Below are 132003 nucleotides of genomic sequence, written 5' to 3' on the forward strand. Positions count from 1 at the left end.
GCTTGTTTTACCAATACAGTGTTGGACTGGGACGGTCCTGGGCCCACTGGGACTGATACTCAGGGCCCCCGCACAGTGTCCGACTGGGACACCAGGAGCCACCAAAAAAAACCTTAGACCAGGGGCCACTCGTCAGTAATTATTATTTTTCCTCTCCCACTCAACCTCTATTCTCCTTAGTCTTTTTTCTTTACATACTATATCATTATCACTGTCATATTCCGCTTCTTTCTCATAGAAATTGATTAATGAACATGAAATAGGCAAATGTTTAGAAGCAGGAGGGCACTGACACTTGGGGGCCACGGCAGTTTTTCACGGTATATTCCGGTGCGGCCAGTCCAACACTAGACAAGTATTTATTGAAATATCATAATATTGAATTAGGGCTCATGGACAAGCTTGCCAGGTTAAAGTATCACTCACTGTATTATTAGGGATAATGTAAGACCTACTGTAAATGCTAAGGATATTAGAAAGTTCACTGAAGGTTCGTGACTATATAAAAACACAAGCTTGCAGACGGAGTTATTCAGGGAACTCTTGAGTATTAATAATGTAGTATATAGGGATAATGTAACCCCTTCTTTAATCATAAGGATATTAGAAGTCACTGAAGGGTTCTGTAACTTGATGTAAAGGCACAAGCTGCAGACGGAGTTATTCAGGAAACTCTGAGTATCACTCATGTTGTTATAAGGAATTATTTACCCCTACCTCTTTCGTAAATGATAAGGATATTAGTAGTCCACTGAGGGGTTCTGTCACCATATAAAGGCCAAAGTTGCATCTAGTGTTATACAGAACTCTGAGCATCACAAATGTATTATTATGGGATAATGTACCTCCTACTTTAATAAGGATGTTGGATGTCACCTAGGGCTCTGTGACCATAAAAAGGCACAAAGCTGCAGGCTGAGTTGTACACTAGACTCTTAAGTATCAAATATAGACATTGAATTGTTACAAAGTGGGATAACTAATGTACCCCCTACTTTAAATCACAAGGAAATTAGATGGCGGCTCAGGGTTCTGTGACCATATAAAGGCTCAAGTCTGCAGGCTGAATTATACAGGGAAGCTGAGATTCACTCATGTAGTTAAAAATGGATAATGTGCCCCGCTGTAAATTATTAAGGACATTAGAAGTCACTCAGGGGTTCTGCGGCCATGTAAAAGCAGAAAGTTGATGGCTGAATTATACAGGGAATGGCCCATGATCATTCATTACAAATCAAGGGGTAATGTACCCCCTATTGTAAATGATAAGGTTATAAGATGTCACTGAGGGTTCTGTGGACAATATATAGACACAGGGCTACAGGCTGAGTTATACATTGAATTGTAAACATTGCTCATGTATGATATGGTATATTGTACCCCCAAATGTCATTGATAAGGATTTTAGATGTCACTTATATGATCATATAAAGGCATAAGTCTGCAGACTGTGTTATACAGAGAACTATGAGTATCATGTATGTGTTTATATTATAATCCCACTGCAAATTTTTAAGGATAATAGGGGTCTCTGAGGGTCTCTGTGACCATATAAAGGCACACGGCTGCTGGCTGAGTTATACAGAGATCTCTGTGTTACCCAAGTATTATATGGTATAATGTACCCCCACTGTAAATGATAAGGGTGTTAGAAATCTCTAAGGGTACTGTGACCATTTTAAGGCGCAAGGCTGCAGATTAAGTTATACAGGGGTCTCTGAGAATCACTCATGTATTTTTCAGGATAATATACCCCTTACGGTTATAAGGATATTAAAAGTCACTGAGGGGTTTGGGACCATATAAAGGCACATGGCTGCAGGCTGAGTTAGTCTGTTGACTATCCATGTATTATAAGGGATACTGTAACCCCCACTGTAAATGTACATGTGGCCATGTAAAGGTGCAAAGCTACAGGCTTACAGGGGACACTCACTAATTGATTATAAGCGATACTGTACCCCCTAAATGATAGGGCATTAGATGTAACAGAGGAGTTCTATGACCATAAAAGAGACAAGACTGCAGACCAAGTTATGCAGTGGACCCTGAGTATCACACAGGTATTTAATGGATTAGTGTGCCCCCTACCGTAAATCATAAGGATATTCGCTTTCACTGAGGGGCTCTGTGACCATAAAAATTAATGAGCTGCAGGTTGAGTTATTCAGGGAATGCTGAGCATCACTCATATACTATGAGACAATGTACCCCCTACTTTAAATAATAATTAAATCAGATGTCACTGAGGGGTTCTGTGACCATATAAAGGCACAACGCTGCAGGCTGAGTTATAAAGAGATCTCTGTTTCACCCAAGTATTATATGGTATAATGTACCCCGCACTGTAAATTATAAGGATGTTAGAAATCTGTGACCACTTCAAGCAATAGACTGCAGACTGAGTTGTACAGGGAACGCTTGACAATCACTCACCTAATTTACAGGAAAAATGTACCCCCTACTATAAATGATACGGATATTAGATGTTCATTGAGAGGTTATGTGACTGTATAAATGCACAAGGTTATACAGAGAACTACTATTCATGTATTATAAGGGATATTGTACCCCCACTGTAAATTATAAGGATATTATAAGTCAGTGAGGGGTTCTCAGACTATATAAAAAGCTACAAGTTGAAGTTTTAGTTATGCAGGGAACTCTTGGTGTCACTTAATGTTTTAGGATAATTTCCCCCCTACTGTAAATAAGGATATTAGAATTCACTAAGGCGATCTGTGACCATTTAAAGGAGACCGGACTGCAAGTTGAGTTACCGTATACTGAGTGTCACTTTACATAAAAGGGATAAGGTACCTCCAACTGATAAGGATAGTAGATGTCACTGTTGGGCTTCTGTGGCCATATAAAGACATAAGTTGCAGGCTGTGATTTATACGGGGAACTCTTTGTATCTCTCATATATTTTAAGGTATAGTATTGCCCCAATATAAATTATAGGGATAATATGTGTCACTGAGGGGTTCCCATACCATATAAAGGCACATGGCTGCAGATTGAGTTATAAAGGGAACTCCGTTTATCACGCAAGAATTTAAGGCATAATGTACCCCTGTTCTGTTCTGTGACCAGAAGGCACCAACGCTGAGTAGTCACTCATAGATTACAAGTGATGCTTTACCCCTACTGTAAATTGTAGGGATATTAGGAAGTTACTCAGGAGTTAAGAGACCAAATAAAGACACAAGGCTGGTAGGCTGAATTAAGGAACTATCACTCATGAATTATAAAGGATATTATACCCCCACTGTACATTATAAGGATATTCAAAGTCACTGAGGGGTTCTCTGAATATGATAAATGCACAGGGTTACAGAGTTATTCTAGGACCACTGTGTGTCACTCATGTATTATAAGTGATCATATCCCCCCCCCCTACTTTAAATTATAAGGACTGTGGGGTTCTGTGACCATATAAAGGCACAATGCTGCAGGCTGAGTTATACAGAGGACACTTGAGTATCAATGCTATATTATAAGGGAAAATGCCCACCCCCAAGTGAACACTGTGTATCATTCACATATTATAAGGGGTAATGTTCCCCCTATCGTACATTAAAGGATATTAGAAGTCACTGACGGTTTGTGACCATGTAAAGGCACAAGGCTACAGACTGATATATGAAGAATACTATCACTCATTGATTATAAGTGATACTGTACTTCCTACTTTAAATGATAAGCATTTTATAATGAATTCTGTGACCATTGCTGGGGACTAATTTATATAGTGGACTTTGACTATCAGTCATGTGTGTTAAGGGATATTGTACCCTACTGTAAATTGTAAGGTTCTGTGACTATATAAAGGCACAATTTGAAGGCTTAGTTATTCAGGGAATTCTGGGTATCACTCACTTTTTGTAAGGGATAATACCCCCCTACTGTAAATGATAAGGATATTAGAGGTCAGGGTGTCTGTGACCATAGAAAGGCGCATGGCTGTGGGCTGTGTTATACAGGGGACTTTGAGTATCACTTTTGTAGTATAGGCGATAATGTAACCCCTCTCTTAAGCCATAATCACTTATCATATGCCATATACAGTATAAGGGATAAGGTACCCACTACTGTTAATGATGAGGATAGTATATTTCACTATGGGGTTTTCTGGCCATATAAAGACATAAGTTACAGGATGTGATATATATGGACAACTCTTTGTATCTCATATATTTTAAGGGATAATATTGCCCCACTGTAAATTGTAAGGATATTAGATGTCATTAAGGGCTCTTTAACCTTATAAAGGCACAAGACTATTATACAGGGGACTCTGAGAATCACTCATGTATTTTACAGGATAATGTACCCCCTACTGTAAATGATTAGGATAATCGATGTCACGGAGGGGTATGTGACCATATAAAGCACAAAGCTGCAGGCTGCAAGGCTTTTTTTAATTTTTATCATTTTCCCTTTTTTCCCCCTTAAACTGTTGATTTCATATCGTGACTTTTGCCTTGAGTATTCTGATCACGCTATCGGATCAGTTATTTTATTGATTTGCCTAATTCTATTTGATTTTTTTTATGATTTTATTGCAGTTTTTTTCTTACATTGCTTTTTTGCAGATTCCCAGTTTGGAGTAGAAATACATATTCACCCATTCTGGAGTCATCGTAATGTGTAGTTTACTAAATTATATGGTTTTCAGGGGTCACCCTAATTGTAGCTTTATTCCACATAAAACTGCCAGTGTTTATACATGAGTGTAAGTGTAAGCCATCAAATAAGTATGCACAAGGTAGATTTTGTGTCTTTACATGCTATGTACTTCAATAAACCTATGTACATTGGGTATCAAACTGTTCAGTGGACCCCAGGCTTTCATATTAAGGGGTGTTTTATCTTGGTAACTAATAGTATGTGGTAGATAAGATGCTGCCCAGTTAGGAAGTTATGAGGTGATTTTTGTAAAAGTCCACCAAAATCACAAATTTACGAAATGTTTGCAGCTTTGGGAGTAGAAAGACAAGCATACCCAATTTGGATTCAGAGGAATGTCTACTTTCTGAAATTATATGGTTTTCTGGGGTGAACATTATTTTTTCTATCTTTGCCCCTCAAATGAAATGCCTGGCAAATGTGTTGATTTTGCAGTACCTGAAATCACAGACCAAAGCTGCAAAAAGACCCAAAGTCATAAAAAGACCTGAAGTTGAAGTCCTGAAGCCTCGAAATGACCCAAAGTAAGGAAAGGAGTCTAAGGTAAGTTCCACTAAACATAAATGAGTTTTGTTTTTTTAATTAATTAAACCCCTGTCCACAATGTATTATGTTAATACTATATAGGCCCCTGGCCACCAATGTTTTTTTTAAATATTCTATGGGGCCATGGCCACCAATGATTTTTTTAACTTGTTGGGGTCCTGACCACTAACTTTTAAACTTTTATGGGGGGCCCTGGCACCAATGTTTTTTTTTTATTAACTTATGGGGGGGCCTGACCGCCAATGATTTTTAAAAACTGTTATGTGGGACCGTAGCCAACAATGTTTTTGTTTTACCCACCAATGGCTTTTTATAAATTTTGTGTGGGAGGGATTAAGTTTTTAGCGCTGATATCTATGTGGTGTAGGCTTGGGTGGATCTGGGGTGGGCCTTGGGGTCTGGACTGGGGTTCTATAACCATATAAAGGCACAAGGTTGCAGGCTGAGTTATACAGGGGACTATCACTGATTGATTATAAGGATAATGATATGGATTAAGGATGCTAGATGTCACTGACAGGCTCTGTGACCATATAAAGGCACAAGGCTGCAGACTTATATAGGGAACTCTGCTTATTACTTGTATTATAAAGGATAATGTATCCCCACTGTAGATGATAAGGATATTAGAAGTCATTGAGGAGTTTTGTTACCATAAAAAGACAGAACGCTGCAGGTTCAGTTATACAGGGAACTCTGAGTATCACTCATGTATAATAAGGATAATATACCCCCACTGTAGATGATAAGGATATTAGTAGTAGGGCCCCTTGCCACAATTGTTTTTAGCTCTTTATGCCCCAGGCCACCAATGTTTTTAATTTTAAGGGCCCCAGGCCACCAATATTTTTAACTCTTAGGGCCGCTTGCCAGCAATGTTTTAAACTCATTGTGCCCCTTGCCACCAATGTTTTTAACTCTTAGGGCCCCTTTACCACCAATGTTTTTTATCCTTAGGGCCCCTTGCCACCAATGTTTTTAACTCTTAGGGCCCACTTGCCACCAATGTTTTTAACTCTTAGGCCCCCTGCCACCAATGTTTTTAACTCTTAGGGCCCCTTGCCACCAATATTTTTAACTCTTGGGGCCCCTTGCCACCAATGTTTTTAACTCTTAGGGCCCCTTTACCACCAATGTTTTTTATCCTTAGGGCCCCTTGCCACCAATGTTTTTAACTCTTAGGGCCACTTGCCACCAATGTTTTTAACTCTTAGGGCCCCTTGCCACCAATGTTTTTAATTCTTAGGGCCCCCGTGCCACCAATGTTTCTAACTCTTAGGGCTTATGGTGCTTTGCCACCAATATTTTTACCTCTTAGGGCCCCAGGCCACCAATGTTTTTAACTCATAGGGCCCCTTGCCAACCAATGTTTTTAACTCTTAGGGCCCCTTGCCACCAATGTTTTTTAATTCTTAGGTCCCCTTGCCACCAATGTTTTTAATTCTTAGGGCCCCTTGCCACCAATGTTTTTAATTCTTAGGGCCCCCGTGCCACCAATGTTTCTAACTCTTAGGGCCCCTTGCCACCAATGTTTTTAACTCCTAGGGCTCCTTGTCACCAATGTTTTTTAACTCTTATGGTGCCTTGCCACCAATATTTTTACCTCTTAGGGCCCCAGGCCACCAATGTTTTTAACTCTTGGGGCCCCAGGTCACCAATGTTTTTACCTTTTAGGACCCCAGGTGACCAATGTTTTCAACTTTTACGACCCCAGGCCACCAATGTTTTTAATGCTTAGGGCCCTAAGCCACCAATGTTTTTTAACATTTAAGATTTAAAGAAGGGGAAGGTCATTTCATGAGTATATTCTCTCCTGACAGTAGCACATATTTCCAGGGGGCAACACATTTGTCATTGCCTTTATTAGGACCGGCTAGTGTTTGACCAAAGGATTTAACCTACTGCCTCATATTTACACATCAGAAATGCAGAAAAGTTCTACTAATACATTTGATTTAGGTTGAGTTAGGTAACTGCTTAAAGAGTCGACCTTGACCAAAAGTTACGGTTCCAGGTTCATGTCCATGTGAACTTTGGTACTGATTGGGGGGGTGGTCATGGGTCCAGTGGCAGGGTTGGCCCAACTTGCACCTACCATCCTTATTACCCCTCAAAGCTCTTGCTCGCCTAGCAAACAATGGAGTGTGTCATTGTGGGGGCAAGAAGAAATATAATACTCCTCCATCGCTTTAGCAGGAATCCCCCACCCAAAAAGGATGTCTCGTAACCTGGAGAGAGTGGTAACCAAAAAACAAACAGTGCAAAGAATTCACGCGGAATTTCACCTGACGAACGGGGAACGCCCTCCGAAACGTTGTTTGATGCAATAAACACACCAGGGGTAGGACCCCGGTTTAAATCGCTCCGTGTGCCAGCCTCTCTTGCTTCTTCAAACCAAAAAACAAATCCAGCATAGGTGTTTCCCAATATCAAGCACCTTCATATACTAAATGTCTGGTATAGGATAAATAGGCTGGTGGGAAGTGGATGGAATTCCAATGTTAAGAAAGGGGCAACGGACTTGAAGGGAAATGCTTACATTGTGGCCTATGGAGTAAAGCAATTTTGTAGTTCCTTCCAATCATTGGCGATCAATGTGTGTCCTTAGTAGAACGAGGCACAGGAGCCCCTTCCCTCAATATTCACCATAGGGATTAAAGAAAAACGCTGAGACATATTTATGGGGAAACCTGGCAGGGAGCACAGGATTTATTAAAATTAACAGCTAATTTATATTTGGGCATCCCTAACGACCAATGATCCAGAGGAAGGAGAAAAACCCTAGAGTACTATGAGGACCAATCTGCACTGAAGGTAAAAATGCCTTCCTGACTCCTAGAAACGGCAGTCGGTTTTACACCCTGGATCATGCTAAGCACCCCCTCCTATACACACCCTTACCTATACACACCCCCTTCAACCTCTCTCTCCTATACATAACCATCCCTACTGTAGATATCCCCCCATCATTACTCCTACCCTCCCTCCTGTACATAACTCCGACCCTTCCTCCTGTACATAACCCCTCACTCTCCCTCCTGTACATAATCCCTCACCCCACTCCTGTACATAATCCCTCACCCACTCCTGTACATAACTCCCACACTCCCTCCTGTATATAACTCCCACCCTTCCTCCTGTACATAACCCCTCACTCTCCCTCCTGTACATAATCCCTCACCCCACTCCTGTACATAACCCCTCACTCTCCCTCCTGTACATAACCCCTCACCCACTCTTGTATACAACTCCCACACTCCCTTCTGTACATAACCCACAAACACACAGACAGACAGACACACAGACATACGCCCTTGGGAGAGGTAAACCGGAAGGATTTAGGCCATGGTGTTGGGTCGGCAGCAGCAGCAGTTGAGTCTTTGGGTGGAATGCTGAAAAGAAAAGATTTAGAAAGTGTTGACATAAGAATAAAGACAAATACTTGTTTCATTATGATATTAAAGGCTCGGTCTTGCTTTAAGAACGCACTATTCATTGGGCCTGTGGGGACTGTTTGGGTCTCTCTACACATGGAATGCCTTGGCCTATTATGAATCTCAGTCTGAGCCTGCGCCATTTATTCTTTTATATGCTTTGATCACCTGGTGCCAGTCTATTACCCAGTAGCAACCCATTTCCAAAGGTGGATATCTAAGCCAGATGTCCAGCAGCCCTATCAGCATTACCTACCTCCCCTGTTATTGGCCTGCTATAGAATCAACACTTTATCTGCAGACTTCGATCTCTGTCAGCAACCTCTTACAACCTAAAGGCAGCCAAACATCGGTCTATGGAGTGCCCTCAAAGTAATCAGCCTACGGGCTCAACAGACGGTGTATGATTTCCTTTTATTGTTCTGATTGAAAATGCTCAGAACTGCAGGAAGTAAAGTGGAGCTGCACTGGACAACATGAGGCATCTCTAGATAATGGGTAATTGTCAGTAAATTGATACATTACCCATACTCTCCGGAGCCTCTTCATGATGGCCTTCCTAAGCTGTTTTCGCAGGGTTGGCCTCTCCACCACCGGAGGATCTTTGATGATCTCTTCCACCTCAGGAGCTTCTTCTTCTCCATCCGCTCCCTCTTCTTTCTCCTCCGCTACAGGAGTTTTCTCTTCGTTTTCTTCAGGAGGTCCTACCTGTTCTTCTTCCCCTGCAGGAGACTGCGCCTCCGTCTTCTTCTCCTCCACTGCAGGGGCTTGATGTTCTTCTGCAGAACCTCCTACTTCCGCTCCCTCTTCTTTCTCCTCCTCTTCAGGAAGTTGCTTATCTTCAGCGGGAGCGCTTTCCTCTTCTTTTTCTTTATTGGAGCTTCCTCTTCTTCTTCTCCAGGAGCGGCTTCCTCTTCTGCTGCTGCTGCAGGGGCTCCATCATCCTCCTCCTCTTCTTCAGCTGCAGGACTTTGTTTCTTACTAGGTTTGAAGGGAAGAAAATGTAAAAAAAAAAAAAAAAGGGTCATTATTGTAATTTGTTTCCAAAGTATTGCAACTACAATTCTGATCACTGGAGGATTAAAATAGCCAGATAGCCTTGTACCTAAGAAATAACATTATGCCTGCTACACACCTGTCCCTACTGTAACACATTGGGCAGTTACTGAGCTGAGTAAGTTCCATGCTAGACTTCACCCAGTGATACATGCTGAGATACATGATATGGTTGTAGGGACCTAAAAAAGTTCAACAAGTTTCTGTGCTATTTACTATTAGTATGGCCAAAGCACCCAGAGGTACGAGAAAACATCTATTTTTTGAACGTTATGTGCCAGTAAGTGTAATTGAAAGTGTTAATTGCAAAATACATACCCAGCAGCTTCCTGTAGCTTCTGCTCTCTCACAAACTCGTTGTGCAGCTGGTTAAGGTGTTGGTTGATGGTCTGTGAGCACATGGGAGGCACAAGGATAGGAGCAAAGGGGAAAGAAAGGAGACAGTTAGGATTATGCCTGTAGATGTGCTGCTAATAGTACCTTTATATGCTGAGGGCAGTGAGGGTGTGGGATTCCCTGCCGGCAGCTGATGATGTGATATTGTTCAGCCTTTTCTCATCATAGGGAGAAAAAACCCCAAATCACCCCGTGTGCAGTTGTCCTGATTGCAATGGACCAATCAAAGTTCAGTATCTAGTTGTTAAAACACACAAGAAAAGCATCAGGGACAGTGATCCCAGGTGAACTTACATTCTCCAGCCGCAGATACTCAAGTTGCTGCCTCCGGTTTTGGACTCGAGTTGGATGATCCTGTGGAAGAAGAGAGTCAATGTTAAGCGCTTCTTTGTACCACTTATTATAGAGACACACAGTGAATAATAACCTCTCCCATAATTATACTAGTGACACTTACAGGAGGCAGCTTGGCAGACTTCCTGAGGGCGGCATATTCCCTCTTGATCACTTCCTGAAACATAAAGAAAGAAGCAGTGTGAGATAAGAGCTGGCAATCTAATATTATTTGTTCCCTATTTACCTAAACATCAATTCTGCATTACATACCAGTGAGTTGAGCATTTTCCAGTACAGGATAATGTTCTCCTTGGCTCTCATCCTTGGGTCCACTTCGCACGTAAGAAGGAAGTGCTTTCTGAAAAAGAAAGATATCACTGAATGTTAATTAAACATTTTCCAACCGTATTGCCCTTGCAGTTACCCCTGGGGCAATAGCAAATGATTCCCAACATGTAACAAGTCCATTAATGGTTTACTTACAGGACGATGTTCTCGCTGTATTCGACCCGGTAGTGATGTTCTGCGGGAAAAACACATTTCTGTTAAATACGGAGCTATATGGGGAAAGGAATTCACATATGATAAAACAAATGGCACAACCTTAGGAACTGATAAATTATATAGGATTTTACCGTAATAAGAAGCGAGGGCCTCAAAGTCCGTATGTTCCCCCCTGAAGTCCTTCAGGACGGAGTACAGCGTCTGTAAGTAAAAAGAAAAAGCATTAGGGACAGAATACTAAGTGGCTCTGGCTCTGAGGAGAATAGAGACAGAAAAGGGTTTGGGTTTTTATGGGGCAAACATGCCAGTAATAAGGGCATTTTATTCTGAAAATTAAATAAACGTAGTGCTTGGATTCCCTGGATGTCAGTTCTACATGCACATATATATATATATAACCTACAGGGACAAATATATATATTTTTTTTCATACAGCTGGAGCACTCTTGTAAATAGGCAATTGCCCAGGTGCAGGTTATAGTAAATTATACATAGAACAACGAAAAATCGCACACACAGGACTTATAAGGTGCAAAAAATAAAAAAAAGATTTATTGCAACGCTTCGGCTCCTGTACTCGAGCCTTCTTCAGGTGGCCTGAAGAAGGCTCGAGTACAGGAGCCGAAACGTTGCAATAAACCTTTTTTATTTTTTGCACCTTATGGGGCAAATTCACTAAGGCGCGAAGCGCCGAACGCTAGCGTTAATTCGCTAGCGTTTGGCATTTTCGCTACTGCGCAAATTCACTAACGAACGCTGGCGTAGTTTCGCTAGTGTTACTTCGCAACCTTACGCCAGGCGAATTTTCGCTAGCGACGAAACTACGCAAATTCACTAACTTGCGCAGTGTACTGAATGCTACCTTTTACGCTAGACTTCCTTCGCCACCTCAGACCTGGCGAAGCGCAATAGAGTAGATAGGGATTGTTTAAAAAAAAAGTCAATTTTTTTTCTAAGTCCCAAAAAACGCTGGCATGTTTTCTACATGATGGGTGATAGGCTGAAAAAGATTGAAAATTTTGTGGGGCTCCCTTTCCTCCCCCCTACATTTCCTGACTCATGGCAACTTACCTAGACAGTGGGCACATGTGTAGGGCAAAATAAATTTTTTATTTGCTGATTTGAAGGTTTTCTAGGCATTTGTAGTGCAGATACGTGTTCCTCCATTGAAATTTGAATTTCGCGCCGTATGCAAATTAGCCTTCGCTAGCGTAACTTCGCTTTATATAGCGAATCAACGCTAGCGCAACTTTGCAACCTTACGCTACCCCTGTGCGCAACTTCGGATTTTAGTGAATTTGCGGAGCCCTGGCGAAACTTCGCCTGGCGAAGCAGTGCAGACAGACAGACAGCTTAAGTAGAACTTATATAGAAGAGAGAAAGGGAAACACCAGTTCAGATGAGAGAGGATTGTTTTACACTGAGGCATTACCAGAAGAGATGGATTTCTCTGCACCTTGTCCATCGTTGAAACCTACAGGGACAAATAGACATAATCAGCCAAAGTGAAGGCAAGAGTTGTTTCCCTTTAAATTAACTTTTAGTATGATGCAGATAGTGATATTCTAAGACAATTTTGACTTGGTTTTTCTTTTTTTATTATTTGTGGGTTTTGAGTTATTTAGCTTTTTCTTCAGCAGCTCTCCAGTTTGCAATTTCAGCCATGTGGTTGCTATGGTCCAAATGACTCTAGCAACCATGTTCTTTGAAGAAAAGTAGCAATAACAATAAATGTGTAGCATTACAGACCAATTGTTTTTGGATGGGGTCAGTGACCCATTGAAAGCGGGAAAGAGTCAGAAAAATATCGAAAACATTTAATGAAGACAAGTGAAAAATTTGCTTAGAAGTAGCCATCCTGTAACATACTAAAATATACATTAAAGGTGAACCACCCATTTATGTATTTCCTTATCTATATTCTCCCATTTGTATGAAACATTGTTCCAGTCAATGATTAAAGCCCATTATTAATGCTGCTGATGGATTGGCTTCTTATAAATACCATATACAGTAGCCGTATGGGCTCATATGCACAAAGCCGACCCCCCAAGTGAATTTACGACAGACTCGCTGAAGAAGAAATCATGTGCTGAATCAGTTGAATTTGCAAGATTACCTCTTAATGAAGATTCTCCGATGGGGGAAAAAAATAGGGGGCGGCACAAGGCCGGGGCACCCCAAGGGGGGTCTCCCTAAGGAACCCCTGGCTCTCTCTTTCACTGTTCAGATAAAGATGTAATTATATGAACAATGGAGAAGCCAAAAAAAAACTCCCAGGTGTTAATGGGCAGGTGTGAATCACCGAAGTCGCGGTCCAAAAATGCAGGAAAGGCACTGTAGCAATCTGTATAGAAAAGAGAATATAAAGGCAAGTTAAGGAATTTAGCGCTTAATATTTCCTATTTAATACAGAGGAAAGCAGAAATGTATTTTCCCCTAAACTTTGAGCTTTGTATCAGTTCCAGCAGGTACTGAGCCTCGGTCTCTAGAATGCTGGAAGTTTCCTCACACAGTCAATTAGCAGAGAGCCCTAAATAACTGCCAAAGTCTGTGTCTCCCAACCAGCACTAACATTAAAGGCTTCTCCCAAGCACATTTTAGGGGAAAAATCTCCAAATTCACTAAAATCAGGGAGAGGAGCAACATCTGCTAGTCTGAGGGGCGTCACCCAACCTTTTCCCCTCTTGTTTTTACTATAGTAAAGGTTATTTGGCAAAATATCTCTCAGAGGGAATATACACTTAACCAACGGACTAAACCAACTGTCAAACCCTAGGTGTAAAGTCTCCTCTCTTCTATGGGACCTGCTGTATGTCCCCCACTCATCACCCCCCAACTGTCCCCATGGCACGTGCCTCTGCTTCCCACCCCTAGTTCCTTATGGTGTGCTACAGGGTCCCCAAAAGTTTCCTTCTGTAGATAATGTGAATATTTGCTGGCAGCCCTGCATAATGCCAAATGCACAAAAAGTCTGTCTCTCCCAACCAGCACTAAGATTAAAGGCATCTCCCAAGCACATTTTAGGGGAAAAATATCCAAATTCACTAAAATCAGGGAGAGGTACACCACCTGCTAGTCTGTGGGGGACATTGCCCAAATTCCCTCCTCTTTTTCCACTAAAATAAAGGTTTTTTGGCAAAAAATCTCCCAGAGGGAAAGTACTCTTACGTCTCGCCACAGGGCCAACCAACGGACTGAACCAACTGTCACACTCCCAGGTGGAAGTCACCTCTGTCCCCTGCTCTTAAAGGGGAAGTGTCCCCTGTTGATGAGTGAGGTTTGTATGGCATTTATTTCTAATTAGATGTGCAGCACATACACAGACTATTAAGTACACAGAGCATTGCTTTGTATGTGTGGCCTATTAAGTCAGTGCAATTACTGCGCTGCCATATCTGTTGGGTCCATTCATTCATCAGCCATGGTTTTGGGGGGTCCTTTGCTTATAGGGGGCACCTTAGCCTAAATAGTGGGTAGAGATGGTGGATCTCATTGTTCTTGGTATTTATTGCTTATTGAGCATTTTGTGATTATTTGGAATATGTCCAGCCAATCTTGCTCAGGGATTGAGGTTTGTCTGTTTCCCAAGACTTAGTATAGTGAGGTAAGTTGGGGTGCTTATGTTCCAGCATGACCTTGTACGTTAGAGAGAGTCCGTGTCGGTGTATTTATAGAGCTTTATGTTTCAAAGCTGTTTAGTGGTCTACACACAGTATTTCCTATTGATATAGACGTCATGTAATGTTTCAGCTGTTTGTACCTCCACTTGTCCCCAACTCACCGCTTTTCTTTGTTTTTTAGGATCATGGGGATCTGGTCTATTTCCATGCCTAGAAGGTGCCTCGATTGAAGATTCTGGAGCCCAAAAGCAGTTTCGTATCCCTTATGTTCAATCCCAGGTAAGTAGTCCGTGTTGTTTCTTATTGGGGTCAGTGGTGATGGATATGGAGCCAGTGAACAGTTTTTGTTTAGCTGGTGCCATATACTTAAAGGGGTTGTTTACCTTCCAAATTTTCAGTTCAATTGTTTTCAGATTGTGCCCCAGAAATAAAGACTTTTTCCAATTACTTTCCACATTATATGAAGAGCATATGTCAGATTAAAAGCCATCTACATGTTCTTCTCTTCAGCTACCACCTAGCATCTGCAGTGGTCTCTGCAAATATTGGGGTCCTTGCAACACATTTGGGAAGGGAGTGTGGCTTTGGGATAGCAGCTATAGTAGGTAGAGATGGTGCCATAGTTTTATGGGATCTCTCTGTACAGGCTATGAGCAAACATAGGGGCTGTTCCTGCTGAATTTTGCTAAGTACAGTGGAATACCTTTGATGCCATTGTTTTATGGGATCTTACTGTACAGGCTTTGAGCAAACTTTGGGGACTGTTCCTGCTGAATTGTGCTTAGTACAGGGGATATATTAGTACATAGTTATAGTTTTATGTGAACTCTCGGTACAGCCTATGAGCAAACTACCAAACTTAGGGACTGTTCCTGCTGAATTGTACTTAGTACAGGGGAATACCTATAATTTGTGGGTCAATGTTTGTGAATTACATCCAATAAAACTATTAATTTGCAAACCTCTGTGTTTTTTTTAGTTGAGGTAGGTCTAAACTCTGTGGATTTCAGCCAGTTGATTGGGTCAGTTTCTTAGGCTATCAGTCTGTCTCCGTTTCATTAGGATGAGGGCCTTTGCAGTATCAACAGGAATGGATCATTTTCTGTACAGACTAGCAGAGAGGGAGGAATAATTTAAGACAACTGTGATTGAAGTGTGAGGGATATCTGTATCAGTAATTGTCTTGATGTTCCACAATAGTTTCAGGATAGGACAGTTCCCAGGGTTTGGCTGGGCCCAGACCCGTTTCCTGCACTCCTTCTCCTTACTTCCCACCGGTCTCGCTGGTGCGCAGCAAAAATGTGCAGGTGAATTCCGGACCTGCCTGAAACCTGCGGGTTGGGTGGGTTCTGGCCGACTCCTGCACCAAATCCTCGGGTCGCTGGCGGGTTCCAGGATTACCGGCCAGTAAAAATGATGGTTGATCCCAATGGTAATAGGGAAAAAAGATAGATATATAGGAATTCCAGAATTTTTTTTTCAGAAAAGGTGGCCTCCCTAACTCCACACCCTCGACCTTGTACTTCCGGCTCCTAAATTTATATACTCAAGCCCACCCTGCCCCTTTTGTGATGTCACTGCATGGGCGGGGTGGCATGAGTCTATAAATAGAGGGGCAACAGTGGGCTGGGACGGGTGCAGATTGGGTGGGGATCGAGAATTTCTTGTCCCACACATCACGAAAAATGTAAAATGGGGGTTCTACTGTATTTATAGTTAGGCTCTTGTATGTAAGCACATGGGAAAGAGGTTGTATAAATTGCATAATTTTTGTCCATTGGTCCTTGTCTAAGTTTTGAGCCCTTGGATCTGCTTATAGAATAGGTAAACAACTTTGTTAGGGGCATCTTTTTGGGCCTATATTTGTTTGAGATGTATAAATATAGGTTCAGGTCTAGCCTTATGTGGAGGGAATTGTGTGTGGATAGAGTATTGGATTTGTCGGTATTTAATCCTAACTCACTAGTTGTTCTGCCTCCTAGAAGTTCTTTTATTTTATATTAGTTGCCTTTGATGAAAAAGCTGGTGCCAGAATGTGACTCTAGTTGCCATCCCTTGTAGTTGTCTAAGTCTAGGTGAGGAGAGGAGAGAAAGTAGGATTGCCAAAGACTGGGATATGGAGAGCGGGTACGTTAATCCACTTCCCAGTTTTAGAAAGGGTGTCCAATATTTCTTATGTAGTTTTAGAGCTTTGATTCTGTTTTTATTTCTAAAGATTCCTTGGGGAAAGCCAGGGGGCAGCCCAACATGTCAGTCTGAGTAGTTTTCGGAATGCCTGGATTTTCATATGTGGTATAATGGAGCATCCTGAGGAGGAGTCAATATCTGGTTCAAGGGCCATGTTTATGTGATTGATGACCTTGCCTAGGGTCAGGGGTTATAAAGCCTTCCCTTTGGGTGTGATAGATAATTGGGCTGAAATGTAGATGAAGTTTAATAGTATATGTGGTGAGATTGGGGCATGGGGTAATTCCACAGAAGATTTTATCTTGTCTGTAATATCTTTTCAGAATCTGGACAGTTTACAACAGAACCAGGGTCGGACTGAGCAGGCAGAACACCGGGAGCAGGCCCAGACCCGCTCCCTGCAACTCCCTCTCCTTATCTCCCTTACGCTGATGCAAGCTAGAAAGAAGTGCATTCTAGAGAGAGAGAGAGAGAGAGAGCTTTATGCTGGTAATGTAACATGGGCGATATGATGCTGGAAAGTTGAAGCTTTGAGGCAATTTTCAGGTATTTCAACAAAACCACCAATTTTGGGAAAGCCTTGCGAGCTTTGAGTAGAAAGGCGTGGGTACCCATTTTAGAAATGGTAGAATGTGTACTTTCCAAAAATATATGGTTTTGGCGGAGAAACATATATTTCTGTGTTTTTCCCCACAAAAAAAGTCAATACGTTGATTTTCCATTAGCTTGTAAAAGGGTGAAGATGTTGTGATGTGGAAAAGTGCAGTGTATGACAATGTAAAACCCTGGGCCGGTGCTCCTATCAGCAGAAAACTGCACCGGCCCGGGGTTATACCAGTGAGCACCACGGAGCGATCCTCTTCCCTCTTTCTTCGCGCGGCTGCGCATGTGCAGTAGAACAGAAAAACAAACTTTAACTAAAAAGACTGCACATGCGTTTGCCCCGGGAAATTTGAAGAAAGAAGAAGCCGGAAGTGGATCGCTCCGTGGTGCTCACTGGTATAACCCCAGGCCGGTGCTGTTTTCTGCTGATAGGAGCACCGGCCGGGGTTTCAGATAAGTAAATACAATCACTTGGGGTGCCTAACATTTGGGACACCCTGTGGACTGGCAGCCTGCAGGAGGCTCTGTTTGGTAGGGCACATGGTATTTCTGAAGGAATTCAATAATGAGCACTAGCTTTAAAGGAACAGTTACATCAATGTTGCTCATGAGCCACTGGTTGGGGATAAGTGATCTAAGGCAAACAGGCAGCGACCCTTCCAACACTTTCTCATTGTCTCTTCTTCTTCATGCTCAACTTTAGCAGTGGCTAACTTTGTTGGTCAGGGCCCTGCACAGAAAGGATTTTTCTGCTGACTTACTCAACTATATAACATGCAAATAACAATGCAGAGCAGTGTGACAGTAGATGGCTAGGGTTTGATCTGACTCATTAGTGCATTCATTAATTGAACTATTTACATAATAAAGTGTAACAACTGTTTACATTGAGACCTATATACGTAATTATCTGAATTTCTCCTACATGTTTATTTTCAGCAGTGTAATGACTGGTTATTGCCCCCACAGCAACAACATTGGGTCCCTAAACAAGGACCAAGACATTTTCCATGGAAATATATTGCAGCTGCTTAGCCATTTCACGTGGCCCCTATAGTTCCTGGGAGCCCAGCAGTTGCAGGGTCTGTTTCCTTTATGTTACATTCCTTTTTTTCAGTAAAATGATTGGGGAGTTTGTATCATAGTAGCTGTGATTTAATTAAAAAAGTCAAAAATGAAACCTTCTGTCCCAGCAAAACCTACCTGTGAGTTAATTATTTGTGCATAAGGACATAGCCATAGTCCTGTGCACTTGTGTTCATGAGGGCCCCCATATAAATAACATGAATGGGGCACCAAAGTTTCCGATAGTGTCCCTGATGAAAGTGACAGCTGTTTATTTATAAGACAGGTATGGGATCAGTTTTTCGAAAACCCGTTATCCAGAAAGCGCTGAATTACAGAATGGCTCCTAGAGACTGAATTATAATAAAATAATCCAAATTTTTAAAAATGATTTCTTTTTTCTCTGTAATAATAAATCAGTACCTGGTACGTGATGCAAATTAAGATATGATTAATCCTTATTGGATGCAAAACCAAGTTATTGGGTTTATTTATATGATTTTCTAGTAGACTTAAGGTATGAAGATCCCAATTACTAAAAGATCCGTTATGTGGAAAACCACAGATCCCGAGCATTCTGGATAACAGGTCCCATACCCGCGCTAGTATATCAATCTGAATCTGGCAGTTTATTTGAGCAAAAACATAATTGGCGCTTTTGATCAATTAGCATATTTTTGAATTTTCAGTGGTATAATTACAATTGAAGTCCAGTAATGATTCCCTTTGGAAACACAACAGCTGGGACCCTCAGTAGAGAAGGTGGTTTATTGTTTCGAGGCACCAAGCTCAGAATGTTGACATGCCATTCAGCAACTTCAGACAAAAATTGCCTCTCGTTTACATCATACCTTATGCTTTTATAACCTTACACAAACACCATCAACATATTTTAATTACTTTCATTAGCTAAAGATTTTTTTCAACGTACAGAGATAAAGGGTAACTTTACAATGTTGTTCAATGCATACATCAATTATTCTCATTAGTTGAAAGACTCCACCAGAGTGAGAGGCAGATCTGAGTGGTTACATATTAGATCTGAGTGGTTACATATTAGAAGATCAAACACATTTTTTTTAAAAAACACAAACAGGGTACAAGAGGGGGGGTTCTGGTTGGACCGTGGGGTCATGTGTTGGCATCTGTTCCTTTATATGTAGATAGTTTTGCTAAGTAGTAACCTGGGGTATGTTTGTACCAATCAAATCTGCTTACCCCAGACTTTCTCAAATGAATCGAATATATGTTAACTTGTAAAGGGGAAGTGCTTATTATAGATTTCCATCACTTTTGGGTGAGTGGGGTAGATAGTTTCCAAGTCTAAATAATGGTTTTCCTGGCATAGTAATAGAGGAGTCGCAGAAGGGAACGCCGGTATTTGTCCTGGACAATATTCTCCACTAGGCCCAATAGACATGCTTCTGGGGACCGCACATTTGGCATGTCTAGTGTTTCCACTTTACCCCAAAATTTGTCAACCGGTGGGCAGGTCCAGAACACATGTAGAAATATACCCGGGCTTGTCCCGCATTTGAAACACAACTTATCTGGCTTAAGGCCCATCGAGTGTAGTCTGGCCGGTGTGAGGTAGGATCTATGGATTGTACTGTAATGTATTATAAAATCATTATTTACTTTCATTAGCTAAAGATTTAATTGAATCCTGATTAAGATATACACGTACTGTTTATATAATCAGTTACTACATGTGAAATTAAAAGTTGCAATACTAAATTCACGATTAAGGTGATACTGACACCAGAAAAAACCTTTTTTATATCCATCATAACATTATCTTTGAATGCTATTTATAATTTTGCCATAAAAGTATTTGCCTGATGCTTTTACATGACCTTTCTTACACCCGTGTTCCTCTAGGAGGGGGCTGCCATATTTGTGCAGCAGGAGTCCATTAGAATTAGAAACTCTAATTGACAGACTGAGATGGGACGGTCAGGTTGGCAAAACAATCAGGTTTAAGAACTTCAGGTAATAATTACTTAGAAAACCAGAACTAACAGCAAAAAATGATCAATGTGACCTTTATGTAACTTTTTTTTTTTTAAAGGTAAGTTTTATTTCTTATATTTAAACACACACATCAGTCATACATACAACAAATAAGTACACTCGCAGACTAAACTGTACAAGTTAGGCAGGAAGAAAATATGGCACATGCTATCACCAAGCATAACACAATACAGTTATTGAGCAGTTGAGATGGACACTATCAAACGCAGAGGAACTTTACATCTGAAGGCTAGGTTTCCGACTTGTGTGCAAAAGCTCAATATGTAGTGGCATTCCCAGATTAGATGGAAGAAATCCGCAGCTTGTTGGTGACACCTGGGACAGGACAGCCGGGACACCAGCTTTGCTGGATTGGGATCATGAAGAATTTCTTCTATGATTAGGCAGGATTGCTGGGGTGTAAGACTGTTAAATTGGGAGTTGAAGGTATGTCATAATTGTAGGTATTTAAATAGTGGAATTGGCGTTGGCTGGCACTTTTGTTGTTGTGTGCAATGGGTGGCAAAGGTATGATTCTCAAGGAGGTCCTTCAAGCATTTAATGCCTTGCCTTGGCCAGATCTAAAGTGATTTAAATAGGAATTTCCCCAGAGTGGGAGGTGAGGGGATAGGAGGGGTGGTGAATGGCCCAAGATTTTGAGAGCCAGGCCTTCTGTGGGGTAGTCAGTGTCGTCTGTAGCAGGCCAGAATCCCTGGGACTCCGATATGGAAAGTTGCGGAGACTCTCCCACGAGGATAGTAAAAGAGCTTGTAACTGCGAGTTTGGGTTATACGGGTCAGGGTTAAAGCACCAGTGGAGGTAATATATTTGTGAAGCTATGAAATACCAATGGAAGTTGGGGAGGGCCAGTCCTCCCTCATCGCATGGTGCACACAACTTTGACCAAGCGATCCTGGGTGTTTTATTGTTCCAGAGAAAGGGGATCATGATTTGGTTTATACTTTTAAAGTATTTTTTGGGGATAAATATTGGCGCATTATGGAGTAGGTAGAGAATTTTGGGGAGGTAAATCATTTTAATGACATTTACTCTACCCCAGAGAGACAGAGGGAGTTTAGTCCATCGATTTAACGTATTGGTCAGATACTAAAACTAAATTTGGGTTGAGGTTTAAGGTAGTGTATTTGGTGAGATCTGTATGGACTATCACTCCTAGGTATTTGAATTGGGTGGCCCATTCGAGTGGGGTCTCTTGTGGTAGAGATCGAGGTTGGTCAGGGTCAATGGGGAATAAAATGGATTTTTATATGTAACTTTTTTTTTTAAAGGTAAGTTTTATTTCCTTTTGAACACAAACATACAGACACACAGTACAAACTGTTGAGCAAACTGACACAAGGAAGGTACATAGCAGAAGTAGAAAACCAAAGTGGACTCTATGCATAACAGGTAGGTAGTACTTCTAGAAAGAGATGTAAAATAATTACAACACAATGATTAAGGCCTTCCCTGACAGGCCAGGGCTAGGGAACCCTCTATCACCACTGCTAAGAAGGGGTGCTCTGACACGGCTCAATCCGGGGGGTCTGGATCCACGTCAGCCCACGGGCCCCAATTGCTGTCAAATTTCGTTAGGGCACCCCTAGATTCATACGTAAGTTTATATAGAGGTATCACACTATTAACCAGGCATATCCAGGCACTAAGAGAGGGTGGGAGGTTGCCCATCCAGTGCATTGCTATCGTCTTCCGTGCGTAGAAGAGGAGGATGCGGAAGGCAATTCTAGGGTATTTGGCTGGGACCAATTCCTCCAAGACCCCTAGTAGACAAACAGTAGGGGAGATGACCCTCGGAAACTCTAGGTTATCCGCTAAGTAGTGTATCACTCTAGTCCAGAATTCGAAGATGCGTTGGCACTCCCATATTAAATGGAAAAATTCCGCACCCGGTTGCTGGCACCTGGGACAGTTGTCAAGAGGGACTCGGCCCATTTGTTTAAGGCGGATAGGGGTTATATATACATGGTGTAGAATTTTATACTGTACCAGCTTATCCTTGAGGGAGATAAGACCAGCGTACACATTGTCTATTGCCTCCTCATCCTGAGTAAGACCTACAATTTTAGTAGCCCACCAGTCTTGGACAGTTCGGAATGGTTTGGGACCAGATAGGAGAAGCCGGTGGTAGAGTCTGGACACCAATTTGGAGGGGCTAGGGTCCCGGAGAATATCTTCTATAGTCAGGGAGGATTGCTGGGGGGTAAGGGAGTGAAACTGGGAGTGAAAGGCATGTCGTAACTGGAGATATTGAAATAGCAGAATAGGCGTGGGGTGGGTCTTGCATTGAAGAGCAGGGAATGTGGGGAACGTTTGCGGGTCAAGGAGGTCCTTTAGGCACTTAATTCCGTGGAGTGGCCAGAAGACAGAGTCTGGCAGGGTTCTGAGGTGAGGTAAGTGGGAGTTTCCCCACAGGGGCAAGTGGGGGGGACAGTATTGGAGGCTCACATCCCAACACCTTGAGGGCTTACATCCAAGCTTTATGAGGGGTGGTTAACGTAGTTGGTAGAGAGTTGTAGTCTTTAAGGGACCGGTATGGGAAATTGCGAAGACCCTCCCACGAGGCCACAAGGAGGGCCTGTAACTGCGAGTTGGGGTTATAAGGGTCAGGGTTAAGGCACCAGTGGAGGTAATAAATTTGCGAGGCCAGGTAATATAGGTGAAAGTTAGGGAGGGCCAGGCCACCCTCATCACACAGGGCACACAGTTTAGTCAAAGCAAGTCTGGGTGCTTTATTGTTCCAAAGGAAGGGGACCATGATCTGGTTAATGCGTTTAAAGTAAGACTTCGGGATATATAGAGGTGCATTGTGGAGCAGATAAAGGAGTTTAGGAAGATAAATCATTTTAATAAGATTGACTCGGCCCCACAATGACAAGGGCAGCCTGGTCCACCTATTTAGTGTGTTGGCCATGCCTACTATAAGTGGGTCCAAATTAAGGGAGACATATTGTGCAATGTCAGCATGAATGGTCACACCTAAGTATTTGAACTGGTTGGCCCACTCCAGAGGAGTCTCCGCCGGCAAGGATTGGGGCTGATTGGGGTCAATGGGGAACAAGACCGACTTGTATATGTAACTTTTAATGTAGATTCATATTTTGAAAAGAAAATGTTTAGTTTCAGTATCACTTTGAGGGTGTTCGTATCCAACACTTCCCTTTTTCAGATGGGAATACTTATCAGATTACATCCATTTTAACTCTATGCTAACAATTAGTGGAAATATTATGTTGACCTTGTGCCCATTTGCAACTTTGCTGCTATCCCCACTGCTTCTTATAGGCACCTACCTACTTACTATTCCTGCTATCCCACAGCCACAGTCCCTTCCCAGAGGCTATTATCTTCACTAATGATGGGTGAAATATTTCACCAGGTTTCCTCACTAAATAATGTCTATAGATTCCAATGTATTGTGTCCAATGGGTTTTGTGAATTTTCTATGTTTGATGGGCAGACAGATCTGCCCATCACAAATCCCCATTGCTACTTTAGACAGCATCTACCATCTCTCTTTCCACAAGAGATGTTTCTATTAGCACATAAGCCAGTAACTCCAGCTTCAGCCATGCTTTTTCTCTCCAAACTTACACGCCCTGTCCACAACAAACTAGCTTCAACCCTCATTCACTAGTTCCCGAACTAGTTGCTCTGGTGCCCAAGAAAAGCCTACCATGGTGCAACCCCCCACTGCCTTTTACCTATTGCCAGGAAAAATGTTGCCTTATCTCTGTGATGACAACTGTCCCAACACTTATCTGAAATTTAGCCATATTTGAATTGTTGTTCTTTACTCCATCTCTCTTCCTTTCTACTCTTCCCTGGTTTGCCATCAACTCCACCTTTCTTACTTGCTAGGATAATATCTCTGCATGTATTGCCGATCTGACGATACCAGTGGGAGACTGTCACCAGCTTTTGTCGGACCTATCTATGATTGCTGTCAGGGGCAAAGCATTGTCTGATCTGTTCTCTTACTACTTTATTTAATCTGAATGGTTAGTGGCAGGTCAGGAGATGGCACCGAACCATCGTCCAACGTGAAGGTAAATCTGCATGTCTATGGCCAGTGTAAGTCTTGTGCCTGTTCAGTTATTTGTCTTTTAAATCTGAGCATGCAGGTCAGGATCAAAAGCAAGCTAATTTAAAGGGATACTTTCAAAATGCATAAGTTAAAAGTGCTGCTCCCGCATAATTCTGCACTCAAATCAATTTCTCAAAACAGCAAACAGATTTTTTTTTTTACATTTAAATCTGACATCGGGCTAGATATATTGTCTGTTTTCCAGCTGCCATGTGACTTGTGCTCTGATAAACTAGTCACTCTTTACTGCTGTACTGCAAGTTGGAGTGATATCACCCCCTCCCTTTCCTCCCAGCAGCCAAACAACAGAACAATGGGAAGGTAACCAGATAGCAGCTCCCTAACACAAGATAACGGCTAGGCACCTATTCTCCAGCATTTTATATTTTCAACATTCTTTGTAAAGACAAACTCCATTTCCACTTTAAGTTTGATTTATTTATTGGGTTACAGAACAGTATTTCTGTGTTTACTATGGAATGTGCAGATCTTCTATGCAAATTAACAGGGTTTCAATAGGACATGTTCCATCTCCCTCTTCCCCAAATTGTCTGTGCTCCCAGACCCCCCCCCCCCCTCAATAAACCACCCAATTTCTCTTCAAATAAATGGCAGGGAAGGTTTAATGATGACTAAGGCATAGAAATTGGACTAATCCAAAACAAAACTGGACACAAACAATTTTAACAGGACCTCAGATATATAAATTATCATTGTTTGCAATATTCACATCCCATAATAATGGGATGGGTTGTAGGAGGGAGGAAAAAAACAAATCTTTGTTGAAATAACGAGGATGCAAATCACTATACCTCTTACAACAAAGATTAATATACTGAAACAGAACAGGAAAATAAATCTGTGGGTTTTACTCTCTCTCTCAAAAGGCTGGAGTGGACAAAATCTGCAGAAAAAATATACATTTATTTTCTGCATGACTGTGTTTCAGGGCAGAAAGAAATCCTTCAGATGCTTCTTTTCCAACTTGCAAAGAAAGACAAAATTGTTGTGGTCGACTCTTCACTCTGTTACAGAATTTCATATTTATCCACCAGGAAGGATGTTTCAGTAGAATATCTTACTGGACTGTTTCCATCCACCTGGTTTACTTTGGTCACCTGTAAAAAAAGATCGGAAGGTCATTTCAGTGGTCTGCAATAATGTATTACAATATAATATATTGTGTGTATTTACTGTAATGCATTAAGCAAAAGCTTATTATGTAAAAAGCAATAGGTTCACTTTACAATAAACAATATTAATAAAATATATTAGAGCAGACATTTGCATTGAATACATTAATAGGCATGGAGCAAGTAGAGAGGCAATCACAACAACTTTTATGCACTTACATGTAGGCTACAGTAGTTCTTTTTGGACACAAAAGAGACGGTGACAGGGAAGAAGTCATTTGGGTGTCCAGCGATGCTGAACTCCAGGCTCCCCGTCTTGTTCTTGGAATCTATAACTGGCAGTGTCCACTCAAGTGTATTTCGCCTACTGTCATGGTGATAATCTCCATCTATATCTCCTATTACTGGAGATCCTACTCCAGCCCTGATGGAAATAAAATAAAAGGACAGCGGTGTTAACAAAAAAAAAAAACACAAAATTGCACCCAAAGTACAAGTATCAATTTACAGTAAAGGCAGCTCAAAACACTTAAATAAGTGCCAAACTTATATGCAGTAGGTCACTCAACTGCATTCAAATTTTAGTCTCGTTCGCACTCGTAGAGGCACATTTATCAAAGGTCGAATTTTAAAAACTCCCATAAGTTCGACCAAACGAAATTTATGTAAAAAAAAAAATCTAATTTTTCAAACTCGGATGAATTAAATTGACCCAAAAACTCAATTCGAATCTAAAAAAAAACCTCAATTTGAGTTTTTTCTCCAAATTGATCCCTGGACGTCTTAACCAGAAATGCAGCAGGTTTTAGGTGGTGAATTGTCAAATTCGAATTTTTAAAATGCCATAGTATGATAAATCTCAAAAATCGAATTGAATTTTTTTTAAAAAACTCAAATCGAATTTGAATAACTCCCTAGATGAATTTGACAGTTTTGACCATAAAAAAATTTGACAAATTTGAATTCTCAATTCAAGCCTTGAGAAATCTGCCCCTTACTATCATAGCCCCTAGAGAAAGAATGCTACTCCCTTGGGAACTATATATACAGATCTTTACCTTCATTTCTACAATGTTGATAAAGATGATACAACAAATATAATGGAAATTCGAATTAACAATTCGAACCGTAATAAATCAGCCCCTAAGCATACAACAAAAAATACAAAACCAATAAAAAAGGTTTGGGGGCCCTGCCCAAAATAGTTTACAATCTTCTATTTACAACATCATCTAGAAGTGGAAAGGATTTAGAAAAAACTGCCAACTTGCCTTGCCAGGCAGTACCAGAAGGACCAGACCAAAAGCAGAACACAAGCTCAAAGTCTCTAAGATCTCCAGAATTTTATCAAAGGACCTACAGGTAGCTCTCATCAATACCGTTATCAAAGTGAATGAATCTACAATTACAAAGAGGCTCCAAAAACCATGCTCCATGTTTACATTTATAGTGGGCAATACAGTTATGTCCATAAATCTTTGGACTGACAACTTTTTTTTCTAATTTTGGTTCTGTACATTACCACAATGAATTTTAAATGAAACAACTCAGATGCAGTTGAACTACTGACTTTCGGCTTTAATTGAATGGTTGAACAAAAGGATTGCATAAAAAATGTGAGGAACTAAAGTCTTTTTTTTAACACAATCACTTCATTTCAGGGGCTCAAAAGTAATTAGACAAATTAAAAAACTGAAAATAAAATGTTCATTTCTAATACTTGGTTGAAAACCCTTTTCTGGCAATGACAGGCCGACGTCTTGAACTCATGGACATCACCAGATTCTGGGTTTGCTCCTTTTTAATGCTCTGCCAGGCCTTTACTGTAGCAGCTTTCAGTTGTTTTTTAGATGTTTTTTTTAGCAAAGTCCAATGTAGCCTTTCTATTCTTGATGCTTAGGAGTAGCTTGCACCTTGCAGTGCACCCTCTGTATTTACTTTCACGCAGTCTTCTCTTTATGGTTGACTTGGATATCGATACGCCTACCTCCTGGAGAGTGTTGTTCACTTGTTTGCCTGTTGTGAATCGGTTTCTCTTCACCATGGAAATGATTCTGCGATCATCCACCACTGTTGTCTTCTGTGGACGTCCAGGTCTTTTTGCATTGCTGAGCTCACCAGTGATTTCTTTGTTTCTCGGGATGAACCAAACTGTAGATTTTGCCACTCCTAATATTGTAGCAATTTCTCGGATGGGTTTTTTCTGTTTTTGCAGCTTAAGAATGGCTTGTTTCACCTGCATGGAGAGCTCCGTTGACTGCATGTTGTCTGTTCACAACAAAATCTTCCAAGTACAAGTACCCCCCTCATATCAACTACAGGGATTTTACCTGCTTCATTGATAATGACATAACAAAGGAATTGCCCACACCTGCCTATAAAATATCCAATTGTCCAATTACCTTTGAGCCCCTGAAATGAAGTGATAACATTTTAATGCAATCTTTTTGTTCAACCTCTGCAGTTCAACTGCATCTGAGTTGTTTTATTTAAAATTCATTGTGGTAATGTACAGAACCAAAATTAGAAAAAAAGTTGTCTGTCCAAAGATTTGTGGACCTAACTGTATACTGCCAATGGTAATATGTAGCATCCATAGAATATCACTAGGGGGAGATTCTTCCAAGCTATAAATAGGAGTCGTAGCTTAATACTGAATACAGAACATCCTTATACTTGGACCTTCAGGAAAAACACACACTATGAATAGGTTGCCTGCAAAAAGGAGAGAATGAGATTGTTGCTATACCCATGTTTACACTGTAAATGTTGTACCTTGTTTGCATCACTTACGGTAGAGGAATGGTAATGACAACATCATTCAGCTCCAGCCTTTCTTCTTGAAGCTCATATTCTATGTTAACATCACAGCCATTCCCACTTTCTGATGGCCAACAGTTAACTAAGGTAAGAAAAAGACATTTGTACACATATTAAAATGTTCTGTTAGCAATTTTATGTCATCAAGGCATTTTCTGGCCCCCTGGTGTAGTTCTATGCTAGATGGTAACCTTTAGATTTCATCAATTGATAAATACGATTCTAAAATCTCATAGGCTCCGCCATTACCACGCTAAGGTTTGACGTATTGTAAATTTGAAAACAGGCCGCAATTGGTCCGCAGACTTTGGACCTGCCTGTTGTATTTGTTTCAGAAAGACAACTGTAGTTTATATAAACAAACTGCTGTGTAGACATCGGGCAGCCATTCAAGCCCAGGATACACAGTAGATAAATTCTGAAGAATCCCATTGTATACTACAGAGCTTATCAGCTATGAGTTCTGTGCCTTTTCTCCCTTTTCAGCTTTGAATGGCTGCCCCTGTGGCTACACAGCAGCTTGCAGCTTTCTGAATCTAACAACTCCGTTTTACCAGTGCAGGGCAACAGTACATCATTGTCATTCCTTTAAAACATTTTAATTTTTGGTGTTCCTGTTCCTTTAATAATAACATATAAGTGTCAATAATTGAAGGAGAAAAGACTAGTACAGAAGATTTGGTATATAAAATATAGTATTTAATTCATTATTTTAGGCTCAAGTCAGTATTGCTTGAAACAATTAGCTATTTCTCACTTTACCTGGTTTTCATTCTTATCTCATATGCTGTGTGTGGCTATCTTTTAAATAAGGCTTGTCCATATATTAATGTGTAATATCAACTTTAATATGGATTTGGGCGTCCTGTTTGTAACCAAGTTAACTCAGTACTTACTGGTGAGGGGAATAAAAGACTCCTCTGTGGTCTGTAGTCTCCACTTCAAGACGCCCACATCACTATTCACGGGGAAGGATTTTTCCGGGTTTTTCAGTCCAATTACCGAATCCGAAGTGAAAAGTTTTTTGTCTACATTAGGATGAGTCTGAGACAAGAAAACAAAATAATATATGGCATCCATTGATAATCAGACTGAATGTCTATAAAAAGATTTCACTTAATTTTTCAGCCTTACCACCACTGTACCACTGTAAATGAGTGTACAAAGCATGGTATACAAAGACATTGTTAAAAAGGTCTACTTGTTTGTGTATTTAAAATTAATATTAATCCATTTTGATTCCTTACCTGCAGCTGTACTCCTTTTTTATCTTCATTATCAATGTGGACACGGATCCTGCCAAACTTGTCATCCGACACCCTGAGCATGATAAGTCCGTGGACCTCCATATTCTGAAGGCCTCCATCCCGACTGCAGGTAAGGGAGATTTTTTCTTCAACTCTTAAGTGAACACTGTGGATAAAAATAAAGATTTAGTCTAGAAAATGTCAAGGGTTGTTTTTCTACAAAATAAAAAAAAAGTATCAGAAATCTGTTCACATTTCACTGAAAAAATATTCCGATGGTCCCGTTGGGAGATGCAAAGCAGACATAGGGATTATAGCATGAAAGGAAAGCGATTTGGCACAAGCTTGTTTTGTTTAACCAACAAATGGTTACAGATATAAAAATGAATATGTAAGTTACCAGTCAGCAAATGGAAAGCTGGTCTGATAAAGGCAGCTTTGAACATAAAAATCTAAAAATGTGTTGTAAATTGTATGACTATAGAAGCAATGAATGGATTCCTTTTAAATGAGTACATTATGCCCCCTTCGAACAGATATGAATGCTAAAGAAGTGTTGTCTTGAAGACTGTCATTGTAAATTCTCAACACTGACCTCTCCATGTTCACAGGGGGAGCAAGCACTTTGGCCACTTCTGACGGTCTCTTGCCAGATGAAGGGGTGACGATAGTTTCTCCTTCAGATTTCAGTTTGTCCACAAAATGATCCACCTCCTTTCCTTTTGCTCCAAGTTTCAGGGCTTTGCCAGAACCAGAAGGCCTACAGGCGGCAAGAAAATAAGCTTCATCTAAACACTTTTTGATAACCATAATTCTACACTTCCCACTAAATAATAATAATAATATGCAGTTAAATGAGAAGGAAAGGCTAAAACTAAGTAATCTTTATCAGAAAGGTCTACTTTATATAAATACACTAGTAAACCCTCAACATAATGTTGCTCTGAGTCCTCTATCAAAAGAAACACAGCATTTCTTTCCTTCTATTGTGTATACATGGGCTTCTGTATCAGACTTCCTAGGACTTGAGCATGCTCAGTTTGCTCCTCTTTCCCTCCTCCCCTCTCTGCTGTAATCTCAGCCCAGAGCTATGAGTGAGCAGGGAGAGACTCAGGCAGGAAATGATGTCACACCAAGCTAATATGGCAGCTGCTTTCCTAAACAAACAGTTTCTAGAGCTGTTTACTCGGGTATGGTAAAGAATTCTGCAGAATAAATATAGTTTTATAGCTTGCACTATTGTGGCTAATCTATTGGCAATAAACTGCTTAGGTGGATTTGCTTCTATTTTAATCTGGTTTGCAGTTACATTTCTTAAATGTATTCTCCCTTGTATACCTTGATGGAACAGGAGCACTCTTTGTTTTCTCTGGTTCAATAATAGTCTCTGAAATCAGCGACACTGCATTGTTGGACATGGAGGAGCCACCTGAACTTCCAAATCCTCCAAATCCAGGGGCCTTCTTTCCCTGCCGCTCTGCATCCCTTCTGGCCTGCTGAAGCTCCTTGGCCTTACGTCTCATCTCTGCCTTGGCTTCTCTTTCCTGTGTCTGTAAAGAATGTAGAAAGAAAACTACATAAACACAAATCAGAAACTTTTTTTTAAAAAATATTTTGGGGAAAGCATTCGGATTTAACTATTTTGCACACGTGCAAGTTTAATGTGGAGAATACCCTTAAAAATAATATTATACAAATATATGAGATGATTATTAAATGTGAATGGGGGGGCACTAATTCTGATCGATAGCCATGTGCTATGTATCCAGGTCTGTTCAGAAATTGGGCTGATGCACTACATTGACTAAAGCAATGCATCAGCAGGTGAGGAAGTGAAGACATGCAGCACCTCCTCACTTTCTGCTGTTCTGATCTGTTTGCCCCATGAGCTGAGTGAACAGGCAGAGAATGCATACCAGCCTTAAAAGAAAAGGCTAAAATGAAGTAAGAAAGGTCTATATAAATACACCAGTCAACCCTCAAAGTAATGCTGCTCTGAGTCCTCTGTCAAAAAAGCACAGCATTTCTTTCCTCTATTGTGTACACATGGGCTTCTGTATCAGACTTCCTGTTTTCAGCATAAACCTCCAGGGCTAGGGCTTGAGCATAAGACACTCGGTATTCTCATCACGTTCGGCGCTGATCCAGGACACGATTTGCAGACTACAGCATGGGTGTAAAAAGTAGGCTTTATTTCAACACACACATGGTTGGGGGTTACAGCGGTGGGTATGCAGGGCTGACTGACTATGACTAGGGCTTGAGCATGCTCAGTTTGCTCCTCTCTCCCTCTCTGCTGTAATCTGAGCCCAGAGCTATGCGCAGGCAGGAAGAGACTCAGGCAGGAAGTGATGTCACACCAAGCTAATATGGCATCTGCTATCCTAAACAGAGAGAACTTCTATAGCTGTTTACTCAGGTATGGTAAAGCATTCTGCAGAATAAATATAGTGTTATAGCTTGCGTTATTGTTGCTAATCTATTGGCAATAAACTTCTTCGGTAGCTTTCCTTCTCCTTTAAGTTAAACAGGAGCTAAAAGAGGTGATTTTGGGTGCTTTTCTGCTGACCAAAAAATGCGTCAGAAATGGTGCAGAAAGGTGCACTGCATTAAGGTTCTGATAAAAATCCCAATAGTAATTATTTTGACATCCCACAAACGTATTGATAAAAGTGCAGAGGGTTCAGAATACCCTTGGTAATAATATAAGAACTCAAATTCTCTAAACTAATCGATGGTACCAATCAAGGTCAATAGAAACGAAGGTTAGGAAAAAGTGCCTGTGGCTATATAGTTACTTCCATAACTTTCTTTAATGGATCATTAAATATCCATTACTACAGCTAATTAAAGGACAAACCAGTTATACACTGAAAAGTAATAAGAGCTAAGATCAGAAAGTGTAACGAGATTCAGACTGATTCTTAAGTTACAGTTTAAGGAGAACATTCTCCATAAGTATGATATGCCATACCTCCTGCATAAGTCCTTATTGTGGCTTCCCATAAAACAAAGAATAACTTACAAACTCGTCCTCATGAACTTCATATGGCAGTGTCCCTCACTGTAACCTACAGCATTTAATATCCCACCTATTTGTGTCTGTAAGTTACCCTTCCATTTAGATTGTAAGTTATATGGGGCAGGGACCTCCATCCTCTTGTCTGACACTAAGCTCTAAATCTTTATTGTACATGTAATGTAGCCTTACCTCTCTGACTGCCCGGAACACCTTTTCCTCATGTGAGTCCATCTCTGTGAAAGTTCTTATTTGAGCCAAATTCACATTCTCTCTGTATCCAAGAGCTACAATCTCATCAAATGCAAAGATCAGGTCAAAGCAGTGGTCTGAAATCTCGGTCTCTTCCAGAGCTCTGCAGTACTCCGGAATCTAGATTAGGAGCATACAACAACATATATTATGAAATATGCATGGATCATCTATATATTAAAAAATTACCACCCTTGTCGAGCTGGCAAATTGTAAGGACCAAAGGTTAATTTACATTATGAGCAAACCTACACTATGCTACACTATGCATCCATTCCAAAACATATTAATACATTTTGAAATATAGAGTATGGAGGCTCAGTTACCATTTATAGACATCTGGGGAGAAGACATTTAGCTTTATATATTAGTATTATAACATATCTATCTATCTATATAGCTGTATATAGATATATAGATATGTTCTAATACTAGTATATAAAGCTAAATGTCTTCTCCCCAGATGACTGGTATTTATGGGAACAGAGACTCTCTGTAACATGTATTCAACATTTTTTAAGCATCTCAAGGTTGACAATATATGATGTTATGTATGTGTGTGTGTATGTGTGATATATATATATATATATATATATATATATATATATATATATATATACACACACACACACACATATAACATCATATATTGTCAACCTTGAGATGCTTATCAATGTTGAATACATGTTACAGAGAGTCTCTGTTCCCATAAATACCAGTCATGTAAACATAGCGTGCTTGTGCTATGTCATCATTTACTTTAAGTGTACACTCCTGAAGTGTGTCAGCTTGTAGAAAGGGGACTGGGGAGAGACAGAGCAGATAAGCATACATCATTGAGTGTGGAAGGAGCTGAAGTAGTCACCACACATTTTCACACAGGATTGCAACCAAGACAAAATATGGAATTTAAAAAAAAACAAAAAAAACCCTTTAAGGTCAGATTTATTATGGTTTGACTTGTAAATTCGAATTTAAATTCAAACTGGAATTCGAGATTTATCATACCTTGACCTTGGGAACAACTCAAATTCGATAGTACGCCACCCGAAACCTGTCGAGTTCATGTAGAGGTCAATGGCAGAAGTCCAGTGACCCATTTGAAGATGTTAATTGTCTTCCTGATATTCAATTTTTTTTTTTTTTTTTTGGAGAAAAAAAAAACCTCTATTCGAGTTTAGTCAAATTCAATTTCGGGTCAGTAATATTCTTTTGAGTTTTTTCTTAAATAAGATACTATTCAAGTTTCGAGGTCAATTGAGTTCATTCAAGGTAAAGAAAAACTCTATAACTAGACCTTTGATAAATATGCTCCTTAATGGCCTTCCATGTTGAATGTTAGGGTCTGGCCCATTTGGGGAAATTGGGGGCAGATATTCGGAGCACTTTGTTTTCCAAAGTCGCCCGAAGTTTCCTCGTGAGACAATTAGGGGCGACTTCACAAAACGAAGCGCTCCGAGTGCCTACCCCCAGGTGATTTTCATTTTAGCCGGCAGAAGGCAGATCAGGGAAGATTAGGAGATGTCGCCTGGTGACTAATCTCGACGAATCAGCCCGTGTGGCCAGACCCTTAATTGTACAGGTGTCCGAGCAGAACACTCTGTGTACTTACCACCCTCGAGAACAGTCTGAGTGTTTCAAGGTCCTCCAGGATGTTGCTGTTCTTGGTAGTGATAAGAACCATGTAGAGCTTCTCCATGGGTTGGTAAACATACCGAACACTTTCAGTCTCAACAAACGTATGTTGCTTTCCTGTGTTCATAAGCTTTGGAAAAGCGGCCAAAAGTCCTTCGATACGTGTGCGGGTCATCTCAACAAATTGCCTCGATACAATGGCCTTACCAGCCTTGGTGCACACTGCTGCCGCCAGCAACACCTGAGTAACAATATAAAAAAGTCAATCCTAGCACTGGAATTTTAAAAGCAGTCATACAGTTAATGAATTTATTTAAAAGCAACAGAAGAAAAACTATTATCCGCACCTTTGCCGTTGTTAACATTTCTACACATACTCTGCCTCAGGGCAAATGCTAAAAGATTATGGGTTTGTAGGTCTCCTGCTTTTCAGTTTATATAAAAAAAAAAGTCATCTTTGCATGTAATCAATGGGTGCCCAGAGATATGTGAGCATTGAAACGGAAAAGCTAAACCCAATTCTTCATACTGGTGGCTCAGAAGACTGAGTCAAAGTAAACTTAAAAGACAAAGTAACACCCAATCTCCTGGAGATGTTTGTTTTGCACTGCAGTCTGCCTGTCACAGTTCTGTGCATGTTCAATATGGTGTTTGTCCTTCAGTAAAAACACCATAGTAAAATCAAGAATGATGACAAACAGGGGCATCTATTGCGGTTTCATCAAAAGTCAGTGGAACAAAGGAATGCCCATAGCTGTGGCCCTAAGGCCATGTTTCCCAACCAGTGGCTCACAAACAACATGTTGTTCACTGACCCCTTGGATGTTGTTCCCAGTGGCCTCAAACCAGGTTCTTATTTGTAAATTGTTGGCCTGAAGGCAAACTTTAGTTGCATAAAAACAGGGTACTGTCAAACAAAACCTCCTGTATGCTGCCAGTCCACATAGGAACTACTAATAGCCAATCACAGTCCAAATCTGGCACATCCAGAAATTCTTTTCATGCTTGTGTTGCTGTCCAACTTTCTTTACACTTGAATGAGGCTTACGGACACAAAAGGTTGGGTACCCCAGCTATAAGGTATCCAAACTGCAGTAGTATACTACAATGTAAGTAGTAATTTTGAATAGATGTTTTGGAGACAATTGGGGTTATGTAATAAAAGGCACTAAGTTTGCCCAGGGGCAACAACCCATAGCAACCAATCAGCAGGTAGCATGTACTTGTCACCTGTTTAAATGAAAGAATCTTATTGGTTGTCATGGGTTACTGCACCTGGGCAAACTTAGTGCCTTATATTACATATGGGGGAATATATCTTATTTTCTTTTGGGCAGGGGCACACTGGCAGATTCGGGGGGATTTAGTCACCTGGCGACTAATCGCCTCTTCTGTGGGCGACAATCTCCCTGAACTGCCTTCCCCCTGCTAAAATTAAACAATTACCAAGAAATACACTCCCTCTTTCATTTACTTAAAGGGACACTGTCATCAGATAATAGTGCTGCTTCAGCAGAATTTTGCACTGAAATCTCTGTTTCAAAAGAGCAAACTGTTTTTTTTTTTTATATTTAATTTTGAAATCTGACATGGGGCTAGACATTTTGTCAGTTTCCTGGGAGTCCTCAGTCATGTGATTTGTGATCTGATAAACTTCAGTCACTCTTTACTGCAAGTTTGAGTGATATCACCCCCTCCCTTCCCCCCAGCAGGCTAACAACAGAACAATAGGAAAGTAACCAGATAGCAGCTCCCTAACACAAGATAATAGCTGCCTGGTAGATCCAAAAACAGCACTCAGTAGTAAAAATCCAGGTCACAGTGTGACACATTCAGTTACATTGAGTATGAGAAACAATAGCCTAGTTCCATAGTTTAGCACAGGCTCTTTCTGAAAGCACATGACCAGGCAAAATGACCTGAGATGCACCTACACACCAATATTACAAGTAAAAAAAATACACTTACTGGTTCAGGAATGAAATTTTATACGGTAGAGTGAATTATTTGTAGTGTAAACAGTGTAATTTAGAAATACGACACCATAACAATCATGAAAGAATCCCTTTAATTGGCCTATGTTAAGCACTGAGCTGACTCAATGAAGCATTAAATCGATACACAGATTTGCAGTGGGTACAAAAAAAAAAACATATTTTTGCTTTTAAGAGTTAAAAGAGCAGTAACACCAACAAATGAAAGTGTATTAAATTCATTAAAATATAATGCACTATTGGCCTGCACTGGTAAAACTGGTTTGTTTAATTCAGCAACTCGACTATAGTTTATATAAACAAGCTGCTGTGTAGCCATGGGGTCAGCCATTCAAGCTGGAAAAAGGAGAAAAGGCACAGGATAAACATATCTAACACTTATGCTGAATTAAAGATTTTGAAATATTGGATTCATACAAAAATATGAAAAGTGGATATATTCAGCCTCTACGGAAAAAGGAGAACTGCTACCTGAGCATGGATTAAAGATTTTCACAAACCATTTACAGGGCTAGTATAGACATATGCTTAACATGAGAAAAGTGCATACAAAATCAAAAAACGTGCTGGAAATGTATTCTGCTTATTCTTTTAATAATAAAAACAATCCATATAGTCAAAATTTTTGCTATCATTTTGGAAAATTGGGTTGTTAACCCATACAACACACCCCTCCCTTTCCTTAACTGCAGACTATAGTAGGCTTTGAGATAAGGAGCAGCACGAGACAACGTAAGTGGATAGTCAAACATGCTTATTTTTGTTTGATTGTTTTCTTTGACTATTATTACTGCAACTTATGGACAATAGCCATATACAACGCAAATGACCATGTCACTACAAAAATAATGCAGATAATAATTTAGTGCTAAGAGAATACTAAATATTTACTAACGGTATACCAGTTAAGTAATAAACAAAAATACATATTATACAGTTTGGTAATGTCACAAGAGTAAACACAAAGTCCAGAAAGTCAAACAAGATGAAACTGAACAAAAATGAATTGTTAAGAGAATGTCACATAGGCACAGATAAGTGACTGTAGATGGAGCGCAGCATTGGTGCCAATTTCCTGCACCATTATTTTTGAGGTCTATCATTGTTCCCCCAGTCTCTACCCCATATAATAACACATGTCTTTGCTCCACCAGTCTTTCTCTGTATCCACATCCAAATAATGCCTGTTATGTCTCTCCCAGCCTCTCTGTATTCTATATAAACAATACAGCTCTGCTCCCCCAATTGGTCTCTGCAGCCCATTGAAATAATGCCTGACGGTCAACCTGTCTTTAGTAAACCATATAAATCATTCTTGTCACTGTCCCATCCAGTCTATGTACCCATATAAATAATGTCACTGCTCCACCAGTCTGCCTCTGCATCCCATATAAATAATAACTTGCTGTCAATTCTCCCACAGTCTGTCCCTGTAGCTCATATCAACACAGAATGGCTGTCACTGCTCCCCCCCCAGTATGTGTATTTATCCCAAATGAAGAGGATGGCTGTCACTGCTCCCCGGGTCTGTCTCTGCATCCCATATAAATAATGCCTGGCTGTCACTGCTCCCCCACTCTGTCTATTTATCCCAAATAAATAGAGGATGGCTGTCACTGCTCCCCCAGTATGTCTCTGTATCCAATATCAACGAAGAATGGGCGTCACTGCCCCCCATGTCTATCCAAAATGAAGGCGATGGCTGTCACTGCTCCCCGGGTCTGTCTCTGCATCCCATATAAATAATGCCTGGCTATCAGTCACTGCCCCCCAGTCTGTTTATGTGTCCCACATGAATAGAGAATGGCTGGGACCGCTCCCCAAGTCTGGTCACTATATTTAGTAACAGTTAATTACTATCACTTATAGACAAACTTTTTCTCAATACCAGATAGAGAGACATCAGGGCTGTAACATGTGATATATATATATATATATATATATATATATATATATATATATATATATATATATATAGTCCAATGATGAGGGTGCACACCAGGATTTGGTAAATTAAAACTTCATGTTTATTAAATAACTTTAAAACAGGAACCGGCCGGTTCCTGTTTTAAAGTTATTTAATAAACATGAAGTTTGTGTGCACCCTCATCATTGGACTATGAATAATGCAGCTTTTTTAGGGCAGCACCCAGGTATGTGTTTTTTGAACCTTTAACTAATGGTGTGCGCTAGGACCTTGATTCTATATATATATATATATATATATATATATATATATATATATATATATAATCATCAGAATAACCCCCAGCTGAGAGCTTGTTTTCATCCTGCCCCCGCTGTGCTTATGTCTCCCCGTACTTTACCTTCCCTGTCCTGTCACTGCCTTCTCTCCTGACTGGCTGACTGCCATCCCACCGGGCTGTACCAATGTCCCAGCCTCCCTATCAGTACTACCCTCTTTCCCTCACTGTCACTTCTACACTCTCTCGCTCTCTGTCTTGTTAGTAACTCTCCCGTGAGCCCAATCTCACCATGGTTGCGGGAGTCAGGAGGAGACGGATATAGGGCCTGGTTCTCTCTAGATCGCTTCCTCGGTACAATATGGCCGCCCCGGAGCCACGTCTCCAACAGCAAGGGCCGCGAGATCCTCGGAGATCGGCCCAGCGAAGGCGGGGTGATTCGTGAAAAAGTGTTTCCGTGCGCCATATTTAAAAAGGGCACCAGCTCATACGGCCTTTGCAGTAGTCGAGCGCAAAAAACTGGTGATAGACAGATTAGACTTAAATACGCGAAATCTATGGCTAGATCACCCTTTAAATTCGAATCTCATTTATTCTGCGGGAATTATATGTGGGTGACTAATAAATTTCACTAAGCCCCTCTTAGATACACGTTTGGGAAGTTGCTCCTTTAGTCCCGACACTAGATGGCGCTGCTTCATTGTGACGCCTCGGTTACGTAAAACTAGATGACGTTTCACTAACTACGTGTTTACTGGTTGGTTGCGCGCAAGTGTTCTGTCAGCACTGACAATGTTTTTAACGAGTGGCGGAAATGAAGTGAAAGGAAGTATATGTCAAGTTCTTTTTTGCGCTCAGGCGGAAGTGTGGATACGGTTACTATGGTGACAAAGCCTTTTAGTCAAGCGAAGCCAAGAGGCCGGGAGTCCAGGTAACGGCGCTGTTTAATCTCCAATTTGGAGGGATGGAAGAGGCAGAAACAGATGGGCTCAAGGTAACTAGGATGTTCATCACCAGTATTACTAAATGTAGCGAAATCATAAGACATTCAAATACTAGCAGACTAGTAGAACTGATTGTTCGTCATATCCAATTAAAGAGGTCGTGCACACAAAGCTGTTTATTTTTTATAATGCTAGCATGGGATTCTTATCCACTTTTCCATACACAATAATAATAATAAAGTTATTTATACATGTGTTTTTCAACTGAAAGCAGAATTTAATATCGTTTTGTCTCCTGAGATAGTGTAGCAGAAGTAAGACCTCCTCCAGGTCTTTGAATTAGCTTGCTTTTGCTACATTGTCTGGGGAGTCAGAACTTCTAGTGCAGAGAATATATAAGCATACATCAGATACTGATTTTTACAGTAGTCACATTTACAAATAACTTTAAAAAATGAATGCTTAAAGGAGAAGGAAACCCTTTCGGCACAAAACCCCTCCCCCCTGGCCTACCTCCCCCCCAGGGCAAATGCCCCTAAGTTGCTACTTACCCCTTGGCGCAGTTCCTCTCCCGTGGAGTTCGCAGGCGCCATCTTCTCCCGTGCTTTCTTCTTCCTGGATAACCCGGCATTTGGCGGCGCATGCACAGTAGGAGCATTTGTCGGTTCAGCTCTACTGTGCATGCGCCGAAAGTCCCAAAGTTGCAGAAAAAATAAATCAGAAAACTTTGTGACTTTTGGCGCATGCGCAGTAGAACTGAACCGGCAAATGCTCCTACTGTGCATATGTCACCAAACCCCCGGGTTATCCAGGAAGAAGATTGCACAGGAGAAGATGGCGCCTGCGAACTCCACGGGAGAGGACCTGCGCCGAGGGGTAAGGGTAAGTAGCAACTTAGGGGCATTTGCCCGGGGAGGGAGCCGGGCCTACGGGGGGAGGGGTTTTGTGCCGAAAGGGTTTCCTTCTCCTTTAATGCATTTCATCTTTGTAGACTATTGACCTGACAGGACTCTCCAGTTTGGAATTTTAGCAGCTTTTTGGTTGCTAAAGTCCAGTTTATCCAAGCAACCAGGCAGCAAGCAGTTTGAATGAGCGACTGGAAGATAAATATATTAGGAGGCATTAATAGAAAGAAAAGTAAGAAAAAGTAACAATAAAACTGTAGTCTTAAAGAGTAATGTTTTTATGGCTGTCAGGGTAGGTGACACCCTCCTTCCCATATCAAAGCTGGAAAAAGGCAGAGAAGGAAGGCGATTAAAGCGGATCTATGGTCAAAAATTTAAATCCCCCTTTGGCTTTGGGGAGTGAATATAAGCATTTTTTCCAATAGCAAATAAGTATTTTTTATTAGCAGTTTTGTATGAGATCACAGTGCAATCATATCCCCCACATTCCTGCTCCAGCTTTAGCATTGCGCAAAACCTTCAAGGCCCGTGGCCGTCTCTTCTTCTTGGCCCACCTGAATATGATTGCACTGCACCTAAAAAACTGCTAATAAAAAATAATTATTTGCTATTGAAAAAATGCTTATATTCACTCCCCAAAGCCAAAGGGGATTTACATTTTTGACCATAGATCCCCTTTAATTTTTAACATATAAAGAAGAATAAGTGAAGCCCAAATGAAAGTTGCTAAGAATAGGCTACTATGTAACATATTAAACATGACTCCTTTAATAATTTCCTTTTGTGGGTCTGTAGTTATGAAATTGATGAGATTGACATTATTTTGGGTGTGAAGGCATTTTGTTTGCTTTGATGCCCACAGGAGAGGCATTTTCTTGCAGACAACAACGCTGCACCACCATAGTAACCCTCAACACATAAATATATTTTTCCCTTATCTCATAAGAAGGTCTCAGATATGGTAACATTTTGACTTTTGCAGACTAAACTGATAGAAAATCAGCCCTACGACGAGAGCCTTGAGGTTAATGACTCTGAAGAAGTTGCAAGTGTTTACACACCAACCCCAAGAAGACCAGGTGAGACAGAATCATAACAATGGGGTGTCTCAAATTATTATAGTACTTTATTTTACTTGCAGTCTGACTTGAGTAAGGTACAGAGAATATTTAGACTTTTTTGCTTGCCATAGCTTTATGGTTATGGTATCTGGGTGAGTACTGTGGATACCATGCAGCATCTCTGTGTTCTTCCAATCTACCAAGTTTTCTTAATAGTTACTTACATATTATGTAACACATTACAATAATAAAAAAGGAATGGCATTAATAATGATTAACCTTAGAGTAGAAAGGCAGAACACATTGTGAAATGCTCCATTCAATGGGGGTGCCGCACGGAGGCTGCATCAAGACCCTAACCAAAACGAATCTGAACCCTATACCCTGCATCAGCAATTTCCATTCACACACCAGTGAGTTCCTGCAGCGTTGGGGTTTCAGATTCGGTTTGGCCAAATCTGTTAAGAAGGGTTTGTACAGAATACTGAATTGGAGGTTTAGGGTCATCCCTAAATATATTCAATGGGGGTGCCTAACACAACGTAACCCCCCCCCCCCCATTGAATTTGAGTTCAAGGAAAGTCTCAAGAATCAATGTTTACTACAATGTACATATTCAAATGAATATTGGGACAGCAACGCCCATTTGAAAGCTGCAAAGAATCAGAAGAAAAAGACATAACTATAAAACTATAAAAATAAATCATGAAACCAACTGAAGAGTTGCTTACAATTGGTTGTTTTATACCAAAATAAAAGTTACTTTAAAGGTGAACCACCCCTTTAAAAAAAATTCTCAATCAGAGTAAAAACCTGGCCGGCCAGGACTCCAATCAATCAATACAAATCCATAAAAATAAATGGTCACTTATAAATACCAATTATATTCAAAACCTTATCAATATCCAAAAGGTCTCCAAAGTTATATATCTGGAGAATAAGATGAAAGGTATTCCTCCTCAAGCAGAGTCTCGGATACTAATATACACAGGGTGTCATACACCGTTATTTGAGGGGCAAAAGGTATGTATTGGGGCATCTCCCCACCACCCTCTTTTAAGCACAAGTGCCCCAAGAAAGTGGACCGCTCTCACCAGATCCTGCGCTCCGGTTTCCAATGTAGCACAATAGTGCGCCCTCCCTCTATGTGAAATCGCTTATCACAAAAGTAATTGTGATCTCTGTAGATGCTCCGCTTTAATCCTCCTCTAACTGCCGATCCAAGTTGGTGCTGGTTGCTGTTCAGCACGTGCGGTCCACTGCAGAATGCAAAACTCTCACACCAAGTCAACCCAAATTGCCGGATTGTAGATTTGGAAGTTTTAATCACTTTTATAAATACTTTTAAGGTTTTGAAGTGACACAGCATCTCTATTCTGCGACGCGTTTCGCCCCTCTAGTTCTTTTTTGCCCATGGCAAAATTTTCAGTGAATTTGCCACCAAATCATGGCATTAAGGACACAAACGACAGCAGTGTCTGGGCCTAGCATGAGATCACTGGTAGGGTGCTAATTTGTTAGATGACTCGACATAAGCTTATTTTTCAAAGCTTTTACAATTTTTCTATCCATTTTTGCCCTCAGGGACAGCAAAGCAACTGTCTGGCAAGGTTAGAGGCATGGCAGATCTTGCTATAAGTAGTGAGGATGAAGAGAGCACGAAGGTAACTATACACATTATTTTACTATATTTTATAGGTTATAAGTGACACATTTTAAACAACTACGTTTTTAAATCTTGTTATACTAATTGGCAAACTATCCAAAATCGGCATTAGGTGGAACAGAAAGTTAAATATAACTTTTAGGCTGTGGCACATTGGATGTATTCTCTGCTGACTAATTTCAGTGGAAAAGTGGTTGAATCCATTATTGCTTCTTCCATGGTACTGTTGCTATACAATGAGATTTTCTATTACCGCACACCTCCTTCCACTTATTCTGCATAGTGGTGCTGGTCTTCCGTTGACCTTGCCAGGTCTCCTTACTGCTTTGTAATTTTGAAAAACGGTCCGCACACACCAATATTGCAGTCGGGGATTGTGCCCCTTTTATTAATGCCACCAACAATCAATCAACGTTTCGGGGGGACACAGCCTCTTCTGAAGAAGGGAGGCTGTGTCCCCCCGAAACGTTGATTGATTGTTGGTGGCATTAATAAAAGGGGCACAATCCCCGACTGCAATATTGGTGTGTGCGGACCGTTTTTCAAAATTACAAAACTGTTGCTATACAGCCTGACATATATTCTAGTGCAGGGATCCCCAACCTTCCTACATGTGAGCCACATTCTAATGTAAAGAAAGTTGGAAAGCAACATAAGCTTGCAAACATTTCCTGGGGCTGCCAGATATGGGCTGTGATTGGCTATACTGGTAGTCCCTATGTCTACAGAAGGTTCTGTTTGGCACTACACCTGGTTTTTATGAACTAAAGCTTGCCTTCAATTAAGCACCTGCTTTCAGGTGATTGAGAGCAACATTCAATGGGTTGGTGAGCAACATTTTGCTGGTGAGTCACTGGTCGAGATCACTGTTCTAGTGTGTTTTTGCACTGAAAATCATCATTAACATGGTAGGGTTATTTAATAAAATCTGAATTTTTCTCATTATTTAAATTAAAAAAGTCAGACCAAACTAGACCGTATTTATTATTAATATTATTATTAATAGCACAATTTAATCGGATCAGGGGAAAACTCAATAAAATCGAGCGAAAACTGGAATCACACGTTTTTTTCTGAAAACCCCAATTTTTTTCGGACTTATTCCAGCGCAGACCACAGAAACTTCCAAATAGTATAAGGACCTCTCCTATTGACTTCTATACAACATTGGCAGGTCTAAGATGGCGGATTTTCAGATTTTGACTTTTTGCAGCATCAGGCTTTAATAAAAAAATTAGCTTGACCGGACTTTAATAAATAACCCCCTAATAGTACACTTTAGTAGTTGTTCTGCCAACGTAGCATGTACCTTATGTTAAGGACACCATTATAGTGGCAGCTTCCTGGGTTTTCAGCACTAAGCACATTTCTGCTAGCAAATGTTGACGGTATAATTGAAAATCACCCTTGTTGGTTTACAATGTTTGGCAGAAGGTGCTAGAAAAGGCATAGGCAATTGGTGCCATTCCATCTGTAATGTCTATGTCACAACTGCCACAAGCTCATTTTATTTACTGTGTATTCATTCCAGAGTGAAAAAAAGAAGAAGCCTGGTAAGCTGGGTCATGTTCGGGGTGCTCGCACACAAGGGCTCACTGATGATGAGGATACAGAAGACACTGAAGGGGATGATGATGACGATGAGGATGATGATGATGATGATGATGATGATGATGAAGAAGGACATGGAACCTCTAATGAAGGGTGAGAGAAAATGAATATATACTTTTATGTCAAAATATAAAGGCATACATTTCTTTGGTGCTATGCTAATGTGAATATATGAAATAATATAATAACATGGAAACTGAATTGTTTATGTTAAAGGAACAGTTCAGTGTATAAATAAAAACTGGGTAAATAGATAGTCTGTGCAAAATTAAATAAATTTTTTTTAATATAGTTAGTTAGCCAAAAATGTAATGTATAAAGGCTGGAGTGAGTGTATGTCTAACATAATAGCCAGAACACTACTTCCTGAGTTTCAGCTCTCTAACTCTGAGTTAATCAGTGACTATAAGGGGGCCCACATGGGACATAAGTGTCCAGTGAGTTTGAAATTGATCCTCCGCATTCAGCTCCGATTCAAAAGCAATAGTTATTGCCCATGTGCCCCACCCTCAAATCTCTGATAACCAAGGGGAAACCAAGAGAGATGAAAAGCAGGAAGTAGTGTTCTGTTCTGTTAGACATCCAGTAACTCCAGCCTTTATACATTCAATTTTTGCCTAACTAACTATATTAGAAACATTTTTTATTTTGCACAGTCTATCTATTTACCCAGTTTTTAATTTTATACTAAACTGTTCCTTTAAAGGAAAATTCTTCCACATAATGTGTGTGTAGAAAATATACATATACATTAGGGATGCACCAAATCCACTATTTTGGATTTGTCCGAACCCCCGAATCCTTATCGAAAGATTTGGCTGAATACCAAACCAAATCCGAATCCTAATTTGCATATGCAAATTACGGGTGGAAAAGGGAACACATTTTTTACTTTCTTGTTTTGTGACAAAAAGTCACGCGATTTACCTCTCCACCCCTAATTTGCATATGCAAATTCGTATTTGGTTCGGCCGGGCAGAAGGATTCAGCCGAATCCTGGATTCGGTGCCTCCCTAATATACATAAACACAAGCTTAGGTGCCTCACTGAAGGTTACACCACAGACTGCATTCAATCGTATTTGATATGTGGTTGAGGCAGCAGCCCTATCTAACTTATACAAGGATCATGTTACACACATTTTATGGACTTATTTATCAAAAATTTAATTTGTGAATGCCTGTTTATTAAATGAGAAATCAACATGTTCTGAAAAAAACCCATACCCCCCAACCCAGGTAGACCCCCCCTCCCCCCAGGCTAACTACCCCCCCCGGGGAGATGCCCCATACTCCATACGTTCCCCTTGCCGCAGATTCTTCCAGCGATGTTCCACGTGTCCATCTTCTGCGTCTTCTGTAAGCTGACTGCGAGATCGATATTTCTGTGCATGCACAGTTGGAGCAGTTTGTCGGCTTGCGCAACTGCGCATGCGCGGAATTACACGGAAATTGACGATCTCGCAGTCAACTTACCGAGGACGGATTACTAATTGGACCTTAAAATATTTTTCAGTGTCAACAGCATTCACAGACACTGTAATGACTGATAGCTGTGCATATTAGCAAATTAAAAAAATATAGAAAACTTTTACTGCCAAGCAATATTTTATCAGCAGATTCCAGACAAATAATATATAGGCATATGTGTGTGTTTTTAGGTTTTTTAGTTAAATATCAAGCATTTATTCCAATGTCAGTATTTTTCTGGTGGCTCTTTCTCACGGCACACACCTAAAAATCGAAAATTTTTTGCATAGTACAGTATTTTCAGAGGTCTCATACCATGCTCCCATTACGAATACCAATTGAGCTTAGCAAACACAACATATCATACTATAGTAATAATGTAAATCTTACTTAATCCAATCAAAACTTAAGCTGTTGGGAGGAATGGCCAAACTAAAATCAATTACAGCTGCTTTATTTATGGCTCTGCATTTGTACATTCTTTTTATTGAGGTAGCATAATGGTAGATACTTTCACTGTGAAATACTTTTTCTCTCTTCCTCTTTTAGTTACAATCCTGCAGACTATGAACACCTTCCAGTGACAGCTGAAATCAAAGAGTTGTTCCAGTATATTACCAGGTAAGAGCAAAGGAAAGCACATAGAGATGATACTAATTCTGCAATTGGCAAAGGAAAAATGGTTCCCAGAAATATTGTGGGCATGGGGCTAGACATATTGTCAGTTTCCCAAGTTCTCCCAGTCATGTGACTTGTGCTCTGATAAACTTCAGTCACTCTTACTGATGCACTGCAAGTTGGAGTGATATCACCCCCCCAATCAGCCCATCAGCAGAACAATGGGAAGGTAACCAGATAACAGCGCACTGGTAGGTATAAGAGCAACACTCAATAGTAAAAATCCATGTCCCACTGCAACACCTTCAGTTACTTTGAGTAGGAGAAACAACAGCCTGCCAGAAGCAGCTCCATAATGCAGCCCTGGCTCTTTCTGAAAGCTTATGACCAGGCAAAATGACCTGAGATGGCTGCCTACACACCGATATTACAAAAATAAAATACACTTGTTGGTTCAGGAATGACATATAGTAAATTATTATTATTATTGAGTAAATTATTTGCAGTGTAATTTAGAAATATAAACTATATGGCATATTCCCATAACATAAATTTGTTCAGTCAGCCAATAGTATATATTGTACGCAATAAAGAAAATGATGTGGACCGCATCAAGGCTCACCCAGTGATTGTGTATGTCCAGACGCTGCCTCTTGCAGGATGCCGGCACCTCCTTGTCGGTATAACTTATCAGCAGAAAAGAATCCCGCTCTCAAAGGCGCTGTACTGTAAATCCACAAAGGGACACGGACTACATCTTCACAAAACTTCAGCTTTAATGGGCGCATTTAGTGATACAATGTGAATAGCGGTGGGTGCTATTTTTTTTACACACACAATCTTCAAGGACTGTGGATGTTCTGGACTTCAGCAGTGATAGGCCCCTGAGTTTGGGGTCATTGTCTTGTTTCAAGGGCATTTGATCTTCAGCATAAGGCAACATGACCTCTTCAAGTATTTTGATGTATTGAAACTGATCCATGATCTCTGTTAAGCGATAAATAAGCCCAACATGTATGAGAAACATCTCCATATCATGATGCTTGAGATATATATATATATATATATATATATATATATATATATATATATATATATATATATATATATATATATATATATACACACACACACAAAATATCAAGGATGAGAAAGGTCCTAATGATGACCAAAACGTTGGCCTCTGATACCATGCTATATTAATAAAAAGAATGTTTTTATAAGGGTGTGCCAGTTGGAAGATATTTTGTATATACCATACCATATCATGTAACCAGACAAAGCAGGCAGTGCACAAGAGGAGAGGTCTGGTGAATAACAGCCTTATTTCTCTTTTTATGCCTCAGATACACTCCACAGGTCGTAGAACTGGACTACAAGTTAAAGCCATTCATCCCAGACTTTATTCCAGCAGTTGGTGACATTGATGCCTATTTAAAGGTGCTTAACAGTACTACTTTATCTCTTCCGTTATGTCAGGATTCTCTCAAAATTTATATTTTAGTAAAATATAGCCAATGGTATTAATATTTTAATTAACTACAATTTTATCTTTCTCTAACCTGAAACTGTATCTGATTAATATTGTTATTTTAAAAATAGTGTCTAAAAGTTGAAAGACATCGGGCTGCCAGTTTATGTGATATTTAGGGACAATTGTTAGAGAGCTGTTTTAGGTGAGGTAGAAGCAGTATTCAAATTGTGAATATGCTTATGCTTCAGAAACCATTTTGTAGTATGTTTTGGGTGGACATCTCTTAACAATAAGGTAGAATACATTGAACCCCTTTTATTCCTATGTTTATATCTGCTTGTGATTATAATACTTCTTGCTATGCAAAGCTAAAATGAGAAATATTGTCCAAAAGCTTTATTAGTATTTCCAAATGTAGTGCCCCTTTAGCAAGTGTGTGACATTTAAATGTAACACCATTGCTCAAGGGGCACTACATTTGGCTAGGTAAATACTAATAAATAAATCTGGGATCTCTCATTCTTTACTGCCCAGGAAACGCTACCCCCCCCATAATCTGTCCTGCCCTCAATCAGCTTAGTTTACACTACACTACACTCCCCTACCCACTGTTTATAGGCAAATACTCAGTGCTCTGCAGGGTACCACTGTCAATGCTTATGCACAGTACTCTGTATACTCAATGCTCTGCAGGGTATAAATGTCAGTGGCACCACTATTCCAGCTTCCTCCACAATCAATTTGGGCATGCAGGTCAGGATAAGAATATATCCATATGTTCATTGTGTACTTGCCCCATTCTCCCGTCACTGTATGGTGTTCTATATCTTCAGAAACCATTTTATGACAATATGTGACTATCACTCATATTATAGGCACATTAAAATGCACCATAATGAAAGAGCAATGCTTTCATAAATGTTGCATTGCATAAATATATAATGATGAACTGTCTAAAGTGAAAAGAGGATTACGATGTAATAGTTCCCTAATCAATATAAAAAGCGCTGATAATGTATTTTTTGTTTTTGGGCCCCTCTTTAGGTAAAGAGAAATGATCATCTCAAATATCAAATGTAAAGAGTCCCCCTGTAGCATCCAGTTGCTTAGAATTACATTTTCTTTCATAATGCATTATGGTAGAGATAAGATTTAATCTAATGAAATATAAAATGCAATTTCAATAAAATTAGTTCCAGCTTCCCTTAAAGGGGTTGTTCAACTTATATTAAATATTTTATAGACTGTCCTTAACAACTTCTCCATTGGTCTTCATTTTATTATATAAATAGTTTTTTTTTTAAACTCTTTTTAGCTTTCGAATGAGGGTCACTGACCCCTCAGTCAAAAGAAAATGCTATATGAGGCTACAGTTTTGTTATTTTTACTTTTTATTTCCTAACTTTACTATTCAGGCCTCTTTCTATTCAGGGTTCTCATTCGAATTTCTGCCCCGTTGCTTGGATAAATTGGACTCTAACTGGAGTGGTGCTAAATAATTTTAAAACCTCAAAAGAATCAATGCCAAATTACCTCAGAATTTTATACTAAAAGTTAATTTATAGGAGAACTACCCCTAAAAAGAGGTTCTTGGTCAATTTGCTGAGTGATTTTGGTCGGTGAAGCCATTAAAACATTACTTGGTTGTCTTTGTTCCAGTAAAGCATCTATTATGTAATGGGACAATTATCCACTATATATCACTACTCTAGGAGCAGTATTAGAACAAAATAATGCTATAAAAATAAGTCAATGATGCCCACTGGCAGGCTGCGGGACATAAACATCTTAGGGAGGTCCTTGTGGAGCACCACATCCATCTATATCTAGTCTGATTGCTCTATAAACTCTGTTAGCGCTAGCTCTTCAGCGGGTTGCATTCTTTCTGCATCATCATCATCATCATGGAAGCAAAATACACACACAGTAGCTCCTGAAATGAAGTGATTGTGTTAAAAAAAAAAAAGAGGCTTTAGTTTTTGTTCAACCCACTGAATTAAAGCTGAAAGTCTTGAGTTGTTTCATTTAATATTTATTGTGGTAATGAACAGAACCAAAATTATAAAAAAAGGTTGTCTGTCCAAATATTTATGGACCTAACTGTATATTAAATGGATTAATTTAATAACTTAATTAACTTAATAACATTGTTCCTTATAGGTGCCAAGGCCAGATGGGAAGCCAGATAACCTTGGTTTACTTACCCTAGATGAACCTTCCACTAGACAATCTGACCCTACAGTTATGGCTCTTTGGCTATCTGAGAACTCCAAACAGCACAGTGTAACAGTAAGTTCCATCGCATGTATCCTATTCGTAGGACTGGGGTGGGAAAGTTAAAATCCTTAAAGGGGTTCCAAACCAATATTTGACCCACATAACACAGAAACCCCTAATATACCCATCACCGTTGCATGTTTCTTCAAAATGTTTGAATAAATGCCATTTTCTATGCTGCAATGCAGCTGTTTAACGGTTCTTCTCTTTCTGCATTATTTGAAATCCTGAAATGTAGATTAGAAGTCAGCACTCACCCTTAAGGTATATTGGATGCAGGTGCAAGTCTGAGGTGGCCACTTCCACCCGTTCTGTAAACAAATTCGATGAACAGACAGCACCACACGTGAGATATATTCTTAAAAGGCCTTTATTCCAAAAGGGCTTATTTCAAGACAGACAAGCAGCAGCGACGTTTCAGGCTCACAATCGCCTTTTTTCAAGCAACTTGAAAAAAGGCGATTGTGAGTCTGAAACGTCGCTGCTGCTTGTCTGTCTTGAAATAAGCCCTTTTAGAATAAAGGCCTTTTAAGAATATATCTCACGTGTGGAGCTGTCTGTTCATCTAATTTATTTGAAATCCTGGTCATCTCATTTATTTGAAATCCTGGCAGGGAAGGAGGGACTAAACACTGATGTTACAAATTGTAACAACTTCTCCACAGCTTACAGACAGCATGCAGGAACTACATACCCCACAATGCATTGCACTGTGATGTTCTGTTCCTTATTGAACACTTGTGCAGGGAATTGTGGGGTTTGGAGGATGCAGGCTGAGGACAGCTGACTGTTGATAGAAAGTAAGAGTAGTCAGACAGATAAGCAGGGGAGAAGGGGGCTAGGCTTAGGGAACTGTTGCAAACCATTACAAATCAGGAAAAGTCTGCATATTTTTTAATTGATGTATATTACAAAGTTGCTTGAAATTGTTTACTTTTCAAAAAGCTTAAGTTACGTTTGTGTGGAGTTCCCCTTTAACCATTTTTGGTATCACAAGATCGCAAATTCTGGTGGGATATACACTCTGCCACCACTGCTTCCAATCTGGTCCAGCTAAGCATAGATTGCAAGAGATGGAAAGGAGTATATTGTGTTTAAGTTGTGGATGTGTGATGATAAACAATAAATAATCGCTTCTGCAAATGTCACGTGTCAAAACTACCTATCTTGTCTCTCATATTGTTTAATGAGATTCTGTCATGATTTTTATGATGTAGTTTTTATTTCTAAATTACACTGTTTACACTGCAAATAATTCACTCTACCATGTAAAATTTCATTCCTAACCCAACAAGGGAATTTTTTTTAGTTGGTGTGTAGGCAGCCATCTCAGGTCATTTCGTCTGGGCATGTGCTTTCAGAAAGAGACAGTGCTGCTCTATGGAACTGCTTTCTGACAGGCTATTGTTTCTCCTACTCAATGTAACTGAAGGAGTCGCAGTGGAACATGGATTTTTACTATTGAGTGCTGTTCTTAGGGAGCTGTTATCTGGTAACCTTCAGATTATTATACTGATAGGTTGCTGGGGGGAGGGAGGGGATGATAATACTCCAACTTGCAGTGCAGCAGTAAAGAGTGCAAGTATCAGAGCACAAGTCACATTACTGGGGGCACATGGGAAACTGACATGTCTAGCCAAATGTCAGATTTCAAAATTAAATATTACATTTCTTTCCCTTTTAAAAAACAGATTTCAGAGCAGAAGTCTGCGGGAGCAGCACTTTTAACTGATGCATTTTGACATTATCCCTTTAACTCAACCCAAGAATTAAAAAAAGCCCCTATCTAGTAAGCGAGATAGTCCCCCCCCCGACCCCCCCGCTATCCTTTCGCAGAGTTCAATAGGTCTGAAAATATCTGTAACATTTTTGCCACCTAACAGTGCAGAGTCAGCACAGCGGAGCATGTGGGTGCCATCTTCTGGATCACAAGTCTTCATCTGTAACAGAGCGCTGTACTGGCGCGTTCGCAGTTGGAGCACCAAAAGTCACGGAAATTGCAGAAGAGGACCCTAAAAAACCTAAAGATTCGGAAGATGGCGCCCACATGCTCCGCTGCGCTTACTTTGCATTGTTAGGTGGGAAAAATTTTACGGACGTTTTCAGACCTATTGAACTCTGCGAGGGGAAGCAGGGAGGGGAGACTGTTTTGCTTACTAGGTAGAGGCTTTTTATAATTCTTAGGTTGAATTCTCCTTTAATAAACAGCGGTGTCAAGTAATTAAAACGTTGCACCATGTGGCATTAACTTTATTATTCTGATTGTGCTTTACCTCCACTGTTGTTATAGCACGTGTGGATACAAGAGATATAGTATTTTTAAGGTAAAAATACTGGTACAGATATGGGATCCTTTATCCAGAAAGCTCCAAAATGGGGCAAGGCCATCTCTATTGTAAGCTAATATTTATATTTTTTAAAAATCATTTCCTTTTATTGTGTAATAATAAAACAGTGCTTGGCTCCCTGCTAAGCAGCGTGCATCAATATTGGTGACAAAACAATCTTATTGGTTTTATTTAAAGTTTATTTTTTAACAGGTTAAAGGTATTGTGATCTAAATTACAGAAAGATCCTTAATCCAGAAAACCCATGGTCTCAAGCATTCTGGATAATAGATCCTATATCTGTAGTGAGATTTCCGTTTATATTAAAGAGATAGTTACTACTGTAAAAAGCCACTAGCCTGCTGTAGTGAATATTTAATAATTTAGTTTACATATGAGTCACTGCTATGCAGTGCACTACTGACACACAGCACAGTTCATTTTTTTGCAGTAAGGAAAAGAATGGTAGATTGAGCACACTAATAATTGTTTGTGAAAATACACAATTCAGTTATCTCCCTTTACACCATCTATTTTTTCCCCTCCAAACAGCAACAGATTAAAGTCAAAACTTTAGAGAATGCTGAGCGAAATAGCAAAGCCATTGATGCCTGGATTGAGAGCATTAGTGAACTTCATCGCTCAAAGCCTCCTGCTACTGTTCATTATACTCGGTAAGAACAGAAATTTCTGTTAGAAAAATCTAGGCAGTGTTCTCATAGGGAAAGTACATCCTTTTAACACTACCAGACTGATCTCTGTGTAGGAAATGTTTAGTTATGATGCCCTCAATTTGTGCACCCAGTTAGGTTAACTCTGTATGTATTTTTAACCTATTGGCGCAAATTTTATACTTATTTTTTTTACCTATTGGCATTTTATCTGTTAGAATCTGCTGCCGCAGATTTTATACATATTTTTACCTTTAACTCTGCACTTAATGTTTTATTTCTATAGATCTATGCCTGACATTGACACCTTAATGCAGGAGTGGCCATCAGAGTTTGAAGAGCTCCTTGGAAAGGTGACACAACCCAACTCCCATGTGGCTGAAGCCATTTAGTCACACACACACATATACACACATATACAGACAGCACGGAGCAGTCATGGAACTTAATTTATGTGCAAAGCTTTAATGGTGTAAGTCGACGTTTCAGTCCTGCACAGAGGACCTTTATCAAGACATCATAAACAGTTCCCCAAACCAACTGAAATAGTCATTAGTGAGTGAAAATTGGCCCCTAAATCCCACCACCTTGACACCACTGCTGTAAAGTATACAATGTGGATTACATCGCCGTGTGTAGGTTGTTAAATTGATCATCAGAGGGAAATTTGAGTTGGTAAAGTAACAGTGTGTATATACAAAGGAGATAATTTAAAGTGCAGCAAAGTAGAATGTCAAAGTGGTATGTAAAATCATAAAACACATGGCCATGGAAAAGAAAAGGGAAACAGAGTAGAATGAAGTCAAATAAATATAGATAAGGAGAAATGAGAGGAGGAGTTGTGACCACCACATACATAGCCTTCAGCACCACCATAGCAAAGTGGCAGCCTTTTTGTACCATTGGAGTGTCATGCGGATATCCTGGAACCCAAATATTTGAAAAGCCTCCTTAAAGTGGACCTGTCACCCAGACATAAAAAGCTGTATAATAAATGTCCTTTTCAAATTAAACATGGAACCCAAATAATTTTTTTATTTAAGCATTCATAGCTGTTGTAAACTCTTTTAAAAATCTCAGCTGTCAATCAAATATTGTCTGCCCCTCCTCTATGCCTTAGGCATAGAGGCGGGGCAGACAATTACTTTCACTTTCAGCACTTCCTAGATGTAACTGCTCTCCACACATTCCCCCAGTTCTCGTAACCATTTAATTGTGTAGCCAGTGCATGGGAATGGACATCGGGTTCCCCATTCTGGTGCACAAACAAGATTCTGAGATGATGCAAGACTTGCCTTAATAACAGTGTCCACAAAATGGCTGCTGCCTGCTTGTTATAATTATGAATTCCCAGACTGAAGGAAAAAAGATCCAAATAATTTATATAGTGTAATTAAAGTTAATTTTGCTTGACTGATGTGTTAAAATAGGATTTGGAATTATTTTTTTGGGTGAGAAAAGATATAAGGGCAAAGAGTGGCACTATACCTGGTTTCGCAAGACTGTACATTTTTCATGAATACCCATGCTGGGCAATAGGGGGCACCATAGAGCACAGGTTGCTCTGTATAACAGGAGATCCACAAACTGGGGACCATGGTACCAACAGCCACAGCATAGGGAGAGCTGGGAGTGGCATACTCAGGGCTCAGACAGGCAGCAATACACACATTAGTATATAAGCAGCTTTTTTCTCAGAGAAATGAAAACCTTAAATGAGGGACAAGTTAGCCTATTTTTGGAGGCAAATCATGGTCCTATGAGCTGCCAAGTAAGGATTTATAGTGAGCTGATATGATATGTGATGTGTCAAGGCCAGGGTAACCAGTGGGGTCATACAGTGGGAAAACGAGTAGAGAAGAGAAAAAAAAATGGGGTAAAAAGTAGAAAAATAGAAAGAAAAAAGGGGAATAATTTACAGGGCCAGGGTCATACTGAGTTCAAGTGTACAGATGTGTGTGCTTCAACCACCTCATATAAGTTCCTTTCGGTCAGAGTGCAAAGCAGCGTACAGGCCCTTGCCATGGGCCAAATATATAGCAGAAGAGAAAAACTGCAGCACCTCTTGTTTGCAAAATGTGAAAATTTATTACAATTGGTCAGTAACAAGTTGTCAAACAAAATGGCTCCTTCATGCTTGCTATAATTATGAGTTCCCAGACTGATGGAATCAAGATTCAAATAATTTATATAGTGTAATTAAAGTTCATTTTGCTTGACTAACATGATAAAATAAGATTTAGATTTTTTTTTTGCTTTGCTACCGTTGCTTCCTATGAGACTTATTTTGTGACTGTTATTGTCCATCCATCTACAAAATATTTGTTAAGGTGCTTGGTCGAATAAATGCATATGGTTGGTAAGGACCAGCATTTAAAAAACTCATTATTTCACATATCACCTGTGTCCAACGTTTCGGTCCACATTGGGACCTTGATAAAGTGGTATGTGACATAATGAGTGTTTTTTGAATACAAGATATTTTTATATATATATAAATATAAATGTATATATATATTTATTTTATCTATTTTGGCTTTCATTTAAGATCAGTCTGCCAGCAGCCGACATAGATTGTGATCTTCCTTCATACATTGATATGATTTGTGGTAAGAATTGACCTGCAAGATGAATCTTGCAACAATGCAGTTTTCTAGAGTTACTGATTAGTAAGTAGCACTTGAAATGAACAGCATGAAAATGTCGTTGGCTTTCACATGGCGACATCTGATAAAATATAACCCACACAATCTGATCAAAATTTCCCATACAGTTTTACCATTCATACCCAAGGTGTCTTTTTTTTTTTTTTTTTTTTTTTTTTTTTTTTAAAAAAAGTCTGATATGTTTTCTGTACCCTATTCAGGTATCCTTGATATTCCTGTATACAAAAGTCGGATACAGTCTCTGCATGTGCTTTTCTCCCTCTACTCTGCATTTAAAAATTCCCAGGTTAGTAAAAACATTTTTTCTTCTCTATGCCTACATTACAGATAGAAAGCAACACCTCCTTCACTTTTAAAAAACATCTGGGCCTAATTAGTGTGTCAATATAGGGCTCATGTCCAGGCACAGATTTGTGGGCAGGCCACAAAGGCCCTGGCCTAGGGTGGCAAAGTTCAGAGGGTGGCCTGCTGGCTGCATCTGATCTAGTGCCATTGATCGAGGGAACTGAAGAGAGTATGTGAGGGAGATGTGAGCAGGGTGGGGTTGGGGGGAAAGATAGGGTGCTAGTGGCCATGGGGCACATCAGCATTAAATCTAGCCCCACTCATGGGCAATATTCTTTGCTGGCAAAGAGACCAGTAGAAGTTCTTGTCGTTATTTTTAATTGATGTCTAACATATCAGGACTAAGTTCTGTAAACGTAAACATGCTTGTGGTTAATCCCAAATAAGATAGGTATGTCCTTTAAATGAGGACCATGGGAGTTGTATATCAACAACTGTTGTTGATGTTTGTCTTAAATATGTAATGACTAGTAGCAGCAGGTGGATTCTATACATTAAAGGGGAACTCACCCAATTATATATATAATATGTATTTATATGTAATTGTTACATCAGCGCCACCTGCTGGCCAGTGTCCAACCATGAAGTAGTCGAGGAAGTTGTCTGGAGAAAGAAAAGGTCTAATGTTCTTCTACTTAGGAAAGATGTGAGAAAAGGTTTCTAATGATTTTCCTAATAGAACATCGGGCCACTTCCTCGACTACTTTATGGTCAGAAACTGACCAACAGGTGGTGCTGTTGTAACAAAATATATTCCTATTAACAGTACAAAAAATAATGAATGTAAATTGCAAAAGTGCTTAGAACAACACTCCTCAAATTTAAATTCACTTACTTTAAAGGATTATTTATCCTTTAAGACTCGTGAAAATGTATACTAATCATTTAATAATTGTAGAAATTGTAGAAGGATTGGCTGGAGGAGACCTGATTTCTGCTACATTGTTTAACTAGTCAATTACATGTGCCAGTACCTGTGGCAGCCATATGTGCTCAAGCCATAATACCCCAACCAACATGTTTAACAGATGAGCTGGTATACTTTGGATCTTGGGCAGTTCTTTTTCATCTCCACCGTTTCCTCTTGCCATCACTCTGATACAGGTTAAAGGGACTTCCAAACTAAAAAGAGGCCCACATAATACAGAAACCCCTAATATACCCATCACAGTTACCAGTTTCTTCAAAAAGTATGAATAAATGCAATTTTCTATGCTGAAATCCAGCTGTTTAACAGTTCTTGTCTTTCTGCACTGATGTTACAAACAACTTCTCCACGGCTTACAGACAGCATGCAGGAACTACATAACCCACAATGCATTGCCCTGTGATGTTCCTTTCCTTATTGAAATCACGTGTGCAGGGAATTGTGGGATTTGGAGGATGCAGGCTAAGGACAGATGGCTGCTGATACAAAGTAACAGTAGTCAGCCAGCTCAGCAAAGTAGTCAGGAAAGCAGAAGAGCAGGGAACTGTCAGAAACCATTAAAAAAATTATGTATATTGCAAAGTTGCATGAAATTTTATTTACTTTTCAAAAAGCTTAAGTTATGTTTGTGTGGAGTTCCCCTTTAATCTTAGTCTCGTCTGTCCATAACACCTTTTTTCCAGAATTTTGCAGGCTCTTTTTAGTACAGGTTTGGGACCTGTTATCCGGAATGCTTGGAACCAGGGGCTTTCTGTATAATGGATTGTTCTGTAATTTTTATCTTCATACCTTGTCTTCTAGAGAATCATGTAAACATGAAATAAACCCAATAGGCGGGTTTTGCTTCCGAAAAGGATTAATTATATCTTAGTTTGGATTAAGCACAAGGTACTGTTTTATTATTACAGAGAAAAAGGAAATCATTTTAAAAAATGTGGATTACTGGTGGTTTGCATCTTGCAGTGTAGCCTCCGTATTTCTGTTCATGAAGTCTTCAGCAGATAATAGTCTCTGACAAAGACACAGCAGCCTCCTGAAGTGTGTTTCTGATTTGTTGGACAGGCGTTTGAGGATTTTTCTTTACCATAGTGAGGATCCTTCTGTTATTATAGACAAATACAAGAGTCCTCTGCACTCAACCCATTATCAATATATTTAAGACAGAGACATTTTGTGCATACTGCTACTGAAAAATGCCTTACCCTTTAAACAAAACAGGGATTGTTTGTCCATATATTGCAATATATTTAAGCTGGCCAACTACGTCAAAGTCATCCCATATCTGGCCAGTCCTACGCTTAATTTTCATCTGATTCATTAAGAATTCAATTGCTTAATTATACATTTTACAAAGGGACTAAGTTTTACCTGCAACTTACTAGCTGCTTTCAAAGTAAAACTCCCAAACTTGGCTACCCTTTTATTAGACACCAGTGGGATCACCTGACTATAGCTGGGAAGGGTGGGGGCTACAACATGGAGCTGGTCACTGCTCCTGTATAACTATAACAACCAAGGGAAAGTTGTGCTCACCACTAATTTTTAAAACCTTCTGTTATTAGCAGTGGAGGTCTTCCTTGGCCTACCAGACCCTTTGCAGTACATTCTTTCTTCTTAATGATATTCTATACAGTTGACTTTGGTAATCCTAAAGTTTGACCAATGGTTTTATTCTTGTTTTTCATAATACAGTAGCTTTTTTTGACTTTCATTGGCACAGCTTTTCTCCTCTTGTTGACCAATAGCAACTACAGGCTCCAAATGGTAGAAGCAAGCCTAGTATCCTATTCCTGCACTAATTAAGAAATGCAACACACCTGAGTAATCACAACCAATGCAAAGCCGATTGTCTCAAACATTATGGTGCCCTGAAATTGTTGTTGTTGTAATTTCTACATGGTAAAACTGAAATATATGCAAATAACATAAAGTCTGGAATGTGCCTTTGTAATCATGTCTGAGTTGTTTGATTTACACACCAGGACCTTAGTTGTCTGCTCACATAGGGCAGAGGTAATGCAGCATGGAAACACTAGGTCACTGGTGCGACTCCAGGCAGGATATTACAGTTTGGTTCTTGTGAGGTAGATAATTAAATTGCTCATTTTCAAGCCCCTCTACAAGTCCAGTATGCAAGGGAATTTATTTTTGAGCTAGCAATTTCTACCTTGCATGGAGGAGCTTCAATTTCTCTGTTTGGCCCACAAAATCACAAAAACCTTCCCTTTTTCATGATTAAAATAATAGGGATAAAGTATGTTCACACAAGCTACTAGAATAACTCATGTCATAAAGGGACAAGAGTGACCATTTAATTTAAGATAGGAATGTGTGGTCCTTTTTTAAATTGTTTTTGTAACTCAATCCATATTTCTTTTCTGCAGCATTTCAAAGACTTGGCAGAGGGAAAAAAAGACAGAAGCTCTTCTGGAAATTCTATTCCTCCCAATGGAGAAACAGATACCATGAATCTTAACTAAACATCTGACTTCCTACCAATGCACTGCACACATTATCCAGCCTGTTGTTGATGCATAGTGTGGCAGCTACAATAGCACTGTTTAACTTTCCCTGTCAGAATAACCATCAGTATGTTTGTGATATATTCAAGGAATACTGTCATCACATATTTATTTTAAAGCCCAGAGTCCCCAGATGTTGTTGGATACAATACTAGATTTATACAATACCAAAGGTTTTATCCCTTAATTATATGTTGAAGAATGCTGAAAGTCCAGCAAACATCTGGGAGTCAACAATTAGAAACTACTTTTATAATTAAATACTAAATGAATCTGCTTGAACTTCCCATAAAATCATTCTATCCTCCACCCAAACACTTCCTAGACCTTTTATAAGAGTACGTGCAATTACACATCTCCGTTGAATGCAGCTAACTACCAGCAAGTGGTAAAGCAAGTGAGTAAACAGGCAGTTACTCCCCTTAGTGTCTCTGTTACAATGACGTAGTAAAAGTCCACATAAGAATGTAGTATGTGTGAACTCAGGGGAGTAACTGTGTACTCACTTGATTTACCCCTTGTCTGTAATTCATATGAGACATGTAGTTTCACGTAATAGAAATTTTCTGTACAGCACCTTATAGTGTAAAAATGCCTTTTTTCAAGTTTTCATGGCAAAATCTGGTCGGCAACGTTTCAGGCCTTAGTGTGGCCTATTATCAAGTTCATGTAGTTTCACGTACACTCAAAGTGCCCGTTTTTTAAAATCTATTTTGGTTTCATTTATTGTGTTGACTTGCTTTTTAATAAGAGAGAAGCGCACGGTTATAATGTTCTATTTTTCTTCCTAGATCCTGCATAAAAAATACTCACTGCCCTCCTCTTTACATGCATGCTGCTTACTCTAGGGCCCAAACCAAGGGAACGTTGGCTGTGTATCTAGGAAAGGTATGAGCTGTGTTTCCCGCTAGCAGCGGTGGGAGAAATAAATAAGCCAGGCTTAATAATTAGAAACCATTAAAGGAGAAGTTAAGAGGAAAGACTAAGATGGGTGAGAAAAGTGGACAGTAGAAAAGGGAATGTAAAGAAAGGAAACAACCAAAATAAATTTGGAAGTAAGAAAATGGAACATGGACTATTGTTGGTATTTATTTGCTTGCAATCCTTTTTTTCAATCTACTCTGCCTTCGCTTCATGATTTTTTTATTTTTTAAATCACTTTCATTACATTCACCGAGGCTGGTATTTTTTTCCAACTTCTCACTAATTTCATAGGGTTGTGGGAGGAATGTATTGCTCCATGCAGTCGTAGTAACATTTCCAGTAGTAGATAAAACTTAAAGGGGTTGTTCACCTTCAGACACTTTTTTCAGTTCAGTTGGTTTCCAGATAGTTCACCATAAACAAAACTTTTTCCAATCACTTTCTATTTGTGACCGTTTTTCATCTTCTAAAGCAACTCTTTATCTTTGTCCCTGCTGAGCAGAATCTCTGGGTTTCATTACAGGCAGCTGTTAGAATTGATACAATAGTTGTTAATTCTCCAGAGATGCTGCTGAGAAATGTATCAACTTAATGTTCCAAAATTGTAACAGTTCAGAGTCTGCACCTGATTTACTGAGCTGCTAGAATCAAACACCAGAGACACGAACATTCAACTTTAATTTTGGGAAAACTATAAAAATAAAAGATGCAAAGCAATTGAAAATAGTCTTTGTTTATGGTGAACAATCTGAAAACAACTAAACTGACAAGTGTTTGGAAGGTGAACAACCCCTTAAACCAAAACCGCACTAAGAAGTTATTTTTCAAGTTAAAGAAAATACTTTATCCTGATTTCCTTATCCTTTAAACTGCATAATTTCCGGCTCTGCTGTTTTGGGAGGACGGGTCACAAAATTCAAGTACTGGATACATGCCTCGTTCTATGAACATTCTTATCTATAGATTTAGTGTGCTATTGATATTTAAAATCCTTTGTAAAATAAATATTTAAAAACAGGTTGGCCTGACAAATTCTGTATTTTTTTCGGTAATGAAACTAAAGTTACCTGTTGGATTCAGGTTCAGTTCGGGATTTGACATAAGTGGAATGGCTGGCTGCTGCTGGCAAGGATTTTGTGCACATTTTCAGTTAAGTAGTATGCAAGGCAACATTTATGTCTATACTACATTCCTCAACACTAGATAAATCCCTTTTAACCTTCACATTTTTGGAAGCTGCCTTTTAGTTATCAAATCAGTGGATTGCAATAAACCCATGTTAATTACAAGAACAGTTATACACATCTTAAATATCTAATAATAATTATATTATCTAATTGATATGTCACACATTTCATAACTTCCCTTTTCTTAACAACACTAGTGTATAAAGCACAAAAAGCTTCAAAGGAAAAGCAAATGTTGTAAGTAAGCTTTATCAGAAATATATATCTATATAAATACACTAGTAAACCCTCAAAGTAATGCCGCTCTGAGTCCTCTGTCAAAAGAAACACAGCATTTCTTTCCTTCTAGTGTGTATACATGGGCTTCTGTATTGGACTTCCTGATTTCAGCTTAAACCTCCAGGGCTAGGACTTGAGCATGCTCAGTTTGCTCCTCTCTCCCTCCCTGCTGTAATTTGAGTTTAAAGCTATGAGCAAGTTGGGAGAGACTCAGGCAGGAAGTGATGTTCTGCTATCCTAAACAAACAGAGACAGTGTCTAGAGCTGTTTACTCAGATATGGAAAAAAAACATTCTAAAGAATAAAAATGGCATTCTAATGTCCCAACAAATCACAAGCCTTTTTTTTTTTATTGAATTCAAAATATAAAGGCAGCAATCGCTGACAATTATTATTCTAACAATATTGTTTGAGTTGGTACATTTTGTGATCCACATATTTCAGAGAACTTCCCTGGGGAACCTAAACCCCAGTTTGTGAACCACAGGAATTTGCGCCAGATTGCTAAATAAGTGCACAACTCTGCTGCTGCGTCCGTCTCTTTGGAAAGCTGCTTACACATACAGAAAGGAAGCAGGCAGGGCCTGATAGAGCATTGCTTAACACAAATGACTATTCCACTCCAAATGGACAGTAAAGTGATACTGAATCATGCAATAGGAAAGTTCTCAGTGCTTACATCCAAGTATTTGTTTCAATTCTCTCTGTCACAGAACCCTTGTACAGGTATGGGAACTGATATCCAGAATGCTCGGGACATGGGGATTTCTGGATAACAGATCTTTCTGTAATTTAATCTTCATACCTTAAGTCTACTAGAAAATCATGTAAATATTATATAGACCCAATAGGCTGGTTTTGCTTAAATCCAATGTGTAAGTGTGAATACAATGAAGTGCAAAAGTACTGCTGCAAAAAAGTGTCTTTATTTAGAAACACGGATTAATTATATCTTAGTTGGGATCAAGTACAAGGTACTGTTTTATTATTACTAGGGATGCAAATTAGTGGTGGGAAGGGGAAAACATTTTTTACTTCCTTGTTTTGTGACAAAAAGCCATGCTATTTCCCTCCCCGCCCCTAATTTGCATATGGGAATTCAGATTCGATTCGGTCGAATCCTGTTGAAAAAGGCTGAATCCTGGTTGAATCCCGAACCGAATACTGGATTTGGTGCATCCCTAATTATTATGGAGAAAAAGGAAATCACTTTTAAAAAATGTGATTATTTGAATAAAATGGAGTCTATGGGAGACCGGGTTTCCATTAATTCTGAGCTTTATGGATGACAGGTCTCTGGATAACAGATCCCTTACATGTATTATAAATTCTGCTACTACCTATTCTTGCCCATTACAGCATGCCTTGCATATCCTCAAAGTCTAGTTTATTATATCTGCAGCCAGATAACACTTCTTAGCACTGCATCTATACACAAGCTTATAATATGAAGCTTTGTAGTGTAGGATTTTTGTGTTAAATTGTGTGGTTCTTATTTCCCCTTAAATTGTGAGGTTATTGGAAAACTATCTGCCACAGATTAGATCTTGGTGATTGACATGGACTGAGTTGTGCCAGGCTACAGCAGTATCAAAATGCCCAGGCACGCTCCTATTGCCCAGATAAGATGAAGGCCTTATGCCGCAACCTGCCACATGCAACGGGTATGTACATCTAGTGTGATGGGAAACCATGTGACTGTTTTGGAAAAGGAAAAAACTTCTATTAAGGACTCAGAGCAAGATTTCATCGCTGGATGCTTTATAGATGTAGCCCACCAAAGGAAACCGATCGAACCCTAAAGAAGAAATTGAGGGCTGATGGTAAAAATCATATTACGGAATGATAGAAGGTTACCACGCTTGCACACCCTGGCTGTCCAGAAAGCGAATACCTGGAGCTCGGTGAGGGAGGCTTGGGCAACCTCAAATCTCATAAGTAGGAAGAATTTCACTGGCACTCAGGTTCAATTCAAACAGGTACAAGACCTTGCTGAGTTTATTTTGCGGAGGTGCAACGTTTGTTTGCCCCGAAACGTTGCACCTTTGCAAAATAATCTCAACAAGGGCTTGTACCTGTTTGAATTGAACCTGAGTGCCAGTGAAATTCTTCCCAATCATTTTATGTCACAGTTACAATAGTATATTTAGAAAGATTTTTTTTTCTTGGAACCCACTGCATGAAATCACTTGTTTGCGTTTAGTATTCTAAATTCAGTAGACTGGGAATAGATGGCGGTTTGGTTGCAAAACAATGTAATAAATAAAAAGTAAAAAAAACGGGGAAAATGTGAGTTAGTAAATTGACTCCAGTGAATTCTAACAGCTGGCAAATCTGCATACTAACCCTAGCAACCAGTTCTATCTTTTGCTTCCACACTTCTTCCAGTTACATTTAGGGGCAGATTTATCAAGGGTTGGAGTGAAAATTACAATTTTTAAATTAGAATTTTGAGGTTATTTTAGCGTACTTCGGATTGAATTTGACAAAAATGTGAATATCACAATTTATCATGTACTGTCGCTTTAAAGATTCGACAGACTATTTGCCATCTAAAACCTTTTTTTTTTTTTTGAAAAATCTAATTTTTCTTTGGAAAATACTTCGATTCGAATTAGATTGAATATGATTCAAATTGAACGGTCGAATACAGCCTATTCACTGAAGTTAAACAATTAGATTTTTTTAAGCAAGGCTGTGTGGTGTTATTTACACACATTGGACTACCTGTACCACCCTTTGGTATTAGCTCCAGACAATGTACAACTCAAGAATAACTCCCACTAGAAGAATGTGTTATATTGCTGTAATTTCTCCCGCGGGGGGGGGGGGGGGGGTTCATGAGCAATTTAATTTGAACAGTCACCTACAAGTTAGAAAAAAAAAAATGTGATTGGTTGATATGGGCAAACTCACTGGTAATCTATGTCTCCAGTTTTAACAAATAAACCCTTAAGGTTTCCACCTGTCCAGTTTTGACATGGAATTTCTAGTTTTCCACATCGGACAGGATGCCCCTTGATTGATGCAGTGATTGGCGCATCATAGTCAGTCCTGGACTGGAATTTAAAATAGGTCCTGTCATTTTAAGTACACAGATGCTCAAATGGCCCACCACAAGCCCAATAAATAGTGACTTTCTATTGCATCTTAAAGCAGCCCCTCTGAATCTACAGATTGTCAGCCAAGACTGGTCATAGCCCTGTGACATCACCGCTCAGCCCACCTACCAGAGTGCCGCTACAGGAAAGGGAGCAACTCGAAAATAAACTAAACCTCATGGTTCATCTGACTAGGGACACCAGACAACAGTGAACAGCCTTCAACTGGACAGGCCCAGCATTATTTGGATTAACCCTTCTGGGGATTACTATGTAAAGCTGGAACATCATTAGCCTGCTACAGTTATAATTTGATTTAGTAAGACACCTCACTTACAGTGCAATCATAGTCAGCAGCCGGATAATGTACACCCTGTTGTAAAATAGCCCAAAGTCTTTTACACAAGTTATGAAACTCTGAGGTGACTTCTAATATCCTTATTTATTAAAAAAATTACCATTTCCTCTGATAAAGACATTAATAGGAAAGAACTAAAAACCCCAGTCCTTTCCAGAGCCCATCTGAAACCATCTTGGAGTTTAGTAAGTAAAGTAGCACTCTGTAGTTACTCAGCTGTACTCAGCTGCCAGCTGGACTGGCAATCTGTCAGTTTGGGCAAATGTTCCATGGGCTACTTTGTCCAGCCAGTCCCCTCTTGTAAAGTTTCTACTTTTGTGAACTCCCCTTGCTCTTTGCTGTAAATTGCAGGGCTGCCTCATGCCATCTCCTCCATCCCATGTGAAGCTCTCTGCCTACCTGAATAATAATGTCTCCTGCTCAAGAATACTTCTCATGCCTCCCAACATAATCCATGAGCCCTCTCCCCTGCCTTGCTCAGGCTAAAACGAGCTTTCTCATGCCTTTGTTCTGCTGTATTTACTTGTCTGCATTTACCCTTTACTATTTAACTTGAATAAAACCCTGCAAATCTTTCCTCACTCAGCCAACATCTGATCTCAACTTTTATCTTCTTTAAAGGGGATGGAAAAGCTAGGTGAGGAAGATCTTAATTTCAATAATAATCTTTCTGGCATGTCAGTGGTTAATGCCTATGTCCATTTACTGCAGCTTCTGGCATGTCTGGGGTTAATGCTGATTATTCATTTTCTAAGGCGGTTATTGGCATTTTAAGGGTTAATGACTATTATCCATTTTCTGATGTGGTCACTAGCATGTCTGAGGTTTAGGCTGATAATATATTGCAGTTGTAACCCAATATATTTGTGGTGATATATAAAAGAATAGAAGACCATTGAGCATTTATATGTGGGCTGCTTTGATTTTCTTGCCAGGTTTGCTTTTTACTCCCAGTCCGGCCCTGAGGGATGCTATATTCTAGCCAATCCAAAAATCATACCTCCCAACTGTCTCATTTTTAGAGGGACAGTCCCTCTTTTGACAGCTCAACCCGCAGTCCCTCGTTTGTACTGGAAAGTCACGATTTTCTGTGCACTGAACAGGCAGAAAAAGAAACAATGTTTCTAACTTAATTGGCTTTTGGCAGAGATCACAGAACAGCCACAGCTGCAGATAAGATAATTTTGTAACAATTTTGAGATATGCAAATAAGTAATTGTAACAATATAAGATAACAGGTCCCTTGGGAAATGTTAGACCGACAGCGTAAGGGTAGAGGCACACGGGGAGATTAGTCGCCCTCGATTTTAAAAAAGGACAAGGCGATCGTCTTTGTGCAGGAAAGATTTTGTGCAACTTTTAATTCCAATCAATTTATATCCCATAGTGCTTTGCGCTACGTTCTCCTCCCACGCAAGAGCCAGAAGTCGTCTCCGCGTTCATTCCCTCTGCGTGTTGTCTCCACATCATTACGCCAGCGCAAGAATTTACATACTATCATGGCTACTAATCTCTGTGTTTGTGCTTGTAGGAGATTTCAGTACTTGTCTATGTACATACTATTTCTGACAAATCGCTCCAAAAGGGGTCTCTGTGCGTTTTGGAGCTACAGTCGATCTCAATTTGCACTGTGTGCATAATAGCTGGCCACTATTAAGGGTGACACTTAACTTAACAAGCAAGTGGTGGGTTGAATAATGGACTAGGACATGAGTACAGTAGGTAAATAGAATATACTCTAAGGGACAGAAAACATTAATAACTCAAATCTAGCTTTTGGATTCATTTACTTTTTGGTTGTGGGGGTCCTGGACCCCCACAAACCACATACTATTTTAAATTTTGGAAGGCTGGGGGGAAAACTGGTCAATCAAGGCAAATATTCCGCATGAGATTAAGGCCAATTGCAGATTACCTCAGAATATCACAGTCTACATAAGAAACATGTATGCATCTCATATATTAATTAGAAAATGTTTTTTCTATCGCTGATCTTAGGGGCACATTTATCAAGGGTCGAATTTCGAAGTGTAAAATACTTCGAAATTCGACCATCGAATTGAATTACTTCGACTTCGAATATCGAAGTTTTTTACCGAATTTGGCCATTCTGCAGTTGAAGGAAAATTGTTCGATCGATTTCATCCATCGATCGAACAATTTTCCTTCGTCTTAAAAAAACTTAGAAACATGCTCTAGAAGGTCCCCATAGGCAAAAATAGCACTTCGGCAGGTTTAATTTGGCAAAGTATTGAAGTCGAAGTTTTTTAAAGCGTAAGTACTTTGATTTTCGAAGTCGAGCTTTTTTACTTCGAGTCGAAGTCGTAGTAGCCTATTACTTCGAAATTCGAACTTTTTGAACTTCAAAAATTCCCTCGAATCCACATAGACCCTTGATAAATGGGCCCTTAATGTATTCTGACTCCTGAAATAAACTGCCAGGCACATTCCTTATTAGTTCATTCTAGAACCATCTGCTACCTGGGTTGGACTGGGGAAGTGGGGGCCCACCAGGGCTGTATACAGTATATATATATATATATATATATATATATATATATATATGCACATATTTAATTGTATGTATACACACAGATTATTTTATGTAGTTAGTTCACTGTAGCTCAAAACAACAATTACTTTTTCCACTAAAAACTTTTGTATGCAGCTGCCACACTATCATAACCATATAAATAACCATATAAATATGGTTTAGAGAGCCTGACCATGCAATTGGACAAGTCTTAATCAGACTTGGAACTAAAGTTAGGCAGAAGAGGAACATGCATCCTTTTGTTTCTCAGGCACATTCCCTTTACAACCTCCTCACAGTGATGACGTGGCACTCTGAATTCTCTTCTTGTGAGCGTTTGTGTTCAAATAAGAATTCACTGATTTGAAGCTAACGGTCACATACGGATCTTGTGCCTGTTTGGTTCTCTCAGTTTCTGTATCATGTCTTTCAGCATAGTGTTACAGAGAGCTGCATATAGATTTAGCAGAATAAGCTGCTGTTTGGCAAAATCACTGCCTAACTGGGAAGCTCTCGGGAAGTCTCTCCTCGATTCATCATCCTTTCCTTGTAAGCGTAGAATAAGTCCTCGCTGTACCAAGGCCTGGCGTCCTGTAACCCCTACAATCCCACTCAGTTCTACTGCATTGTTTCAGTCTTCCAGCGCACCTAGGACAGAAAGGCACCAAACCAACATTATTTTAGAGGGATAAAATAAACTTGGATTCCACTCTGCAAATGGTGTACCACCACAATCACACTTGGCAAAAAAGTACACATAAAAAAGTGTGAGAGGAATTTTTATTCTACCCCACAATACACCCATGTAGGGGGACTACAGAAAGAGAGATTAAAATGTAATATACTGAAATATTACAAAGGATTTACAGTTTACCAATACTTTATTAGCACTGTATATATTGTACATGCAATTAGCTGGCTTTCTGATGGACCATAGCTACTTATTAGGTAATTATTTTTCCCAAGAACTCACAGAAACATAAAAATTATAGGCTGATAATCTGCAAGACAGCTAGGTTAGACTTAGTTAGTGGTAGGACATACTCTTTAATAGGTGTTAGATAGGAATAAAGTTATTTAGTCAAGCAGCCTGAAGCTCCACCAAGGAGTATTAGTGGGACTAGGTACACAGTGCACTATTGCCCAGACATTCCCGAAAGCTGGGGGTGACTTTTTGTAAGCTGTTCTGTTCTCATTGATTGCCTGGGGTGCAAGTTGGCCAGAATTGTGTGCCGAGAGTATTTCTACCATTCTGTATGTGCTATCCTGCATTTCTTCCGTGGAAGCCCTGGCCTATATGAACATAATGAATCTGCTCATGATTAGGAAAGAACCACCGGTGCCCATTTATTGTCTAAACTCTTTGAGGTACAGTTCAGCAACACCCTGCCTCCACTGAAAGCAAGGACCCAGTCTCATCTGGGGCAATTATGAGTAAAGAAAGGTCTTTGATCTGGAGCAAAGGACCACTCCATGGCTGTACACTGGCAATAAACATTTTTATTTCATACATTAGAGGTTTCATTCTTCAGTCTTGCAGAAAGGCATGAATAACTTTTAATTACCTGTGTAAGAAGTACCATACCAATGTGCAGGCTAACAATACATAATACCATACAATACGTAACTTAAGCTTTTTTTTAAAAAAAAAAGTAAACATAATTTCAAGCAACTTTGCAATATACTTTATTTAAAAAATATGCAGACTTTTCATGATTTTTAATGGTTTCTGACAGTTCCCTAAGTCTAGCTCCCTGCTCTTCTGCTGATATGTCTGCTGATATGTCTGACTACATTGCTGAGCTGGCTGACTACTGTCCTCAGACTGCATCCTCCAAACCCCACAATTCCCTGCACATGTGATTTCAATAAGGAACAGAACATCACAGTGCAATGCATTGTGGGTTATGTAGTTCCTGCATGCTGTCTGTAAGCTGTGGAGAAGTTGTTACAATTTGTAACATCAGTGTTTAGTCCCTCCTTCCCTGCCAGGATTTCAAATGATGCAGAAAGAGAAGAACTGTTATACAGCTGGATTTCAGCATAGAAAATGGCATTTATTCATAACTTTTGAAGAAACAGGTAACTGTGATGGGTATATTAGGGGTTTCTGTGGGTCTCTTTATCAAATTTTGGTTTGGAAGCTGGAGTTCCCCTTTAAATATATAAAAACAATTTCATATGTTAGTGTTACTGTGTTATTGTGGTCAACTGGTCTTTTAAAAATCAGTGAAAATTCATTCTGTTGTCAGGCATTCATTGTGTGGATTTGAGGCACAAGACCAAAGGCCCAACATGGGTAATTTCAGCAGGTAAAACCTTGCTCGTTTATTGCGGATGCAACGTTTCTGGGTGTGAGAGAAAGGGGTCACGCCCCGAAACGTTGCATCCGCAATAAACGAGCAAGGTTTTACCTGCTGAAATTACCCATGTTGTGCCGGTGTGTCCTGTTCCTACGTTGTTTCTGAGGTTGCCCATTCCCTCTAGCATCGAGCACCTGGGAGTCGCTGAAGTCTGGACGGCCAGGGTGTGCGAGTGTAAGTCTTTCTTTTTACAAGACCAAAGGCCTCCATGTAGTATAATATTATTTTAATTTCAGTAGCGATCCTAGAGGGGGGCGGGCCCTGGTGCGTGACGCGCAGCCCGGGCCCCGCCCCCTCCGTACGGCCGCATTTGGCCTCATTTGTCAGTGGCGCACGGACTGCCGGGGGGCCCTGAGGGGGTGCGGGCCCTGGCCCGCTCACACCCCCTGCTCCCCCGGTAGTTACGCCACTGTTTCATTTACATGGAGGTGTACCAACCTTCCAACTATAGTGTATATTATACCTGCCTATCTCACCTTTAATATCACCTTGTAGTCTCAGGGCCTGAGCTCTGTGTTGTAAGCAGAAGCCCGCTCAGGGAGGAGAGCAATGCCCTCAGGCAGCACTGACTTAAAGACATGATTCTGTAGTGGAAACCACTGCACAGGCTCAGGAATACTTCCTGTCTATGAGAACAGTTTGTCATTGCATCAATAAGTGCAAGTTAAAACTCTACCATGCAAGGAAGAAACCATATATAGTACTGGTCAGGCATCAAAAATTATGCTTGATGACAATTTTATTAATAGGGAGTTTCGATAAAAGTATAGAAGGCTGATTTATTTTCCCAGAAAAGGTGGAAACCCAAATGGTATGGTAGCTTGCTCTTCTGGAAAGAAACTATTAATGCTTAATGATATACTGTATACAGGTTTTTAAGTAACACATGCTGCCATCCAGATAACATATTTTCAAGGAAAACCTCATTCTACACATATTACAACAGCATGGTGTTATCTAGCCTGTCTGCATTCTAGACCTGTCATCCATCAAAATACAAGTAATACCAGTATGTATTACAAAAATCTTTGTAGGTGTTACTAGGACAAATGGTTAAACCTTAGGGATTTGGGTTCTTTTTCCCAACAACAGCTACAATTTTACTGAAAAATAAGGGTATAACTAGTGGAAACAGACCATGCAACTGCTGAGGGGTCAAGGAATGATAGGGGACCCAGTGGGACTGATAAGCAGCTGCAGTATATGTTTATGGAAAATGTAATGTTCCCAGAGTTTAGGGGGGCAATGATCTTGCTGTGGCTCTCAATAACTAGTATTTACATGTAGGTGATAGCTGACATAATTATATAAACAAATCACCAGGATGTTTTGGACAGGCACATTTCCCAGGGAATTTCCCTAGCTACCCAGCTCCTTTCTGTCCCCAATTGACTCCAACACTAGGCTGCATGTTTTTTTTTACCTTGTTTATATACGTAGTATTTCCTAGAACTTTGCTCCCGTAATTGACTTTGTTATTCTTGCAGTGGGAGCCAGTAGTGCAGGGAAAATGTTAGAAATAAAATGTGTTTCTATTATGAATACTTCTTCTACCTTCCATTTCCTTTAAATAAAACAGTGGGCAAGCAAAGGACTTTCTAGCACCTTATGTATTGGTTGTCAAACACTGGCAGATTTTGGCTTATTGATGTGGTCCTTGCCCTGATGCCTGTGTCCCTGTTGGTGTGATCCAATTATTAGGGCCTAGGGCCATATATTCTGATCAGTCCAATATATCCAACCATTATCTTGGCATATTGGGGAAAGATCCACTCATTTGGCGAACTTGTCAAATAAGTGAATCTTTCAATGTAAGGCCAGCTTTACTTGGTGATCTCTAACCAGGGCTGCTACTTCTATAAGGCAAGTTGAGAAACTCGCCTCAGGCGGTAGCAGTTCCCTAGTTAACAAAGCTGTTCCTGGTAACTACACTTTGTGCAATTCTAGCAGATGCTGATAAAAAATGACCTAAATTTAATTTACAACTATAGACAGTTCTGCCAGTAGGGGGCAACCAGGGTATATTTTACAGGAAATGATTTTGCACTTTGCCCCACAATCATAAATGGGTACTCTTATTTAACAAGTGTAGGATATCATTTCCAGCAAATATAAAACATTATAATATCACAGCATATTAATTTTTATGGACATGGCTTTCATCATTTTTAACTCACTGCATGCATGCTCACATGTTATATTATACACAGTACAATTGAATTCTCTTTGGCGTCACCTGCATTCTGATCATCAAAGTTTCCAAACGGCACATTGGGGTTGAATATGGCATGGAGGACTGCTAAATCATTTGGGGTACATATTCCGTCAGGTAGAGCAGTTATAGCAACACAACCCCTCTAATAAAACAACAGAAAGCTAAACCTCAGATGACATTATCTTTTGGAATCTTGGGGGGGGACAGTGGTATCCTATAAGAGTGAGGGGGGGAAATAGCTTTTGACCACATTTAGCTCACATCTGTTTGTACTAACACAAAAATTATAGAGAGGAGGAGAAAAGGGGAAAACTAATAGACTTGAAGGCAAATCCAATATGAAGATTTTGTACCTTTTATAAAATCTCATGTCCAGTTAAAAATGCATTTGTTAGAGAATCTGCTATATCTGTCTGCCCACAGATATTGCCCCTACTATTAGGAACAAGCTGGTTCTGTGGCATTTTGCAGGCAGAATATCTGTCTGATCTCCACTTGTTTATATAAGGACATGATTGTTGCAGCTAGTTGCCTGGTGTTTCCAGTTAGCCTAATGGCTTATTGCCACGTACCGGTCCTATTGAACCAATTACTTTATATCGGTGTCTTTACTTATTATTCTGATATATTTCTTTATCAAATAACTTTACTCTCTGGCAATATTATGATAGTTTGAGAGAGTCTGTTTTATGACAAAATAGCAATTGGAGTACAAGAATGAAAATTCTGTTATTAAAGAGGATCTCAACCCAAAAGTTATTTTTGCAACAATTAAAGGACATGTTAGGCTAAACAGCTTTCAAATGTACAACAATCACTACAATTTTTAAGGGTTTTAAAGTTACAGGTATGGGACCTGTTATCCAGAATGCTCAGAACCTGGGGGTTTTCAGATAACAGATCAATTCAAAATTGAGAAAGCCAGTTGGATGACTTGTGAAACGTATATATAATACATACCGAGCAATAGCACAGTATTATAAAATAACAGTTGCTGAGTAAGTAAAAGTAAACCTTGCTGTATTGTGGCTTTGCTTTTAAACATCAATTCTTTGTTTCTTCTTGTTACAATATTCTGACCACAGTCGGTAATATATAAGATTCTTTCTCCTGAACATGCAACAATATTTACTTGATGACACTGGCTGTCACAGTTATGCTAATTTCAACAATAAGGAAAAATAAAGAAGATTTTTCTCCCCTTTGATTTTCTCCCAAGTCTCTCTATCCCAAATGCAATCACCTCCATGCTGTTCCCTTTCTGCACCAATGACCCTCTCTTCAAACTCCAAATCAAACTGTCCCCTTTACACTTAAACAATCTTCTTTACACTCCTGAGCACCTATTATGCTAAATTTCTCAGGACGAGGACCACATCAACTAGCCAATGCGGTCCTCGATCGCCAGAAAAATCAAACCTCCCGATCGATATCTTGGCCAGATATCGATCGGGGAGACCTGTCGGAAGCCCCCATAAACTGTCAGATAAGCTGCCAAATCGGTCTAAAGGATTGATGTATGATATTGGCAGCTTTAATCTGCCTGTGTATGGACACATTTAAGTACACCAGCCACGATACTGACTGCAACCAGCCCAACTCAGCTAGTATGTCACTATCGGGGGCACAGACCTCGGATAGGCTCTTTTTATTCCTCACCTCTTCTTTCCTCCTTTCCCCCAATATGTCAACACAGAGTTGCCAGGCAAATGGGTTTTCTGCCAAATTGGGCTACTAATTTAAAGCACAGGTGGGTTTCCCAAAGTACAAACCCGTCAAGGTACAGACTTGGGCTAGTTTTTGGACGGCAAATAACAGAAACAAAAAAGGCAGGTGACAAAAGTCACTACCAAAATAAATAGAGTTACAATAAAGCCAAAGATTAGTAAAAGGAGGACAAAGATTAGTAAAAGGAGGAGGATGTACTCACAGTTCACCCAAGTCCACAAGTGCATATCCATAGGAAAACAACAATAGTTGTCCCTCCAAAAATCAGTCAGAGGTAGTAAAAAAGTACAAAAAGTTTATAAGGACATAGTAGACAATGGCCTAATGCGTTTTGTGCCTGTTGGGGCACTTACTCATAAGCTCAGCCTATGAGTAAGTGCCCCAACAGGCACGAAAGGCGTTAGGAGGGACAACACAACTATTGTTGTTTTCCTAGTTTTTGGAGCCTTGGTGGGTTTGTACTTTGGAAACTCGCCAATTCCCCTCCCCCCTAGTATACCTGACATGCCTCTCCCAGTACATGTTATGTTATGTAGTTTGCATATAACAATTTGCCTACATCCTAGATTAATGTAAAACTACAATAACAGCATGCAATGGGACAGTATAGAAAGAAAATCCCTTTTCTATTCCTCTTGACAACTTCAGAAGGTGACGTAAAGAAGAGAAGTAGAAGAGTCTTGGCTTCTCAGAGCATCTTTGCTGGGGGCATTAAGAGCTGTTTGTAGACTGTAGTGCAGCATTTGCACGTTCCAATGCAATTGGGTACTAGATGCACTCATTTAATTTTTATAACACTGGCTCTTGCAGGGGGTCCGTTTCTCATTATATTGCCTCAGTGTTGAGCAATGGACATGCTAAAGGGCTGGAACATGTAATACACAGCATATGCCACAGGCTGTTCTGCTGTCCAATATGGTGGTGCTGAACTGCTCTGATCTCATGTGACTTGGGATGTTCAGTGAGAGTTTGTACTTCTATAGTGACCAAATGACTACTGCTGTATTCCAACTCCCAGCATGCCATACGTTTGTATAGGATGCCCTTTGCTCTTTCAGACTCAACTTGCACTATAACCTGTTTTCTGCTCTATCTGGTATGTGATTGTACTATTACTTGATGTTCACTAGATATTACGGTGATGTGGGGGCTGCCATTTGTTACTTTCTCTGGTTGACCCTTAAGCTATAACTCTCAGAATGTCTTGGGGTTGTTGAGAGTTGTAGTTCAGCACACCCACATGTATATCATGTCTGGGGTTAATACAACATTCTCAACCCTTTATATGACACAGCCCAGATTTTTGTCACCCATCCCTTGGTTCATCGTGATTGACCCTTTGATGTGAAATAATTGGGGGAGCAAGGTGTGTCATGAGGTACTTAGTGTGGTATTTTGGGGGTGTTGCCACAAAGTGGCATGTCCAACATTTTTGCCACCTCAATATGCATGGCAGTTAGTAATACACCCTTTTATAAATAATGGGAGGTATGCAGTAATGTTGCTTCACACAACTAAATGCATTTTATTTCATTAATGTAAGCTGGAGCTGGCAGCAAAACTACAATAACCTGCATGGACACAGAGGGCAGGGAAACATCAGTCCAGTTACTGGGGAGGGGGGTACTGGGCATGGGTAGTGATGCTGTGCTTTAAAAAAGCCATGTTTTCACACATATATTATTTTATTTTTTAGATTTTTTTTCACCACATATTGGGCTACTTGGCTTTTGGCTAGTTTTGGGCTAGTTTAAGAACTGACTTTGGCTGGTTTGGAGAATTAGACCTGGCAACTAGGGCTGCCACCTGGCCAGTATTTTACCCATACCTCCCAACTGTCCCGTTTTTAGAGGGACAGTCCCTCTTTTAAAAGCTCAACCCGCAGTCCCTCGTTTGTCCTGGAAAGTCCAGTTTTTTTCTGCACTGAACAGCCAGAAAAGAAACAAAGTTTCTGACTTAATTGGCTTTTGGCAGAGAGCCCAGAACAGCCAGAGCAGCAGATAAGATACCTTTGCAGCAATTTTAAGATAAGCATATAAGTAATTGTAACAATATAAGAAAAAAAACAAGGCCCCTTGGGAAAAGTTAGACTCGCAGATTAAAGGGCAGTTCACCTTCATTAGCAAAACTGTAATAACGGAAAAAAACTCACAGGAATATGTTCAAACTTTCATAACCCTCAAAATTTTGTAAAACAAACATGGTAATTAGGGGGTGTGGCCACAAAAATGGGTGTGATCAAAAAACATTTTCACCGCGATACGCGCACCAACTTTTTTGTCCCTCTTTTTATTTGCAAAATGTTGGGAGGTATATTTTATCGGCCTGAACGGTAAAAATGATGGTTGATCCTAATATTATTAATAGGGGAGAAAAGATAAATATATAGGAAGGCCGGTATTTTTTTCCAGAAAAGGTGGCAACCCTGGTGGTGACTCAAAGGTGTTCCAAAACCTGTGGTGTTGCATTTTACAATCTAATAAATATTCAGCTCTTTGTTGTATTAAATATCTTTTATTCCTAAATAAAATAACTAATTTAATTTCATTAAATCTGCCTTTTTAATGAGCCTGGTGTTGGTAGTGCTTCCTTCACTCCAAACCCCCTCCCCCACCTGTCAAGATAAATTACTTCTTTTCAACTTTCAGCTACAGATTCCCAAGAAAATCCCCTTGCTCTTTGTACTGACTAAGGAGCGCTGGGTCTGCTGTTTGCAGCTAGCTGGAGGCTGCTTGTCACAAACTAATTATGATCAACCTAACCATCTAAACAACTGCTGGAGAGAACTCTGCAACAGTGACATGAGCATATTGCTTGTCCTTGATGCAATAAAGTTATACAAAAATGAAAAATGTCAGCTCAGAATGCTCCCAACCTTGCAAATAAAGTTGCAAGGTTGACTTAACAAAAAAAGCTGCTATCACTGCAGACTGGAGGGCTGTTAGAGGGTGCCTAGTACTGCTGGGAGCTGAATGGCTTAGAGCTGATAAATACTACAGTTGTCTCATCTCCTCACTTAGGGAAAGGACACGCTTCAGCCAGGACCAGAGAACATCCCAGTACAAGCTGCGGCAGCATGGTAAGTGTTACAGAGGGAAGTGATTGCCAGGTCTAATTTTTCAAACCAACCAACATCAGTTGCAAACCGAGCCAAAAGGCACTTCAAAAGTAGCCCAAATATAGCCGAATATGTGCAGTGAAAAAATTCTGAAAAATAAAAGAATATATGTTAAAGGAGACATAAAAAATAAGAATGTACTAGTGCATTTTACTCATTTAGATATAGAAGAATTGTGATTAAAAAAAGTAGTGTTTCAGGCTGATTCATTGAATATTTCTGCAAAAACCCTAATAATCCCTCCCTTCTCTTCCACTTCCTGCTCCCTGAATTCCCAGGCTGTGCAGGGGAGCCGGCGGCTCTCAGCTCACTGTACTGTAGCAGTTACGAAAATTATACTCCAAAAATGTTTCATTCAGTATTAAAAATCAATATTTATTCAATACAAATTTTAAAAAAGTAAGCATACTGGCCCATTGATGCAAGAAGGGGAGGAGATCTGACAGGCCTTTTAATGATAATTATTTTGGATTTTTTATTTACATACTAGGTTGCCACTTGGTTTAAATTATGAGTTTGACGTAACTTGTTTTACCTAATATACCGTATGTTCTTGGAGGATACAGGGTTAAAAATATTTAAAATATGCATTGTATTACTAGGATATTTTTCATTGTAAATTATTGATATCTGACATGTGTAATATACTATGGGGCCCATTTACTTAGTTTGAGTGAAGGAATAGAATAAAAAAAACTTTGAATTTTCGAATGTTTTTTTGGCTACTTCGACCATCGAATTGGCTACTTCGACCTTCGACTGCGACTTCGAATCGGACGATTCTAACTTAAAATTGTTCGACTATTCGACCATTCGATAGTCGAAGTACTGTCTCTTTTAAAAAAACTTTGACTCCCTAGTTCGCCACCTAATATCTACCGAAGTCAATGTTTGCCTATGGGGAAGGTCCCCATAGGCTTTCTAAGTATTTTTTGGTAGAAGGACTAAAATCCTTCGATCGAATGAATTGCGGTAAATCCTTTGACTTCGATATTCGAAGTCGAAGGATTTCAGTTCGGCAGTCGAATATCGAGGGTTAATTAACCCTCAATATTCAACCATAAGTAAATTTGCCATCTATATGGTTCTTAATGGCACTGACCTGTTATTTATGTGACATGGATGTTTTCTACAGATATGCAAGGGATTGTTTGATTAATATGTTTAAAGTATGGGCATACGGAAAGGAAATAAGACCCAGTTGATCTTATATGTAATGTTGCTTTAACATCAGAATGTGATGTGGCAGCATGTCATTGGTTTTAAGCTTTGAGGGAGGGATCTCCAGGGTTTAAATTTTGGAGCCAAATGTGGCATTACTAGTGCCTATGACTAAGTACCAGTGGGTATGAAACGCGTAAGGCAGAGCATCAATGGGTCAGTATGCTTACTTTTTTAAATTTTGTATTGAATAAATATTGATTTTTAATACTGAACAAAACATTTTTGCAGTATCATTTTCCTAACTGATATTTGGGCCCTTTTGGACAGGGGGCTATATTCCAAAAAAGCTTGGCCCTTAGGACTGGCCTTATTTACGCAGCAGTTGGGCGTTATTAATACTGAATTCACTTCACTGTAGGACAGGAACCAATCAGCAGCTAGCAGGACCTGATAGGGAAATGAATCCTGTCAGTGCTTGTGTGACTGCAGGGCTGTGTATATAGATAGATAGATAGATAGATAGATAGATAGATAGATAGATAGATCATTTTTATTTATTATATATTTATATATTATTTAACATATAGACATTATTCTTGGATATTTAAGGGAGGTAAGCATATGTCAATTATGCCAATTTAGAAATCATAATCTAGTTCACCTTATCCCTGATTGACCATAATTGCCAAATCAGGCCCATCCCACTCTGGGCCCACTAGGGGGACTACATCTACAGTTTGGAATACATCACTTACAGCATTTGGCTTACATCAGCCAGTGTACCCAAAAGGTAGATTGTGGTTTATTTATTAATTTTGAATAGTGGGGCAGTAGATTACAAGCCAAGCTTTGGCCACATAGTCTAAACAAAAACTTTAAAATGGGCTTTGTTAAAGGGGTTGTTCACCTTTAAACATTTCTTTCAGTTTATTTGGTTTCAGATAGTTGATCAGAAATAAAGACTTTTTCTGATTACTTTCTATTTCCTATCTGTTTTCTAAAATTGAAGTGTAACATTTGTTATCTTTAGCCCTGCTGAGCATACTCCCCGAATTTTATTAAAGGCAGCTGTTAGAACTGATAGAATAGTTGTCAGTATTCCCCCAGATACTGCTGAGAAATGTATCAGCTAATTGTATCAACTAAATGTAGCAAATTGTAACAGTTTAAAATGTGCCTGGATCACTGACCTGCCAGATTGAAACACCAGAGACAGGATCATTGAATTTTAAAGGGGATGTAAAGGCAAAAATATAAAATCCCATTTTTACTTTCTTTAATGAAACTTTCATTAAAAAATGTACTTTCATTAAAAAATGTCTACTGTTTTTTAAATTCTGATTATTAATCAGTCTTGCTGTATTGGCTTCTATGGCAGATATTATTTGACTTGTGCTGTTTTGATTATTTATGACGATCCCCAAGCTTAACCTCCCAACTGAAGCCCAGACCACACTGAGCATGTGCGAGTCTTGATATTGAAGAAATGTCTAACAAAGTTACAAGATGACAGCCCCCTGTGCCAACTTTGAAAGCAAAAATCATTTGTCTTATTAGGCTGCTGGTGCAGTAAGTTCATGTTTATATTTAGTATGCAAATTACAGCTTTTCTAACATTATTCTATTTTAGACTTGAGTTGCCCTTTAAAGGAGAACTAAACCCTAAAAATGTCATGTCTTATATACTGAACTTATTGCACCAGCCTAAAGTTTCAGCTTGTCAATAGCAGCAATAATCCAGGACTTCAAACTTGTCACAGGGGGTCACCGTCTTGGAAAGTGTCTGTGGGCCCTGAGCAGCTGTTGAGAAGCTAAGCTTAGGGGTCGCCACTAATTATCCAGCAGAAAATGAGGTTTGCCTGTAATATAAGCTGATGTTACAGGGCTGATTATTACATTCTGATGCTAATTGCACTGGTTTCTGTGCTGCCATGTAGTAATTATCTGTATTAATTACTGTATATTATGAGTCGGTCCCTAAGCTCAGTAAGTGACAGCAGCACAGAGCATGTGCAGTGAATCAGCAGAAGATGGGGAGCTACTGGTGCATTTTGGAGCCGCAGATCTTTACTGCTAAAGGGCTGGGGGTTGCCTTGGGCTGGTACAGAAGCACAAAACATCATGTACAACATTTCTAGCTACTTCTTTAGTTAGGCTTTAGTTCTCCTTTAACTACTTCTTTAGTTAGGCTTTAGTTCTCTTTAAAAATCCATTGTTTAGTTTGGCCAAACTATCGGATTAGTCTGATATTGCCACAAGGTGCCCATATCAGGCAAAGCAGGGGTGCTTCGCCAATGAGGCGACTTGAGACTGTCGCCTCAGGCGGCAGCACCCCACTATGTACCAGGGGTGGCAAAAATGCGCTCCTGGTACTCTTCTAGCGCAGAGAGCCCATTTAGGCTCTCTGCGCTAGTGCACTGGCCCTCTCTGCTGCCCTGGTGGACCCTCCCGGACCCCCTCAGGCGCAAAAAGGTAAGCGCACAGGGGAGGGGGGGCGGCAGCAACTGCTGCTGCCTCGGGCGGTGGAGGGGCCAGGATCGCCCCTGGGATGAGATCTGCTTGGTGAGCGACCTTGCCAAATGAGCAGATCTTTACCTTAACACTTGAGGTTGTAGATACTGATGCAGTAATGTCACCAAAAGTACTTCATGTTGGGACATTCTGGGAACCCTGGCTTAGAGCTTCTTTTTGGTAATAGCAATGTTAGGTAATAAGGGTTGTTCACCTTTAAATTAACTTTAAGTATGTTGTAGAGACTTATATTCTGAGACAATTTGCAATTGTTTTTTATTTGTTTTTCTATGACTATAAAGATTTTCATTCAATAATATTATAATATTAATTGTATAATTACTTATATTAGATATTTTTTTTAGAGCTTTATTCAGCAGCTCTCCAGTTTGCAGCTTTAGCAATCTGGTTGCTAGGGCTCAAATTAGCCTAGTAAACGTAAATTAACTTGAATGAGAGACAGGAATATGAATAGGAGAGGCCTGTATAGAAAGACGAGTAAAAAAAAGAAGCAATAACTATACATTTGTAGCCTTACAGAGAATTTGTATTTAGATGAGGTCAGTGACCCCTATTTAAAAGCTAGAAACAGTCAAACAAGAAGGCAAATACTTCAAAAACTATAACAAAAATAATTAAGATCAATGGAAAAGTTTAATGGAATAGACAATATATAACATACTAAAAGTTAACTTACAACCCTTAGCATCCCTTTAATGTATGCCATTCCCCTTGGTTATAATGGGAAACCTTCAGTTACTCATGTTAGGTTTCATCTTCCAGAATGCTTGCTTGAAGGCCCTACATGGATCATCAAATCAGACTTATATGTGTGTCCAACTTCAATCGCCAATTAAGAGACCAGTAAGGAATTATAAAAGTTGTTTATTTCAGCATTTGGACCAACGAATACCCAAACAAGGCAGGGACTGACCAGCCTACATCTTAGTAACTTAAGGAAGCAGGTTCACTGAATAATATTAATGACAAACAGTTATGCTGGTCTATGGCCTTCCATTTTCAGCTGTCTGTGTCTCTTCTGGCAGGGGCTAACAGAATGGATTTTTGCAGCTCAGCACAGAGAAGGGAGTTGCCTCTGTGCCAAGATAACAGTGGACTTTGTCATTCACTTAGTGCTTAAAGAGAAATGGCAGTACATTCTGAACTGCACTGATAACATGCAGTGAAGATTCATGTTTAATTATCCTTTAAAATGTGACCCCACCCATAGCCTCTCCCATCCCCAGTTCTTCTACTTATCTGTATGCTCACATTGCCTTAGAAAGGGCTCAGGGTATAGCGGTTCCAGTAGTCTTGAGTGCACACCGTTACAAGGGCACCCACGTGCAGACATCTCTAGCAGACCAGACACTTAATCATGGACACCTGGGGAATTCTGGTAATTTTTTGTTAATTCACTTGACTTTCCGTGTTATTTTAAACTCTGCTGACTTTTATTTAGTATAATATTCATGCTACATGAGTGAAGGGATCTTGATTCATCAGGCTTGCTTCTCTGAACTGGTTTTGCTAAACAATCCCTTACCTTTATTTTAATACAGCTATATTGAGAATTTTATTTGTTAGTCCTCTGTCAGCTGTGCTGGGAAGTTGCCAAAATACACTTCTGGACCCTTTGCCAAAGTGAAATGTAATAAGCCAGTTGTCGTTAAAGGACACTCTTTTAACTATGAGGCATTAACCCAGTTCTGCAGTGTGCTATTTATGTTTTCTTCCCTTAGCCCCAGGCATTTAATACAGTAGTGTGGTTTGTATCTGTATTCATTAAATAATTTAACTCACTGTACACACTGTATAATATCTCCCAATTATTTACAAATGCATATTTTAATTTACATGCTGCAAATAAAAGATGCTTTTTTAAACCAATTGGAGATATTTTACTGTGTGCGGTGAATTAAATGACTTTTCGAATGGTTTTATGTGGTCTGCATAAATATTTCCTAGCACAGCTGAATACTGTTCCTAGTGTGCCAAGGCAAACCTGTCTTGTATTTGCATTTGATGTATTTTTTTTTCCTTCACAGTACCTGCTTTTTTATTTGAAGCATATATCCCAGTTGGCTTTGTTAAATCTTATAATGTGAACCAGAGCTGTACAAGATAACTAAACATATGGAATTTTATATTCCACCATAAATGAACACTGTGCAGAGCATTGGCCTTCTATCTATTGTTCCTATAGTTAGTACAACAGAAATGTAGCCTTAATGCTGTAACTGTTCACACTTAATCAGAATCCACTATAGATGACAATCCAGTGGATGCCCAAATGACAAAGATCTCTAAAGATCTATTCAGTCTTGGTGTTGGGTAAGTGACAAGATCTGTAAGTACAATGGCATTTACTTACATTTTATGCCAGGTATCCCCTCCTACTCCAAACACCAATACACGTACCATTGATTGCCAGATGTACATAATCAACAAGCCCTCTTTGCCTTTTGTATAAGTTTTTTTTTTTTTTGTATGGAATCTGTATGTTTGGTGTATATACCAATCTATTGTACAGCGCTGCAGAATATTTTGGTACTATATAAACATGTGGTAATAATAAGAACTCTGAATACAATGATCTCCTATGTACATTTATCTACACAAACGTTAGCCAATTAAAGTTAAAGCAAACAAATTGGTGAATCAATCTTGTCTCTGGGACCCCTAACAAGTAGTTCTGATCCACACTTTCTTTTTTTCTATGGTGCAGGAAGGTGCAGGAGAGAACAAACATGTCATCCGTGTTGGGACAAGGAAAAGCCAGGTAAAGTGTGAAGGAATAAAATGCCGGTCTTGTTTACAATTGCTTTATACGAGTCCATCCAATGGTCCGTGCTCTTGCAGCAGCAGTGCATTAAATAGTAATTTACTTTATAGTTTGCTATTTTATAATGGAATAAATTCTTGTCAAACATTATGGTTCTTTTATTACTGCAAAACTTTCAGAAGACCAGATAGCACCTACTGGATATGCAGCAACCACACACCTTCTCACTCCTTTCGTGCCAGTAGGGACTAGTAATATATCAGTAGGTGGGGAAAAATGTTCACTAAATCACTAAAATACTTCCAACTGTATGCACTAGAATAAAGGCAAACATGGCTGGCATTTTTGTAAGTTCTAAATGGACCAATTCTAAGCAACTTTCCATTGGGTCTTTACTATTTTTTTTAAATTTACATTTTTCTTTTTAATTATTAGCATCAGTGGCGGAACTACCGGGGGAGCAGGGGGTGCGAGGGGGCCAGGGCCCGCACCCCCGCAGGGCCCCAGGCAGTCCGCGCGCGCCGCTTTGCGCCGCATATTCCCGGCCAATTCCAGGTGTATGGAGGGGGGCGGGGTCCCGGCTGCGCATCCTGCGCCAGGGCCCGCCCCCTCTAGTTACGTTTCTGATTAGCATTCCTATTGTGCCTGGTTGTTGGGGGTGGGATGCCCCTTAAATCCACCAACCATAAATTAGATTGATCAATTTTATCATATTTTCCATTACTTATTTTTCTGTTCAGAACCTTTAATATAAATTTTTCTTTCTGACTTCCAAACTGCTCAACCAAAGAGCAGTTAACATTCCAAACCTGACAATGCACAAGAACAAAAGATGTAATTCTAAAAATGTAGATTGTCGTTATAGTAAAAGTCAATTTTAAGGTAAACTACCCCCCCCCCTGGAGATGTTATTAGGCTAATGCCAAACAGCGGCTGGACTTGGCCTGCGGAATGGCGCAGGCCAAGAATTCACCCAATCAGGCCTGCATTTGTGGAGAGGCCACCAAGGCCCTGGGCCTAGGGCGGCACCCACATTGGTTCAGAAACACTGGGGATGAGCAGGAGATATGATAGTTTTTAAAAATTTCCTGTACGCCAATTGCTCTGGTCCTGATTGATTGAATAATAGGAAGGGAACGGGGCGACTAACAACAGTGGGCCTAGGGGCGCCTGCTACGTAAATCCGGCCCTGCACCCAAATGCTCACATTTGCTTTCTTCCGTGCCTGTACACAGAACCATTATGTTGGTTCAGGGGGCCAAGATAAGCCCTGGTGTGGCCAGTCTGGGCCATACAAAACACACAGAAGTTCCCGTTATAGCATGTCTTGTTTATCTCTAGCTGGCTCGCATACAGACTGATAGTGTGGTGGAAATGCTGAGCAAGAGATTCCCATCTACACGCTTTGAAATTGGTAAGACATTTGTGATGTTGCTTTCTGGTTTACATACCATCTTTCTCTCACCATTTCACTCTTTCCTTTCCTCCTGTTTTTTCAGTGTATGTGCATTCTAAAATTCCTTTTCATAATGCTTTTTCGTTTCGTTTTGCTTGTAACCTTGTTTAATCTCATTCTAGTTGCCATGTCCACCACTGGGGATAAGATCTTGGACACAGCACTTTCAAAGGTGTGTATATAATGGCTTACAAAAACTGATAAGGTATCAACTGAAATGATCTTATTCTCTTCTATGTGTAATATAAATAAAGTTTGATCATAGTACTACTGTTCATCTTTTAGATTGGAGAAAAGAGCCTCTTCACCAAAGAATTGGAAAATGCACTTGAGAAAAACGAGTAAGATTGGGATTGTGGGCTAAGGGATACTTATAATGGGACATAATCCCAAAACACAAGGGTCGCAGGGATGGCGGAAATCTCCCGTTTTATTTTTGTGGGGCATGATGACAACCTGGGCTGACTTAAGGTTTCAATTCTGCTTAAGGGCAATATGATACCATTACTGTAATAAAATCCATTCCACAAACATGCCATATTTTTTACTGTGTATAAAAAATATACAGTTATTTTTTACTGTGTAAAAAAAATATAACTGATCCTTAAAACCCCTAAACTAGACAGCAGCTTCACAGGTTTTATTTTGGAAAAGATAACTAATAATAAATTAACTTGGTCTCCCTTTAATTGTGCTCTAGGGTTGACCTGGTTGTTCATTCGCTGAAAGATTTACCAACCTCCCTGCCACATGGATTTACCATTGGAGCAGTGTGCAAGTAGGTTTTCTCTCAGAGTAATAGTCTACAGTTGTTTAAGAAAGAAATGTAAAAGAGAAAAACATGCATTATTATACCCATAACAAATATGTCTTCACTCAGACGTGAGAATCCATATGATGCCGTGGTGTTTCACCCTAAAAAATCCGGGAATACCTTGAGCACATTGCCTGAAAAGAGGTAAGAGGTTGCATGATTCCCATCGTTAGGGAAGAAGCTATTTCCAAAGCAAATAACCAACTACTATAAAGCTTAAGCTGTCCACCTAAAGATCCTCTTGCTTGGCTAGCAGATTTTTTCTGTATATGTCTACACTAAATTGGGCTATATCTGGATAATCTGATTATTTTTCCCTTAAAGGAACAGTAACGTCAAAAAATAAAAGTGTTTTAAAGTAATGAAAACATAATGCAGTGTCCTGCACATTATTAAGAAACACTACTATTGTTTATATAAATAAGCTGCTGTGCAGCAATGGGGGCAGCCATTCAAAGGAGAAAAGGCTCAGGTTACACATCAGATAGCAAATAATCTCTGTCTGTCTAATGGTGTTATCTGTTATCCATTAGTTAACCTGTGCCATATAGCCGTTTTTCTATTTCTGACATTGCTCCCCAGCAGCTTGTTTATATGACCTATAGTAGTGTTTCTGAAGCAAACACATCAGTTTTACCAGTGCAGGGCAACAGTACAGGATATTTTCATTACTTTAAAACACTTAAATTTTTTTGGTGTTACTGTTCCAAGCTGATGTGTCCTCATCCTGATGGGATTTTTAAACCTGCTCTATATTATCTGGTCACTTTTCAGGCAAATAAACTGCCACATCAGCTGTCCTTTAAAGGGTGCATTCCTGAATACTGTTATGACCTTGAAGTCTGTTTTTTGACTACCATCCACTTACGCTGGTGCAATGTATGTTAAGCAGCCTACAAAATATTATTAAGGATGACTTGTAAGCTCTTTTGGACAGCTCTTCTTGAATCAGTTATTGGTTGGTTTGTATGTAAAGCTGTATGAATATGTTAAATATCTTAATATTACTAAAAATTTGTTGAAATGCCAATTTTTCTCATCAGTGTGATCGGAACCAGCTCCCTCCGGAGAGCAGCACAGCTCAAGAAAAAATTTCCACACTTGGAGTTTAAAGATATTGTATCCTTTTATAAAATGATCAGTCAGACTGAAGAATACTACATTTAGGTGGGATTTATAGAGCTAAATGTTGAACTTAATAGAAGTGTGTCTTTTTTTCAAGGTCAACGACTCTGTAACCAAGTACTTTCACATTTAAGAATGTCCTTCACCTTATATTAAATGAACCAAAAATGTACACACTCAATGCTTGTGTATAGAGAAATGCAACATTATGAATATATTATGGGGTTATTTATCAAAATCCAATTTTTTTTTATTATTTCATTTAAAAAGGTCAGACCAAATGATTAAAAAGCTTGATTTAATCGGTTCAGGGAAAAACTTGCTTGATTTTTCCAGGCTTTTTCCCGAAAAGCCTGCATTTTTTTGGGTTTTTGCCTGAAATAGTCGGATCTTCTGCAACCAGTACAGACCACAGAAACTTCCGTTACGTAAAACAATGTATATTCAAACAAAATACACAATTCTGCTGCTGTGTTTACTGAGAATTTAAATAGAAAGCACTTGCATTTTGATTCTGATGTGCCTGGTCCTTGACATTTTCAAAGCGTGGCAACTTGAACACTAGATTGAAGAAATTGGATGAACAGGAGGATTTTAGTGCAATTGTTTTAGCAGCAGCTGGACTGCGCCGTATGGGCTGGGAAAACCGAATTGGGCAGGTATGTGTGAAACAGGCTGTCAGCAATTTTTTAAATGACCTGAACCCTGCAGCCATAGGTACCTCCAGATAACTATGATGCGGTATAGTGGCATAAACCTGATTTTGTGTGTGTGTGTGTGTGTGTGGGGGGGTTATTTGTTTTATTAACTTAAAGGGGATGTGTGCCTTTGTATTCATTAGTATACTGAAGGTAGACAACTTTTCCTTTGGTTTTCTTCATTATCTTTTTTTTAAAAAAATTTGATTATACTGCATTTTTTTGGTTGCAATAAAATTGTTGTCTGGGTCTGTGAAGTTCTGTTAAAGTTCAGCTTTATTGTGCTTATCTCTCTATTCAGTCCCTCTCCTGCTGGTTTTCTACTCTGACTTTAAAATATTGCCTGTCCGTTAGTGTAATTAATCCCTAGCAACCAGATAGCAGTTTAACTTTCAAACCTGAGAGGTGCAAAGAGAAATTAAAAAACACACAGACAAATAATCTTTACTTTAAATAGTCATCAGATTTGTGCCCTTTTCAGGTCAGATTTTGGAAGAGTTACTATAACATACATAAAAATGTATGGCAGCCAACAGATTTAACTCATAAATTAAATGAGAATTATTAGGATTTAAGATTTTAATTCCCTTTCCTTTACCTTTCAGATTCTGACATCGGATGAATGTCTCTATGCTGTGGGGCAGGTATGTAAATGCAGATTTATGACCAGTTGCCTGCTATATATTCCTCTAAACTTTAATACCTTATAACCATACACTGACCCATGGCTGATAAGGGCAACCTTGGTATACAGTACAGAGATTTAAAGATATCTACAGTAGGGTATACCAGTTAATGCATCTTCGTTTTTCTTAAACAATCAATTCTATGGATTAATATTAGATTGTACAGAGCCTGATACATATGCAAGGACAAAAAAACATCTGCAAATGAAAAAATGTCAGTCATAAATATCATATATTATTAATGCTGAATGTGCAGAATACCAATATTTAATAGCTGCAGTTCCACTCTCTGATTCTTGACCAGAGACATGGAATTTAAAGTATAATAGGGGAAAGTGCCATCTTTAGCACCGCTGGAATCATTCCAGACAGGAATATCTAAAAAAATATCATATAGTACAGCCATATCTGCTCCAGTTGTGATCATCTCTTAAGATTAGGTTTATTCAATACACGTGTAGATCACTTAGTTCAGGCAAAGACAAGACAAGGATTAGAATTCAACAGAAGCATTTATACCCTTGTAATATGACATTAATCAAAAGTAGAAATGTTCCAATATGTTAACTTGCCACTGCATAACTCTCAGGCTCTGGATCAAAAGGTTTCATGCTTAGTTATGTGCTAGACCAGGGGTCTCCAAATTCAAATGTAAAAAGAGTTGAGGAGCAACACAAACATGAAAAATTTACTGGAGGTGCCAAATTAGGACTGTGATTGGTTATTGTTAGCCACTTTGAGGACTGGCAGTCTACAGGAGACTCTGTTTGGCAGTACACCTGGTTTTTATGTAACTCAAAATTTGCCTCGAAGCCAAGAATTTAAAAATAAGCACCAGCTTTGAGGCCACTGGGAGCAACATCCAAGGGGTTGGAGAGCAACATGTTGCTCACGAGTCACTGGTTGGGGACCACTGTGCTAGACACTCTGTACATGCATTCAAAAACATAACCTTAATTTAAAGGAAAACAACCCTTTGCAAAATGAAAGGGTTTGTTCATCTTAAAACCCCATTTAACAGCAGAAGAGGAAGGCAAATATTTCAGAAACTATAAAAGTGAAGACCAATTAAACATACTTAAAGTTAACCTGAAGGTGAACTACCCCATTAAATGTTACTTTTTTTCAACCCTCAAAATTTGACTGCCGAAGGTAAATCCTTCGATTTCGAATATCGAAGTCGAAGGATTTACCGCAATTAGTTTGATCGAACGAAAAATATTTGAAGGATTTTAATCAATCAATCAAATGATTTTTCTACGACCAAAAAAACCTTAGAAAGCCTATGGGGGGCCTTCCCGATAAGCTAACATTGAGGTTCGGTAGGTTTTAGGTGGCGAAGTAGGGAGTCGAAGTTTTATTTTAAAGAGACAGTACTTCGACTATCGAATGGTCGAATATTCGAACGATTTTTAGTTTGAATCGTTCGATTTGAGGTCGAAGTAGCCAATTCAATGGTTGAAGAAGCCAAAAAAAAAACATTGGAAATTCGAAGTTTTTTTATTCTATTCCTTCACTCGAGCAAAGTAAATGTGCCCCTTACATTTAATTCTGTTGATTTAAAAATGCAAGGTGATTAAAGTTCTTTGCTGTATGAAACGATAACATAGCTATTTTTATACTATTATAGCAAATACTGATTATTTCATACAAGAGAACACATTTTTCTCATTCCTAAAAGGGGGCTCTTGCTGTGGAAGTTCGAACTAAAGACCAAGATATCTTGAGTATGGTGTCTGCTCTACAGGATCCTGAGACAGTTCTACGCTGCGTAGCAGAGAGAGCCTTTATGAAGAGACTGGTAAGAAGCAATGTTTAAAGAAAAACTATAACCCCCCAAACAATGTAGGTCTTTATAAAATATATTGCATAAAACAGCTCGTATGTAAAACCCTGCTTTATGTAAATAAACCATTTTCATAATAATATACTTTTTTAGTAGTACGTGCCATTGGTAATCATAAATAGAAAATTTGCATGATGTAATTTCCTGGTTAATCGTTTTGAATTTTGTCCCTTGTGGGTGGGAAAATTAGCATGTACCACTATGGGAAGTAAATCAATCAGAAGCAGAAATCTCACAAAATCTTAGCATCAAAAGGACCAGTAACATGAAAAAATTTTTTTTAAAAAATTCAATAAAAAAAAACACCAAGACACATTTAACTTTAAATTGGCAAATTCTTCATTAAGAAATAACTTACTGATTCTCTGCTTGCGCTCTTCTTCGGAAACGGCGACAAGGTGACTATCCGTCATGCGGCGCTCGATTTCTCCTCCCTGGCCATCTCCTATAGAATCAGAATACAGATGAGACAGCGCACACTCTTACAGAATCCTAGACAGATAACGTCCGGTGCACAATGTCAGGAGTACGGCTTCTCCCCTCAATCAGTGAAAATAGAAACACATTGGCACACGAGGCGATTTAATGCAGGGTTCTCCCCTTGCAGTTTGAGTGTGATGCCTGCACTAATAAACTGCAAGGGGAGAACCCTGCATTAAATCGCCTCGTGTGCCAATGTGTTTCTATTTTCATCTCCTATAGAAGGCACGGAGGAGAAATCCAGTGACGCACGATGGATTGTCGCCCTGTTGCCGTTTCTGAAGAGGAGTGCAAGCGGAGAATCTGTAAGTTATTTCTTAATAAAGACTTTGCGAATTTAAAGTTAAATGCGTCTTAGTGTTTTTTTTCCGTTAATTACAAACTAATTTTAAAAAAAAAATGTTTTTCCGTTACTGGTCCTTCAATGCCAAAATGCTCTTTTAAAAAAATCTCGGTCGATTGATTCAGGTCCTTTAGACCAATTTGGCAGCTTATCTGCCCTTGTATGGGGCCCTCCAACAGGCCCCTCCAACTGATATCTGGGCAAATGTCAGCATGTTCATCGTGCAGGTCTGATTTTTCCATTGGATCGAGGACCAGATTAGCTAGTTGATGTGGTCCTTGCATCGATGGCCCCTATTACTGCTGTTGTAATATGATTGTTTGGCCCCAGGGCCAATGCTAGAATTAGCCTGATACTGCTGTCCTTAGGTGGGCATTTCATGCGGAAAGATCCTCATCAAGTTATCCACATCCTTTGCAGCAGAGAAGACAACATACAAGGCACTGCACATTCTATTCCAAATCTAAACATGAATTTTATATAAAATTTGTGTTATTCCTTTACATAAAGTGAAGCAAAGGAATATTAGTCTGTTCCAAAAAATAGCAGTGCCTGCAATCTTCTTTACAAACTCAGACATTCACTGTATAAACTGAAAAATGTTTAATGATTTTGCTTTCCTTTGAATCACTGAACTAATATTGTATGTATGGTGGCAGCCCCACAGCCCCACACAGGAGAAGGCACATGTGCTTCTACTTTTAATTCAGAAGAACTGAGCGCCGTGCTCTGGCTCTGCAGTGCTGGGAAACCTTAAAGCTGTGGGTCACCTTTAAATTAACTTTTATTATGTTATAGAATGACTAATTCTAGGCAACTTTTCAATTAGCCTTAATTTTTTCTTATTTATAGTTTCTGAATTATTTAGCTTTCAAATGGGGGTCATTGACCCCATGTAAAAACAAATGCTCTCTAAGGCTACAAATGTATTGTTATTGCTACTTTTTATTACTCATCTTTCTATTCAGGCCTCTCCCATTCATATTCCAGTCTCTTATTCAAATCAATGCATCGTCGCTAGGGTAATTTGGACCCTAGCAACCTGATTACTGAAATTGCAAACTGGAGAGCTGCTGAATAAAAAAAAGAATAAATAACTCAAAAAACATAAATAATAAAAAATGAAAACTAATTACAAATTGTCTCAGAATATCACTCTACATCATACTAAAAGTAAACTCAAAACCGAACAACACCTTTAAGACACCTTAATACAGCAGTCTCACTGCAAAATTGATTGCAGTAACTGTGGTTCATATATAAATAGTGCATAATATACTCGCTGACCCACTAAATAAGTTATGACTGCCTCATATGTTGATTCTTCCCATGTTTTAGGAAGGGGGCTGCAGTGTTCCAGTGGCAGTGAGTACAGTTGTGAAGGATTTGCAGGTATGGTTATGCTTGTTAAAGGATCATTTAGCACATATTACATTGTACTGTCTCTATTTTTGCACTATGCATTTTCCCAGGTTTATACGTGTCACTTTTCTTTTGGCTTACTATGGCTCCCATTTTCTTGAATAGCAGCACCAGTACCTGAGGTGTACAGCCTAAAATGCTCTATTATGATGGTTTTTGGTCTGAAAAATGCCAGTCAGGCATCTCTCAAGTAATTGGTAACTGCAGTAAGCAATATGTGGTTCTTTTTAGACTGCTGAAAATATTTAATGAGCACAAATTGCTTTTATCTGTAGTAGGCAGCAATTTGAGACAATTACTGCTGCAGTTTCAGAGTTTTGTTTTATTTTTCTTCTGTGAAAAAAAAAACATGGTCACATAAGATCAGCAATCCTTTGACTTTCAATGGTTGATCTTTTGTTTTTAAAGTTGCTCATAATTAAGATAATTTACTGATTGTATTATGCTAAACCTTTTCTCCAGCTCTACCTCACTGGAGCAGTATACAGCTTGGATGGGTCTGATTCTCTGAAAGAGACAATGCAGAGCTGCGTCAACTTCCCACAGCAAGTAAGAGCAAGATGGCAAAGCTAAATTTACGATGGTTTTGTTTGTTGGCCTTGTTAAGCAACCCCAACTTTATTTTGCAACTTGTCTGTTTTGTTTCTGCCATATTATATAACCTGGACTGCATAACCTATTAAAATAAAGATGAATACAGTAAAAGATGTAGTGATGGAAACAACAAAGCGTGTTCTAGCCGGGCAAAACTGTTGGACACTGGCTGAATTGGCCTGATTTTTTTCACATTAATTGTCCAATAACCACAGCCCATCTTATTTCTAGATATGCTAATGTCTGATAAATGTATCAACAGATTTGTTGGAACTCTTTCTTCCTCTCTGAGACAGCTATACATACAGATAGCTATACATACAACAAACAATGTCCTGGGCTTGGCCAAATTTTGCCTGGGTAGCCCAAGCCAACATAACATACATTCATTTACGCAGTTTATGTAAATTTCATAGAAACGCATGAAGCAATTACAAGGAAGAGTAGCTTGATAGGGCAGGCAGGTGAATAGAAATAACTTGTACAGAGCCCCCAGATTTATAATAAAGACCCTGCCTGTAAGTACAGGCACCTATTCTACCCCAGTAATGCTTGCGTTCTGCCACCAACTGATACATGAACCCTTCGCATTTTGTTCCACTTGCTTAGTAAGGACACCGAAGAGAATGACATCCTGTACACTGCTGTGCACATATACATTTTCTCAATTTTATAAATCATAAAAATACTATGAGTTATGAGATGATAATGTTGAACTAAAAAATGCATATATGGTTTTATATGAATATGTTGCTAAAATGTCTTTTTTTTTAATGCTTCTAGGAGGTTGAAGGACCCAATGATGATGTACAACATGTTGGTATTACAGCACTGGGTGTTTCACAACAAGCCCTGGAATCTGCACAATGTTTAGGGACAGGGTTGGCAGACTTGCTGTTGAGCAAAGGAGCCAAAGAAATATTAACTGTAGCAAGGCAGCTAAATGATTCCAGATAACATAGAAATAATGTACAGAGAAGGAACAGCAAAAAAGCCACTAAGCTTGACTACTACTAGAAGCCTGTAACATGAAGAAACATGTGCTTGGTTTATTATATTTTGAAAAAGCTAAATTCAGTCGGGGCAGAAATATTTTTCTATGGGCCCCAGATTGAACTCCACCCACATCCTGCAACCAGTTTTATATAGCATTGAAGAACAAGCTAATGTATATTTAAAAAATATATATGTATATTTAAATGGGATATGGTCCATTAAAGTAAAATTTTGCAGCCTTTTTTAGGAAAGAAACTTAACAATTCATCATACCTTCAAAATAGCCGTCGATCAATGATTATGTATGTAACACAATACACCTAGATGCAGAATTACGGTATTGACAATTGTATGCTGCTTTGACAATAGAATATTTTGGATTGTAATTTTGCACCAGTGTTACTGGATGATACTGGGATGTCTTTGGTATTTTTGCAAGTATCCACTGTACATTTTCTATAGTAGAAAGTTTTATATTTGGCTGAATATTAAAATATTATGTGTTATTCTGTTGCTGTTAACAAACACAACCCAAAAAAAAAACAATAGCAGATTTTGGGAAACATTATCATCCACCATTTTTTCCCATTGTTTAAGGACAGCGGTGTACACTCTGATTCAGGACCGTTTTTTGCCTGGGTGTTGAATTACACCATGGGCAATCAACAAAACTCTCAAAATTGCTACCCATTAATTTGTATGCCAGTCATCTGGAATTCTGTCACCTTTAAAATTTGGACTGGTATATTTCGGAGAAACATTACCTGACCAATATGATTACCAAGTAAATCTACGGAGAGCAAATTTGAGCTACCCACAGAGCTATTAAGTGTACAGCAATGGGTGGCTATGGGAGAAAAGTTGAGGCAACAAAGTAATAACAACTTGGGTTAGAGATGTGATTGCAGCACTCGGTCTAACCCACGATGTGGCATTGACCAGCTGCTTTGTCCCAGAGCTCGGTCTAACCCATATTCTGGAGTTGACCAGCAGCTCTAAACTATTAAAAGCCAATATATGTACACAAAGAGAGAGAGAGAAAAATTCCAGTGCACGGGTTGCCTTTAAAAATAATTAATACAAATAATTTGAAATAAAGTGTGGTACTAACACCTCATTTGTTGTAATAATTATTTTTAAAAACAAACCGGGCACTGGCAATTTTTTCTCTCTCTCTTCTAACTGCCAATAGTTTTAGGTAGCAAGAACTGTTAACTAATAGGCACTTTCAAAACAGCAAACATCCCTATTAAAGGAATTGTTCAGTATAAAAATAAAAACTAGGTAAATAGGCTGTGCAAAATAAAAAATGTTTCTAATATAGTTAGTTAGTCAAAAATGTAATGTATGGATGTCTAACATAACAGCCAGAACATGACTTCCTGATTTGCAGCTCTCTTGGTTTCCATTGATTGGTTACCAGGTAGTAACCAATCAGTGACTTGTTGGGGGCACATGTATCATAACTATTTGCTTTTGAATCTGAGCTGAATGCTGAGGATCAGTGGTTTACTGGGCTTGGGGAGAGCTCTGTGTGGGCCTCTCTGTACTTGAAATTCCAGGGCCTATTTAGTATTTCTGTCTGGACCTGTACATGAATACTGCTAAGGCATCACAATAGACAATGTATTTATTCAGAAAGGGCTTAAAAGTATCTGCAAAATACAATTAGGGTAAGTAAACCCACACTGCATTGGCTACCATTTGTACTCTCCTCAGAATCACTATATTTATAGTACCATTTGGTTGAGTTCCTCCTTGGAAATAATTAGTCTTAGTAGCAGTATTAAATTATTAATAGGGATAACAGCCAGCCTGCCATTGTATGCAAATGTAGTATGTGAGATGAATAAAAAAAGATTGTGGATTAATGATACGTGTATGAACAATGCATGTGTATCTATAAAGTCACAATGTCCATTTCAGCTATAACACCAAGCTAGATAGCTACACCACAAAGTGTCTAAGAGATGAACTTCTGCACCAGGGTTTGGCGGGTTTATCGCCAAATTGGGCTATTTGTAAAGCTAACTGGCGGGTTTTAAAAGTCCAAACCCGACCTACATACGGGTTTGGACTTTCAAAACCCATCCAATTAGTTTTTTTGTTAATGCAAATTAGTGTTGTCAGTGTTCAGGTGACACAAGGCCCACCCCACTGCTGGAAACTAGAAGAGAGATTGAGAGAGATTAGCTGCCACCTGCCACCACGTGGTGGAAGTTCTCTGCTCTGCTGAGTCGGATGATCATGTGGTTAGTGTGTGAGACTGTGAGTATTCGTTCCCTTAGCGGCAGAAGTTGAACTTAAGTGTGGGTGCTTTGTGGGGACTGGGGAGGTATGGACAGTGTTCACTTACCTGCACGGCATGGTAATAGTGGACTGGGCGGCAGAACTAAGTTGTATTTGCATGTCCGGCCATTTGTACTACTGTGACTGTTTGTTTGGGGGGTGATGCCCATCGTCTCCAGTTCTGTGTAGCCCTCCCCTCTGGACTCCAGCACCATTTGTTTCAGTGTACAAATTGGGCTATTTTTGGGCTACTTTTAAGGGCAGAAACGCACGCTCAGATTCGGGGAGATTAGTTGCCCCGCGGCAAATCTCTTCTTCAGGGCCACTAATCTCCCTGAACTGCCTCCCTGCCAGCTAGGATGTGAATTGTCTCACAAAGAAACTTCGGACGACTTTGTAAAACAAAGCTCTCAGAGTGCCATCCAGCTGGCAATTTACATTCTAGTCTGACGGGGAGGAAGTTTAGGGTAGAGTCCTGCGCGGGTCCATTTTTTGCAATCCGTACCCGCAACCTGCAATCCGCAACCCGGACCTGCATTCTAACCCGCTACCCGACCCGCAAGTACCTTATCTGCAACCCGCTGACCATAAAGAATCAGGAAGTTCTGTCATTGTAAACCAGACGTGACTTCATTGAAAGTAGGCGTGATCATGAAAAAAAGAAATAAAACAGGAAGTGCTGCCGTAAACCGGAAGTGACATCATCAGAAGTAGGCGTCATCAGAAAAACTGAGTAAAAATCGCTATGGAGAAGACCCGCAGAACCACCTATGGAACTTCTTCCCGCAACCCGAAGGTTTTTGCGGGTAACCGACCTGCTACAGGACTCTAGTCTAGTTAGTCGCCCTGAAGAAGAGATTTGTCGCCAGGCTAATCTAATCTCCCCGAATCTGAGCATGTGTCTCTGCCCTAAAATGGCTTTTGGCTGGTTTTGAAATGTAAACCTGGCAACCCTGTTGTACACCCGTGTATATTAATACTCCTGGGACTGTTGGAGGAGTTGTAACTCTTTCCTAAAGTGGGCGGAGCCCCAGAGGTCTTTTTTCGGTAACAGAACCGCCTGGATATTAGGCAGGTCGCCTCCCTGGGCAATGGTCACCCCTCTTAGCAATTTGTTTATCTCTTCGTCATTATGGACAGCCAATTGTAATGTAAATGGCGGGAATGATACAAGTCTTTTTATTGTCCCGAGCAGCGTTGCCAGCCAACTGCAGAATTTCTGCCGTGAGACTCCAACACCGCGACTAAAACCCAGCGTAGTTCTCCTTCCTTAATAAGCGATGGACACGAGCAACGGGAAACTGCAGGCCAGGCTTTTATCACCCTGACATTTTGCAGCATTATATCATAACAAATCCTGCCGTACTGTGGCCGTATAACCGCAGCCTTTGCTTTATCACCGGCAGCGCAGTTATCCAATTGTCTTTCGCTTCATACAGCAGTGCGTGATAGGCAGTGTCACTGATTGGCCGCCCTTTGTCCCAGCTCTGCTTATTCTACAGTGACAGAGAAGCGAGGGTTACTCTAGTGGAAGATACCAATAAATACGTGCTAGTTTGTCTATATTTAAGCAATCATTCTGAAATGGGGTCCCTCGGGCACACACACCCCCGTCTGCGCAGAAATGGATTATGCAGAGGGTTCATAGTCTGTTGCTTCGTCTATACGAAGTCTATCAAAAATATGTTTCAAAGGAAATTCAACGCTTCGTCGTTTGACAAGAAACATGATATATAGTCAGTAACTCGTTTTTTAAACGCGATTTAAAAAAAAAAAGAGCGGATTAAAATGGTGGGAAAAGACAAAGCCCCGAGAGCGGTTTCATTAGCGATTGTAATTTTGTGTTTAAACATCAAGCGCTCCCGCGCTATTTGCCGATTGGCTCTTTAATGTGAGTGAATTCGGAGAGTCAGCCAATAGATAGCGCGTACATCGGCAACGCCCACTGCAGATATTCTGGAACGCAACGCTAGTTCAAAAAAAGAACCAATCAGCTAGGAGTTGTGTAAAGTATAAATATCGTCACTCTAACAGTACTTGCACATGTTCCAGAGAGGGATTGTTTCGTGAGGTCGTAGCTTCGTGAAAGACAAAAGATGTCGGGCAGAGGAAAAGCCGTCAGTAAGACTAGAGCCAAGGCCAAGACTCGCTCATCCAGGGCTGGCCTGCAGTTTCCTGTTGGTCGTGTCCACCGTTTGTTGCGGAAGGGAAACTACGCTCATCGTGTGGGGGCCGGGGCTCCGGTCTATTTGGCTGCGGTACTGGAGTATCTCACAGCAGAAATTCTGGAATTGGCTGGCAACGCGGCTCGCGACAATAAAAAGAGCCGTATCATTCCCCGCCATCTACAGCTGGCCGTGCGTAACGATGAGGAGCTGAACAAGCTGTTGGGAGGCGTCACTATTGCTCAGGGGGGTGTCCTGCCCAACATCCAGGCTGTCTTACTACCGAAAAAGAGCTCGGGCGGTGTTTCTACTTCAGGCAAGAAGAGTTCCCAGCAATCGCAAGAATACTGAGCACAACATGGCTTCCCTTTGTCCTAAAGGCCCTTTTAAGGGCCACTCCCACGTCCTAATCGAGCTGTAATGTCTTTGTTGTATCCGAAATGTGTGTTTAGTAAGTGTTACCCACCCATGGTGTTCTCGTGATAAAACCGCAGAACGCTTCCGACTTCTAAAAAATCTCTCGCCAATCACTTGAGATGAAGCATTTGGTTAGGGCCCTTCAGTTGATAAAAGATCCTTTTGTTACGATACAATCCAAACAAAGCCGCATGTTCTTATAACTCGCAATTCATATGGTTATACACTGTATTAAAGTGAAATTGTGCCACGTCTGTCTTAAATTTGGTGCTTCAGGCTGACAAAGGAGTTTTCTTCCCCCTCATGAATTGAAACACAATATTGCCCTGTTTGCCCAACCTTTAAATATAATCCAGAGAATTTGTGAAACAAATCTGGTCCTCACATCAACAGCACATGTTCCTAGTTGGTAATGGCTCCCAGAATTGGGCTGCCAAGTAGTCTAGCCGTTCCCAAACTTGTATTAAGAGCGCTACATCGAAAGGTATTTACAATGAGGAGGGAAACATTGCACTGATCCAATCTTTTTGGCCCTTGTGCTTATGATCAGATCACTGAGGAAGTATGTATTTACGAAACGCGTCAGACCACATGGGCTGTTAATTGTTTTTGAACAAATGTAACCAATAAAGACGGCTGTTTTACTCTTCCATTGAATTGAGCGATCTTTGACTCCAGGAGTGCACTGCAACATCCAGTTCTACCATATGATCAGATCATAATTGCTGTAATGCAGGGGGTTAGATTGAAGATCCAAAGGGAAAATTAAATCTTCCCAATAGACATCTGGTCCGATATTGGTTGGGTGGATCTAATAGGGGCGCATTGGTCTGAGCGGCCCAAATCGTCAGTTTAAAGGGACTGTCCACCTTCCAAACACTTTTTTTTCAGTTTGTTCACCAAAAATAGTGATTGTTTTTAGTTGCTTTGTATTTTTTTGTGTAAAAAGTAAGAATGTACATGCACGTTATACTCATTTAGATATAGAAGAATTGTATTTAAAAAGTAGTGTTTCCGGCTGATTTATTGAATATTTCTGCAAAAACCCTAATAATCCCTCCTTTCCACTTCATGCTTCCTGAATTCCCAGGCTGTGCAAGGAAGCGGTGGCTCTCAGCTCCCTGCACTATATAGGACAGGAACCAATCAGCAGCAAGCAGGACCTGAAAGGGAACTGAAGCCTGTCTGTGCTTGCGTGACTGCAGGGCTGTGAGTGGCTGTTCCCCTCTTACTGTGCTTCTGGCAGGGACCATTAGGACACGCCCACACCTCATTTGAAACACAGACAGGGACCAGAGAAAATCTATAAGGAGCTCCAATAAAGGGGCAATTTTTAAAGATAATATAAATTTTTAGCACCATGTAAAAGCAACACCATATATTACTTATAATTGCCTACAAAATTAGGGTTTTTTCACTTATCCTATATGTCTCCTTTAATGTTCCAGTCTAGCAAATTTAGTAATTTAGCAGATTCTCAACTATTACTATTTGCTACATTAATTGATACATTTCTCAGCAGCATCTGTGGAATATTAGCAACTATTGTATCAATTATAACAGCTGCCTTTAATGAAACCCAGGAATTCTACTCAGTAGGGGCAACGATAAGATCATTTAGAACAGTTTACAGAGTTGATGACCCCCCCAACTGCTTTTAGGGCAGAGACACACACTGCTATTTCGGGAGATTGGTTTCCCATCAACATATCGTTTCTTCTACGGGCGACTAATCTCCCTGAACTGCCTTCCCTGCCGGCTAGAATGTAAATCGCCGGCGGGAAGGCAGTTTGGGGAGATTAGTCAAACGAAGAAGAAGCGATTTGTCACTGGGTAACTAATCTCCCGAAATAGCAGAGTATGTCTCTGCCCTAAGGGTAGGACTACATGGACGTTTTCGGCGTGATCTGACGCGCTGTGACAAAACGACTGCGACAAGTGGCATGTGACAGAAATAAGGTAAGAGATAAAAATGTCGGATGAAGTCACAGCGTTGATGCAACATCATCCGACATTTCTATCTCTTACCATATTTATGTCACATGCGACTTGTCACAGCGCGTTGAAAACGTTCATGTAGTCCTACCCTAAAGGAAACATATAGAATAAATGAGAAAAAAAAACTGTCAGTAGACAATTATGTATAATATAAGGTGTTTGTTTCACACTGTGCTAAAAACGTAAATTTAAAACTATATCTTAAAGGAAAACTATGCCCCCAAAAGGAACATCTAAGCAACAGATAGTTCATATCATATTAAGTGGCATATTAAAGAATCTTACCAAACTGGAATATATATTTAGGTAAATCTTGCCCTTTTACATCTCTTGCCTTGAGCCACCATTTCGTGATGGTCTGTGTGCTGCCTCAGAGATCACCTGACCAGAAATACTACAACTCTAACTGTAACAGGAAGAAGTGTGGAAGCAAAAGACACAACTCTGTCTGTTAATTGGCTCATGTGACCTAACATGTAGGGTTTGTTGGTATGCTTGTGAGTACAGTGAATCCTACGATCCCAGGGGGCGGCCTTTTTTTTTTTAAAATGGCAATTTTCTATTTATGATTACCCAATGGCACATACTATTAGAAAAGTATATTATTATGAAAATGGTTTATTTACATGAAGCAAGATTTTACATATGAGCTGTTTTATGCAATATCTTTTTAGAGACCTACATTGTTTGGGGAGTATAGTTTTCCTTTAAACTATATTTAAAAATGGCTCCTTTATTGAAGCTCCCTATAGATGTTCACTGGTGGGGTGGGCATGTCCTAATAGTCTCTGTCAGAAGCATTTTATAAAAGCAAGTAAGTAGTAGGGAGTGGGAGTAGGGTTGCCACACGGTTGGTATTTTACCAGCCTAGGTGGCAAATCACCAAGTAGAGTAGGCAATTCTCTAAAACTTTTCACTAGTAAACTTTCCATTCTGGAGTGGGGAAATGTAAGCAGTCAGGAGGGAAGGCTTCCCTCTCTAACTGTTTACATTCCCCAATCCACCCATTTCCCCACTTCTGCTGTCATAGGTCAGCCCATTTCCCCAAACCCTGACATCATAGGTTTGCTCATTCTCCTTGCCTCTCCTAACATCACCAGCCTGCCCATTCTCCATCCAATGACATCATCAAGCAGCACCTCCTCCAGCTGACCCACAAAAGCATATGAAAAAGGTGGCATCCCTAATTAGGGGGTATGCTTGGTGTGATTTGGAGGGTTTTATTAATTTTATTAAAGGAATTGTTCAGTATAAAAATAAAAACGAGGTAAATAGATAGGCTGTGCAAAATGAAAAATGTTTCTAACATAGTTAGTTAGCCAAAAATGTAATGTATAAAGGCTGGAGTGACTGGATGTGTAACATAATAGCCAGAACACTACTTCCTGCTTTGTAGCTCTCTTGGTTTCTACTGATTGGTTACCAGGCAGTAACCAATCAGTGACTTTGAGGGGGGACCATATGGGTCATAACTGGTTGCTTTTGAATCTGAGCTGAATGCTGAGGATCAATTGCAAACTCACTGAACATTTATGTCCCATGTGGTCCCCCCGCTAGAGGGTGCAGGAATCGGGCGCTAGGACCGCGTGGCCTAGGTGATCGCCACTGAAATCCTGCCCTGACCTTTATAGATTACATTTGTGGCTAACTAACCATATTAGAAATATTTTTTTTTATTTTGCACAGCCTATCTATTTACACAGTTTTTATTCTTACACTGAACTTTTCATTTAATGCTTAGGACACTATCAATCAGATATTATGTTAGGGCACATCATATTAGACACTTCATATTCTTTTCGATGAAACTCCTTTATTGCACAATGATGGATAGACCTACACAAACAGCATTAGTAGACTTATGGTGATGCACCATAAAATGTCTGCTGAGGAATTTGCAGACAGGTCCATTGAAGTTTGTCAGTAGAAGTGCTTCCTACTGTTCCTAGTTACTTTATTAGTCCTGCTGGCTTTGATGATCAGGCCTACCAAGGATTATTTAAAATGTCACATCTGAGTGTTTTTTATTTAATCCGGTCAATACAGGTCCTTCAAACAGAGTGTTGATTCTACTAACAATGTGTGTCCTACATCCCTTTATTTGATTACAGTGTAATAGACTGAGTCTTAAATGCAATCCATATATATATGTAGAATGCCTGACTTATTGTGGTTAATCGTCACTTTCATTGGACTTGTCGTTCTTTCTGTCACGTGGGAGCATTACTTTTCTAGTCAGCAGAGAGTACATGCAGTGCATCCCTGTTACAAACGCAAATGACTCTATTCCAAAGAAATTAATACACCCTACGACGGCAAATCCCGCCATAGATATACCTCTACATTATGTGTTCATATATTGAAAGGAACGTTATATTATTTTGGTCATTTTTTTTCTCCGGGACTGCAGGTTTAATTTGGCGCCTTTTTTAGACAACACTCTCTAGCCACACGTAGGAGGGGTCATAGGGGGATTGTAGCCAATAAACAAAAAGCTTCACGCACGAACCAATACGAGTTAACGTAATTACCCATTGTGTGGGACGTCACAGTTGCCGCCAGATCAATGACCAATAAGAGATTACCGGCACTAGAGATAAATAAGAGCAACGTTAAACAAACTGGTTCATTTTAGATTGGAACGTTGAGAGATATTTTAATTTACCTGCAGTATGTCTGGGAGAGGAAAAACTGGTGGCAAAACCAGAGCTAAGGCAAAGACCCGCTCATCCAGGGCTGGTCTACAGTTTCCCGTCAGCCGAGTTCATCGCTTATTAAGGAAGGGGAACTATGCTGTTCGCGTGGGTGCCGGCGCGCCCGTCTACGTAGCCGCTGTTCTGGAGTATCTCACGGCAGAAATCCTGGAGTTGGCTGGCAACGCGGCTCGGGATAATAAGAAGACTCGTATTATTCCCCGCCACTTGCAGCTGGCCGTCCGCAACGATGAAGAGTTGAACAAATTACTAGGAGGGGTGACTATAGCCCAGGGTGGTGTCTTGCCCAACATCCAAGCCGTGTTGTTACCTAAAAAGACTTCAGCGGCTCCCCCAGCTGCAGGCAAGAAGAGTTCCCAGCAATCCCAAGAATACTAAGCTAAAAATCTGGTCGTTTCTTACAACCAAAAGGCCCTTCTAAGGGCCACTCAAATGTCCTAAATGAGCTATAATATACAGTGTGAATATGATTAGGAGGTAAAGATTTAAGCAAGTGCTACCTCATCTTTTTGCACTTGGATGTTGTATTTACTCAATGCACTGACCTGGGCATGATCAGTCATCTCTACTCGGGAAAATAAAGCAGATCAGATCTTGGGCCAGCTTTGTGATCACATGGTGGGCCTACAGACTCTTCAGATGAGGACCGCATTATTGTACTGATGCAGTCTCCCCTGAAAATCAAACCAATCATATGTTGGTCAATAAGCTGCCAACTAGGCTGGGCCCCGTACAATAAATTTCTGGGCCCCACAAACCCCCACCACAGTAAAAAAGCTACACAAACATGGATGCTAAAAACCCATTGGTGGCCAGAGTCCCCCCTACAAGTTAAACAAAAAAGTTGGTGGCCAGGGTCCCCTACAAGGTAAATATAAAACATTGGTCTGCAGGTTGCCCCACAAGGTAAAAAAAAAAAGTGACCAGGTCCCCCCCACGGAGTAAAAACTGTTGGTGGCCAGCCCCCCTTACAAGGTAAAACAAACATTGGTGGTCAGGGGCCCCCATAAAAGTAAAAAGAGAAAGCTTCACTGGTGGCCAGTTAAACCCCAACAAGATAAAAAAAACACATTGGTGGCCAGGGTCCCCTCCACAAGTTAAAAAAAAAAATGGTGTCCAGCCTGCCCCTTAGAAGTTACAAAAATATTGGTGGTCAGGGGCCCCTTAGAAAATAAAAAAAAATGGTGGCCAGGCCCCACCTTACAAGTTAAAAATGCAATATGTGGTCAGGGGGGCCCCATAGAAAATTAAAAAAAAAAAACATTGGTGACCAGCTTGCATGCTGTCAAGGGGGGCCTGGCTAATTCGGAAACTGTAGCACAACCAGGCCCCCTTAGGCCAGGGACAACTGTACCCCCTGTGCGCCCCTGATGGCAGCCCTGGTCGCACATACTCCAGGGAGTATAGCGCTGTCAAGATACGCAGTGCTTTATGTATATATATATATATATATATATATATATATATATATATATATATATATAGATACTGTAACTGTAGCTATTCATATGGCACCACCACTGAATAAACTTACTGCAGAGATCTGGGTGCATGAGAAGGGATACATTCCTTCAGAATGCAAAAGATTCACAGCATAACACACAACACATCATTCTTTGCATTGCTTTTAATGAAGTTAAATCACATAATATAGATATAAAATGTCCAGACAGCAATGTTAACGTTTTTGAAGCATCCACTTCCTTTATCGAGTCATAAATGTCTGGTCTATCTATCACAGGTTTAAAAAGCACATCAAGTAACATGTTCCAATCACATTATATGATCACTTTACCCATAATCTCTTTTACAAAAATTATGCACCATTATAGTCTATATGCCAATACACATTACAGAGCATCCGTAAATGTTTATAAAACACAGTAAAACATGTAATGTGAAAAGAAAAAAAATAAAATATGAAACTAAAAAGCAATAAGAATAAAACATGAACGAAACAAAAATAATAATCCTTGTTAAATCCACCTGGTTGCAGAGTTTTTAATCTATTGATTAAGTAAACCTCTCTACATTTGAGTCGCGTGACTAAATCACACCTTGCTGTAATTTTGCAACTTGTTCCAGTACAAAACTGTATACCATTGTGATATATATATATATATAACCTAGTGACGAGAGTGCCGACTCCTCCACAGTCTACTATTTGATATATTCTGAGCTATTTTTGACATTTTTACTTTGATGAATGCAGATACAGTGATTGGTGCTACAATGCCACAGTTTGGACTGACGAAACCAAGGATTAAGGCCGACACATAGGACGCTAAGATCCAAGCCTCTTGTAAGTTTCCCTCAGCGCACGTAAAACTATCCTCAGCAAGTGAAATGTGTTATACTGAGTGGCGCTACCTGGTATTACAGACATGGCGCTTGGAGCTAAATAGAATGGCCTGGAGTTGTGGATCTGTAGGACTCATAGAAGTGCTTACATAAGATGGTGGAAAGGGAGCAGCCTCTACCGTAGGGGTTGAAAACTCTAAATTGGTAATGTACGTTGAGCCCTGATGAGACAGACGGACCGGGGCGTGGTTTTCCCTGGATTGCGGGTCTCCCCCATTTGATATCCATTATTTGTGTTTAACTATAAGTCAATACCTGCATCGGGAGGTGGATCGCGACATGGTTGATTTAACAAAGATAAGAAATAACTGCTCAATCTGCTAAAGTGCAATGTTTTTAATTTCAGTGCTGCAATGAAGCAAGTTAAATAAATTTAGTCCCAGTATACATTAATGCAAGTCACCTGCCTTACTGTCTAGCTACACTTGGGGGCAGATTTATCAAGGGTCAAAGTGAATTCGAGGGAATTTTCAAAGTAAAAAAATACGAAATTCGAAGGAATTTTTTGGAAACTTCAACCATTGAATAGGATACTACGACTTCGAATTCGATTCGAAGTAAAATCGCTCGAATAGTCGACCATTCTATAATGGAAGTACAGTCTCTTTGAAAAAACTTCGACTTCAATACTTTGCCAAATTAAACCTGCCGAAGTGCTATGTTAGCCTATGGGGACCTTCTAGAGAATTTTTCTGAGTTTTTGGAAGTCGAAGTAAAATCATTCGATCGTTCGCTGAAATCCTTTGAATCGTTTGATTCAAAGGATTTAATCGTTTGATCGTTCGATTTTACTTTGACCGCTGGATACCCAAATTTGATGAAAAAAACTTCGACTTTGATATTCGAAGTCGAAGTATTCCAATTTGATGGTCGAATTTCGAAGTATTTTTAACATTCAAGCATTGCAGTACGAACTTATGTTGGCTACAAGATCCACACGTAAACATCTCCTGTTTCTGGGAACCCAAAAATGTAAAACGTGCTTAAGGTGAAGCAAATGCAGCCCTGACCAACATCTCCTACTTGCCAGCCTTCGGAACCAGAAGTTAGTGTTGGCTTGCATCTTGCAGTCGCCGTTGAGAAAGACAGAGTACATCCGGAAGCTGTGTTTTATAATGGTATTTTTTTTTTATAAAGCATTAAGCATAGTACAGTTTCTGAGGGATAGATCCGCAAGTGAAAAAGGGCACAGTGGATTTTGATCTTAAAAGAAAATAAGTGTTACTGGTCCTTTAAGGACTTTTCATAGGATATCCCCTTGTCCGCCAATGTCACCAAAGGACAAAACACATAATTATCACCAGCTAAAATTGTTCATCCTGGTGAGTGGACAGGCTCTTTGTGCATCTTGGGAAGAATTTAAAGCAATGGGATTCATGGCGTCCACAGAAAATTTTCCAGGGAGGGGCAAGGAAGAAAACATATTACACAAATTATATGTACCCACACAAACCTAACAGCTTTTCTATAAATATTTCGAGTAGTAACTGTTGCACATGTATAGCATTGCCATTCTGTTAGTGACACAAACTCCTTGTTTGCCAGGACAACACTTGGTATTTTCTACTTTCTTAACAAAATTACTAGCCAGAGGTTTGTAGAATGTTATTCCCTCTAGAGCTCTTGTTACAACTAGATACATACAGTGATGCCTCCATTTTACATAGCCTCATTTTAAGTATTTCCATATGTTATAAAACTTTTTGTGGTCCCACCAATATTTAATGCATAATACATTTCACTGACTTTACACCATTTTTCTGGTCCATTTTTTTACATATGGCAACAGAATATCCTCTATTATGACGTGTGTGTGAGTGTGTGAGAGTGTGTGTGTCTGAGTGTGAGTGTGTGTGTGTGAGAGGGAGTGTGTGTGAGAGAGTGTGTGTGTGAGAGGGAGTGAGTGTATGTGTGTGTGAGAGAGGGAGAGTGTGTGTGTGAGAGAGGGAGGGAGTGTGTGTGTGCGTGTGTGTGTGTGGAAATAACATAAAGAGCCGCAAAAGAGTAAAGTGAAAAAACATATTCCCAACAGAATACTACTGTCTGTCTCAGTGATCCCATAACTGTATCTCTCTAGCCACTGCTAAACTACAATTCCCAGCATTCAAAGCCAGAACCAGTAGCAGAGTTATAGCTGATGTGCTAAGAGAGGAGATCTCAGCAGGCCCTTATTCATTGGGCATGGGAGAGTCCAGTCAGGGACCAGTGAGTTCTGATGGTGGCCCTGGTTCTATGACTGCTTATGTTTAATGTCTATTTGTTGTATTTTCATAAATGCACATGTGTGTGACTGATGGGATTGGCTGCCAATTACTGGTATATCATGCCTTACTTGAGGATGACATCACTCCCAGCTCAGCACTGATTGGCTGAAAGCTGCCAGGGAAGGTGACTTAACAGCTCAGGCACAAGTGACCAGTATTTCATTTCTGGATTCAGAGGTAAGTGGAACAGACTTTATGGGGGGGGGGGGTAAAGTCAATGATACAAGGGGATAGTTTTGGCAGTGTGGCTTCCATGGTTTATAGTAGTGTGGGGACTAGAGCCAGGCCCAGACTGGCAATCTGCGGGATCTGGCAAAAGGGGCTGCTGTAAGATGCCATAGACAGTCACTATTTATTGGGCTGCTGGGGGGCTGTGAGAGCATCTGTGTGTCTCAAATGCCAGGGCCATTTTTAAATCCCAGTCCGGACTTTAGTCTAGAGCCAAAGCTCCCAAAATTGCCCCACTATTGCCTGCTATTGTAATTGTCTGGGAAGGTGCTTGTCATGAAATTGTCCATTGGAGATGTCAGTTTGTCTTTCCAGTTCCATCTTTTCCAATTTCATTGGAAAGGGAGGGGGAGGGGGTCATTTTTGGTTATAAGCCATCAGGGGGTACAAAGGGATAAAACTATAAGGAAGGGGACAAACAATGATGGGGCCTTGAAAATGGTTTCTGGTGGCAGCCCTGTCCCTTCCCAAACTACTAAAACTTGTGGGTACCCAAGATCTTCCTGTGTGCCATTGCTAAGGGGAGTGAGACAACATGAGAACTTGCTGTCCCACCGACTCTAAACCTGTGCTTATCTAGCTGTGCCTTAACTACAATTCCCAGCACCCCCTGTGGCTGACTTGTAGTCATAGAATATAGTGTGTTTGGTATTTCTTGTTTACTTGTTACAGCTTTTGAAGTGTTAGACCATTTACTCTGCTGCTCTTTAGCTGTAACTGTCAACTGCCATTTTTCCAACTGCCATTGGCCAACTGTCCCACTCATCACTCATCCTAGTGGCCTCAGCATTAGAGTAGATGATGGGTAAGGGAGGACCTGAGCAGAAAGACAAGTAGCACAAGCCTAGAATTAGGGTGCCTTGTGTTATGGGTGCATGGGCAATGGTCAGAGCTTGACTAGTTATGAAAAGCCCCAGTGGGCCCATTACTAACCTGGGCCTCTAATGGGAACCAGTGTCTTCTGCCCCTATTACACCCTGCCAGTAACATACAGCTTTACAGTAATGGCACAGATTTGGGATGTTTTGATCCCATGTGCTTTCCAGTTCAGTGTATGGCCAACCAAATGCTCACTCCCAAATGATCACTCCCGTTCAATTCTAAATCCAATTTAATTGAGCCCTGGTGAAAGCAATTGGCAAAGAAATTAATGAGGGTGATTCCAAGTGTTCATTTAACTATTAGTTTGTGCATTGTGTCACCAGGACCCAACTTTGATTAGCAGGGGTGTCTAGGGCCCTTGATTGCACCATTCAATTCTGTCTCTCCCAATCAGCTCCTTCATTCTATTAAAGTTGCTGCTGATTGGTGTTACTGGTTATTTATAAGGCACAACCATATTCAGTAGCGCCGTATTGAGCTATTAAGGGAAATCCAGTATATACAGATATATATGGCAGAGAGGGTTCAGTTCACAATATCTTCTCTCTCTTTCTCTCCCCATAAAGTGAAATACGAGCGATTCCTAGTGATTCTCAGCGATTCCTAGTGATTCTTAGCGATTCCCAGCGATTCCCAGGAGCAGAAGGAGATAAAGAAGAAACACAAAAGTCTTTTTAAAGACTATCAACTTTCATCAGGAGCAGAAGAACAACTTGCCCAACCCATTGTGGGTTATTTGGGGGAAGGTAAGGATCCTGCATCTTCCCATCCAGGGCCGCCATCAGGGGGGGACAGGGGGGACAAGTGTCCCGGGCATGAAGGGGGGCTCAGCAGTGCTGCACTTTTGAAAGAGCCGGGCCCCCCTTGAGAGCGCCTGAGCCGTGTGGCCCCGAACAGCCGAAATGTGCCGAAAAGCCGAACAGCCAAAATCACGAAAACAGCCGAAGCCAAATTCCCGAAACGCCGAAAAGACCCGAAGTCGCGAAAACAGCCAAAATTGAAGTCCTGAAGCAGCAAAAAGACCCAAAGTCACGAAACGAGGCGAAGTTGAAGTCCTGAAGCCATGAGTTCAATTCTAGTGAACACCAATTTGTGTTTTTTTTTTTCTTTTTTTAATCTCCTGGTCACCAATGTATTATTTTAATATTCTATATATTTTTTTAAAAATATATTTTGGCGCCCCAATTTTTTTTAACTTGTAAGGGGGGCCCTGGAGCCAATTTTTTTAAAAAAAATATTCTATGGGGCCCCAATTTTTGTTTTCCTTGTAAGGGGGGCCCTGGAACCAATGCTTTTAAAAAACAACATTTATGGGGGGCCCTAGCGCTAATGTTTTTTTTTTAACTTATAAGGGGGCCCTGACCATCAATAGCTTTTTATAACTTGTGTGTGGGGGGGTTACATTTTTTTAGCGCTGATGTCTGTGTGGTCTTTTAACTGTGATGTGTAGTGGGTCATATCTGGGGTGGGGCTCGGGCGCAAGTGTGGGCGGGGCTACCCAAAATTTTGTTGTATGGGGCCCCATAATTTCTAATGGCGGCCCTGTTCCCATCTGTAATATGTATTACACAGTAGATGAGGCTGAAAAAAGGCACGTCCATCAAGGTCTACCTTTTTGTGTAACTGCTGATCCAGAGGAAAGTAGGGCCCTGACATAAATAATGGGCTGATTTGTGATCCAAATAAAATGGGATGGTATTGTCTTAAAATGGGGACATGGGGAGCTGGTGGGGAGGGGCATTCTATATACATAAGTAAGCATTTGTTTCTAATTGGAACCATATTAAAACCATAGTTTCTGAATGAAAAGGGTTCTTATTAAATAAGGTGTAAATATGCTGCTGTTTTTACCTCTTTATTGTGTTTATTTGGGGGTCTTACATCTTTACGTTAACTCTAACCTTCCCAAATCTCTATTTTATATTACAGGAACAGCAAAGATGGGCATGAGTGCAAGTAGCCGGCTTTACTACCAGTGGCGCTTTGAAAAGGTAAAGGTGCTCACAGCTAATTTCCTCATTTTATTTTTAGGGATGCACCGAATCCAGGATTCGGGATTCGGCTATTTTCAGCAGGATTCAGGTTCTGCCGATTTCGTCTCTCCAGCCTACCCGAATCCGAATCCTAATTTGCATATGCAAATTAGGGGCGGAGAGGGAAATCGTGTGACTTTTTGTCACAAAACAAAGAAGTAAAAAATGTTTTCCCCTTCCCACCCCTAACTTGCATATGCAAATTAGATTTGGTTCGGTATTCGTGTAGGATTCGGGGGTTCGGCCGAATCCAAAATAGTGGATTTGGTGCATCCCTATTTATTTTCTGACTGCAGAGAAAGGTATCCAAGGGGTTAAAGGAGGGGCTAACCCAATGCTAAACATGGCATATCTTCTGTGTAAATACAAAGAAACAGAAATTCGACAAGGTTTAGCATAGTGAGTGCCCTGACCTCAATGTTTTCTTGTTTCTTACATTTTTCTAGCCCTCACCGTGGATCTCGCCTGATCTGGACATCTTTGAGATCAGGGATTTTGAGGATCCACTCGCGGGCCCTTATCTCGAGTGCATCAGGGACAAGATCACCTTTGACATCAGGTTTGCACTCTACGATCTGTGGATGGCCAAGGACTGCGTGAAGATCACAAAATGGTGGAAATTACACCTTAAGAACGAGTTCTGGCAGGACTACAGATACATCAAGGCCCACCTGAAACACCTCTACAAAGAGCTAGAGAAGATCAACAAGGCCATACTGATTAAGAACAATGAGAGATATTCAGGTGCAGTATATAATCCATCCTTTTCTTTCCCACACTTGGTCAATCATTTCATTTTGCTTAATCACCTGATTTGTGCTTAATGTGCTCCTAAATATTACAGGTGTGGGATCCGTTATCCGGAAACCCATTAGCCAAGAAGCTCCGAATTATGGAAAGTCCATCTGCCATAGACTTCATTTTATCCAACTAATCCAATTTTTTTAAAATGATTTCCCTTTTTTCTGTAATAATAAAACAGTTTCATGTTTCATGATTCAAACTAAGATAAAGTTATTGGAAGCAAATTCACCCTATTGGGTTTATTTAATGTTTTCATGATTTTCTAGTAGATTTGAGGTATGAAGATCCAAATTACAGAAAGATCTGTTATCCAGAAAACCCCAGGTCCCAAGCATTCTGGATAACAGGTCCCATATCCGTATAAGGATTTTACAGGGATATCACTTGCTAAGGTAAAAAAATACGTAGTCTGAGTTATCTTGTTTGGTTTTACAGGTGGTCCTCGGAACAACTCGGCAAATGATACCAGCACCACCAGCAGTTTCCTGGGTACCAAATACCGATGTACCTCAGTCTAGGCACCACATCCTCAGGAAACAGCAGTAACTATGGGACATCTCAATTCCACCAGTGATGCCCCCCTTTCATCCACTGCACTTTCACCAGCGGTGCTTTCAGCCACTGTAGTTCCACCAGTGGTTCCTCCCCTTTATCCAAAATATGGTGTTATACACAGGAACTCCTTTAAGCCATTTGGTAGACCCTGCTTTCCTTTTCATTCCATCCCTCCAATGGAATGGAAAGGAATGCAGCTTTCATCGTGCGGCTTAAATGTGCCCTTGTTTATGCTGCCATATTCCCTTCTCTTTCTCATCCTTTCACTGCAGTCCCTTACCTTACCATATTCTCCCCCCCCCTCCGCTTCCCTTAATTCTATTTGGCGCATTGATCGTGGGAGCAAATCCGACCGCCTTTAAGGGGTCAGGAAGGAATTTTTCCCTCTAGTGAAGGAAATTCGCTTCTCAGAGGTTTTTTGCCTTCCTTGCGATCAAAAAGCGCAGTTTATCTAATTATTAATAAAGATGTGAATTACACAGATTAACCACAAAGTCATTGTGTGTATCTTTATTGTGGGTATTGGGCTAGGGATTTGGCAGGGATAACATATAGAGGGGGAGGGAGAGAAGTTAGGATAAGGCTCTTATAGAGCAGGAAATGGTCACATTGGTTATTTTTCACCTTGGTTCCTAACAATTAAACGGAAACAACATATAACTGCTGTGTCAGTCCTACTATCCTCTTTAGGACTAATAGGAACCTATGTAATACTGAGAGCCAATACACATCCTTCCCAAATCTCACCCTAACTGGCCTTCGGACAACTCCTCCCTTTGGGCCTTTGCAAAAGGGCCGGCTCCGTAGTTTAGAAGGGCCCTGATGGTCTGTGTTGGTTTAAGGAAGCCATGGAAATTGAATATTTAGAGAGAAAACCAGTTACATGCAGATCTGCAACCAAATTCTGTTTTAGAATCATCATCTCATGCTCTTTTACCTTAGTTGTCTAAAATTCCCTGGAATTATGGAGGAATCTACTAATTTAGCCTCTTCAGTAGATGATAACAAAGGCAAGTTATACTGGGTTGCAGCTGGATTAGGTGGGATATTTATGTAGACTTGACACTGCCCAGCCTTTATTACACCCATTTATTAGTGTAAGAAAGTATAATCTATAGAGGTTTTATGAAACAGATGTTGAGAATCAGACTCCTGGAATGAACACAGGGTTGAACATAGCTAGCTGTACTGTATGGAGGAAGGTTATACAAGCTAAAAGTGCATTACACAATTCCCTCTGTAAAAAGATGATAAAGCAACAGGGTAATACTGAGACTGTGGGTGGTTAAATGACAGCAAGACCAGTAGTTTAGACATACAGTATGAATGAGGGTATTATAGATAAAGGGATCATGCAGGCAATTGGTTGGCGGAAGTGATGTCATGCGCACGGTGTAGGGGGCGTGTTTAGGTCAGGTGCCTAGGGGGGCATCGGACTTCAATACAGCCCTAGGAGAGAAACAAATTATCTGAAATTAAATGTTAGTACCTTAAAATATTCAATATCATGAAATCTTTACGAGTAGTAAAGGGAACCAAGAGCACTGCTTGTGGTATTTATTTCAGAACATGGAATAGTACATTAGCTCTGATCTGTTTGCAAGTGATATCTATTGTTAATGTGGCTACACTTTCGAACAAGTTAAGCCTATTGTGTGAATGTCAGAGTACTGGAATGAGATACCTGTACTTGGATTCTTTCTGGCACATCTAGATAAATACACCAAAAGGGATTCTATACACTTACATATTACAGCAGAGTTCTGGTAAGCCTAGAGGAATGCCCAAGATGACAGTTTTATGGTATTTCTCTTCACCAAAATTCACCATTTCAGGGGCCCCTAACTACTCAAAAGTGCTGCACATTATACTTCATGTTTTTAACTCAACACAATACCTTTAAAAAAAAAAAAAAGAAATATACTAATTTTTGAGATACTATCTAGGATGTTTTTATTGTGCAGCATAGTGGGATGTCTAAGCAGTTACTGGATGAAGCAACATTGCAGTGAGTTGGGACAAAGTGTATCATTTACGTCAGTGCTGTCCAACTTATGTGGCCGATAATGGAAGCCAGTGTTAGACACTCCCTGTTTTTAGACCACGCCCACTTTAAACCACACCCATATTACCACAAGACCATGTCCACATTAATAGCATACCAAAAAAACAGATGGTTAGTGCTCACTGCAGGGATCAGGGCCAGAACTAGGGGTAGGCAGAGTAGGCGGCTGTCTAGGATGCCATTATTGAGGGGCGCACTTTTAATGGGGGTTTTTTTTCTTCATTCTTTCATTTTTTTCAAGCATTTATTTAATGATTTGTTTCAGTAATCATGGTTACTCAGTTTGGTGGAATTCCCCTCCTTCACCTTCTCCCTCTTGCCAGCAAGTAATAGCTCCTTCTGTGCGGCAGTGCAGCGCGAAGTGCGTATACGCAACAATGAAGTCACTGATGCGGTTGGGTGGCAGAGAGAGGCAGAGAGCTGGTGGCCTGCTTGGTGTGGCTCCTGATTGCTCCTCTCAGCCTTGCACAGTTGCACTGAACTGAAGACATTCTTTCTATTACTGTAAAGTGTAAAGCTTCCTGCTGGCACAGCCAGATACAGATTTGGGCCAGGCCATATGTTTGCTATTGCTGCTGGGCTGAGCGCTGGCACAGGTACATAAATACTTGGGGGCAATTTGATGTGGTCAGATTTATTTTTGGCTGCTGCTGGCACAGGTAAAGATTGGGGGCAATATGATGACTGCTGGAGGGCTGTATGATGGATGGCTGCTGAGCTTGTTGGTACAGGTATGGGGGGGGCAGTATAATGGATGGCTACTGGGCTTGCTGGTACAGGTACGTATGATGACGTACAGGCAGTATGATGGATGGCTGCTGGCACAGGTACAGGGGGGCTGTATTATGGATGACTGCTGAGCTTGCTGGCACAGGTACAGGGGGGGGCTGTATGATGGATGGCTGCTGAGCTTGCTGGCACAGGTACAGGGGGGGCTGTATGATGGATGGATGCTGGCACAGGTACAGGGGGGGCTGTATTATGGATGGCTGCTGTTCTTGCTGGTACAGGTACGGAGGTGCAGTATGATGGATTGCTATTAGCACAGATACGGGGGGGGGGCTGTATTATGGATGGCTGCTGGCACAGGTACAGGGGGGCCTGTATTATGGATGGCTGTTGAGCTTGCTGGTTCAGGTACAGGGGGCAGTAATATAAATGAAAAAGTGTTGTACATTTTTTTGCTTTCTTTATTTAAAAACCATCATGGTAAGGAGGTAAATGGTAATTCAGGACAGGGGGGTGCTGATTGAAGCTCTTGCCTAGGGTGCCAAACTACCTTGGCCCGCCATCGGCAGGGAAGCCATTCATATGTGAAAAAAGTCATATTAAGACATATGAAAAAGGAGAAAAACCGGCTCTAATCTTCTCAGGACAATTATAGACACATACATTAAAGCTATATTGATTTTAGATTACTTATAAATTTCACGGGTTAGGTCCCTTGTAGGTGAAAATAGTATATTATTAAATGAATCGCTTGGCAATTCTTACCAAGCAGAAAGGTTTGACCTGGGTGTCCAGACCCCAGGCCCTTCACTTAAATTAGTCAATGAACGGAAAACAGCCGAAGGGCTTTGACTCACCGAATTAGCCGAATGGTCCGGGTGCCGTGCCCCGAACCCGTAGCTTAGGCAAATTCTATCTTCACAATAAAGCAGCACGCACTCCTGCGACCATAGCCATGAGGATAAAATTGTAACTTTATTCCATGTAGTTAAAAAGTAAGCGTCCTAACACGTTTCGTATCAACAGATACGTAATCATAGGCCTATGATTACGTATCTGTTGATACGAAACGCGTTAGGACGCTTACTTTTTAACTACATGGAATAAAGTTACAATTTTATCCTCATGGCTATGGTCGCAGGAGTGCGTGCTGCTTTATTGTGAACATATTAAGACATACCCTTAAATCCATATGCCTCCTCCTCCCCTGTGTATAATACAGTACCCCAGCATATGATTAAACACCTTAGGGGCCCCTTACAATAATTTTCAAATGCTAACAAACCCCCAGAATAAATACCAGGCTTATGTTCCATAGATATCATAGTTCAGGCAGAGTATGGTACACACAGGGTGCAAAGAGCAGGCAAAGTATGACACACACAGGGAGCATAGGGAAGACAGAACAGAACACGAGACAGGAAAATCAGGACCACTCTAATATGTACTTCATACAGTGACACAGTGCTGGTGCTCCATTAGAATTTTGTATAAAGTGTGAACAGGAGAACAATGTGGGCAGTTTCAGTCTGGGTCTCAGGTTTGAACAGTACAGGCCTTTAGGATCTGAACAATAGAGGTTTCACAAGTGTGAACAATGCAGGGAATTACAGTGTGAATTTGAGGTTTAAACAATGCAGGGGCCAGTTAATTTCTGTAGTGATACCTTTTAAACCTTACAAATGGTAAACAGACACAGCAGGCAGACTTTGATGTGGAGGGCCACATAAGGGGGGGTCGCAGGCCGCCAGTTGGACAGCCCTGATTTGCATTATATCAACGTAAATACTTGAAGTCATATGGTTTCTGAGCAGCACATAACATTTTTACAGACAACACAAAGACAAAGGAGGTATGATAATAAAAATGTTTTCACCAGGTGTAATTACCTAGAGTCGACTGGCCCACCGGGATATCAGGAGAACTGTTCTTGCTAAATGGGGCATATAAAATAGATTTAGATCAGGTGCTTAAAATTGAAGCAAGGACATTTACCTCCCTATAATTATTCCCTTATTAGGAGAGTTTTGAGAGTTGTAGGTTTAACAGCAGCCATAGGGAACAAGCCCGGGGCCATTTCTTCCCCTTCCAGGCATGCAAGAAGGGGCACACGGTGTGACAAAGCGTGTGCTGGGGGAAGGAGCATGCTCAGAAGCATGCCAAATGTAAGACTCAGCAGGGGAAGAGGGTCCCCTACTAGGGGTAGGCAAAATAAGAGGTATTTGCTTGGCACCCCCAATTTGTTGCACCCTAGGCACCTACCTCTTTTGCCTACCCCTATTTCTGGCCCTGATATGGAACACAGGTGAACCTTTGAACTCAGTTTATTAAGGAATTATCAAGAATAAATAGTTACAGGAAGAATAAAGATTACAGGAAGACTATTTCCCATAGAGCCAATTTTAAGCAAATACAGATATAGGCTCTATTAACATATGAAGTGGAAAGAGGGGGGGATTGGCCGCTCCAGACTCACCTCCTGTGTGTATAATTAATACAGCTCCATTCTGCTCTATCGGGTGCTCAACCACCAGTGCTCTCACTGTAATCAGACTTGCAAAAAAATTGGAAAGGCGGCACTCCGATTAAAAAGAAAGAGGTGGTTTATTTCAACAGGTCAGAGACTGACATCGCCTGACGCGTTTTGGGAGCAACTCCCTTAATTATAGCCTATGATTAAGGGAGTTGCTCCCGAAACGCGTCAGGCGGCACTCCGATTATAAAGAAAAAGGTGGTTTATAGGCTCTATTTTCCAGAATTCTTGGGACCTGTGGTTTCCAGCTAAGGAATCTTTCCATAACCATATCTGAAGTCTGCTTAAAATGATTTAAACGTTAAAAAAAACCAATAGGATTGTTTTGACACCAATATGGATTTATGCAGCTTAGTTAATATGAAGTTCAAGGGATTACTTTATTATCACAGAAATAAGGGAAATAATGTAGCTCACCTGGAGGGCAACCACAGACTATATAATCCTTCCTGGGGGGCTGTGCTCCCCAGGTACTAAAGACAACCATGTTTCCAGTCCCAGTTCAAAAATTGTCATTGCTGCATAAAGTCAGTTAATTTGCATTTTGGGAATTAGAGCCACAGTACTCCATACAATATGTTTGTGGTTTGTTTCTAAACAGCCATAGCAATGTTTCCAAGGACTCATCCTCATATTAGGTAAACAAAGCTGCTTGTACACGTGCATCTATCATGGGAACACAGTTGTAAGGGGCCCTTCCACCCAGAATCGTATTCTGATCATATATGTATTGTTAGAGTAGTGCAAGATCTTTGTTCCTTTCTTTGCATCAAAAGAGACTTCCAAATGAAGGCTAGGTTACAGAGGGATCTTCGATGAGACCATGATCTTCCATGAGAGGCAGGTTTAATGATGACAGACCAAGGATTAGACACAGGTAAAAAACACCCCCCCCCACACACACACACACACAAACAAACACACCCAATTGCCAATTGTCTTTCAAAAATGAATGCCATTTTCAAATGCTGGTGCTTTTCATTTTGTTGAGCACTGTGCTACCAAAAACTTCCCACTAGATGGCGAGATGAGTCCAGGATACACCTATTGTAAGGAAATACCCATATGATAACATGATTTAGCCTTTTGCTAGGAAGAAACTACTCCCATGGGCTTATTTGGAAATCAGCTTAAAGGAACAGTAACACCAGTGATCCCCAATCAATAGCTCGCTAGCAACATGTTGCTCACCAACCCCTTGGATGTTGCTCCCAGTGCCTCAAAGCATGTGCTTATTTTTGAATTCCAGGCTTGGAGGCAAGATTTGGTTGCATAAAAAACAGGTGTACTACCAAACAGAGCCACTTGTAGGCTGCCAGTCCACATAGGGGCCACCAAATAGCCAATTACAGCCCTTATTTTGGCACCCCAGGAAGTTTTTGCATGCCTGTGTTGCTCCCCAACTCTTTTTATTTTTGAATGTGGCTCACGGGTAAAGAAGTTTGGGGACCCCTGAGTAACACCAACAACTGAAAGTGTATTCAATTATTTAAAATATAATGCAGTGTTGGCCTGCACTGGTAAAACTGGTGTGTTTGCTTCAGCAACTGTACTATAGTATATATCAGTGGTCCCCAACCAGTAGCTCGCGAGCAACATGTTGCTCACCAACCCCTTGGATGTTGCTCCAGTGGCGCCAAAGCAGGAGCTTATTTTTGAATTCCAGGCTTGGAGGCAAGTTTTTGTTGCATAAAAATCAGGTGTACTGCCAAACAGAGCCTCTTGTAGGCTACCAGACCACATAGGGGCTACCAAACAGCCAATAATAGCCCTTATTTGACATCCCCATAGACAAACGTTTCCATGCTTGTGTTGCTCTCCAACTCATTTTTACATTTATATGTGGCTCACGAGTTAAAAAGGTTGGGGACCCCTGGTATATATAAACAAGCTGCTGGGTAGCTGTGGGGGCAGCCATTCAAAGTTGAAAAATAAGAAAAGGCACAGGTTACGCAGCTAATAAGCCCTGTAGTATACAATGCGATTCTACATAGCTTATCTGTTATCTGTTATTTGTCATGTGCTTGAATAGCTGCCCCGTGGCTACAAAGCAGCTTGTTTATATAAACTATAATAGTCTTTTTGAAGCAAACAACCCAGTTTTACCAGTGCAGGGCAACACTTCATTATTTATTCATTACTTAAAACACTTTGATGTTACATAATGACACACAAGACAATTAGTTGCTGCGTTTTTTAAAACTGGATTAAAATCCCTATTGTATGGATTTTACGGCTACTCGCTCAAAAAAAAAAGGTCTGGCAGCGACTTTGAGAAACAGCAGCTTGAAATAGCACTGTGTATTTTTCTTGTGGTTACTTGTATCTCTTTGGATGGGAGGGAAACTGTGGCGATCAGTCGCTGCGAGTTTTAAAAACCCAGATCGCAGCAACTGATCGCCAAAGTTTCCCTCCCATCCAAAGAAATACAAGCCAACATGGATAAAATACACAGTGCTATTCTGGAGCTGCTGTTGCTCCAAGTCACCCCATATGTCTTTGCCCTAACATCAGGCAATTATTGCCTGGAAAAGTAGACCACACAAATTACAGCAAGAGATTAATACAGAAGTGAACCGAGCACTTTGGTGCCATGTTTGTAATCACCTGGCACGTCAATGCCCTTATATGAAAAAATTGGGTTGAATGTGATACCTTTTGTTGTAGTACTATGGACAAACTGACAGGAATGCTCTGTGTTTGCACCAAACCAATGAGCTGGTGGAACTGCAGTGGGGACACCAATGGTGGAAATATTGCAGAAGAGGGTGCAACGATGGTGAAGTGTCTGGCACAGCTGGTGAATCTGCAGCACATGAAAGACTGAGAGAGAGCTGTGGGGGCACTGCTGTTGGAAGTGAGGCTGAAGACGGGGCACTGCTGCTGGAGATGCAGCTGAAGATGGAGCATCACTGGTGGATCTGCGGCACATGGAAGAGTAGGACACTGCTGGTGGAACTGTAGCATAGAGAGTCGGCACTGCTGGTGGAACTGTGGCAGACTGAAAGAGCGGAGTTGCTGGTGTTTTGTTTTAAGGAGGTGGTGCTGTTGCTCGTACTACAGTAAAAGCAGAGGCACAGGATACACAGTAGATATCAGAAAAGCTAATTAGTATAGAATAGGATTACTTATCTGTTATCTACTGTGTATCCTTTGTTTGAATGGCTGCCCCCATGGCTACACAACAACTTATTTATATCAACTATAGCTGTGTTTCTAAAGCAAGCACAGCTTTACCGGTGCAGGACAACAGTAAATTATCTTGTCATTTATTTGTTCATTTATTTAAAACACTTTTTTTGTTACTGTTCCTTTAATTTTATTTTTCTCATGGTAACACGATGTTATCAGTAAGCCCAGAGAAATGCAGAAAAAAGAAGACATTAAAGGAACAGTAATATCAAAAAATTAAAGTGTTTTAAAGTAATACAAATATAATGCAGTGTTGCCCTGCACTGGTAAAATTGCTGTGTTTGATTCAGAAACTCTACTATTGTTTATATAAATAAGCTGCTGTGTAGCAATGGGGGCAGCCATTCAAAGAAGAAAAGGCTCAAGTTACACAGCAAATAGCAGATAAACTTTGTAGAACATAATGGTGTTATCTGTTATCCACTATTTAACCTATGCCATATATTTTCAATGTCTGCCATTGCTACACAGAAACTTGTTTATATAAACTATAGTAGTGTTTCTGAAGCAAACACACCAGTTTTACCAGTGCAGGGCAACAGTACATGATATTTTCATTACTTTAAAAAACTTTCATTTTTTGGTGTTACTGTTCATTTAAGTCCTTATGCAGTTTTTATTAAATCTGCAGTAATAATAATTCACTTTAATTCAAGCATTACGCACCATGCTCTCCAAAACCATGGGATGAGCAAGGGGTTCTGACCAATCAGGGGGCAGGATCACCGCCCTTGCTGCGTGAGGTCATTAGGAAACTATTCAAATCATTGCAGGCACTGAGGGGAAGCTGGAACTTGCTGAGGAAGGCTATTAGATACATTGCTCTCCTTTCTCTTATATACATTATAGGGTCATTCACTGCAAGTGTTGCCATGATTTTTTCCATGATGTAGGCTTTTTACTCATAATGCCATGGGTGTTACCATGGGTAGTTGCTTCTGAGGCAATTGCTTTGGACAGTGACATTCTTACGATAGAAACATGAAAGCAGGAGGCATTTATCACTAGGGGTGCTGTTGTATTGCTCACTATAGACTAAGCAAATAAATTGGCAACTATCATTTGTAAGTAAATATTTAACCCATTTGGTTTTCTTCCTCCACAGGTACTTTTGGTAAGGTTAAACAAATTAATTGATACACTGAGCTGCAAGCAGGATTACCTAGTAATTGGGTTCCATATAGCCGTTCTTGCTGCCATATATTATGACCCTGTAATAATTAAACGACCAATAACATAGTATACTATGAAAAAAAAACCAACACATGTTAAACTTTAAAATCTTTATTTAGAAATAACTTACTGAAACTCCGCTTTCGCTCATTTTCAGAAAAGGCGATCGGGTTATCCAGCGCTCAATTTCTTCTCCCTGCCTTCCTTATAGGAGTTAGCCAGGGAGGAGAAATCGAGCACTGCACGATGGATCGTCGCCCAGTATGGCACAGGTTAAAAAGTGGATAACAGAGAACACCATTATGTTCTACAGAGCTTATCTGCTGTGTAACCTGAGCGTTTTCTCCTTTGAATGGTTGCTACCATTGCTACACAGCAGCTTATTTATATAAATAATAGAAGTGTTTCTGAAGCAAACACACCAGTTTTACCAGTGCAGGGCAACACTGCATTATACTTTTTTTACTTTATCACAGTTAAATCTATCTATTGTCCAATTGTTTGCAGGGTCAAGCAGGCAGCTACCCTCAGTTTTTCTGGCTTCAAATAGACAACATCGCTTGAAATGGTCTTTTTTTTAGTTGATGGACAAATCATACCTTTAAATGATCATTTCAAGATAAGCTTGGTCTAACAATAATGAAAAGATCTATGGCCAGCTCAATAGCCAGCATAAGAGCTCCATGAGCTGGAACAATACAGGTCATCCTGCTTGTAATGGAATAAAATTAAATAAATACCCATCAAGTTTTATTTTTAGTCATATTGCTTCATAATAAGCAAGGTTACCTTCCACTGAATGAAGCAAGTGCAAGATTAATTATTCACAAATTGAATGTGTTTTCTAAAAAAAAGTGACTGCATTCTTTTACACTTGCACTATTGCACCAAATTTGGGATATGCTGCGAGTGGAAACACATTTAATTGTACACTAAGATATTGCACTGGAACTCAATAAATGTTACTGCAGAGTGCCATGTCAGCAATTTGTATCATGGCAAATATTTTATCTGTATTTTGTATCTATGAGCATAAGTGTACCATTGGTCACTGTAAAATGAATTAGCATTTGTTTGCTCCAATGAGTGTTAAACTGACCAGGTCATTTAAAAAAATCTAGGGCACTTCTAAAAATGCTGTTGGCAGGGCTGATTTCATTTAAATTGAACGCAGTCTGTGCAATCCCTGCAGCCCAACAAATTGCATTTTGTATTGGTCCCTGGTTACTTTTTTTGTTTTAGATAACCAGAGTGCAGGGATTGTTTGGTTGGATAAATATATTCTTCAGTGGACAGAAATGCCAACGTGATAATCGGAATATGTAGCATTTTTAAATCTATTGTCCTCAGGATTTTTGTTCTTGTTTGTAAAAATTGCAGGGATTGAAAAGCTGATGCTACTGCTACAGGGAAATGAAGGTTGAAGCAGCAAAACCAGAGCAGAGATTAAAAAGATGATTAATGAATACTGGTAAACAGTGCTGTAGGCTGCCTTGGGGATTTGGGTGCAGGGAAGGCTGCTGTGGCAATACCAATGCAAGGATCAAACGCATGTGTGATATAACTCAATACTCAAAAATGTATCAGCACAAGCTTCATATATTATATAAACAGAATATACTGTATATGATACTTGATATAAGGCTGGCCATGCTTTCGTCCAGCTATTGATTAACTAATGGTGGCCACCCGCAGGTAGATTTAAGCTGTCGATTTGGCCCTTCAGACTGAGTTGGCAGTTTATCCACCCTCCAAAGGGCCTGCCCAAACAATATCTCAATAAAATTTTTGCAGGTATTGATCGGCGTGAGACCACATTGGCTCTGGCTTGTCCTGACAGACTGCAATCCTTTTTTTTTTCGGATATGATTTTTTAGATCAAAGTGTGCATACTGGAAAAAGCCAAGCGAGCGGATCTTTTAAATTGGGCCTAACTGGGGTAAGTGCACATACTAACACAACAACAGCAGGCTGAGACCTATGTGCTACATCAGCATTCCCAGGCTGAAATCCAGTCCATGTGCTTGGACCCAAACCAACACAGTCCTATGAGTGCAGACACACGAAGAAGCAGAGGCCAACTTATACTCAGCCTGCGATTGTACACATGTTGAGAATCAGCCTAGCGTGGCACTTAAGAAAATGAAAGCACTCCAACTCTTTAGGGGTCATTGAAGATCTAGGGCATGGTACAGAGCACAGGTAAGGAGAGGGCTCATTTGCAGCCCTGGGCAGTCAGGGCTAGATTTGATGATGGGATGCCCTTAGACAAATTCTGCCCCCAATCACACACAGCCGGCAGGAGATTTTGGCAGATTTTTTTCATTTTCCTGCCAAATGCCCAGTTCAGAAGTGGCCTGGTAGCATGCTATACCTAGAATGTTTTCCATAAATCCAGGCCTGTAGGCAGTGGTTTCTAAGCTCAGTGCCTTGGTTGGGAGAAGCCCGGCCTGAGGGAACAGATTTAGGAAAAATTACTATTTGCTCTCCTAGATAATCCTGGAAGCCCATCTAGAGATCAATTTAACATTTTAGGGTGAACATTTCTTGAATGTCCTACATAATACTTTAACATTGGAAACATTTTCTTATGTTTGCAATCTTGTTATGAGCTTGTTTTAGACCTAAAAGCAGGACTTGAACTAAACAAATCTGATAACCACTGCAATAGGGAGCAGATAAGAAACAGTTATTGTTTTTGGCAGTGGGAACTATTTGGCTGTTGACTCATAGGTAAAACTAAATAAAAAAAAATGTAGGCTTCCTTTACCGCTGTATTTCACATGAGCCAAAACAATAGGTTTCCAACTGCTAATAATTAGCAGAATTGGTTCCTCACTAATGGTCTACCACAATTTTTCATGAGGAAAAAGTTCTCTTTTGTAAGGATTTAATCTTTGTTTTAGGCTAACAACTGTATCAGCAATTTGACTTTATTGAAATTAATACTGTGTTTCCAAAAATGGATCAAAGGGTCTTTTGGACATCTGCCAAAACAATCTCACATGGCAGAGAATTCAATAATTTACAGCTATTACTGTAGAAAATACATTCCATTGGTGGAATTTATCCTTTCTTCTTAAGTCAATCTGTAACTATTCCTCGTCTGTAGAATTGTGGGGGAATAAGTTATAGAATGATACTGACACAAACATATTTACATAGCTTTGGGTATAAAATTAGTTTTAACATTTCGTGTGACATTCAACCAATTCTAACAGATGATATTGTTTCTGTAACCTAATAAGTACCAAAATAGCTGGCCTCCAGAGATGATTTGTATCTAGAGAGATGCTAGAAGTGAATCAATGTGTGCACTCATATTAAACCTGTGATTGCAAGCACAAAATACTGTATTGTAATGTAATAATGAAGCTAATGGAGCTGGAAAACACAATGAAGGGTGCAAGTAAAATACCCTATTTTTTCATAATACTAACAAAAGTATATTGTATGCTTTCCCCATCCCATCAAGACAGACTGCGAACCTATGCAGTAGCTCATATCACACCAGTATGTGACTCTTGCGCCTAAAAAAGTAATACAAACATCCAATATTTAAATTGTTAACAATACATACAATGAATGGGAACCACTAGTGTTACATTGTTTAAAAAGTCCCCAGTCAAATTCTGTACTTGAATTTTCCCAGTGCAAATAAATGATCTAAAATGTGTGGATGCCATTGTGCTAGAACACCCACAGGTTTCCTGTAAACAGGCAGTTTGTCCAATATATGCATGCATTGTTTGCTTTTGCCATAGTTTCTTTTCAGCTTCCTTGCATTTAACATAAGCTTACTCACATCCAACATTTTTTGGATCTCATTGTGTTTAACTTGGGTTTAATTTTTTTATTTGTGTAATTACAAACACTTAAAGGTCTGCATGAAATGCATTATTAACAGGGGAAAGTATAGGTAACTACTGGATATGTTTTCACGTCCCTTTAGCGTCTAAAAGGGAAAAGTGCTTCTACACAGACACTTTAAGTCTTCCTACTTGAAAGCCTGCATTCAAAAAAAATTAGGAACTGAGGTCATGCTGCTGAAGAATGCCCTCCAGTAACTAGAAATAGTTCACTCATGCGAGAAATTACTCTTTGGATAAATGCAGTGGCATAACTGGATGTTACTGTGCCCCACAATAAATTAAATTTATGGCCCCAAACAATCGCAAAGTTGACCTATTCTACCAAGATATATTGATTTTTTTTTACTAATTACGGCCTCACTGGACCCTCTACACCCCTAGGTCCCTTGGCAAATGCAGGGTCTGCTACCTCTGTAGGTACTTGCCTGGATAAATGGCTACATATACCAGCAGCAACATTGGTCTCTTAGTGCCTATACTGTCATACCTGTGACAATCAACAACAATCAGGTGTTAAATAAATTGCAACAATGCATTATATTGCTAATATCTGGAATATGGATCTGTTTTCCTCCTCAACTTTACAGTACAATATGCATATATGTATTAGACTAACAAATAAGACTTATTTGACATAAATTTTTTCTGGGGTCTTTCCAAGGAGCCTCCAAGCAACAACCTGCTATGACCACATACACCCTCAATCCACACCCAAACACAACCCATATTTCAGTAAGCACTACCCATTTTGGGGTCTGATATTTGACACTGTCCTGCCTAGTATACAGTGTGTATAGCCCTGAAGGTTTGATAGGGAGTGGCTGGCTAGGCAAGGAATTTAGCTGGCAGTTTTTTAATTGGGGCACCATTCTATTTTGTTGCTAGGGCCCACTGCTCAGGGGTGCCCTTGGACTGATAGGCATAGCCCTATGGGGGGAGATCCCTGCTAACTAAATATTATGGGCCTCATGATTTTTGATTGTAGCCCTGCACATGTGGATGGTCATATTTCTCATCCCGCCATTAGATAAAATATATAAACACCAAGCAAAAGCCATTTATGATCAATGCCAGTTTAGGTTTAGCAGTTGCTTTTATTTTAAACATACCTGTGTTCAGTTTCTCAGTTTCTCAGTTTTAAAAACATTGAATATTTATTTACAGGTCAAATACTTAATTGGACAGAGAATATGCTAAGTTGTGGCATTCATAATAGAAATAGCCAATGCAATTTCAAAAACTGAAATGGACATTTAGGGGCAGATTCCCTAAAGGGGCGAAGTGACTAACGCCAGCGAAATTTCGCCAGCGTGACGTCATTTCAGTACTTCGCCAATTCCCTAACGGGCGCAGGCGTAAGTTCGCTAGCGAAAGAGACACACGTTAGCGATCATTCACACTCTATCGCCAGTCGCATAAACTACACACTATGCTCATTTGTAGGGCAATATAACAACTCTATTTTATTTTATTAAGGTTCCCTGGGCTTGTGTAATGTAATGTATTTGCTGCAACATATATGTCCATTCAACTTTCACTTCCCGCCATATGCAAATTAGCAAACGATAGCACAGCTTCGCTTTGCTTGCCGAAGTAACGCTAGCTCAACTTCGCCAGCGTTTGGCGCCCTTGACGCAACTTCGTATCTTAGGGAATTATCTTTGTCCTGGCAAATTTACGCCTGGCAAAGTGTTGCGATGGCTGTGAAGTCGTCGCTGGCAAATTTTCTCCGCATAGGGAATTTGCCCCTAAGACTTCATTAGTACCATGTTTACATAGGAAATATAGCAAGGGCTTATACAGAGAGCAAAACTGACTAAATCCCTATTTCTCATAATGAGAGAAATATTTCCTGGCAGACACTTGTGTAAACACATCTACAGTTCCCAAAGGAAAGCATCATTTACATAGGCAAATTTCATTAGGTATATGTAGTCCATACTGATGATTTCAACAAGGCTTTTCTCTCTTTAAAGGGACAGTCAAAAAGTTTGTTGAGAGTGTTGTATATGTATGACTATAAAAATAAATGATAACACGGCTTTCTGTCTCATACATACAGTACATTGTATTTCTTCATACTGCTAAGTACTACGTGATTTCATCAGTTGTTTTTGCCCTGAGGGCAATGTTGCTGCCATTAGGGAGCACACTCCACTTACACAGGTTATTACTTGTACAGCTCACATGTGCTTGAAGTTAACATTTTTGCTCACATTCCTTTCAAATCAAACATGGCTCTCCCAGCAGCAAACTTCTCAGGTGAAAAAAAAAAAACAACTGCTGCTTTCTTGTCCTTACTCTTCTCTTTCTAGTGAACAAATTGAGAAATACTAAAATATAATTTAAACATAAGGAATTATTTATCAAAAATTTAGTGGTCACAAACTCAGGGAAGTGCTTAGTGGGGCAGTGGGGGCTGAAGAAGACCTTGTAATGTCATTCTCTCTCTTTCTGTTTACTCTGTTTATTGTGAGAGTTGTAGTTGTAACAGCAGGGGGGGTTTAATTTGGACAGCCCTGATACAAAGTGATTATAACACCTTCTTGCAGCCCCTAACCAGAAAAGGAAGAAGATTATGGAGATCAGTGGCTTAGCTATCATAGAAGCAGGGCTGTGACTTCAACGGGGGTTAGCCACCCACATCCAGACTGGTGGTTGTATGCAACACTGGTAAGGGGGTGGAGGTTTGTGTGCACTCACTCGCACTCTATCGGCAGGTGACTTTTCATTCTGGTGAACGGACGCTTCAATGTAAATTCACCAAAATGCGGATTATACTGAACGTTACCTCTTTCGCCAGAGTTGCCTTTACCACCTCAGATCAGGCGAAGTGCATTAAAGTAGCTAGATCTAGCTTATATTCTGTGAGCCGAAAATGCTGAAAAGTCCAAAAAAACGCTGGTGTCTTTTCGTTTTTTCAGCCTGATCGCCTGCAAAAGACCCAACAAACTTTTTTTGGGTAACCGGTTTTCCCCATACATTTGCAAACACATGGAACATTAATTTTACAGTGGGCACGTGTAGGGCATTAGAATAACTGTATTGTCTTTATTAAGTTCCCTGGATATGTGTTTTTAAAAGTGTAATTTGTAAGTATATGCACCAACATGTAACATAAAGACATCCGTACAACTTTAAATTTCCCGCCCTATGCAAATTGACCTGAGCGCAAGATCCCTAGCGAAGTTTCGCTATGCAGAAATGAACACTAGTGCATCTTCACAATACTGAAGTAACACTAGCGAAAAGTCACCAGGCTTCGGTGCCAACGACGAAACTCTGTATTTAAGTGAATTAGCATAGTCTGAGCGCATTTGCGCCAGGCGAATTGTAGCGATGGGTGTGAATTGGTCTCTGGCGACAATTCGCCCTTTAGTAAATCTGCCCCCTAGTGTTACTGCCTCACCAGGCCAGCTCTCCCTTGGGCCCTCTAAAGCAGCAGATCTACTGTTCTGAATTTACCCCACTGGCCATTGTTATCAGTAGTGGAGAAACTAAATTTGGAAGAAAAATGACAAACTTTGGAAGGCTGTTATTTGGTTTCTTTTTTTGTAAGATCCACAAAGATCGAATTCCTTTTTCCCAGCCTAAAGCTGGCCATAGACATTTAGATTTTATTCCCTGTACAACAAATGTTTAGATGGTGATCATTCATTTTAATTCAGCAATCTAAAACTAACCATTCAGATTTAAATTGTATGATTAAAGGAGGAAAAATAACAAATCAGACCATGTTCTGGCCATTAATTGACAGGCACTGGGAGTCAAAATAGGCCCTGCCATTCCAAGTACACAGAGGCCCAAAAAGCCCCCTACCAGCCCACTATATGGTAACTTTCTATGGAACCATACAGCAGCCCCTCTGGCATTTGCCAGAACCCACAGATTGCCAGTCCGGGCCTGCGCAGCAATCATACAGAAGTTATGTCCGTTCGGATCAACAAAACCACCAATCACCATGGTATGAACATTTTTGGGTCAACTAGCGACGTGGACCCGTCCGGCACTGAAGGTGAGAGGCGGGGGGCGGGAAATTGGGCAGGATCGCCCCTGACTATATCTGTGTGTCTATGGCCAGCTTAAGTCACAATTCCTTTCACATCAGATAATACCTTATAAATGTAATATGTATGTCTGTTCTCATGCATTGCAATTGTTGCAAGAAAATGTTTCACCATTAATAGTTAATACCAAAAACAGCAAATGTATTTCCCCCATAAAGAAAAAAGTGGTTACATGCCCAGTGCATATATGCGTCATCAGGCCCGGATTTGTGGGAAGGCCACCTAGGCCCGGGCCTAGGGCGGCAGGATTTTAGGGGGGCGGCATGCTGCCCAACCACACCCACATTGGTTCAAAAACACTGGGGATGCACAGGAGATACAATCTCCATGAAAATTTGCATGAATAAAGGGGAGGAGACAGGGGCGACAAATGGCAGTGGGCCTAGGGGCGTCCGCTATGTAAATCCGGCCCTGTGCGTCATGTATGGGTCTGTGTCATGTATGGGTCTGTGTGTTGGGGTGAGGCAAGGGGGTTTTCTTTACTCTCCCACTGAAAGCAGCTGTTTCTCACAGGGGCCCCATCTTAGAAGCAGTCGTGTTTTTCTTGCACCCGCCCTCAACACAGGATTATCCAGAATTTCCTACATT

General features: G+C 40.1%; 6 protein-coding genes, 1 long non-coding RNA gene and 1 pseudogene across 9 annotated transcripts; 5 read left to right on the top strand and 3 right to left on the bottom strand.

The window, feature by feature from the left end:
* The first annotated feature begins 1979 nt into the window (after positions 1 to 1979).
* Positions 1980 to 7601, top strand: LOC121396447. Of its 2 annotated transcripts, none has more exons than XR_005963046.1 (3): positions 1980 to 2063; positions 5128 to 5235; positions 7432 to 7601. It is a non-coding gene; the product is annotated as an uncharacterized LOC121396447 (long non-coding RNA). The 2 variants fall into 2 exon arrangements; XR_005963045.1 differs by having other exon boundaries at positions 7435 to 7601.
* A 790-nt stretch (positions 7602 to 8391) lies between these two features.
* On the bottom strand, positions 8392 to 10781 carry LOC121396040 (cilia- and flagella-associated protein 251-like). Its single transcript, XM_041570627.1, has 5 exons — positions 10731 to 10781; positions 10419 to 10478; positions 10047 to 10117; positions 9198 to 9561; positions 8392 to 8630 (listed from the first exon to the last, which is right to left on the bottom strand). The coding sequence occupies exons 1-5, from the start codon at positions 10779 to 10781 to the stop codon at positions 8577 to 8579; spliced, it is 600 nt and encodes a 199-aa protein (XP_041426561.1). The 3' UTR covers positions 8392 to 8576.
* A 14199-nt stretch (positions 10782 to 24980) lies between these two features.
* On the bottom strand, positions 24981 to 39210 carry arcn1.L (archain 1 L homeolog). Its single transcript, NM_001087214.1, is given in 10 exon segments — positions 24981 to 25678; positions 25913 to 26117; positions 28487 to 28595; positions 29410 to 29557; positions 29761 to 29926; positions 30356 to 30520; positions 31099 to 31310; positions 32972 to 33151; positions 34644 to 34907; positions 39156 to 39210. Coding segments are annotated over 10 exon segments (1542 nt in total). The 5' UTR covers positions 39159 to 39210; the 3' UTR covers positions 24981 to 25588.
* A 425-nt stretch (positions 39211 to 39635) lies between these two features.
* ift46.S (intraflagellar transport 46 S homeolog) lies at positions 39636 to 61417 on the top strand. The gene is given in 13 exon segments (XM_018241998.2): positions 39636 to 39796; positions 39799 to 39858; positions 41696 to 41792; positions 43359 to 43438; positions 44972 to 45144; positions 47070 to 47141; positions 48485 to 48578; positions 50773 to 50901; positions 53769 to 53890; positions 54174 to 54240; positions 56436 to 56496; positions 56754 to 56839; positions 60211 to 61417. Coding segments are annotated over 13 exon segments (1236 nt in total). The 5' UTR covers positions 39636 to 39697; the 3' UTR covers positions 60307 to 61417.
* A 7357-nt stretch (positions 61418 to 68774) lies between these two features.
* LOC108705226 lies at positions 68775 to 74557 on the bottom strand (annotated as a pseudogene).
* A 3352-nt stretch (positions 74558 to 77909) lies between these two features.
* On the top strand, positions 77910 to 95580 carry hmbs.2.S (hydroxymethylbilane synthase, gene 2 S homeolog). 2 transcript variants are annotated; one of them, NM_001094794.1, is given in 15 exon segments: positions 77910 to 78115; positions 84558 to 84611; positions 85956 to 86028; positions 86193 to 86242; positions 86356 to 86411; positions 86771 to 86848; positions 86951 to 86991; positions 86994 to 87028; positions 87928 to 88003; positions 88555 to 88668; positions 89313 to 89351; positions 91075 to 91194; positions 93401 to 93454; positions 93947 to 94033; positions 94862 to 95315. In NM_001094794.1, coding segments are annotated over 10 exon segments (768 nt in total). In that variant the 5' UTR covers positions 77910 to 78115; positions 84558 to 84611; positions 85956 to 86028; positions 86193 to 86242; positions 86356 to 86411; positions 86771 to 86820; the 3' UTR covers positions 95036 to 95315.
* A 3730-nt stretch (positions 95581 to 99310) lies between these two features.
* On the top strand, positions 99311 to 100595 carry h2ax.S (H2A.X variant histone S homeolog). The gene has a single exon (XM_018242016.2). It carries the CDS (start codon positions 99460 to 99462, stop codon positions 99877 to 99879), a length of 420 nt encoding a protein of 139 aa, XP_018097505.1. The 5' UTR covers positions 99311 to 99459; the 3' UTR covers positions 99880 to 100595.
* Positions 100596 to 103512: 2917 nt separating this feature from the next.
* Positions 103513 to 105488, top strand: h2ax.2.S (H2A.X variant histone, gene 2 S homeolog). Its single transcript, XM_018242002.2, has one exon. The coding sequence runs from the start codon at positions 104616 to 104618 to the stop codon at positions 105033 to 105035; it is 420 nt and encodes a 139-aa protein (XP_018097491.1). The 5' UTR covers positions 103513 to 104615; the 3' UTR covers positions 105036 to 105488.
* The last annotated feature ends 26515 nt before the right edge of the window (positions 105489 to 132003 follow it).

This window comes from Xenopus laevis, chromosome 7S (assembly GCF_017654675.1).
Source record: "Xenopus laevis strain J_2021 chromosome 7S, Xenopus_laevis_v10.1, whole genome shotgun sequence".
NCBI lineage: Eukaryota > Metazoa > Chordata > Amphibia > Anura > Pipidae > Xenopus > Xenopus laevis.

Excerpts from the sequence above, each read along its gene's own strand:
- LOC121396040 (XM_041570627.1), bottom strand. The coding sequence starts at position 10,781 with ATGAGAGCCAAGGAGAACATTATCCTGTACTGGAAAATGCTCAACTCA. Across the intron at positions 9,562-10,046 it reads AAGCTACAGGAAGCTGCTGG|AAGAGGAAGCTCCAATAAAG; the intron begins GTATGTATTTTG and ends CTGGAGAAGAAG. Across the intron at positions 8,631-9,197 it reads AGAGGCTCCGGAGAGTATGG|CATTCCACCCAAAGACTCAA; the intron begins GTAATGTATCAA and ends TTTTCTTTTCAG.
- h2ax.2.S (XM_018242002.2), top strand. The coding sequence starts at position 104,616 with ATGTCTGGGAGAGGAAAAACTGGTGGCAAAACCAGAGCTAAGGCAAAG.
- hmbs.2.S (XM_018241976.2), top strand. The coding sequence starts at position 83,208 with ATGGACACCTGGGGAATTCTG. Across the intron at positions 86,412-86,770 it reads AATGCACTTGAGAAAAACGA|GGTTGACCTGGTTGTTCATT; the intron begins GTAAGATTGGGA and ends ATTGTGCTCTAG. Across the intron at positions 93,455-93,946 it reads CAGTTGTGAAGGATTTGCAG|CTCTACCTCACTGGAGCAGT; the intron begins GTATGGTTATGC and ends CCTTTTCTCCAG.
- h2ax.S (XM_018242016.2), top strand. The coding sequence starts at position 99,460 with ATGTCGGGCAGAGGAAAAGCCGTCAGTAAGACTAGAGCCAAGGCCAAG.